Genomic DNA, 144,179 nt, shown 5'->3' on the forward strand with positions numbered 1-144,179 from the left:
ACCGACGATGAGAATGTCTATGTGTATTGCAGTAAAAGTATGTTTATAGTAGTACTCATAGAAGAGCGGTCTCCATACCTAAGTTTGGACAAACGCCCCATTCGCACACACATAATGCTATGAGGAACATATAATTTTATAATTTACATATATTTTTATTTTATTATGAAAATGTTGCATAAATTAGATAAAGAAATTAGATTTTTTAAAGAAAATTTTTGTGGAGCCGTCTGTGATGATGGCGGCTCCGGCTCCGACCTAAAATCAAGAAAAAACTCGACAAATTTTTTTTCCACGTCTATTTTTGACTTTTGAAGGTTTTAAAAGTTCAATTTTTGATAAAAATGGACTTAAAAAACTTAATAGGGGCATTTGCACATGACAAAACAGAGTTACCAAATTATAATCTAAAAAAATCTCTTTATTTATCTAGTCCGGAGCCGTTTTTTAACGAAAATTACGGCTCAGGCTCCGGCAAAATATGGCGGCTCCCGGCTCCGCAACACTGATTTTAAGTATCTACTCTATATCTGCTTTTATCCGTCCGAGTGTCTATCCAATTATAACGCTATGTTGAGAAAATATGATTGAATTAGATTATTAGGCATTACATGTATAAAACCATGACTATTTTACATACTTTTAGATGTTGTCATCCTTGTTAGGGTTTTAATTTTAGGTTCCTTATAATTTTAAGGAATAAATTTGCTTCTATTTCTACTTATTACAATAATGCTTTATGTTTTTGTAATCCTTTCTAAAAGAAAGCAATATACATATGTACATATATGTATGTGACACTAAAGGAATATATTTGAGCGCTTTAAATAGAATATTCATCTCCCTCTTTATTAATATTTTGCTTTTCATTTTCAGAAACTTGACTTCGCCCTTACCCATTAGGGGGGTCAGAAAAATAGCCTAAAACCACTAGACATTTAGAAATCTTCCCAGAAAAGTACAACCAATTCAAACCCGAATTTTCAGAGATCCTAAGCTTCATACAAAACAGACTTTACTACTTTATATTATGTACTAGCATCTACGCCTCTAGAGGCCTCTAGGGGCACTTGAGGAGGGAGGAAGACAACCTTCCCCACTTTCAATTTTAGTTTTGATGCAAAAGATTATATTTTTTTTTTTGGGGGGGGGAAGATGCGAAGTATCTTGGGAGGGTGGTGATACCCTCCCCCAAAATAGTTATAAACCTTACCTGGACCTATAAGACGCTACACTGTAAAGGAGAACCATATCGGTTGAGTGGTTAGCAAGATCCTTCGGTACAGACACACAGATACACAGACATCCTGTTACTTTAGTAAAAGGATTACTACTTTGCAGTCCTCAGGAATCGAGCATATGTCTAAAATTTATAGGCTCTTTGCAGCTTCTCAGAACAGTCAACAGTTTATACGTTTACTCTTTTATATTTTTTACTTTATATCAATCAATCAATATATAATTAAATATTTAGCTTTAAAAATCTCCTAAAATATTTAGAAAAATCATCTAATATGAATAAAAAATAGAATGTTTAAAAATATTAACAGCAAATATAAAACTGAGAAGCTTACTCTATAACTATTATCTCTGTTGTGTATCAACTTCACATATGCTCGATGACGTCACAGACTCGTCAGTTAGTGTTGTGCTAGGAGGCTGACCGGCCAAAGTTCTTGCGCTCATTTTGCAACATAATTAGTATTTTTGTTATTATTGCACAAAATGATTAATAAATCTTTATTATTAGCAGGTATTTTTACTTTTTATCAAATAAAATTGTTTTTTTTTCTACTAGCCAATAAATTATCAGGGAGGGAGGGGACATTGGACTGTTTATTTCACTAGTCCCCAAAGTTTCGTGATAACGTTTACTTATTCGTTGACATAACAACTTATGGAACTTTTAATTAAATTTCGATTGGTTGGTTCATTAAGTTTAGTGTCCAAACATTTTAACCACTAATTGTAATCAACAGAAAAGGAAAATTTTGTGTATCATCATCGGGGAGGTACATCAATTCATCGGCCATTGCCATGTCGCTATGGATCCCTGATAAATTGTAGATGTAATCGTTATAGTTTCGTATGACGCTGTTAAGTTGAAAAGTGTTCAAACTGTTTTAAGATTCTGAAAAGCACTGACGGATTATTTTTTTAGTCAACTGACTTTTAGGAATTTACCAAAAAATGTACCCTGAATAAGTATATGAAAAATATATATGATAGTTATTTCTCGCATCGTATTATAAAATACTTTCCAAGGATATAAAATGTACAATTATAAGATTAAAACCAGTTTTTTTAGCCCCGAGGTGCCGAAGGCACCGGCTAATAAAACTGATTTTAATCTTATGATTGTACATTTTTATATTCGTTGAAAGCTGAATATAATATGATGCTAGACATAGTTTTTTCGTATGGATGAGAACCGGTTCCTATCCACCGGATTCGAATGAATACGAGAAAGGTTGGGAACCAAGGGTGGTGTGAACCCCCTGTGGTGCGGAGTGGCGTGCGAACCGAAGGGGGCATTTGGGGCAATCGCCCCCCCCCCCCCCCTAGCGACCCAAACGCCCCCCCCCCTAAATGTTGAAAAATGCCCCGTTTTGCCCCCCCCCCCTGGTCAACAAAAATGCCCCTTTTTTCCCCTTACCCTACAAAAAGCAAAACTATCTTAGTTTCCAAAAAAAGATCAAGAAATACTGAAAAAAAATCGCCAAACTGACAGTTACTATTCATTTAACCTTACCAAATTTTTTAATTAGTGTAGAAATTAGGTTATAATCTCTTTTACTGAACATAACAAACCAGGTAATAGGAAGTATTTTTTTTGTATATTATAAACTTTTTACCAAAGAAATTTTGTACATCCCCAATGATGATACACAAAATTACCCCTTGTATAGATTACAATTAGTGGATGAAACGTATGGAAACTGAACTTAATTAACCAACCAATCAAAATTCCATTAAAGTCCCCAAAGTTGTTGAGCCAACGAATAAGAAAATTTGATATAAAATATTGGGAACTAGTGTAATAAATAGCTCAAAAACCCCTCCCTCCCTGCATATTTGAAGAAAAAAATTTGCGCCCTTCCAAATGGTTTCTGCTTTTTATCACATTGTATATTTTGTTGTTATTTCTATAAAAACATTTGTAAACATCAAATATTAATTCAAAAAGTTATTTTTTATAAAAAAGAAACAGCATTGATATTTATATAAGCCTTCTCCTCAACACTGTATGTCTGTCTAAATGAATAACTATATATGATGTCATATGATGTTCAGGATAAGTTTATAATTTTTTTGTCAGTTTGTAATGCTAAGGGGAAAATGTGATTTTCTCAACTGCAATTAAAGATAGAAGGCTAAAACTTAATGTCAACATTCCCATCATTATGGAGTAGGTATAATTATTAACTATTAAAAATTCATGGAGGTCGGACTGCTTTTCAGGACGTTTTTGGCTTTTTTCTTTTTTTGTATCTTTCACAATTCCCTCATTGTTTGGTCCAATTTACTGTGCTACTGTGAAAATACGACAAAATGCCCCTTAAGAGGCGTTGCCACGAAAGAGACTATACCCCAAAGTTTCCCATATTTCTAAGAGATTTTTATATCTGTAGATGAAAGGACATATAATTCTTATTTTATTTTTTGTGCTTTGCTACTTATAGATGTTGTCATCCTTGTTGTCATACAATAAAAAAATATTTAAAATCAGTTTTACATATTAGGTAAATTTTTGGTAGATTATTTCCAAAATAAGAGTTTTTATTTTTTTAATGGGGTTATTCATCCTTCTTGCTGAGATTTTTAAAATCCCCTTCCACCCATAAAAAATGTTTTGTGGTGGGGGGGGGGGGAGGTTAAAATATCTTCTATACTTTTTTTTTGAAGATGCTTTCTAGCTCCCTTCCCTTCTGTCATTTCAGGGTGGGGAGAAGGGATGGGGGAGAAGAGATGGGGGGGAAGAGATGGGGGATAGATATGGGAAATAGGGATGGGGAAGAAGGAATAAGGACTAGAAGGCCCATAATTAAATAATCCCGCCCCTTTAAACGCCCTTATTTAAAATTAGTATAAATAATCAAAATGCCCCCCCCTAGACAAAGTGCTTCGCACGCCACTGGTGCGGGTACACTAATATAAATTACTTTATTTAGGATTACTATGGCTAAGTCCCTGTGTATGGGGTACCAAGAATGGTGTGAACACCCTGTAGTATGGTTACACTAATATAAATTATTATATTTAGGATTACTATAGCTAAGTCCCTGTGTATGGGGTACCAAGAATGGTGTGAACACCCTATGTTGCGGGTACTCTGATATAAATTATTATATTTAGGATTACTATGGCTAAGTCCCTGTGTATGGGGTACCAAGGGTGGTGTGAACACCCTATGTTGCGGGTACTCTGATATAAATTATTATATTTAGGATTACTATGGCTAAGTCCCTGTGTATGGGGTACCAAGGGTGGTGTGAACACCCTGTGGTGCGGGTACACTAATATAAATTATTATATTTAGGATTACTATGGCTAAGTCCCTGTGTATAAGGAACCAAGGGTGGTGTGAACACCCTGTGGTGTGGCTACACTAATATAAATTATTATATTTAGGATTACTATGGCTAAGTCCCTTTGTATAAGGAACCAAGGGTGGTGTGAACACCCTGTGGTGTGGCTACACTAATATAAATTATTATATTTAGGATTACTATTGCTAAGTCCCTGTGTATGGGGTACCAAGGGTGGTGTGAACACCCTGTGGTGCGGGTACACTAATATAAATTATTATATTTAGGATTACTATGGCTAAGTCCCTGTGTATGGGGTACCAAGGGTGGTGTGAACACCCTGTGGTGTGGCTACACTAATATAAATTATTATATTTAGGATTACTATGGCTAAGTCCCTGTGTATGGGGAACCAAGGGTGGTGTGAACACCCTGTGGTATAGGTACACTAATATGAATTATTATATTTAGGATTACTATGGCTAAGTCCCTGTGTATGGGGTACCAAGGGTGGTGTGAACACCCTGTAGTATGGTTACACTAATATGAATTATTATATTTAGGATTACTATGGCTAAGTCCCTGTGTATGGGGTACCAAGGGTGGTGTGAACACCCTGTAGTATTGTTACACTAAAATGAATTATTATATTTAGGATTACTATGGCTAAGTCCCTGTGTATGGGGTACCAAGGGTGGTGTGAACACCCTCTGGTGTGGGTACACTAATATGAATTATTATATTTAGGATTACTATGGCTAAGTCCCTGTGTATGGGGTACCAAGGGTGGTGTGAACACCCTGTAGTATGGTTACACTAATATGAATTATTATATTTAGGATTACTATGGCTAAGTCCCTGTGTATGGGGTACCAAGGGTGGTGTGAACACCCTGTGGTGCGGGTACACTAATATAAATTATTATATTTAGGATTACTATGGCTAAGTCCCTGTGTATGGGGTACCAAGGGTGGTGTGAACACCCTGTGGTGCGGGTACACTAATATAAATTATTATATTTAGGATTACTATGGCTAAGTCCCTGTGTATGGGGTACCAAGGGTCGTGTGAACACCCTGTGGTGCGGGTACACTAATATAAATTATTATATTTAGGATTACTATGGCTAAGTCCATGTGTATGGGGTACCAAAGGTCGTGTGAACACCCTGTGGTGTGGCTACACTAATATAAATTATTATATTTAGGATTACTATGGCTAAGTCCATGTGTATGGGGAACCAAGGGTGGTGTGAACACCCTGTGGTGTGGGTACACTAATATAAATTATTATATTTAGGATTACTATGGCTAAGTCCCTGTGTATGGGGAACCAAGGGTGGTGTGAACACCCTGAGGTGTGAGTACACTAATATAAATTATTATATTTAGGATTACTATGGCTAAGTCCCTGTGTATGGGGAACCAAGGGTGGTGTGAACACCCTGAGGTGTGAGTACACTAATATAAATTATTATATTTAGGATTACTATGGCTAAGTCCCTGTGTATGGGGTACCAAGGGACGTGTGAACACCCTGTGGTGCGGTTACACCCCGGAATGGAACACAAGCTACTCAACAATTACATATCAATCTCAGGTTAAAATATTATCAATTCTATTTAGGATGTTTTGTTCAATTAGTTGGGAAAAAATATAAAACTTTTTTGGTACATGAAAAGTACGAGATTTAGCTTCTACTGCTTAGACACTATAGGCGAAAAAATTGTCCATACTCCCTAGTTCCAAGACAAAGTTCCAGAGAAACTTATCCAATAAACTCTATATGTAAATATTTGGACTGGTTTAGATAGGTATTCAAGGCCAAATAAACAAAAAAAGACTTGTGCATTATGATCTGAACTGTTTGTACTTTTAGTTCTTTTTTTGTCAATTTGAACAATTTTTTCTCTCTATAAATCACTTTGTCTGTCCGTAACACTGAGTGGGAAATGTGATTATCTCGGCTGCTATTTATGATAAGAAAACTAAATTTTAGTGTGTGAAAATATTCTGTACGATGGGCGACATCCAATGTTAATTTTTTTGTTCATCGGTTCTTCTATGATGTTCTTGTACTCGGCAACTTATGGATGTTTCATCATATCTCTTTATTGAAGTCTCCTTATTTTTGTTAGGTACAAAACCTTAATATACAAAATTTAAATATTTAGAATTACTACGAGTCAAATGACATTGAAGAGCCACTAAATTTGATGACTGGAGTTTTCCAGGTAAAGATTATTTTATCCAACAGCCAAGGGAATCAGGGAGGGAGGGGACATTAGGCTGTTTATTACACTAGTCCCCAAAGTTTTTAAATCACGTTTTCGTATTCGTTGGCGTATCAATTTTAGGGACTATTATTGTATTTTGATTGGTTGGCTCATTAAGTTGAGTGTCCAAACGTTTCAACAACTAATTGTAATTTACAGAAGAGGTAATTTTGTGTAACATCAATGGGAATGTACATCAATATATCAGCTGTTGTCTTATCCCTTTACATCCTTGCAGTGGAACATGTTAAGGATCTCATATATTTACAAAAAAACAAGGAAAAATTATTCATTCTTATCATGACGGATGGCGGGATACCTTTTCCATTGTTATAATGGATTTATTATTACTTGGCTAAAATAACAATCTAATCCCTTCACCCTATCCTCTCCTACTGGATAAACGAACTGACCAATAAATGACAGGTGAAATAGCAACCTAAATTGGAAGCAATTTTTCCCCTGTCATAATATATATTCTACATCCATTATAGTTATTGACAATTAAAATTTTGATATGTTACAGGCCAAGCACACTGGTTATCACACAGTAACCCTGACAGCTGTGGTGGGTGGCATGCTCCCCTCCAAGCCTGGAGATATTCTCATGGAAATTTCTCCTGTGTACGCCCAGCTGTATGTTAAGATCAATGGTAAAGAGATTTTTTAAATGGGGGGGAAGTTAGATTATTTAAAAACCTTGAGGGAGCTAGGTCACTAAATAGATGTTTGTATATCAGGCCCAAGTGGTAGGGACCTTTTTATTTATTCTGCTAGCAAACTGGTTTCTACTCTATTGTAACAACTTGGCTGTGTTTATATTTTTAGTAGCGAAGCTACTCTATAATTTGAAATGTCCGTCTGTCTTAGTTTGGGGGAAACGTGATTTTCTCGGCTCCTATAAAAGATAAAAGGCTGAAATTTTTGGACAACATTCCCATTATAAAGGAACACAATTAACTATAAAACATCAATGGCGATAGGACCCCTTTTAGCAGGTTTTAGGCTATTTTTGTATTTTTTCGCATTTTTCTCCATGTCTTTGGTGTTTATGGTCCGATTTCCAAAATTTTTTCAGTTATAGTATCAAAATTAAATTTCTTGGCGTTTCAAGAAAACAACTATGACGGTCAGACTGCCTTTAAACAGGTTTTAGGCTATTTTTGTATTTTTCAAATTTTTCTCCATAACTTTGGTGTTTATGGTCCGATTTTAAAATTTTTATAGTTAAAAATATCAAATTAAATTTCCCGTTGTTTTGAGCATCCAGTATGTAATTTACTTTGACCGTCAGTCTGTTAGTCATAGTACTGAAATATAAATATTAAGAAATTAAAATCAAATGTTGAAGAAAAGGTTTTGTGATTTTTTCCCTAATATACATGTTTTTGACAACTAATCTTCAAATTCTTATAAATATTTTTGTGCTTCGCTACTTATGGATGTTGTCATCCTTGTTTTACTTTAATCAACAAACATTTGAAATTGAATTTTATCAAGAGTTAAACTTTAAAAGCATTAAATATCTTTCAGAAATTAAAGAATAGTTATTTCTTGCATCGTATTATAAACGGCTTTCCGCGGATATAGAATGTACAATTATAAGATTAAATCCATTTTTTTAGCCCCGAGGTGCCGAAGGCACGGGCTAAAAAAAACTGGTTTTAATCTTATGATTGTACATTTTCATATTCGTAGAAAGCTGGATATAATACGATGCTAGACATAGTTTTTTCGTTTTGATGAGAACCGGTTCCTATCCACTGGATTCGAATGAATACGAGAAAACTTATTTTCAGGAAGACTGATAATGAACACAGAGGCTGGACACCAAAGTTATGTTATTGTTACACCTAGGGAAGTTGCTCAGCTAGAGGTAAATCATTAAAATATAAAATTAATTCTTATAACAGAATAAAATCTAGGTAATTTTAGGCTTTTACAGATATTTTACCTTTCATGTCAAGAGAAGGAGAAATTGGGAGGTTTATTACACTAGTCCTCAAATAAAAACGTTTTCTTATTCATTGGCTTAACAACCTTGGGGGCTTTTATTGAATTTTGATTGGTTGATTCATAGTATCCAAGCGTGTCAACCACTAATTGTAATCTACAGAAGGGGTAATTTTGTTTATCATGGAGGATTTACATTAATTTGTCGGCAATTGTCTTTTTCCTATTAAATCCATGCTTTTAAGTTGCAAGACAAAATTACGTTATGTAAGTATGGGAAATTTCAAATAACATTACATTCAATAAGCAATATCATTTTAGATTAGCTCCAAACTTAAAGGCTAAACACTTTCTATAGATGAAATATCAATTCGTAACTATTTGATTTGATAAGTATTCGTTTTAAAAAGACTATACATTCTTTTTACTTCTAGATGACCGAATTCTTGACCGCTGGCGACACAGTAGAAGTGTATACCGGCCACGTGACCTCCTACAAGCTGAGCAGAGAGGCATACAACCACAGAATCACCAGCATACCTGGAGGTTATCTGGAAGATGTTACCTTCTGTGTTGTCCATCATTAAACCATTAAAAAATTGTATTTTTTGATAAAATATAATATCAGCTGTATATTTAAAAAATAAAAAAAAAGTTACCTTTGAAATAAAATTTTATATTTAATAAATTGACATATCATTCATGACTCAAAATAAATTCATAATTATAAACAACAAATATAATGCAACAGATTAACAGATCTAATTTCACTTCGTTTGAACAAACACTGTCTGTCTCTAGGAGTGGGAAAGCGGACAATACATTGATCTGTGAATCTTTAAATTTGAATCCTAGCAAGGTCAAATATTTCTGCCATGTTATCCCCCCTGCATTTTCTCACATATTCACTAGAGAGTAATTTAAATGGTAGGTACATGTATGTTATTGTTAAATGTTCTTGATTTCGATTAGCTTTGTGGATGCTCCTTTTAGCCCCTTCCTCTTCTGCCCCTGCCACCCCTACCTCCACCCCCTCCATAATTACCTCCACCCCGCCTTCCACCTCCACCACCCTCCATTGGCGACCTCCGGCCTCCCCTCTGGTGTCCACCACCTCCACCCCTATGACCACCTCCGCCACCGTGACCTCCATAATGTCGCCCTCCACCACCACCTCCGTGATGGGGTCCACCGCCGCCGCCGCCACGGTTTTGATACCCGTAATCTCTGACCTCCATTCTCTCCTGATATTCATCCAGTTTATCAAGACCCCTCTGGTCAAAGTAACCCTGATCTGACCCACCAAATCCTCCCCCACCCCCTCCATAAATCCTTTCTTTCTTAAACAGATCAATGTTAGACTGTACCAGAAATTGGGCCAACAAAACTGACTCTGGCGTGCCCTTAATAAGCACTAACCGCTCCCCAGCCGGTGTTACCTCGCCTTCTGTATTAATACTGACATGAGCCCCGGACATTTGGCGGATTTCTGCAACCTTCGATCCAGATTTGCCGATGACCGAACCCGCCACCTCGTTTTCGATCATCATTTCTTTTGTTATTTCTGGGGCTGGTATACCTCCTGACAGGGCGTCCCTCCTAGAAAGAATAGTTTTCTATCTTCTAAAAAAAATGGGTAGAAAAATGACCAAATATATTCTTTTTAAGAAAAGATTTAAATAAATAGATTAGTCCGTACGTCCATCAGTCCGTAACATATATCCCTTACTGATGATTTCAGAATGTTAGAAATGTCGATTTTAAACTTATTAAAATTTCTATACCTAGCAGTTTAGCAATTAAAAAAGCGTAGCAATTTAATTATCAATGCCTCAATGTTTGTATGTCTATTTTGAACATAATGTGTTTTTCAAACTATTTCTATTATTAGGTAGGTATAATCAAGTAATTTTAGGACAGATTTAAACGTTTGTTTAACCTTTAAACAATGTTGAATATGAAATGCGTTGTTACTCTAGGTTTTTAATCTTCGTTCATCTGACTTCCTTGATTTATTTTGCTTTCTTTTATGGATGTTATCATTCTTGTTTCTAATACGTAATAAAACTAATGTTTTGTTAAAATTCAATGCATAACATTAAAGAAAGAATGACTTGAATATTTGTTCTTTAAGCCAACGTCAAGATTTTATTTGTTTATTAATAAATTTTCAATTTATTGCCTATAGACATCAAACCACTTCATTCACTAAACCTTTTTCTACAAATCCCATTTAATTCAAAGGATTCCCAAAATGAAAATGACATGACAGAAGTTCGTATAATTATACTGGTATAACATAACTAAATATTATGAAAAACTATTCGTCCCTCGTTTTAGAAATGGCTGCCAACAAAGATAACGGATTCATATAATCTGGAACAGTTTCCGCACTATCACCACTTGGAAGATTACATGCAAGCTGGCCGATAGGCGTCTCCTCCAACGCCTTCCGCACCATGTCAGGTGGAGCACGAACTGCCACGCCATTTTCTATAATATAAGCAATGTCTCCGGCTAATATCAATGGTTTCCAAACATCTTTAATCAATGATTTTGGCTGGTAGGGGATTATTTTTCCTCTGGGTGGATTTTCTTGTAAAACAATACATAACTGGTAGGTACACTGGAGGCAGGATTCGCCATTGCCTATCACCTCTACCACCTTTTCATTCGAGTCGGGCAGAGTGTTATGTTCTATTCTAATGTTGGCTCCCGTCATCTCGCGGATTTCATTGATTGTGCTGCCTTGATTTCCGATTATACGGCTCACTTGAGATATATGTACAACAGTTCTAGAAGACATAGTTTATATTGGGATAATGTCCGAACATATTAGAACTCTTAGATAAAATTGATAAATAAAAATTTAAAACCAGATTGTTTGAACTTTTGATTTAATACCTGAGTAATGGCATTTTCCATAAATACAATTGCATTTTTTTGGACTGGAAAGGGAGATTTTCTTTTACATATCGCATTAAGTTCTAAAATTGTAATTTGTGTGCTTCTTCCAATCTATAATACAAAGTAGAATGATGTCTGTCTGTCCGTCCCTTAAGATCTCTGTAACCACTGAACCGATCGGATTCTACTCTTCTGGGAATATACCTACTGGTCCTGTGGTGGTTTTAGGCTATTTTCTTAGGGGGTGGGACACCCCCAACCTCCCCAAAAATAAAAATAAAATCCCCCCCCCCTTTTTTTAAAAATTAGTGGTGGAGTGTGGGCTTTTCATCAGGTTCTTATTTTTTTTTAATTATTTAAAATTTGTGGTAATTTTTTTTTCTTTAATAACCTCTTGGGGCAAAGCCCCTAGAGGCTAGGGGCGAGGCCGCTAGTTAGTTTAAAAAGCAATTTAACAAAAATATTTTTTAATAGAGAGGGAGATAGAGTTATAGATACCTATAGTAATTTAGAAATAGAGAGATAGTTTTGCATTACAGACAGACAGGCCAAGTCACAACCCTAATAAGACAAACCATGTAATCTATAAATAAATATCACAGAAAAATCCCAATCTAAACTATTCCTGAGAACCAGCATCCGCGGGTTGGATGGATCCGACAGGCTAACCACAAACTCCCAAAGCTTGCGGCTGACCAGGCTGAACGCCTTAAACACGGTCTCCACGTCTCCAGGAATACACAGCACACGCTCATGTGGACCCTTCTCGGATAATGTGATTTTTAAGTTGGCCTGTTGTTTTAACTGGTCAAGTAACACTTCTTCGGCTCCAAATAAATATTTGATTTCTTCGCCAGTTAGAAGTAGTTTTAGGTTTAATCCGCCTGGAGGCGGGTCGTTGGGATCTCCACGTTGTGAACCTAAAGTAACAATTCAGGATAAAAATTGGTAACTTAAGGATTAAAAACATTACAATGTGCGATGCAAAAATATCACGAGAATAGCGTTAAATTTGTTTCTCTGTAAGAAAACATATAGATTCATAGAACCATAACAAAGCCAGAATAAAAAGCAGAAACGCAATTGTAACCATACATGTTGTATCTAAAATAGTTGTGTGATCAAATCTAATTTTTGAAAATTACCTCCTCCAGGATAAGGGTGTCCACCCCCTCCCCCTTGGTTGCCTCCCCAATTTCTGCTTCCCATTACAGAATCAAATCTGAAAAATGTAAATAAAAAACCACAGAGAAAAAATACAAGAGATGAAATCAGATAGAAAATAGTCAATGAACCTTAATAATTGTTAATGCCAAGGATCTTGATGGATAAGACAATAACCGATAAATTGATTTACATATCCAATGATGATACACAAAATTACCACTTCTGTAAATTAAATTTAATATTTGAAACATTTTAACAATCAACTTAATGAACCAACAAATATAAATTTTAATATAATTCCCCAAAGTTGTCAAGCCAACGAATAAGAAAACGTTATTGTAAACTTTACCTAGGGACTAGTGCAATAAACAGCCCAATATCCCCTCCCGCCACTGGCTAAGGCAAAGTTATTAATTTGTTTAGAATGTACAATTTTTAATTTTCATTCCGCCAAAATCATATTTCTGTGTAAATTGGAAAAAATTCTTGCTTTTGAATTAGGTGTAATAGTTTAGGTATATAAAAACAAGTATTATTTTTATTCTAATTAGTGGAATCAACTTATTAATTTTTTAGTAACGCGAAAAGATTATTTATTTGGAAATATGAGTCTTACACAAAGAAAAGCAAGTCAATCTAACACTCTTATTCCTAGTGTGGCAAATCTATTCATGAAGTCAAATCCTAAATTTAGCTCACAGCCTTCTGAATTAGAATTTGAAACAATTTCCTTTTAAATGGTCAAAGGAAATCAAGTCAAGATTAGATCGAATGATCATTCGCCTGTATCACTCGTCGTCAGAGCACTCTAAATATTAAAATCAAATTTGCAATACAAATAAAAGTTTATTCTAACACAATAGTCTAAGATAAAAATTAGATTTATAATTGTGTTTAGGGCTTTATCATACATACTATCATTTTCTTTTAAATTATGAGGCCTGATTAATAAAATAAGTCAAGGACTACAATATTCAAACTAAAACTCATAGCTCAAACTAAAGCGTGTAGATAAAAGTATATTTGTAAATAAATCAAACTTAATTCATAGAACATCCACATAAAAGAGAAATATTCATTTAAGTTGTAGGTAGTCAATTTATTTATTTTGATTTAAAGCTACGGCAGAATTGTTTTTTATTTTCTGTCTGTTTGTTTACATTTGAAGAAGTGTACACTGGAAATAGTCAACCAACAAATACGACATTTCACATTATTTTCAAAGGTCAATTAGTTCTTTTTATAATAAAAGATCAATATTACTTTTGATTTTTAATTATATAGAAATAAAATTTTATTCTGAGATCGCTTCAATCTTGTTTACACCCAATAAGAATAACTTTTATCAAAGAATAAATAGAAAAAATACTAAGCTTATTATTATCTATGTATCTTCATTTACTCGTATATTACTATAAAAAATTATGGTAATAATGTAATTTGATAAAAATCATTTTCAAATTGATAGTATTTTAACATAAAATCATTCTTTATAGTAAAAATTTATTTTTAAAAAATATTATCTTATTAACTTTAAAATATTACGCGGCATTTTGTGCACAGGTCACAAGGTTGCCAAAATGATTTCGAGATTTTTTCCTTTATTTTTAAAAAACCTTTTTGATGAAATATTTTTTACTCAATTTTCAGTTTTTATACTTATTAATCCTTTTTAGTAATCGAATTCAAAACATCTTATTTTTTGTAACAATTTTAAACAAAATAAAAGTTGATAACCTTGTTTAAAAATCAAGCAATATTTGGTTTGGCGGATTTCCGGAGTACTTGTGTGAGGTATTCATGCTGCCATGGGCTCACTACACGGTTTCGTATTGCTGTTTCTCAATATTTACTGCATGATTGATTAAAGTGAAAAATGAATTTATTTACAAGTTACACCTTTATTTTGTTGCCATGTTCATGTTTTCGATGCATTAAACTCCCTTTTTGCGACATTTTTTACTATTAATTTTTCCGTGCCATGCTAGAGATTTTTGTCATGTCTAATCGATACATGTCTACTAAATGTTCAATTAAATGTATTCGTGATATGAAATTTAAGTTTTGTATTATACCTTTACTTTTGGCTTTACTCAGAGCCTTTAAGTGTTCTACATCTACAATTCTTATATAAACGTTATTGAAGTGAATATAGATATAAAGCAGAACTTAGGTTTTAGAGGTTAATAAGATCCTAATGGATATCTGAATAAAGGTCTCGTTACTTTTTATGAAATATTAAGTGGTAAATTAGCAATTTTATTTTTCTATTTATAAAATTCAGAAGTGGAGTTGGTTGTTTTATAGATTAATATAAAGTTCGGTATTCATTGATTGCCTTTGCCTTAATTATCATAATTTGAACAAGTCTTGTGACAAGCAGGATTCCGTTATAATTTTATGTAGTTTTAATGCGCTTGGGAACTTGAAATATTAAGTTTTTTTTACTGTGGATGAACTAAGCTTAATCGACTTGAAGTGATTTTTTTTCTGTATAGAAAGTATATTGTGAAGGTTTCACTGCTTTGAATGTTTGCCCGATTAATCTCTTGGAGAAATTTATCAAAAGATATCTTTCAGACATTTCAATAATGTAAAAGTTATATAGTTGACAAGTCGTTGGTTGTTATTTGTTGTAATGGGAGGTAAGAAGAAAGCTGAGAAGGAAATGAAGGCGCACAACCGCCGTCAGAGACGGGAGCAGCGTAACCAACAGAGAAATCAAGAGGAGGATTTTGATGATTGTATTCAGTTAAATAATCAACTGTTGTCATTAGGCCTGACGTTGAAGATCATTCCTGGCGACGGTAATTGTTTGTTTAGAGCCCTTGGCGACCAGCTAAATGGTGATATTCATGACCATATGAAGCATAGAGAAGATGTAATTCAGTTCATGAAAGATAATCGGGAGGATTTTGAACCTTTTGTAGAGGATGATATTACCTTTGATGAACATATGCGTGAATTGTCTCAGCCATGTACTTTTGGTGGTAATGATAGTATAGTTGCTTTTGCTAGGTTACACGACTTGACTGTAGTTATTCATCAGTTAGATAAACCATTATGGCAAGTATTTAGTGAGGGTGGTAATAGAAATAAAGAGTTGCATATTAGTTATCATAATGGAGATCATTATAATTCTGTGCGTAAGTCTGGAGAGGTGGATGGTAATGGTCCTGCTAATGTTCACCTGGCCAGACTTCATAGACCTGCTGATAACCATAAGATAGTATCTGAAGATCCTCTTCACACCAACAAATCAGATAATGAATCTGATTATGAAAATACTCCAAAATTAAACGATTTAGTTGCTGAAGTATCTCGGGAATCTCATGTTAAAGATAGAAATAAAATTATAGAAGCTTTAAAATCTAATAACTACAATACTGAAGAGGCTGTGAGAGAGTTAAAAAGATCCTCAAATAGAAATGTAGATTTATGGTCACAGAATGGAACTGGTTCTAGAATTATTGGTAATCAGGTGATTAACTCAAATACAGATAATGATGCTCAACCACCAAAGAAACTATCAGCTAAACAGCTTAAAGATTTAAAGAAGAAACAGCGTAGATTAGATAAGCATCTAGTTAAGAAATCTGATGATACTGACACGGGTCAGGATATAGAATTTAATAATTCCTTTAAAACCTTAACCATTTAGCATTTCTCTAAAGCCTTAGTATTACTAAATTAATTTCTAAATTGTGAAGTTTTTGTCAAGATAATGGCGTGAACTCAAACTTTTATTAGAATAGACTAACTACACTGAGATTAAAATTCACCGTCTGTGATATATTGTATTAGCTAGTCCAACCCATTCAAATTCCTTTGTATTTTCAAACTGTTAATATTTCTAAATTGCTAGAGTGCTTTTTTTCACATAAACAAGTAGAATTTAATTCTACCCATTTATTTATTAAAATTTACACAAATGAAAACAAATTTTGATTTATTTTCAGACTGAAAATGAGTGGACCTGGTTTTGTTGGAATTCGGTTTTGCCAGGAATGTAACAACATGTTGTATCCCAAGGTAACCTTGATTAACATTTGTCAGACTTTAAAACAATCTTTAATTTATAAACGGATTGATTATTACTTGTCATGTTCTCAAATAAAGTGTAACATGTTTATGTAGTTGGCTAATACCCACATGTACTACCCTTACCCCATCCCCTCCCTTCCCAATGGAAGAAAGAACTGACTATTAATTGATATCCATGTTGGCATCTTAAATATATAATTTTCTCCCTGGCATATAATCCACGTATATTCTACATTATCATTTGTGACTTGTTATATTTATTTTATCCTGTGGTAGAGAAGATTGTGGATTTTTGGAATTTTTTTAAGGGGTAAAGCTTTAAGCGGGTATATCAATGGTTACATACTAGCGAGAAAAGAAAAGTTTTTTTTTTATTTAATTTAATTCTAGAACCTTCTTCTTTTCTACGTTAGATGCATTAAAATTCATTTAACAATTCTTTTTGTTTAGGAGGACAAAGAACACAAGGTTTTGCTCTATGCCTGCAGAAATTGTGATTACAGGTATTTTTATTTTTCTTATAGCTGTATGCTAAGATCTGAAAGGGATTTGCTTGTCCATGCTTTTCCTAAGTTGGCACCTCCTGATATTTTTGGACTTTTAATAATTACGATTGTATATCGACAAATATGCCAATTTAACTACATGTATATACTTTTCATAATATACAATCCTTGATTTTCACAAGCAAAAATATGTATTTAGTGTCAATTTTTTATTTCTAAATTTTTTTTCTTCAAATGGATAAAATAAAAAAGATAAATGTACTTATTTTTGGTTTACTTTTTTCTGTTTAACTGAAGTTTTATATTAAGTTTCCAGGATATTTTTAATTGTCCTGAAAACATTTTTGCTGGATATTCAATCCCATAATATAGTGTTTATTCTAGGCAGTTGGCTGATTCCTCCTGCATTTACGTGAACAAGATTATGCACGAAGTTGACGAGATCACAAGTATAGTAACAGATGTCGTGGGTGACCCAACGTTGCCCAGATCCGAGGATCATCCCTGTCCAAAGTGTCGCCACAGGGAGGCCGTATTCTTCCAGTCCGACACAAAGGCGGCTGAGGCCGACATGAGGCTGTACTACGTCTGTACCAACGCCAACTGCCACCACAGATGGACTGAGTGAATATTCTACTTGTGTATCATTATTAAGTTGAAATGTTACTTTTAATTGCTGTACTGTTAGTTAAGAATCTAACTTGTGTATTTGTGCGTTGTACCTGATCTATAGTAATTTTGTAAGATTAAAAGCTCATAACTAGAGGGAAAGATATTCTAAAATATTTTTTCTTTCATATTTGTGACCTTTAATCCTCCAAACTTGTACCTAAAATTTAATGTATCTGACACATGAATTATTCATCCTGATATGTATTGTTCAAAATTTCAGAAAAGATGACTAATCCGAAGGGAGTTCGTCGTGGCACGCGCGACATGTTCGCTCGTGGCTACAAGAAGGGTGGAGTAGAACATTTGTCCACCTACTTGAGAGTCTACAAGAGGGGAGATATTGTAGATATTAAGGGTTAGTTCTTTTTTATTTATTTAAGACATGATAATAGATATAGAATACAAGTGGGTATTATGACGGGAAAAGGATCGTTATTTTAGGTTGCTAATATGGACATCACTTATTGGTGAGTTCGTTTATCCTGTAGGTGGGGGGGGGGGGGGGCGGGGGGTATTATCTTTTTCATCTAAAAGTTTTACTTTATCAGAGTACATAAGTATCAGTGTCGTATCTTTGATTTGATTATATTCATATTCCTATTAGTTTTTCCTATGCCATTTATGTGTTCAAAATAAACGTCGTGGCATTTCATTGAGACTTGTATACCTAGACTTTTTATTGGCCTAATCAACTAAGACATGGAATGAACACATAGAAACCTAGAGGCTGTTGGATTTGATCTGAAATTTAAAAAAAACAAACTTTCATTTATAAAAAAAATTAATCGTAATATTTATAGGTTGCGGTGCCTTCCAGAAGGGTATGCCCCACAAGGCCTACCACGGAAAGACTGGACGTGTCTTCAACGTTTCCAAGCGTGCACTCGGTGTTGTCGTTAACAAGCGTGTCAGGGGAAGGATTCTCGCCAAGCGTATCTCCGTCCGCATTGAGCACGTTAAGCCCTCCAAGTGCAGACAGGATTTCCTTGACCGTGTCAAGGCTAACGAGATCAAGAAGAAAGAAGCCAAGGCCGCCGGTGTCAAGCCCCAAGGTTTGAAGAGAAAGCCCGTCGGGCCCAGACCCGCTCACATCGTCAGCACTGAAAATAACGCACCCCAGCTGATTGGTCCTGTTCCATACGAGTTCATTGCTTAAGTTTAATGAAATTACTTTATCTTTCTCTTTGTAAAGCGTCTGAAAAAAAAAATATTTAGCTGCAATTAACATCTTTTATTTGCAGATATAAAATGGTGAGGGAAAAGTTTATGGAGTTCAGCGGATGCAATTATCTGCGACAGAGGTTGGTTCTGTCTATACTGTCGTCAAAGCCAGTTGTCATCCACAAAATACGTTTCAAGAATGAAGACCCGGGCATCAGAGATTTTGAATCTTCATTGCTGAGGCTAATTGATAAAGTGACCAATGGTTCTAAAATCGAGATTAGCGACACTGGCACTCGCGTCATGTTCAGGCCTGGTCTTCTCATTGGGGGCAGAATCGAGCACGACTGTGGGACGGAGCACAGCATCGGGTACTTTCTGGAGGTGCTAATCTCCTTGGCCCCGTTCTGCAAGGATCCTATTAATGCAGTCTTGACTGGAATTACTAACAATCAAATTGATCCGTCGGTAGATCTGATTAAACATTCATGTTTGCCTGTCCTGAAAAAGTTTATGCTTGACGATGAAGGTCTTGAATTAAAAGTACAAAAACGAGGTGTTGCGCCGCTGGGCGGTGGACAAATTGTCTTTAGGTGCCCGGTGAAACGTCAGCTCCGACCTATTCAGATTCAGGACCAGGGGAAGATAAAGAGGATCAGAGGTCTTGCTTGGGCCACCAGAGTGTCTCCTAGCGTGGTCAACAGAATTGTGGAAGGTGCCAAGGGCAAGCTGTTAAAGTTTTTGCCTGATGTTTACATATACACGGATCATTTTACTGGAGCCAAGTCTGGAAAATCTCCTGGCTTCGGCCTTATCCTTACTGCTGAAACTAATTCAGGTACATATTTATTTTTTGGGTGTATTAAGTAAATAAGAAATCATTTCTAGTACTATGGAATAAAATGTTATTCCATGTAGTTGCCCAATATAACCAAACCTTTCCTGATTTAACAAATAAAACTTTCTTATTTTCAATAATTATCGAACAAATTCCTCTCTCCACTCTTATTTTCAATACAATATTAGGGAAAGGGAATAATCCGGGGGTGTTATATTCTGCACAAGATAAAGGGGGAGGTCATTTTCTAGTAAATTCCGTAAAGGTGTGTAAAGGTGTGTGTGTTATAAGGCCTAAAAATAGTAGTAGAACGATAAGGTGCTCCCTATTGTTCTATTCAATAGGGAATACAAATATATAGACCACCTTATCGTTCTACTACTATTTTTAGGCCTTAAAACACACACACATTTACGGAATTTACTAGAAAATGACCTCCCCCTTTTTTTTCCTGCTACAAAATACTTTTTTCCTGCTACAAAATACTTGATATCCACACACCCCCCCCCCCCCCCCCGCCTTAGTTTTTCAATTTTCTTTTAAGGAGGGAGGTATAAATTGGCAAAATGTTTTCAGTACGCTCTTTTTCACTTTTGTTACCCCTCCAACAAATATTCCTGTTTTTTTTTCCCTTAGGAGGGGGTAAAATGTTTTCAGTGCTCTAATTTTTTAATATTTATATCCACCTGCTACATATTTTTATCCCAATTTTGCTTAGACTCTTATACTTTTATATATTAGCTGTATATTCTGATTATTCAGTTCTGACACTATATAAGTGTTAATGTCCATTTGTCCTACCGTTTCAGTGCTTTGCTTTTATGGATGTTGTCATCCTTGTTATTAAAAGCGAAGCTGTTTTAATTAGGGTCCGTACGTCCGTAACGGTTAGCTCTTTCCGTTAATTTAGGCATGTTAGAATTGTCCTATCGATTTCAAACTTTGCATGGTGATTCCTGTAGAAGTTTGTTACGAGTTTAGAAAGCGTAGCAACTCTAATCATAACTAGAATGTCCGTACGTCCATTTTAAACATGTTTATTTTTTACTTTTTTAACAACAAAATTTTATGTGATCTAATTATCCGATTTTCTGATTTTTGGTATACTGATTCCTGGGACAACAAAGTACTATATCATAAGCAGAGAAACTATAATAAAATCCTAAAAATGTAGGTATGTCCATAAACAATCCTTTATCAATGACAATAACTAGTAATATTTTTCCTTTTTTCAGGAGTTATGCTCTCTGCTGAAATATGTTCTAATCCTGCCGGCAGCAAAACAGTTAGCGTACCAGAAGACCTGGGTATAGAGGGAGCTACGCGGCTGTTGGAAGAAATCTACCGCGGCGGCTGTGCCGACTCCTGTGCGCAGAGCCTTGCCTCGCTGTTCATGTGCCTGGGCCCAGCCGATGTTTCAAAATTTCTGATTGGGCCTCTGTCCCCTTACACCGTACAGTACCTGAAGCACATTAAGGAATTCTTTGATGTTATGTTCAAGCTGGAGACGAAAGTTAACACAGAGGAAGAACTTCAGTTGGGCGCTGACAAAGTTTTAATGACTTGTGTTGGCACTGGCTATAGTAACATTAGCAAACGAACTACATAATCTTTTGTTACTATGTTTTTTTTTATATTTATTTTGCGCTTTTATTGTACCTACAAATGCTTTGATCAGTGGTGATACTTTTCTTTTGTTCAACATTGACAGTTTCTATTTCTCAAAATTCGCTAGTAGATAAGTAAGGTTATGTTGTGTCCAGTTATTGTTATAGTTAATGGACTCAGGTGTAGTTTTGGTTTGATTCTGGGAGTTTAGATTATAGATATTAGGATCATGATATTTTTATTAACAATGTTATTTTGTGGGCAGGTTTTGCGTAATGGCAAGCCAAACCTGCATAAACCTGGGTTTTGGGAGTGGTAATCAACCTTGGAACTCCCCAACCTGTTTTCTTTAAGACCCCCTACCCCCCCTCTCCTCTTTTATAATCACCACTGATGAGCAAGCATTCTGCGCTAGCAAAGCTTCATTCAGACAAGAAACCAACCTTAAATTTAAAATTATTTCAGATACCATGGCCGTCGATGGAAAGCAGGATGGAAAGAAGGATGGAAAGCCGCAGGCCCCAAGGGGTATGAGGATGAGGTGTCGTCTTTATGCCAAGGCGACCTTCACTGGATTCAGGAGAGGTCAGAGAATCCAGTACCCCAACGTTGCTCTGCTTAACATCGAGGGCACCGAGAACAGGCAGGATGCCAGGTATGTATCTATTTAGTCATCCAATCTGGAGTCAATATTCTGTTGCATAATACAGACTCCGAATTACCACTTTTTTAAAAAAAATTCAATGGGCGCAATATTCCAGGACACCATGCCTGATATCGATACCCATTCCTTTTTTGATATAATGACGATCGATACCAAAAAGTGTTCTGGTAGCTGTTTTCAGCAATATGTCAAATTCGATCTTTTTTTTAAGGTGAAGGCCCCCCTCCCGGGGGGAGAATTTTTTTTATAATTAAGCATGGCATACACCTTCCTGAATTCGTCTTGAAGAGTAGATTAAGAATCTTAAAACTATTTTAGAAGTTTGATCATAGCAAGAGCTATTCTCTAAAGACAATTTTGGCCATTTTAGCAAAATCCAGTGATTTTGACTGTTATTTGAGGATAACTTTTGTTAGGGTCAATATTTTTAAAAATCGTTCTTTGGTTCTCAATATACTCTTCAAGACTAATTCAGGAATGTAAATAAAGCCGAACTTTGAAAGGAAGAAAAATAATTTACATATTGCTTTAAAAAAAAGATATCAGAACACTTTTTTGGTATCCTAAAAGAAATGGGTTAGAATTGCGAGCTAATAATTTTGTATTTTGAGTCGGTCTTCTGCACAATATTATTTCAATACCCCGTGATAAGGAAGAAATTTAATCTTACAGGGGTGTATATTCTGTATAAGATTTTTTCTCCTGGGCTCCATAAAATATTTCATTTTTTTCACCTTAATTGTTTCAAAAACTTATCTCTGATTATAACTTTATTCATTCTGTACCGCTTCCAGGGGTGTATATTCTGCACAAGATTTATTTTTTTCCCCTGCTACAAATTTTTTTATTTTTTTCCCCCTTAGATTTTTCTTAAAAAGTAGGGGGGGGGGGGGGGAAATAGAAAAATATTTAAAGAACTCTATATTTTATTTATTTTATCCCTCCTACCACACATCTTTTTAGTTTTTTTAACCAAGGAGGGGGGCGAAATGGAAAAAATGTTTTCAGTTTTCTTAATTTTTACATTTTTTATCCCTCCAACCACTTATTTTTTATTCCCCACCCCCCCTGAGCCGGGGATCCCATGCAGAATATACACCCCTGACCGCTTCATAACTTCTTTTTGTTTTAGTTGGTATGTTGGCAAGAGGTGTGCCTTCATCTACCACGGCAAGACGAAGAAGCGTCTGCCCGGCACTACTAAGCCTACCACAAAGCGTATTGTCTGGGGCAAGGTTAGCAGACCTCACGGTAAAGGTGGAGCCGTCCGCGCCAGATTCACCAAGAACTTGAACCCCGCCTGGATGGGATACAGGGTTCGCATCATGCTCTACCCTTGCAACAACTTGTAATCATAACATCAGTTGATATCATCCTTCTGTTTATATAATAAATGCTTCTCTTGGTATAAATGAAAGTTTAACTTCTGAAAATAATCCGCCGATTTTATTTCAGATTGAAAGTGGGTTGAATTAGATAAAAAAAAAATGGCGGCTTCAGCTGTCGCGAAGGTTGCTGAGGTGAGGGAGATAACAAGGATTGAGAGGATCGGGGCGCATAGTCACATCAGAGGACTTGGATTGGACGATACCCTGGACCCCAGACCGATCTCTCAGGTATGCAATTTCAAATTTAGTACTTTTTTTTGTATCAACTATAGAAGCGAAGATAACTGTCGCCTTTTGTCCGTCTGTCCGTGACTGATCGAGCTCTGATACTAGAATTTGGGAATGGTATAAAACTTAGCATGAAGGGATTCCAGTAAAAGTTTAATAGGTGCAACACAGTGTCTCTGTGGTTCCACTCTGACTCACTAGACTTCTCCTACATGGGTGCCGAAACCTTTTTTTTTTAAGTGGGTGCGACTTCCCTCTCCCTTACCTCTAGGGGTGTAGCCGCATTTTGTTCTATAAATCTAATATGAAACCTGTTAAGGGCATGGTTGGTCAAGTAGCCGCTAGACGGGCAGCTGGCGTTGTCGTTGAAATGGTGAAGGAGGGCAAGATTGCTGGTCGGGCGGTCCTGATTGCCGGCACACCGGGTACCGGCAAGACTGCCATCGCCATGGGCATGGCCCAGGCTCTGGGAACCGACACGCCCTTCACCGCTATGGCCGCCAGCGAGATCTATTCGCTGGAGATGAGCAAGACGGAGGCGTTGACTCAAGCATTCAGGTAAACTTAAAATAATTAATGTTTGATATACGTGTATAGTGTGATAAAGTAAAGTTACTAACATGACTTCGTTTATTGGTCATGTCTTTATTTTCAGTAGGAGAGTGGAGCGATGGGAGGATCGTCATTTATGACAGCTACATGTTTCACTTTATTAGAGTTAATGATAATTTGGTGTAAGATCCAATTGAATAAATCATTTCTTATAATTCCATCCCTTCATGATTAGTAGATAGTCTTGGTAATTATATTCCTATATTTGCGGACAAAAAATCTCATCCTATTAAGTTTTTTTTTTTTCGAAGCTTAAGATCTTGCAATGTATTGGTCCCAATTGGTCGAACTTTTCAAGAAAGCTTTATAATTATCTAAGTGGAGTTTTTAGGATATATTCCTGGACTTTCGCGTCCCTCCTTACTAGATGCTAGGGGTGAAGCAACTTGTACTTCATATCTAATAATGGGTAAAATTGTAGTACATAAAAGTAGAACGGTTAATATTACAGGGGTGTATATTCTACGCAAGATTAATTTTGTCCCCTGCTGCAAAATTTTTCATTTTTTCTCCTTCCTAGTTTTTCCAGCAAGGAAGGGGATAAAATGGAAAAATATTTTCAAAACTCTTTATTTTATTAATATTTTTAGTTTTTTTCGCCAAAGAGTTTCAGCCGGGTCAAATTTGCAGAATATACACCCCTGAACTATTAACAAAATTATTGCTGCGACATATATTAATTAAGGGATAATACAATGGAAGATATATTCATGTACATAATAAATCCTAAATTATCAATTTTACCCTTTTCTGTTGATTAACTATTAAAAGAAATTCTTAGACTTTTTTTGAGCCAATAATAAGATAACGCGGTTATGAAATTTAGGATGCCAGTATAATTTTCTAACTCCCTTCTTGGCTTTAAAAGGCTTTTTAACTAAATATCTGCATTGTATGTCTCCCATTCTAATGATTGTTAGACGTATGTTGCAAGTTAATTCTTAAACAATGAATAGGTATTTTCAGGGTGACCACTATGTACGTTATGTTTAATATGTTCTTATTGAACACCACTTTTAGGTTTTTTGGTACGTTTTTGTTCGTTATTGATTTTTGTGTACAATATGAACATTTCAGCATACGTTATTGTACGTTTTTCTGTAATGTATTGTTTGATTAGCCATAGTTTCTTAGGGTTTGGACCTAAGACTCCTGAAGTATGTTGAGACACTTTTGTATAGCCTCCAGGGCCAGCTTAAGCTCCACGTTAAAGTATGACTTGACACGCTGTCTCATGAGAGCTCCTCGTTATTACCTCACCCTCGCCGGTTTTGAGTATGGCAGGTGTCCCAGATTAAGTCACCGTACACGCTTTTCCTCAACAGTTTAGCGGATTTAAAACCGACACGCAACTAGCGGCCAATAGATCCTATAAATAGACACATTTGCTGAATCAAAACTGGTTTTACCTAAATTGTATCTGTTCCTTCTTCGCGATTATAGAATTTCAAAGATTTTAACAAAAAATGTGTGATGATTTGACTTTAAAATGGCCTTTGATGTAAAATATATATGCTGTATATTACCCTTAACACATGAAAGCAGTAGTTGTTTTTTAAAAACCTTTTTTTGTAGATTAATTATAACTTATAAAATTGTCGACGGGGTAACTTCTGACTTTAATTAATGCTTGTTTTTCTTCAAATTACCTTGAAATTTTAAACGTAAAAACAGTAATAAAAAATAAACATATCATTTAACTAAAAATACTGGCACAATTGATTTACAACATATACTTTTTTTTAAATTGAAGCTTTTCTACAATTGGGGTCAGTTAGTCTGTCCGTCCGTCAGTAACAGTTAGCTTTTTAGGTGGAACAATTACCTTTTTCATTAACTTGGACATGTTAGAATTTTCCTATCGATTTCAAACTTTGCAAGGTTATTCCTGTACTAATTAGATACGGTTTAGAAAGCGTATCAATTATATTATCATTACCAGAATGTCCATACGCCCATTTTTAATATGTTGATTTTAACTTTTTTTAACAACAAATTTTTATGTGTAAAAAGGATCTAATTGATCTGATTTTTAAAATACTGATTCCTAGGACAACAAAGTTCAATGTTTAAAGCAAAGCATCTTTATAATCAAGTCCTAAAATGTAATTATGTCCTTTAACATTATCCTGTATTTAAACAGTTTTTTTAATTACAAACAATTAAACAAATTTACTTACACATTTGTTCCGACTTTTATAACTTTATATTCTGATTATTCACTTCTAAAACTGCACAATGATAATGTCAGTTTGTCCTACGGTTTCATAGCTTCGCTTTTATAGATGTTGTCATCCTTGTTTATATAGAAACAATTAGCATTGACACTCGAATTTTGTATGTAAAAAAGACACGATAGTATTAAGTTATCAACCACATAAACAATAGATTGTTGAAGACATTAGGCCTTTAATTGATTATATCAAAGGACTGTTATTAATAAGTATACCTAGTCAAATTAGTTAACAACTTAATAGTTGATTATACATTAAATAACAAGGATGACAATTTCCATAAAAGTGAAACTATAAGGGTAGGACAAAAAAACATTAACAATTGAAGAGTGTCATAACTGAATAAGCAAATATACATATATGTATATGTATAAGTCTAAAAAAATGTAAGTAAATTTGTTGCAAAATATAGGATACTGTTTAAGGACATTCCTACATTTTTGATATGCTTTGTTTATAACATTCTACCTTTTTGTAGTAGGAATATCAAAAATGTTTCAAATCAACTTTTTGTAAATAGACAACGATTGTAGAATTGCTATGCTTTCTAAATCATACCTTACTATTACTACAGAAATAACCAACCATGCCAAGTATAAAATCAATAGGACAATTATAAAATGCCTAAATTAACGATAAGATCTATCCTTTATGGACAGACAGACGAACAATAAATATAGAAAACCTTTACATCTCATTTCTGCTGCTTGATTTTAAAAGAAATTAAAATCAAGCAGCAGAAATGAGATGTAAAGGTTTTCTAATCTAACCTAAAGACTAACCTTTATTAGTTTGTTAACGTAAAATCCTGCATTATTAAAGATACTTGTTGTATGAATATGCTTCTATCCTTTATTCTTTATCTTGAAAGAGTCTTGTTTAAAAAAAATATAATTATAGATCAACAAGGACCAAAATCTTTAACCTATTTAGATTATGATCACATTTTGAAAAAGGTTTTGCCATGTCTTAAATAAGATACAAAATTAGATAATAATTGTTTTCAATTGCTAAATAATCTTAAATACACAAGACAATAATTTGGTGTTTAATTAAGATATACTAGCTCAATATAAAAAATAGCGATTGTGCCTATCGATTTCAAACTTTGCAAGGTCATTCCTGTAGTAGTTTGGTACAATTATAAAGCGTAGCAACACTATAATCATTACCAGAATGTCCGTACGTTCATTTAAAACATGTTGATAACTTAACAACTTTTTTAACAACAAATTTTTATGTGATCTAATTCTCCGTTTGATCTGATTTTTGGTATATAGATTCCTGGGACAACAAAGTACAATATTATAAGCGATGCAACTCTATAATCAAGTCCTAAAAATGTAAGTATGTCCATAAACATTATCCTGTATCAAGCTGATTTTTTTAACAAATTTACTTACAATTTTGCTTTGACTCTTGTACTTTTATATTCTGAGTATTGAGTTCTGACACTATACAAGTGTTTATGTCCGTTTGTCCTACCGTTTCATTGCTTCGCTTTTATGGATGTTGTCATCCTTGTTCATTATATCAATTATTTTATCCATATAAAATTCAAAATGGTTTAGAACAAAAATATTTACTTTTGTGTAATAAACGGCAAAGGATCTAAACAATTAGAATTAATAATTAAAAAGTACTTTTGATATGACTTTTTATATCACTCATAATGCATAAAATAACCATTGTTATAAATCCTAAATATGCAGTGTTGAATTGTCTATAGAAATATTGTTTTAAAACCTCAACAAATATGACAAACTTATATTAATAACCATGAACATTAAGATTAAATGCTATTTTAAAGTCAAATCATCGCACACTTTTGGTTAAAATCTTTGAAATTCTATAATCCTGAAGAAGGAACAGATACAATTTAGGTAAAACCAGTTTTGATTCAGCAAATATGTCTATTTATAGGATCCATTGACCGCTTGTTGCGTGTTGGTTTTAAATCCGCTAAACTGTTGAGGAAAAGTGTGCGTAATGAATGACACTCTCCTCAGAGGAGCCTGGGATTAAGGGAAGTGATGGTATTATACACTTGATTATTAGGCATCCAAACTACCTAACAATCTCCCTTCCAACGCAACTGGGGGAGGTTGCGTGAATACACATTAGAGAATTCGAGACAACATGTTGTGATTGCAACATGCATGGGTTTGAACTCGAATTCTCATCACCGTAATGTATGATTAGTATTAGTAATCATTAATGTATTTAATTTGTATTTCATGAAAACTTAAAAAAAAAATTCTCCGCGCTTCGCGCGCCATTTTACCAATTTATCCTGGGATATATGACGTCATAGTGAAGCTTCCTTAAAATAAAAAAACTATCAAGCATTTCAGTAAATTTAAAAAAAAATCCTCTAAACCAATTACAAACCTTATCAGGACATATGCGAAGTTAAACTTTAAAAGAGTATGATATTTGTTCATCAATTAGCAAGATAATTTTTAGTTGATATTTATGTTTTCTTGTACGTATAGAATGAGATACTACTTTCTATAATACCAAGTAGCAGCGTTTCGGAGCCGGGAGCCGTGGAGCCGCCATATTTTGCTGGAGCCGGAGCCGTAATTTTCGTTAAAATACGGCTCCGGACTAGATAAATAAGAAGATTTTTTTATCTATAATACAAAGTAGCTTGATGTGTGTCCGTCTGAAGCTTAAGATCTCAGTAACCGCTGAACCGATTAGGCTCTACTCTTCAGGGATTATACCTACTGGTCCTGTGATGGTTTTAAGCTATTTTTCTTGGAGGTGGGACTTTTCCTTAATTTGAATCTAAAAGTTGATATAATGTATACTATCTATAAATACTAGCGTTCTATATCGTTTGTATTATAGATATACTAGCGGCTTCGCCCCTAGCCTCTAGGGGCTTTGCCCCAAGAGGTTTAATCAAGAGGTGTTATTTAGAATAATAAAGAAAAAGTAAAAAAAAATTAAGGGGGTGGAGGTTGGGAAGTCTAACTCAACTTTTCTTTTTTGATTTCAGTTTTAAAAAGAAATTTTTTAGGGGGGTAATATTCATTTGGGGGGGGGGGGGCGTGGGAGTTGGGGGTGTCCCACCCCCCAAGAAAATAACTTAAAACCATCCCAGGACCAGTAGGTATATTCCCTGAAGAGTAGAGCCCAAACGGTTCAGTGGTTACTGAGATCTTAAGCTTCAGACAGACATCGTACTACTTTGTATTATACAGGGTTTCGGATCTGGATCCGGATCCGCAAGGATCCGCATATTTTTGAGTCCAAGGATCCGGATCCGCAAAAAAATGCGGAAAAAATGGAAAAATCTACCTAAATTTATATAAAATCTCAGACATTCTCTTGATGAGAGCCAATCTTTAAGGTTTAGGTTCAGACTTGAAAATTAAAAGTATTTTTGACTTCGAATTAAAGAATAAAATTTTTTTGAAAAATTTGGTGATTTTATTTTTATTGTCAAAGATCCGGATCCAGTAGGATCCGGATCCGCATAAAATCAATGCGGATCCGAAACCCTGGTATTATAGATGTATATGTGTTTTACGGTACGTTTTTGTACGATATTTTTTCAAAAAATGTACGTTATTGTGTTCATTATAATTTTTTTGTAGTACGTTATTTTCAATAGTAATATCAAAAAGGTGGTGGTCGCTCTGTATTTTCTTACATAGTGTTCTGTTGTCTCATCAGAATGGTAATTTTAAGATTTGAAAGGGCTAACGCAGCTTTTCAATTATCAAAATTCCTTTACGCTTACTATATGCTATTTTCATTAATTAGCGGCTCAGTTTTAAAATGATAAAGAGAAAAAGAAATTGGCTGGTTATTTTTTTATAGGGCTTATTTCTCGGTAAGGGGGGGGGGTGATAGAATCATCCCAAATAGTTTTAAACTTTACACAGGGGTGTATATTCTACATGGGATCCCCTGCTCAGAGGGGTGGGGGGGGGGGGGAAATAAAAAATAAGTGGTTGGAGGGGAAAAAAAATGTAAAAATTAAGAAAAGTTGAAAACTGAAAACATTTTTTCCATTTCCCCCCCCCCTTCCTCCTTGGTGAAAAAAACAAAAAAAAAATGTGTGGTAGGAGGGATAAAATAAATAAAATATTGAGTTCTTTAAATATTTTTCCATTTTCGGGATGAGAAAAAACTAGGGGGAAAAAAAAAATTTTGTAGCAGGGGAAAAAAATAAATCTTGTGCAGAATATACACCCCTGACTTTACTTGGACCCATGAGAACTATGCGGTAACAAAGAACTATTTTTCTATAATTTAATGAGTATTTTTTATTTAGGAAAAGTATTGGAGTACGTATACGAGAAGAGACTGAGATTATCGAGGGTGAGGTTGTAGAGGTACAGATTGACCGGCCAGCCTCCGGCAGCGGCGCCAAGGTGGGCAAGTTGACCCTGAAGACCACCGAGATGGAGACCATCTATGACCTTGGCACCAAGATGATTGAGTGTGTTGTGAAGGAGAAGGTGCAGGCCGGGGATGTGGTGACCATTGATAAGGCTACGGGGAAGATCACCAAGCTGGGTAGAAGTTTCACAAGAGCTAGAGATTATGACGCTACAGGTAAATTAATGTTAACTTATTCTTTAGATTTATAGTAACACATAAGGGTAATTTGAAATTTAAGTGGCGACGTGGTTCAGTGGTAGCACACTGAGCTACACTTGTGAGAGCTCGAGTTTAATTCTCCATGTGTTTACTCGAATTTCTAATTCGCAATATTAATCGCAAAACTTCTCCCGTTGTTTTAAGAAGGGGATTATTGAGTTAGTTTGGATAATACTTAATATCATTACTACCCTTATCTCAAGCTCCTCTTCAGAGGTCATCATTCATTACGGTGACTTAATTTGTGACACCTGCCTTACTCGGCGCGTCGAGGCTGAGGTATTGATAAGTAGCTCTTGTGAGCTGGCGGGTCAAGTCATAATGTGAGCGTATACGTGGAGCTTTGAATGCCCTAGTGGCTATATAATTGTCTCAGCCATGACTACTGAGGTCCAAACCCTTCTATGGCCAATCAATCAATCAACTCAGGCCATGTTACTTTTTGTTAACCTTTGAATAAATTATCTTAACATTTTGAAATACATGATCATTTTAATTTTAAGGAGCAAACACCAGATTTGTGCAATGTCCCGAGGGCGAGCTGCAGAAGCGACGCGAGGTAGTGCACACAGTCACCCTGCACGAGATCGACGTCATCAACTCGCGGACCCAGGGCTTCCTCGCCCTGTTCTCCGGCGACACCGGGGAGATCAAGCCCGAGGTCCGGGACCAGATCAACGCCAAGGTGTCAGAGTGGAGGGAGGAGGGCAAGGCGGAGATTGCGCCCGGAGTGTTGTTCCTGGACGAGGTTCATATGTTGGACATTGAGTGCTTCAGCTTTATGAACAGAGCCCTGGAGGATGATATGGCTCCTGTAGTTGTCATGGCAACTAACAGGTAATTTATATTACTACTGGCGACTGCGCTTCTAGCATCTTAGTGCTCTGTATTCGAAGAGGCGGAGAGGGGCAAGAAAAATCGTTTAAAACCATCTTAAAACAAAAAACATTACAGGACCTATCTAAAGCTTGCTTAAAATAGAGATTCTAATAAGTTCTGTAATTATTGAGATCTTAAGCTTCAAACAAAAAAAAAATTAAAACTTTGTATAAAAGGATTTCATAGTAATATAAAGCTTCCCTGATAGTTTAAACTGTTAGTTGATCCAATTGATGTAGAATATACGTGGATATTAAGATAGATGAAAATTGTCAATTTAGGTTATTAACATAAGCATCACTTATTGGTCATGTCGTTCATCCAGAAGGAGGGGATAGGATGGGGTAAAGTAATAATAAATTCATTGGTTGCCCTGGGGAAAGAAACGGAAGTATCATATGAAAAGGGTAATCTCTATCTATTCAACTTATTCTAGCTTACTTTTTCAGGGGTATAACCAAAATCCGCGGAACCAACTACACCTCCCCGCACGGCATCCCACTGGACCTGCTGGACAGAACCATCATCATACCCACCTCCAGTTACGACCAGAAGGAGCTCAAACAGATCCTCAAAATCCGCTGTGAGGAGGAGGACTGCGAGATCAGCGAGGACGCGCTGACCGTGCTTACCAAGGTTGCCAGCGAGACGTCGCTGCGCTACGCCATACAGCTAATCACATTGGCCAGCCTTGTCGGCAAACGGCGGCAGGGCACGGAAATATCGATTGAGGACGTCAAACGGGTGTACAGCTTATTTTTGGATGAACAGAGATCATGCGAGTTTTTGAAAGAATACCAAGATGAATTTATGTTTAATGAGGAAGTTCCGTCAATACCTTCCACAATGGAAACAAATTAAAATCTATGGGATTGCCTAAATTTTGTAACGTGTCAGTATTGTAAGAATAGTTATTTTTTGCATCGTATTATAGTCAGTTTTCCGCGGATATTAAAATTAAAAATTATAAGATTAAAATCAGTTTTGTTAGTCCCGTGGAAAATTGTCTAATACGATACCATTATGTGATTTTTCAGTATGGCTGAACCGGTTCTAATCCAGCGAAGCCAATTTGGAAATTATGTTATTAAATTTGTAATAGTGGTTTAGCAAGCACAAATTAATGGGGTGGATTTTATGCCTTTGTGAAATTAAGGCATTTAGTTCTCATTTCTTCCACCAATGTATGTCTTTACACGAAAGGACAGTAATTTTTTTTTTAAATATAGGTAGCAATTTACATGATAATCTTGTTTAATTTGCAGTTTATCTTGCTTTGCTTTATAAAAAAAAGTTGCTTAGAAATGTTTTGACTGGCACTGTTAATTAAAATTGTCATCTCGTGATAAACCACTTAAATATTATGATAATTATGCATTAAAAACACTACTCTAGTACCTGTATTTATTGTAAAACTTTATGTAGATGTTATGTCAATAAACTTATCTTGTTCAACTATGCATTCTTTTTTTTTAGATAATTAAATCCTTATAATAAAGTAACAGGATGTGTGTTTGTCTGTACCGAAGGATCCTGCTGAATCAATCGGGTTCTCCTTATCAGGGTAGCGTTTCACAGGTCCCGGGAAGGTTTATAACTAGTTAAGAGAAATCGGCCCTAGAAAAAAATTCCTCCCCCCCACACCTCAATTTTTAAAAAAATATTTTCTTTCAAAATCTTAAGAAATGTGGTTATCAAATTCGACTCTCCCCACAAGTGCCCTTAGAGGCCTCTAGGGGTGTAGCTGCTTGTCTTTATAAAAGTAACAGGATAATTGTCTTACAGAATACTGTTTAAGGACATACTGATATTTTTAGGACTTGATTATAGAGGTGTTTTGCTTATAATATTGTATCTTATTGATATAAGATCCATAAATCAGATTAATTGGACGATTATGTAACAAAAAATTTGTTTACTAAATTCAAAATGGACGTACGGTCATTCTGGTAATGATTATAGAGTTGCTACGCCTTCTTAATCGTATCTAACTACTAGAGGAACGATCATACATTGAAATCGATAGGACAATTCTAACATGCCTAAATCAACGAAAAAAGCTATCCGTTACGGATGGATCGATCCTTATTATAGAAAAGCTTGGCTTTTAAAAACAACTGAGATCGGTTTTTAATAAATGCCGCGTTTTTTCGACAATTTTTTAGACTTTGATTGATTGAACAAAGACGATGGGAGAGTATACAACCTAAGAATTCAAAATTTTAAAATTATTATTTTAGCCATTTGTATAATGTCTAATACAACTTAAATCCATTTTCGTTGCATATTTATTAATGCATCTTTTTAGATCTGCATTAGACATTATACAAATGGCCAAAATAATAATTTTAAAATTTTGAATCCTTAAGTTGCATACTCTGTTTTAAACCTTATTTCATCTTGAAGATCAATGCCCCGTACGATTTTAACAGAGTATACAAATTAAGAAATCAAAATTTTAAAGTTATTATTTTAGCCAATTGTATAATATCTAATACAGCTCTAAAAAGATGCATTAATAAATATGCAGCGAAAATGGATTTAAGTTGTATTTGACATTATCCAAATGGCTAAAATGATAATTTTAAAATTTTGAATTCTTATGTTGTATACTCTCCCATCGTCTTCGTTCAATCAATCAAAGTCTAAAAAATTGTCGAAAAAACGCGGCATTTATTAAAAACCGATCTCTGCACTTTCTCTCAAAAATGTATACGCTTAGGTGAATTCTTTTTAAAAAATTAGGGTCACTTAGGTAGTGAGGCAAAATTATTTTTATGAAAAATCGACAAAGATTAAACGAAATCATAAGAAAGGGTTAATTTTTGTAGATTTTTATGTGATTTTGAAGGATTTTCTACAAAAATAATTTGCCTCACTAAGCAACCCTAATTTTTTAAAAAAAGAATCCATCGATCTTTGTTATATTCAACAAATATACTTTGAAATCTGTATTCAAGTTCTCTTTTTGTTAATTATCCGACCGTAATGTTATAGACAGACATTGGATGAGTTATCGGTGTAAATAGTTACACCTCAAGAAAGAGTGACACTGTAGGATCCAACCCGTCGATTGGAACCAAGGTCTGCGCTGCATGCGCAGGCTAGGACCACTGCTACTGCTGAGCAAGTGAGACTAACCCTATGAAACTGAACCAACCGAACATGTTGATTTCGATTCCTGAATGTCAATCCATGACCATTCCTAATCTAGATCTCATTTCAAGCTAGCTAGCTCCTACGGTGCCAACGACCGTCTTTAATTCCATCTCAATGTCATGAGAGAACTCTACCTGCCTGTTGCGATTTTAGCTATTTAATGTCTATTGATTTCCTAATACATAGTTCTCGACTAATATAATGATTTCAATGGCATTAAACATTTAAATAATTTATTTTACTTAGTATTTACTCTTTTTATTATATTAATTTATTTCAATGAAAGATTTTTAGACAATTAATAAAACTTTTTAAAAATTTTTGAGACACCTAGCGGCTAGTTTAGGAACTTGTATCAAAACAAATTTTTAACCCTTTATTGACGACTTTGGCTTTGTTTGAAAATTCCTACGTATTATTTAAAAAATGCAGAGTAGAATTATGTCTGTCCGTCTGAAGCTGAATATCTCGGTAACCGCTGAATCGATTAGATTCAGGGGACATACTTACTAGTATTGATTAAATTACTTATTGCTTCTACAATAATCAACAATTTATAGTAGAAAAGTATCAATTTCATTAATTTTACTTTGATGGCTATATCAAATACTAGCGGCTTCGCCCCTAGCCTCTAAGGCATTGCCCCATGAGGTAGTTTAAAAAAAAAAAAAAAAAAATTGCGGTGTTGCGAACCATACTCTCCCCCCCCCCCCAATTTTTTTGAGGGGGGGGGAAATTTTATTTTTGGGGGGTTGGGGGTGTCCCACCCCTAAGAAAATAGCTTAAAACCACCACAGGACTAATAGGTATATACCCTGAAGAGTAGAATACGATCAGTTGAGTGGTTACCGAGATCTTAAGGGACAGACAGACGGAAGGACAGCCAGACATCGTTCTACTTTGTATTATAGACTAGCGGCTTCGCCCAAGCCTCTAGGGGCTTTGACCCAAGAGGTGATCAAAAATATTTTTGGGCGAATTTCGTAAAAGGACCAAGGAAATCTTTAGAAAAAAAATGGGGGGGGGATTTTTTGTTTTTTGGGGGGTTGGGGGTGTCCCACCCCCCAAGAAAATAGCCTAAAACCACCACAGGACCAGTAGGTATATTCCCTAAAGAGTAGAATCCAATCGGTTCAGTGGTTACTGAGATCTTAAGGGACGGACAGACAGACAGACATCATTCTACTTTGTATTATAGATATCCTATAATATGAAGTATTGTTATTTTTGCCTAAAGTTTAAGAACTACTACAAACCGATTGAGTTCTCCAATTACAGGAACATTCACATAGTTCGCAGAGTGGTTTTAGGCTATTTTTAAAAAGAGAAAAGTCTTGGGAAGGTTTTAGGCCTCTTTTTTCGAACGCAGATTTCAAAGGCGCCCTTAGAATTACAAATAAACAGAAAAAGAGTGAATCAAAATTTATTGAATACTTTAATTATAATCTATGTATATAATAAAGGTACGTTTTTAAATTCACTAGTATTTTTAACTAATAATTTTATATTATTAAATATATATAGGTATCACACATAAAACAGAGATTCTAAATACCTATAAAATAAGGTATAATAATAATAATAAATTTAGCCCCTTGCATGTCAAAAAATATTAAATATTTGAAGTTTATTAACAAGTGTATCGTACTAATGGATATACTATAACTTGGATATTACAATAGATTTTCATGTTCCTAAATTAGAGAATCACGCAGCGGGCTAAAATAAAGATACCACAAATCCACCCCCTTTACCCCATCCTCTCCTCTCTTACTGGATGAACGAACTGAACAATAAATGAGTTCCATGTTAGCAACCTAAATTGACAACCTTTTTTTCTCTACCATAATATCCACGTATATTCAATATCCATTATACATAATAACTTCTCAGTTATAATTTTGACATAAAACGAACTTACAATTTTTTTCTTCAGTATTCATTTCATTGATAACATTATATTAACATAATTTTTAGGTTGTTAGTTTTTTGAGCTGTTTTAAAACCAAAAATATACAAATTTTCCGTTATTGCTATTGTATTGGTTTTAAAAAAATGGATCTAGTGCAGATCACGATAACGATTATCAAGTTCATAGATAATCGTTACCAGAAATATATTTTAACTGAACTGCAGTAGTAAAAAATTGGTAAAATTATGGAAATTATCAATGTCTATTCCTAATTTCAAAACAGAAAATTTCATTTTTCTTAATTATTTTGGCACATTTTTAACAAAAAATAAGATTTATATATGTACAATTCTAATTAATGAAGTAATTCACAAATGAAAACAAAATTTATAGTTCTTTCTACAAAAAAAATGAAATATATATTCTTATTATAGATAACAATTTGAACTATTCGATATGATAAAAGTTAAATATCACTATTTCATCAAGAAATCATAAAAAATCAAATTTCATCTTATAAAAAATTAAATAAAACTAAACAAATTGTCTCATAATTCAGGGATCTAAAGGGATAAGACAATGGCCGATAAATTGATAAAAATCCCCAATGATAATACACAAAAAACGACTTTTGTAGATTAAAATTAGTGGTTGAAATGTTTGGACAATAAACTTAATCAACCAACCAATCAAAATTCAATAAAAGCCCCCAAAGTCGTTAAGCCAACGAATAAGAAAACGTTATTATGAAACTTTGGGACCTAGTGTATAATAAACAGCCAAATGTCCCATCCCTCCTTGCTTACAAGAATAATTTTGTCCATAAGTGGCACAGCAACAGAACTTTAAGAATAAAAAATCGGATCTACTGCAGTTCACGGTAAATATTGCTGGTAAGCAATATTTCCGAAAATCTATGAATTTTAAAGGCTGCTTGCTGCCAAACGGCTGAACGTTCAGGTCATGCCCGCACTTTGTTTTAAGCGGCATAAGAAGGACTACAAATAATCTGGAATAGCCATAAATCAATAATGCATAACTATCTCGCAGTGCAGAGAATTGCGCTAAAAAGACCTATTTTACGCGTTTTTTCTTCAGTGAAGCTTTCCCTCTGCATAATTGGATCTTGGCTTTTCAGATTATTTGTAGCCTTGCGGCTAATTTAAGAACTTGTTAAATAAGAATTTTTTAACCCTTTATTGACGACTTTGGCATTGTTTGAAAATTCCTATGGATCTTGGCTTTCCAGATTATTTGTAGGCCTTCTTATACCGCTTAAAATGGTGTGCGGGTATGATCTGTACGTTCAGCCAGTTGGCATCTAGCAGCCTTTATAATTCATAGATTTTTGGCAATATTCGTTACCAGCAATATTTTACCGTGAACTGCAGTAGATCCAAATAATTTTGTCCATAAGTAGCACAGCAACAGAACTTTGAGAATTAAAATTCTATATTTCACATTTCCAGTATAGCTTCGAAACCGATTATTGTTCGTTGGATTAGAACTAGTTCTTTGCCATACTGAAAAATCAAGTGTAACAGACAATTTTCCACGAATATTAAAATAAAAATCATTAAATTATTAACAGTTTTGTTGTCCGAGCCTTTGGCCCCTCGGGACTAACAAAACTGGTTTTAAACTTCAATTTTCCATTTAATATTCATGAAAAGCTGTTTAAAATACAATATGATAATAGTTATTTCTCCCATCGTATTATAAACAGCTTTCCGCGGATATAGAATGTACAATTATAAGAATAAACCAGTTTTTAGCCCCGAGGTGCCGAAGGCACGGGCTAAAAATACTGGTTTTAATCATATGATTGTATATTTTTATATTCGTAGAAAGCTGAATATAATACGATGCTAGACATAGTTTTTTCGTATGTATGAGAACCAGTTCCTATCCACCGGATTCGAATGAATACGAGAAATATTATTACTGTATTGTCTAGACTGCGTACTTAGTCTAGAGTAGCCTAGACTATGATTAAATAATTAATGTCGGACATACGGACGAATGATGCCCTAATAACAAAGTTGCTTATAAAGATGCATCGCTACGCGCATTATTGCTTTAAAAAAATGAAAATTTTTTTATGTTAAAATTGGTCCATTTTTTCTTACTACGTATCTATGACCGTTATCGGTCTTGTTGTATATATAACAATTCTTTAGAGGTTGAACACAGGGATATATCAATGTGAAATGAATTAATCTTCCACCCTATTAGACAGAATTCTTAATAATGCCTCTCCCGAAAATAAAAAAAATATTTAACTTTTTATGTACCAGTTTAAAATTTGTAAAAATACTATTGATATATCACTGTATCATTCCTTTTTAAATACATATTAATTTACCTGTATTACATTTAACTATAGTTTTAAAAGCAAAACAGCCATTAAAAATTTCGGGAATAGTCCCTTTCGTGGCAACGCCCCTTAAGGGGCGATTCGTCGTATTTTTAAAATGGTTTTTATAGTTTATTTTAGGTTAGGTTGGGTAATATTGGGCTATTTGATTACCCCACAGGGTTAGGCAATTGGCCCCGCAGGGTTAGAGCCCCCCGCAAGGGCTAGAAATAGGAGAAAACCTACTGCGAAAAATACGAAGAATCGCCCCTTAAGGTGCGTTGCCACGAAAGGGACTATACTCACAGTTTCAAATGCATTAGATATTATATCAAATACTTTTTTGGTTATTGTACTTTTTTAAAAGAATGCTCTTTTAACATTTTAAACTAACAAAAAGTGACATTATTTACATTTTTCTATTAAATTGAAATCTAAAAGGGATTAATAGCATAATTTGTTAATGCTTACAAAGTCTATATTTACAATTTTTTAAAAGTTTTAAATATTTTAAAATTTTGTGTGTAAACGGATGGATTATTGGAGGGACAGAAGTCCAATCTGATTAATAGCGCAGCTACTCTACTATAGTTTCATCAGTTAGTTTTGTGTGTTTAGTAGAGTAAAACACTAGAGAGAGAAAGGGTTAAATAACTGTATCTCCCCATTGCAACCACCATGAGCAACCTTTCTGTTGGGTCATTGAAAAACAACCAATGGTGTCGCTTATATTAGCACAGCTAAGTAGCAGAAAATAATTTAGAAGCAGACAAAAAGGGTCTTTAAAAATTGAAGGAAGGTAGTTGTCTGTATATATTTCTATACTATAGATCTGTTGTTTGTTTTACCTACTAAAAGTTCTGGGTCAGATTTTTAACAATATACCATATAAAGGATGTAAAAAACTAATTGATTACAATTTTCATTAAAAACCCTACAGTTAAAGTCTAGGCATTACAAAATTTCATTAATTTTATTATTATGTAATTGCAAAATTATCTTACAACTAATTTACTTACCACCCCAGCTTGAGTCCCAGCACAATGGGAGAATTTTTCTTTACCCGGCACTTGTGTAAATTTAGGAAGATATTGATGTGACTAATTTCTTTAATTTTGCTTGATAAGCTGTTTAATAAACTAATAAACTTATGGAATACTCATAACAAATTCTTCATAAGGGCTAGGTCTCGAGCTGTGGTGCTTTTTAGAGGTGAGTAGATTCACAATTCAATATTGTTATTTTTTTAGCATGAATTAGATTAATATAGTTTTATTTTTAAACCAACATTGTAGGGTTTATAATGAAAGTGTAAACAATTGTTTTTTACACCCTTTATACTGTACATATTTCAATTGTTCTTTTAAATTCAAAAATCTTCGCTACTTTGGAACTTTTTTGCCCTAGTCCCTACATTTAGACTGAAAATATTATATGCGAAGCGGATACAAAATAACCAAAAATATTGATTATTATCGACATTTTTTTTATCTAATAAAGTGTGTGAAAATCAACCTCTTCAACCCCTTTTCACATTTTGTTTAAATTAGACCAAAAACACCATAGATATGTTTTTTTTTTTAAAAAGCTGCTTGTCCTTTCATCTATAGACACTTTGAACGACGGAAAATTTCATTTAGATACTAAAATCCACAAAAAAAGTTGTAAAAGATTAAAACAGCCAAAAAGCGGCTTAAAAGCAGTCCGACCGCTGTGGATGTATTTCACTTAAATATCCTACATAATAATAGAAATGTCGACAAAAAATTCAGGTGTCTGTCTATATTGAAAAGCAGCCGAGAAAATCACGTTTCCCTTTCTCACGGACGGAAATTTAAAATTATAGAGTATCTTTGCTACAATAATTTTTTTCTCTCGAAATATCTCAATGCTTTTGGTTATTTTGAATGGCTTTAAATTGAAAATTGCTGCTACTTTTGGATCAATTTATTATTATTATTATTGAAAATTGAAGTACATTCAATAAAATCTAGAAATTGACTAGAAATTGCTCTGTATTATATCTGTACACAAATTCAAACTAATAAATACTAAAATTGAATACATACACAGCTGTCTAAGATTAAAAATTATGTTTAGATAAAATTATTATTTGTAATATTCTATAATACTATAATAATAATTAATTACACATAAAGTTTGTGGTAATGTATGGCAATGAATGGTTTTCTTGGCAATAAAAGGAAGAAAATGTTTCAATTTGTTACAATTTATTCAAGAACATTAAAAATTGTTTACTTTTTAAAATCTACGTTTATATTACTTTTTTCTTGTAATAAATTGTAACGAAAATTCCAATAAAAAAAATTAACTGATAGAAGTCAAATCTAACTTCCATATGGACAGAGGCCGTTTAAAAACAGTCACCTGTCCCACCTCCCTTCCCCCCAGGATGTACATATCCATGATGAGCTGACCCTCCGCCCAGCTGCTGGCCTCATCGCCGTTGTTGGCGGACAAATCATCCATGGTCGGCGCAACTTTGTTACCGCCTCCCGGACCGCCGATGATAGCCTGGTCGCAGGATCGGGGCCGGCGGCCGTCTGTTTCCCCGGATTCCGAAGGACCAGATTTGTACGGGTTGGTGCGGATTCCAGTGCGGATAAATTCACTTCTCGGCCGCGTCCGCAGCTCCACCTGGCAGCTGGAACCTGTTGTTGTTTGCGGCCGCCGCATTTCTGGCCGACCTGGTGCGGATGGCTGGTCATCTGTTGGCGATTTGAGAGCCTCGGCATATCTACAAAAAAAATTGAAAATCATAAATACAATTAAAATTAATAAAACTTTACTTTAAACACGAAGAAGTCGTTTAGTAGCCTTTAATTAACAAACAAACATTATTTTTACAGGGTAGCTTCGCTACTAAAATAAATTATACCTGGAATGACGTTCCTCCTCTGTTTCCTCAACACTTGGTCCTGAATAATGCGGATTCACCAAGCCCAAGCTGTCCTGCTTACCAGCCGCTGTCGGCAACGGTTTCCCAGCCGCTGCCGTCAGACCACCATTGCTCCTCTCCAACGACATGCGCAAGCTAGCGTTGCGAATAATTGGCGGCTCTGACAATATGTTGACCGCCTCCAGGCTCTCGTAGCCGGACATGGAGCTCAGCTCCTCCCCGTCCTCCTCGCCGAGGTCAAGCAGCCGCGAGGAGGGACAGTTACGCGACGAGGGCAGGGTGGATGACCTAAAATAAATGCAATGCGTATTATAATATCCCAAATTAATACACATCTTAAAGTTAAAGTAAAAGATATAGAAAAAATACAGGTAATAGTAATTTCACAATATTCCGTAAAATTGTGAGCAAGCTTCCACTCAAATGCGTTTATTAAGTCAAACTGTTCTTGATGTTAACCAAACGCATAGTATAATTAAATGCATATTTAAAAACAGTTTGACCTAATAAGCGCATTTGACTAGTAGCTTACTCACAACTTTACGGAATTTTGCGAAACCTAATATTCCCTTTATAAAGTTTCCTTATTTTTAAAAGGGAAGCTTTTTTTAAAATCGAAGCTTTTCTATAATTAGGGTCAGTCCGTCTGTACGTCCGTCCGTCCGTAACTGATAGCTTTTTTCGTTAATTTAGGCATGTTAGAATTGTCCCATCGATTTCAAACTTTGCATTGTGATTCATTTAGTAGTTAGGTACGATTTAGAAAGCGTAGCAACTCTATAATCATTACCAGAATGTCCATACGTCCATTTTAAACATGTCGATTTTTTTACTTTTTTAATAACAAATTTTCATGTGATCTAATCATCCGATTGATCTGATTTTTGGTATATTATTTCCTGGGACAACAAAGTATAATGTTATAAGCGAAGCAACTCTATAATCAAGTCCTAAAAATGTAAGTATGTTCTTAAACATTATCCTGTATCAAGCAGTTTTTTAACAAATTTACTTACATTTTTGCTTTGACTCTTCTACATTTATATCATGATTATTCAGTTCTAACACTATACAAATGTTAATGTCCGATTGTCCTACCGTTTCAGTGCTTCGCTTTTATGGATGTTGTCATCCTTGTTTTATTTACCACTATGAGAGAGAAAAACCTTTACTTCTCCCAGATTTATATATTTCTTTATTATTTTGCAGCTTTTTGTGCCTGTTAGTTTGTATTAAAGCACATTTTGCAATTATCCACGGTTTTGAAAGACAAACTTTAAAAGTTTACCTGGAACTGCAGTCATAGCTCTGGAAAGTGAACTCGCTGTCACTGCGAGGTGCTCCAACCTTGACATCTTCACCTAGAAATTATATTCGTACATAAAGTGTTTGGGAAAGACAACCCTCCATGGAAAACTTTTTGAATCCTACTCCTGGAATCAGTACATAAATGTAACAGGATCTCTGTCTATATCGAAGGTTCTCATTAACCACTGAACCGATATGGTTCTCCTTTACAATATAGCTTCGCATAGGTCCTGGGAAGGTTTTAGGAAGGTTTAAAACTTTGGGGGGGGGGGGGGGGATGGAGGGTACCACCACCCTCCGAAGAAAAATCACCCCCTCCCTTCAAAACAAATTTTTTATACTATTTCATTTAAAACCTAAAAGTGAAAGGGGGTAGGTCTCTGAAGGCCTCTAGGGGCCTAGCCGCTAGTGTAGAATGACGTGCAAATAAAATAACACATGACTTAATAAATAATAGGAACCATTCGTTGTGTTATTTCTATATAGGTTATGGTTCATTCAGGAATATACAAATATGTAAATGGATTAATTATTTATTGAATCGTATTATAGACATATTTCTGCGGATATTATAATGAATAATTAAAAGATTTAAGCAGTTTTGATATCAACGAGAAGCCAAGGCCCGGGCTAACAAAACTGATTTTATTCTTGGGAATTTTATTTTAGTTTCGTGGAAAATTGTCTGTAATATGATACAATTAATTTATGCTGGATTAAACCGTTTCTTAGCCATACTGAAAAATCATGGATAGCATCGTATTACATATTATTTTCCACGAATATTAAAATAAAAATCATAAATTAATACCAGTTTATTTAGCCTGGCCATCGGCCCATCAGGTCTTACAAAGCTGTTTTTTTGTCTAAATATCCGCAGTAAGCTTTCTATAATACGATGCAATATATAACTATTCGTCCATCTACTATTCCATGTTCTGTAGATGGTTCATTAGTTAAACCTAATTTATTTCCATTGTAATGGTCTAGCTAAGGATTATAAAAAATGAAAGTAATGTTATATAATAGTGCTTTTATTTTTCTTTGCACGCAATAAGTTATTTTTTTATATTTAAAAAAACAATTAATTTTTTCTCTCATATCTGACAAACCTTCACTTTAAATTGTAAAGCTAGCAAAATAGAAGTTTTTAAAGATGTTACTGAAACATATCTAAATTATCTTTTTAATTATTTTTTTTTGTGGGGGAGGGAGTAAAAATTCATAATCACCCTTTTAACCCCCCTTCCCCCCATTGGACGTCCTTGACGCTAGATATATCATGCTAAATTAGCTAATCAATTGGATGTAAACAAGGATGACAAAATCCATAAGTAGCGAAGCACAAAAAATTGAGGATGGGAATACGTACAAGTAGATTTAAAGTGTATTTATTAAATCAAGAATAGATTTATTGGAGAAAATAAACACAAAACCTTGTTTAATTTTGTATGATGAAGACGGTTAAAGTAAATTACATACTAGATGCACATAACAATGGGAAAAAAATATTTTGAAACTGTTAATGCAAAAAAAGTTTTAAAATTGGACCAAAAATACCAAAGATATGGGGAAATATGTCAAACATATAAAAATAGCCAAAAACCTGTTAAAAGGCAGTCTGACCGCCATTGTTGTTTTGTTCAAATGACAGGAAATTTCATTTTAATATCTTTAACTGAAAAAATTTCGAAAATCGGACCATAAACACCAAAGATATGGAGAAAAATGTAAAAAATTTAAAAATAGCCAAAAACCTGCAAAAAGGCAGTCTGACCGTCATCGTCGTTTTCTTCAAACGACGGGAAATTTAATTTTGATATCTTTAACTGAAAAATTTTTAAAATTCGGACCATAAACACCAAAGATATGGGGAAAATTTGGAAAATATAAAAATAGCCTAAAACCTGCTAAAAAGCAGTCCGACCGCCATTGACGTCTTATAGTTAATTGTGCTCCTTAATGATGCGAATGTTGTCAAAAAGTTTCAGCTTTCTACCTTTTAAAGGAGCCGAGAAAATCACGTTTCCCCCAATTCATTAATTACGGACAGACGGACGGACGGACGGACGGACATTGTGAATTTTAGAGTAGCTTCGCTACTAATAAATGGTTTAAATATCTGAACTCATCCGATGATAAAATTTTTACAGAAGCAAATTATTGGACGGGGCTATTTGCAGAGTGTGGGTTGTTTTGCCAAACCCCTGACCCTAAATTTTTTTTATTTTTTTACTTTTCTCGTTACGGGTAAAAATGAGTGAAAGGTTGATATATGTTATAAAATCACATTCACTGACAGAAAGAAAAAAAAATGTTTGAGAATTCCAAAGTATTTTTATCGGATCAACGTCAACACACACTCTCTAACACACACACACATAGTAGGGATCGACAAATGCAATTATGAATCTTGGAAAAATACCTAATACCTATATTTTAAAAGGAAAAAGTCTACTTTAACATTATGAAACATATTTCAAGTAAAAATACACAATACCAATCGCATCTCTTAGTGAACTGAATCAAGCTAATTAAGCTTGGCCAATTAAAAAAGAGCTTAGTATTGGTCCTGTATTGGTTTTACTAGCGACTACGCCCCTAGAGGCCTCTAGGGGCACTTGAGGAGGAGAGAGTCGAATTTAATAACCCAATTTCTTACTTTAGATTTTAAAAGAAAAAGAAAAAAAATTTTTTTGGGGGGGGCGAATTGACGAATAAAAAGATACGGACCTCAAGTGAAATAAACAGGGATCTAAAGGGATAAGACAATAGCCGGCAAATTAATGTACAATGTAACATTCCCATTGATGATACACGAAATTACTCTTCTGTAGATTACAATTAGTGATTGAAATGTTTGGATTCTTATCTAATGAAACAAACAATCAAAATTGAATAAAAGTCCCAAAATAAAAAAAAAACGTTATTATAAAACTTTAGGGACTAGTGTTATAAACAGCCCAATGTCCTCTCGCAAAAATCAAAGACTACGTTAGGGTTTAGGAATTGAAAGCACCACACCCTTCCAAATTACCATGGGTGAAGCCTCTAAGTTAATACAAAAAAAGCGGCTCGCAGAAAATTGCGGTAAGCAACCTTTTTCTTGTAAAACATTGCTTGTAGTTTTCTGAAGAAATGGAAAAAATCGACGGCAGGATAAAAGAAAAAAGTTTTTTCTAACTTTGTATTTGATGAGAGAAAAGAAAGAAAAAGAATTGCCTTTTTTTTGTTAAGATTAGATTAATCAAGTTTACATTAATTCTCTATATGGTTGTGCCGGATATCCGGCCATTTTCAATATCCGGCCGGATACTGGATATTTAAACTATCCAGATACTGGATATCCGGCTGTTTTCTTTTGTCGGATATCCGGTTTCCGGTATCCGGCCAAAAAGTATCCAGGCCCAACCCTAATTCTCTAGCAATGCAATGGATCTATTATCACTTGGACGTTACACCAGATTTCCATGTTCTTTGATAAAGTTAAACTTGTTGCGGGCTAAAATAACGATACCCCCCTTTGCCCCAACCCCTCCTCTTCTAGTGAATAAACGAACTGACCAATAAATAAGTTACATGTTCGCAACCTAGATTGACCACAATTTTTCCCCTGTCATAATATCCACGTATATTCTATATCCATTTCTCTAGCACACCGAGACAAGGATAATTACCAAAACGGTTAGAAAATAGCATTTACTACGGGATCATTGCATGAGCATTAACACTCCTTGATAAGAAAAGGAAAAGGGATAGTCTATCATCCCACTTAAGCCTTTTGGCTAATTTCTGTGGATGCTCCTGGTTTCCTTTGGCTATTGCCATATAGCATTAATAGCGGGATTGGTTGAAACTAATCAACTTCCTCTCCCATCAAAAAAAAATTGACAAGGGGGTGACTTTTTTTAGTTTGCGGTTTTGGGTTTAGTCCCTTTCGTGGCAACGCCCCTTAAGGGGCGCTTCTGCGTATTTTCACAGTAGCTTTTCTCCTATTTCTAGCCCCTGCGGGGCAAATTGCCTAACCATGCGGGGCAATCACCTAACCCAATATAACCTAACCTAACCTAAAATAACCTATCAAAAGCCATTTTGAAAATACGACAAATCGCTCCTTAAGGGGCGTTTCCACGAAAGGGACTATACCCGCGGTTTTAAATATATCTAGAGTGCAGCAGATGAATAAATTGGTCACGCTACTATGGATTTGGATATAGCCCAATAGTCTTCAGAGGATTCATCAATTTTTAGCTTAGACTAGAGGCTTCGCCCCTAGCCTCTAGGGGCTTTGCCCCAAGAGGTGATAAAAAAAATTAAGGCGAAATTCGTTAAAGTACCAAGGAAATCTTCTACAAAACCTAAAGGACCAAGGAAATCTTCTACAAAACCTAAAGGACCAAGGAAATCTTCAGCAAATAAAAAAAATAAAAAAAATGGGGGGGGGGGTTTGTTTTTGGGGGGGTTGGGGGTGTCCCACCCCCCAAGAAAATAGCTTAAAACCACCACAGGACCAATAGGTATATACCCTGAAGAGTAGAATCCGATCGGTTCAGTGGTTACCGAGATCTTAAGCTTCAGACGGACGGACGGACAGACAGACATCAAGCTACTTTGTGTTATAGATAATTATTACCAGGGGCTGCTATTCAGCCAACTAATTCCATTTGAAATTGCCGAAAATTAAATATTTTGTTGGAGTAAAGTTGGAGTAAAACTTGTTTTTTGGTGTAACTGAAAGGGAAGTGGGTAAGAAGGGGGAGAAAAATGGAAGGAGGTTGAGGGGAAATTTTCTCTTAGAATTGTTTGTCAGAATCACATTCCCTTTTCCCTGATTATCATAAATTTGATTTTATTGAGAATTAGATGTTTTATGAGTATCATTGTTAATCATTGAGAAAATCATATACCTCCCTTGTTATAGCTAAAAATGGTAATTTAACAACGTCTATAGACATCTAATTAAGGTATTGTTATTTATTTTCTCATTTTACTCTTTTATTGGTAATTATTATTCAGCTGAAGTTAGAAAAGTTATTTAAAATGAAAAATTATATGATTATAACAAGAAGGTCCGGGCTAACAAAACTGGTATTCAACTGTCTGCAATTCGATATTATACATGGTTTTTTAGTATGGATGAGAACCAGTTCTAACCCAGCGGATATTAATCGGTTTCGAAGCCATACTGGAAAAGTATGTCTAACGCTCATCTGGTATTTTAAACCAGGTGTTTATCAGTAATACTAATTAGATAAAGTTGATCTAATTACGAAATTATATTTCTCTAATTTCTGACCATTCAAGTATAAGTATGACCATAAAGGTTCAAACGTCATGATGATATCATGAAATTTTGGGGATATTAATAAATGTTTAAGTAAAGATGTATAACTTAAAAAAACTACTTGGCGCAAATATTGGGGACCTTTTTCGTCTGCTGGCAAATTGGTTTCTGCTCTTTTGTAGCGCCTTGGCTGTATTTATATTTCGGACGCTAAAGGCTGATATTAAAGACCCAATGGAAAATCAGAACAGGGTCCCATCCCTGTGGGTAGAGTTACATATAGCTCGTACCCTTCTATTCTTTTACTTAAACGGGATATTGAAATAAAGGTATTGTCAGGCAAAATCCTTGCTACATGATTAGACCACCCGTAACCCAAATGAATATTACCTCCAGCTGGTAGAAAGCACTGTGGATTAGAGAGCTCCGAACTCATGTCCTCCGGGTCCGAGGAAGAATTCAGGTTGAGTAATTGAAAGTTTGGCACAGAGAGCGGGTCCCGAGGAAGTCCAGAAAAGTCGTCGTCCTGAAATAATGGAAGATAATAATATTTTGGGGGGATTATTTTTCCAGACTTTTGATGTTTGAGGTTTCAAACCTTGCAAAAATTGAATTTTAACATAATGTTCTCTAAAAAAGTGTAACATTCTAAAATGATGATTTCCCCCCATCCACCCTCTTTACCCCATCCCCTTAACTACTGCTGAATGAACGAATTGACTAATAAGCGAGTTAGCAACCTAAATTAACGCACATGTTTCCCCTGTCATAATATCCAAGTATATTCTACACATCAATTCATATTTTAGAGATATAAAGACTTATAAATTAAGTTCGTGGCTGAACACTTAGCGCATCCACTCGTCGCCGTAGAGGCCGACACCGCGCCATAACTTAAAAATGGTTCCTAAAAATGGTTCCTACTGCTGCTATGTCAGGTACTCGATATAAAAAGTAAGAATAGGGGAAATGCATTGGCCCATAAACAGGCACAACTCATTACCATGCACAGTTAGGACTTCTTAGACAAAGGTCGTGCAATCAAAGGGTTGGTTGTCTGATAGATGTTATTTAACCTAACATCCTTGGGTGTTAGAGTATCACATCCCATTACACACGAATGATGCTCTGGATTCTCTATATGATCACTTAAATCGAAGGAGAATCCCGCTCTTATGAGGTAATGTTAAAAAAATGATTAAATTAAGTACAGTTTGAATTTATCATAGCATTTGACGCATTAAATTCCGTGAATATTCAAATATTGAATAATTATGAATTCTATAAAAAGTTTTAATCCAATTAGTTGAAATAATTTGAATCAATAATTCATACTAAAATTTATTCAAACTATTCTAGTTAAATCTACTTGTACTGAAATTCTTGTAAATGAATATAAACTAAAATAGTATAGATATAAAATAAAATAAAATTTTTGCAGTAATTTAACTAAAAGCATGAAAGGTTAAAACTGTTTTAAAAATAAAATGCAAGAGTATGTTCCAAACAGCTTTGCTGCCATTTCTCTATTGTAGGTATATCTAAATTTATGTATACATTTGTTAAGGTTTTAATAAGTTTTATCAAGTATATTTATGTTTTAATATGTAAATTTTTGTGTCATTTTTAATAACTATAAATTTTCAATATTAATTTTTTTATATATTTCAGAGAGAGAACATTAAGCTGTTTATTTCCATAGACCCCAAAGTTTTATAAAAAAAAAACATTTCCTTATTCGTTGGCTTTATTGGACTTTTATTGAATTTTGATTTGTCGAATGTCTAAACGATTTAACCACTAATTGTAATCTACAGATGGAACCTAGTAAAAGTGTCCGACTCTGATTATGACGTAAAAAACTTAGCCAATGAGAGGCCACTATAAATTTTACCATTGGTCAATTACAGTGTATACTGGCCTCTCATTGGCTAATTTTTTTACGTCATCATCAGAGTCAGACACTTTTACTAGGTTCTACAGATGGGGTAATTTTGTGTATCATAATCGGGATGTTCATCAAATTATCGTCCATTGTCTTATCACTTTAGATCCCTTATATTTTTATATATTTTTCGTGTTATGACCATTTGAGGAAATATTATTCCATTTGGATAAAAAGCAAGATTATATGAGGGAAAAATATAAATTTATGAGGTTTATGTGAAAAGTTGGAACATTAACTTAAAGTTTAATTCCAGTTCTGTTAATAAAAGTGGTGGCAAATTACAATTTTCAAACTGAGAACTCTAAATTAAAAATTAATATACTACACTGTTAAAAATAGATTTTAAACTTATAATTCATTTTCAAATCTACAGGGTCATTCAAGAGAAATGATTTTTTTAAAAACTTAATTATGCATAGAAAATAAAACAATAATGTAAAATCCTTTTTATATTTGGAAAACCTATTATGAGACATTTATGTTTCAAATATTTGAAAATGATTATTTCAACAAATTATGTCCTAAAAACCGGTTTTTCCAAAGACCTTTTTTCAAAGATTTATTGATTTAAAGGTTGTAAAAAAATGTGCACCTTTTTGAAATTCAAATTGCGCAGCTTGTATTAATAGTAGAAAAATGTTATGCATATCGTTAGAATCGTCATAAGCTCTATTTTTTTAACATATGAAAACCTTTCTAGTACTACGCATGGTATAGGAGCTACGAGGTAAAATGTTCCAATTTCTTAAAACTTTTCAAACTTTTTCTCAAATTTTTCAACATAGCTCCTAAACTATAAAAAGCACAAAAGCGGGTCTTATATTTTCAAAAATTAGAGCGTATGACGATTCCAACGATATGCGCAACATTATTTTACTATTAACACAAGCCAAGCAATTTGAATTTTAAAAATTTGTTTATTTTTTGCACACCCTTTAAATCAATAAATCTTCGAAAAAAAGGCCTTTGGAAAAACCGGTTTTTAGAACATAATTTGTTGAAATAATCATTTTCAAATATTTGAAACATTAATGTCTCATAATAGGTTTTCCAAATATATAAAGGATTTTACATAATTGTTTTATTTTCTATGCATAATTAAGTTTTTTAAAAAATCATTTCTCTTGAATGACCCTGTATGTTTAAGTAAAAAGACATTTTTTTGTATATTATATTTCTAGAAATAAGTTCTATTTGAAGAATTTGTAATGCATGTAAAATTGATGTATAGTCCAAACAACTGACTGGCCCAAGTGATAGGGACTTATTTGTTTTGTTAGCTAATTGCTTCCGCTATTTTGTAGCGACTTAGCTTTGTTAATTATTCCGACGCTGATATTCAAAGACCCAATTAAAATTCAGCACTGGGTCCCCCCGTGGGTAGAGTCACATATGGCTCGTGCCCCAGCTACTCTTTTACTTTATTGAATGAGTAAGATCTGTGAAATCAGAGAAAAATTTTGATTTTTAAAAAATTGAATACTTTTTCAACAGTGTTTGAAACCATTTATAAAGGGTGAAAATTATAAAAATTTCGGAGGTTAAATTTAAAATATGGCATTTTTAGCAGCGCAACTACTCAATAAAAATTAATTTTCTCTGTAACGTTAACGACAAGAAAGATGTTTGTCTGTCTCTCTGTCTGTTTGTTTGTAGCGAAGGATCTCGCTAACCGCAAAGCCGCTAATTCAATTATAAATCAACAACTATTATAAAAGAAAAAAGAATAAATATATATTTTGCATTTTCATAAAAATTGGAGTGAAATACAGAAAAGAAATATTTCTAAATTCCAAAAAAATTAAAAGAAAAGATTTTATATATTTACATTCAGGGTTTGCCTGTCTGTCCTTGTAATTTCATTAATCCTTTTACTACAGTAACAGGATGTCTGTTTTACTGTGTGTTTGCACCGAAGGATCTCGCTAACCGCTGAACCGATCGGGTTATCCTTAACAGGGTAGATTCTCATAGGTCCCGGGGAAGGATTATAACTATTTTTTGAGGTTTTTTTTTTTTTTTGGAGGGGGGGGGGGTTACCACAACCCTCCCAAGAGAAATCGCCCCTAGAAAACAAGTCCCCCCCCCAATTTTTTTCAAAACTAAATTTAAAAATGGGGGTACACCCCCCCTCACAAAAAAAATCCCCCCCCCCCAATTTTTTATTTACTTTTTCGTTTTAAATCTAAAATAATAAATTGGGTTATCAAATTCGACCCTCCCCTCCTCAAGTGCCCCTAGCGGCCTATAGGGGCGTAGCCGCTAGTATTGAATATATTCCATTGTCTGATTCGAATTTACCTTGAAATGATATTGTATTCTTTGGTTTTATATAGAGATAAATAAGTGACTTATTAAACATAATTTCCAAAAAAAAAACTTTCTCGTGAAACTCAATAAAAAGTTTTTTTTTCTGATTTTCATTGTTTGCATTTCAATTTTAAGTTTAAATTGTTTCACAGCATTTTAAGATATGGTGAGGAAACGCTGTAAAATAATTTTTTGAACATCCAAAAAGGCCCCCAATTTTTTTCCTTTTTAAAGGGATTTTTTTAGGCTTATTTTATGAAGGGTTGAGTTTAATTAAGTACAAAATAGCCTGTAGGGTATTGCCTTATTAGGGCTTAAAAGACATGTTTATTAACACGGGAAAAAGTGGGTGTTTTTGGGTGGTCCAATAGAATTATGAGGGATATCATCAAAATGCGGCAAAGTTTGAGCAAATATGATATCAGTTGTTTATGGGATGCAAATATCTACTAAAGTATCCATACAACACAGCAGGGTACAAGGATACATATAAACAGCAAATATCTACTAAAGTATCCATACAACACAGCAGGGTACAAGGATATATAAACAGCAAATATCTACTAAAGTATCCATACAACACAGCAGGGTACAAGGATATATAAACAGCAAATATCTACTAAAGTATCAATACAACACAGCAGAGTACAAGGATATATAAACAGAAAATATCTACTAAAGTATCAATACAACACAGCAGAGTACAAGGATATATAAACAGCAAATATCTACTAAAGTATCAATACAACACAGCAGAGTACAAGGATATATAAACAGCAAATATCTAATAAAGTATTCATACAACACAACAGGGTACAAGGATATATAAACAGCAAGTACCTACTAAAGTATCCATACAACACAGCAGAGTACAAGGATATATAAACAGCAAATATCTACTAAAGTATCCATACAACACAACAGATTACAAGGATATATAAATAGCAAATATCTACTAAAGTATCCATACAACACAACAGGGTACAAGGATATATAAACAGCAAATATCTACTAAAGTATTCATACAACACAGCATGGTACAAGGATATATAAACAGCAAATATCTACTAAAGTATCCATACAACACAACAGAGTACAAGGATATATAAATAGCAAATATCTACTAAAGTATCCATACAACACAACAGGGTACAAGAATATATAAACAGCAAATATGTATTTAAGTATCCATACAACACAACAGGGTACAAGAATATATAAATAGCAAATATCTACTAAAGTATCCATACAACACAGCAGGGTACAAAGATGTATAAACAGCAAATATCTAATAAAGTATTCATACAACACAACAGGGTACAAGGATATATAAACAGCAAGTACCTACTAAAGTATCCATACAACACAGCAGAGTACAAGGATTTATAAACAGCAAATATCTAATAAAGTATTCATACAACACAACAGGGTACAAGGATATATAAACAGCAAGTACCTACTAAAGTATCCATACAACACAGCAGAGTACAAGGATTTATAAACAGCAAATATCTACTAAAGTATCCATACAACACAGCAGGGTACAAGGATATATAAACAGCAAGTATCTACTAAAGTATTTGTACATTATAGCAGGGTACAATGATATATAAAAAGTAAATATCTACTAAACCATATTAATGTATAATAGTTATTTCTTGTATCGTATTATAAACGGCTTTCCGCGGATATAGAATGTACAATTATAAGATTAAAACTAGTTTTTTTTAGCCCCGTGGTGCCAAAGGCACCGGCTAAAAAAACTAGTTTTAATCTTATGATTGTACATTTCTATATTCGTAGAAAACTGGATATAATACGATGCTAGACATAGTTTTTTCGTATTCATGAGAACCGGTTCCTATCCACCGGATTCAAATGAATACGAGAAAAGCTATTCTCTTTCTCTTATTCTATAAAGTAGTAAGTTTTTTTTTGTCTGTAGCAAAGGATTTTGCTGACCTCTGCACCGAAATGGTTCTCCTCTAATATGAAGCTTAAGTCGTGGGAAGTTTTATACCTATTTTAAAAAAAATAAAATTTAAAGTGGGTTAGGAGTTGACTTCGACTACTAACCCAAGAGGTCTCTAGGATCGAAGCCGCCAGTTATTCATTTATTTCACTACATGGAAATATCAGAGACAAGTTACTGTTGTGTAAAAACATATTTTGTGAGTTGTGACTGAGAGTTAAATAAATTCTCTGATTTTGCATTCATCTGCAAAATGGAACCTTCGACCATTTAACTATATGGAACAAGATTTTAAGTAAATTTGTTGAAGAAAACTGCTTAAATACGGGATATTGTTCAATGAATACTTACATTTTTAGGACTTGATTATAGTGATGATTAGCTTATATCATTGTACTTTGTTTTTATAGGAATCAGTATTCCAAGAATTAGATCAATCGAATAATTTTTTCACATAAAAATTTGTTGTTAAAAAAGTTTAAAATCTACATGTTTGTTTGTTTAGCCCAAACATCTTATCCATTCTATCCATGGTCGTCGTGGGGCCCCTGAAGGGGGATTCCAAGGAACTTAGCAGCATCAGAGGGGTGTTCCAGAGGGCGCGAACATTGAGAGTTGTTGGTTTAGCTTTACATTTGACCAAGTGAGCTGTAGTGTGTAGGCCTATTTTAAAGTTCGGGCATTTCTTGTTCACTGTTGGGTCGAGTCTAGACTTGTATGTGTTTAGAAAGATACTGTGGCCAGATCTAAGTTGCGAGAGTGTGGATCTAGTTGTCCTGGGTAGATCTCTTTCATTGTTGTTTACTTGTGGGGCATGGGCATTCAGCACAGGATTGTTTCCAAGGTTTTTGATATTTTCCTGTATTTCTTTGGTATGTATAATTTTGATCTTCTTTTTGTAGCTTTCTTTGTCTACATGTTTAAAATGGACTTACAAACATTCTGGTAACGATTATAGAGTTGCTACGATTTCTAAATTGTCCCTAACTACTACAGAAATCACATGCAAAGTTTGGAATCGATTCTAACCTGTTTAAATTAACTAAAAGGGCTAACTGTCCGTGACGTACAGACGGACAGGCCCAAATTATAGAAAAGCTTTGCTTTTAAAAATCATACAGCTATTATATTTACGAGAAATGCCTAAAGTAAAATGTTTTTTTTTTTCATGTAGTTACAGAGAGAGGGACATAAAGCACTATAGGAATTATTTTCAGTATAATTAATTGAATATACTTCTGCCCATGCAAAACTGTTTAATTTTATAAAACTTATTTTTAAAAGGACGGGACAATAGACAGGAAATCATCAAATTATGGAGGGGGGGCTGAATGATTTAAAATTCAATAATCATTACATTTAATTCTATACTAGCGGCAGCGCCCCTACCTAATGGGGCTTTATGTTCGAAGGGATAAGTTTCAGACAAAAACAAGGATGACAACATCCATAAGTAGCGAAGCTCATAAATTATGAATGGATATCGGGAAAAAATACTATAAAGAAGATGTAGGGACAATGACATAAATATAGCTTCAGCCATTCAAAGACTTAAATCTAAAAAAAAAATAATCTAAAACCATTTCACCAATGTGAGGCTTTCCTAATCGAAGAACTTAATCGGTTCGGTAGTTATTAAAATATTAAGATAAAAGAACCATACTACTTTATATAATTGGATTACTTTCTGAGTTGTGTGTGTGTGTGTGTGTGTGTAGGTTTATGTGTAAGTATATGATATCAATCACAAGGAAATATATCAATTCTATGCTGTCATATTACCATTACTCCAATGAAAATATTATTACTTGGATGTTACACCAGATTTTCATGGTATCTAATAAAGTGAAACTCGAAGCGGGCTAAAATAATGATACCCTCTATCCACCTTTACCCCAACCCCTCTCCTCCTACTGGATGAACGAACTGACCAATTAATAAGTTCCATGTTAGCAACTTAAATTGACAACAATTTTTCCCGTGTCATAATATCCCCGTATATTCTATATCCATTATTACTCCACACTAATATATATTTCTGGGTAAGTTTGCTTATATTGAAGCTACTCTACAGTTCAAATTTCCGTCTGTATGTCTGTCTTTCCGTTATTTTGGGGAACTTGATTTTAAACTATGAAAAAATATTTTTGGATATTCGATAAACTGATATTATATGGTGAGGGGACAAAGTGACTCAAAAATTAGCCATGTGACGTCATAAAAATAAAGGATTACCCATCTCTTTTTTAGGGGTTTTCTATCACACTCCTCCTCTCCTCATCCCTGATTTTTATGACGTCACATTCTTTTGAGTCACTTTGTCCCTTTCCATTGAGACAGAATAAAGTGCCTCCAAAAAATAACGTTATACGATAAAAAGTGACCAATGAGAGGCCAGTATAAATTTTACCATTGGTCAATTACAGTGTATACTGGCATCTCATTGGTCAATTTTATTGTACGACGTCATTTCTTTAGTGACACTTTATGCTGTCTCCCTTCCATTATATGTGAAGCTTCATATGACCACAGGGCATCTGTTCTTCAACTTAATATACAAGTCCCTCTGTTTGTTTGAGAAGGATATGCTGTGACTGTTATTTTTAAGAGCTTCGCTACTTTTGGATGTTGTCATCTTTATTTTTTAGTTTTTTGTTAGCTATTACTATTAGTCTTGATTGCCATTTCGTTATAAAGCTTTCCTTATTTATCAGCATGCTTATATATAATAATATGAAAAATAGTATAAAATGATTTATCTAAGCAGCCAATGAGAGTTATTACAGCATAATTGAATCACCTTTCGATTGGAAAACTTGAGCTCATTTATAAACATTTGTTTCCTATATAGATATAGATCTTGAAGCAATTAAGCAGACCTTTTTGTAAATGTTAAAAATTGGAAGATTATATAAAACAAAAGTTGTCGCAAATATAGGTATTAAATATTCAAGGGCATGATTATCTGTTGGATGTTACTTTACATAGTGTCATATGCGCATTTTTCTTTAGGTTGTTGGACAAATATTGTCAAATGGACAAAATAAGTAGAAAAAACCATCAAGAATACGACGAAAAAGAAATTCTAAAAGTTTTAAAGATATATAAATAGAAAATCAATACCTAGCTTTTAAATCTTCATAGAGATAAACAATATCAGATTAAGATTTACAATTTTTGGAGTTTATCTTATAAACAAAAATATACAATTTATTTAATATAAATAAATATTCAAAAAATATTTGAAATTATTTTGTGCATTGTTTTAAACTCGCATTCACAGCCGGCTACATATCCTTAGGCTTTTACATTTTTAGATTTGAGCCTAAGAATAGTTTTCTGTGATTTTTATGTTCTATTCTTATTCTTTTTGAATACAAAGACCCTAGAAGGTAGGGCCGCACCCGCTAGTATTATAAAAAACAGCAAAAAAATATTAGCTGTTTTAACATTAACTAGCATCAGTCGCAAATTATTCCTAACAGGCCCCCTAAAAAAGCCCGCCGAGCCATTTTAATCTTTACAAATGTAAAAAGACAAATTTTGACATAAATCTATTAATAATTTGTCTATAAAAATGTATGAAAACTGTAAATTGAAAGATGTAAGGAAACAAATTGAGACATTTATCTTGTTAGAATTCTTTCCATCAACCTCAGATTCATTCATCAAATATATATATGCATACAGATTACAGACAACCACACACACACACACACACACACACACATACACAGACACACACACACACAGACACACACACACACATACACACACACACACAAATGTTGTAGACGTGCACCAAATTTTAGAAGTTTGTAAAGTGTCTGACAACTTGGGTATGCAGAATTAATATTTGCAGAATAGGCAAATCATTACAGCTCAAATCTTTTAATAGTTATTTTTCGCATAGTATTATTGACAGCTTTCCACGGATATTCAAAAAATCCACGATGGGCCGCCAGTCAGTGTGGTCAGAACTGGTTCTTAACTACCGGATATTAACCCCTTACAGTCGGGCCCCTTGCCGCACCTTAATCAGTCGGGGGGGGGGGGGGGGCGTTCAACGCCCCCCCATATTATCTCAGTTCCTATTAGATCTAGAGGGCTAATTTTTTTTGTGCAAGTCCCCTGTTTGATAATGAATTTCCGACCTTAAGTGAGTCAAAGTCAATTTTCGCTTCCTTCACCCCTTTATTTAACAACCTTTGTTTTTTGGTCCTTTTTTACTGAAAAATTTCAAACGGCTGTAATTTTCTTATTTTTGAAGTTAGAAGAACAATGTTTTTACAGAAAATGTTTATCTGTATGTAAATTTTATATTGAAAAAATCAAAACATAAATTTCAGCGGCCGCAGCTGTACTTGGCAGCTGCCAGCCGACGCAGTCGGCGGTCGGCATGAAAACGGCGGTGTATCTTTATTAAATTTTAATACGTTATGTAGACATGTAAGGAAAGCTTAAGTTTAAAATTTGAAGTCTCTAAGTCAAAAATTGCGGTCACAGGAGCCTTCTAAAGATTTCTGGAGAGCTGGAGGATCAGGACCTGCAGGATCATAACTGGAACCTGAAATTGACTTTAACACCTGTATTTCATATGAGAATGTACTACTAGAGGATATTTTAGTACTTTAATAAGATAAAATGCTTTGTTTAAGTCAAAAAAATATTTTTGCTCTTTACCTGGATGACCCTGCCAGGTTTGCTGGCATCCTGTGCCCGCCAGGATGAAGATATTCAAAAAATTCCAACTCTCAGTTATGTGTCATATGTGGCATTGAAAATGTTATTAAGAAAATAAATTTCATAATACTGCTTAAAAACTGTATGCATGTAGAAATGTTGCCAAAAACTCAAAATTCTTTCAATGGCCGATTAAAAGATTCATATTCACTATCCGAGTATTTTTTTTTTTTTGGGGGGGGGGGGGGGGAATACAAAAAAACATTAGGTGTAGCATGGAGATAGCATGGAGATTACCTACAATTTTCTATGTTTAAATATAAAAAATTTTAAATTATTAAAAATTTTCTGAATGACCAATATAGAGCTTCTCTGAAATGTAAAACTCAAATTGTTAGGTAGGTAGTGAGATTTTATTGGACAAATAAAAAATCTATATAATAGAAAAGATCATTCCCATATAAACGACCCCTTAAATAGTGGATGTAAATATTCATTTATTTCCCCGATATGATCATTTATATCCCTGGTATCATTTAGAAGATTTTTAATTTTTTTTGGAAGATTTTAGAATTTTTATTAATTACTAAAAGAAAGAAAAATAATACCAGGGAAATAAATTAAATTTAAAAACCAAAATTAAACCACATTTTAGCATAAAAATGAGTTTTTGATTAAATGAGAATGATATTCCTATCCAGTTTTTTGTTTAGGAATGAATATTTTTTACCCTCGTGAATAAATGATGACCTATCGGTGCATCATTTATTCCCTCGGGTAAAAAATATTCATTCCTAAACAAAAAACTGGATAGGAATACCCCATTTATTTCCCGGGTATGATCATTTATATCCCGGGTATCATTTTTAGAAGATTTTTAATTTTTTTTGGAAGATTTTAGAATTTTTATTAATTACTAAAAGAAAGAAAAATTATACCAGGGAAATAAATGAAATTTAAAAACCAAAATTTAACCACATTTTACTAGCATAAAAATGAGTTTTTGTTTAAATGAGAATGATATTCCTGTCCAGTTTTTTGTTTAGGAATGAATATTTCTTACCCTCGTGAATAAATGATGACCTATCGGTCCATCATTTATTCCCTCGGGTAAGAAATATTCATTCCTAAACAAAAAACTGGACAGGAATACCCCATTATATGTCTTTTACTTTTTTTTTCAATCCTGGTAATAATAAATTTTAAAAAGGTGCACCTATTACTCTTCCAATTTTAAACAAGAATAAAATAAGCCAAAGAAACTTTTTGTAATATTTATGTAATAATTTGGTTTTCATTTTTCTGGAAATGTATTCAATTTTGATTTTAAGAAGGTAGATTTTTAGAAGAGAGTTTCTGCTTTTCTGGAAAGGGTAATGGAATGGTTCTAAGCTATTGTCTGAAATACAGATCACTACCCTTCCATACTTAAGAGGTCATAGTAACAAATTATATGGATTTAAAAAAAACCTTAGAATAACAATTTAGTATGATATGAATTGTATAGCAGCTACGCTTGTAATAAAAAATGATGTAAAACAAGTGCACTGTGTGAGGTTTCTGCACTCACACTCACACACACACACACACACACACACAAACATACCCACTTAGGAGGACATACATACCCACACAGTTTGACACTAACAACATCCCACTAACTCACACACATGCACACACACACACACACACACACACAACATAATTGCACTTAAAACTTGAAAATCCTCGCCTGTCTACATTTCCCAAATTAGTTGTCAATCCTGGAGAATATTTCTTTGGTTTCATTAGTGGCGGGAAACGCATAAAGAAACAAGGATGACAACATCCATAAAAGCGAAGCACTATAACGGTAGGACAAACGGACATTAACACTTGTATAGTGTCAGAACTGAATAATCATAATAAAAATGTATAAGAGTCAAAGCAAAATTGTAAGTAAATTTGTTGAAAAACTGCTTGATTCAGGATAATGTTTATGGACATACTTACATTTTTAGGACTTGATTATAAAGTTGCTTCGCTTATTACATTATACTTTGTTGTCCCAGGAATTAATATGCCAAAAATCAGATCAATCGGATGATTAGATCCCATAAAAATTTGTTGTTATAAAAAGTAAAAAAATCAACATGTTTAAAATGGACGTACGGACATTTTGGTGATGATTATAGAGTTGCTACGCTTTCTAAATCGTACCTAACTATTAAAGGAATCACCATGCAAAATTTGAAATCGATAGGACAATTCTAACATGCCTAAATTAACAAAAAAGCTATCCGTTACGGACGGACGTACGGACTGACCCTAATTATAGAAAAACTTCGCTTTTAAAAAGGGCGGGAAAACACATAGTAGAGAGCGGGAAAACTTGAAAAATAGAAAATGGTTGCAAGTGAATGAGGAATGGTTGTGCAAATCTTGCAATTTGCCACAAAAACTTTGTTTGGATCAAATTCATTAAATTTCTTGCTATTCTTTCTGAACAATTGTTCTATAGGTTTCTGGTAATAATGGCAACAGGTAATGCCAGAACAAAAAAGGTGATTGAAAATCTGTTGTCTGCCAATTGGCAACAAAAATGTTTGCATTTTCATCAACAAAAGATTAAAGATAACAAGGAAGACTACGTCAAAAAGCATGTATACCTGATCTAATGCAGTATTAAGTCTCGAGGAGCTCCTGCTCAACCTCAAGCTGTTCTGGCTGCCCGCCCGGCTGCTCGTTGACTCCACCAGGGACTCCGTGCTCTCGTTATTGAACTGCGCGTAGGAAGAGGAGTATTGACTCAATCGTATCAAATTTATCTGATATAATTATGGTATAAATAACCTTTCAATTTTACAATTTTAACACAATTGGATAAATTAAAAAAAAAAACATCTTCGTCAATTATCTGTCATTAAGACTTGACTAAAGTTGGAGGCTCTTTACAGTGCCTATAAAAAAATGACGTCATACACATTACACATGACCAATGATATGCAAATACACATACTAAATTATCAATGGCAGGCCAATATACATTTTAATTGACTAATGGTGGGCCAGTATAACATCATTATTTATTGGCACTAAACATCAAATGTTAAAAACAGGAGAAGGAAATAATGACTACCATGTTATGTTTTAATGGTAACATGTACTTGTGGGTGTGATATACAACTTTTTCTGGAAATCAAGGTTATATTTATGTTCCATTCCTGACTGACCCTTGCTAGAGGCTTGAGGATGGACTGATGGTTGTTGTTGTTATTGTTAGTTGTGGCTGTTGTTGAGTTGGCTGTAGTGCTTGCAGAGATGCCTAGTTTGGTCCCTGGTCCCTAAACAACAGCAAAATTTTATCACAAGATAAGCTTGATTTTACCTGAAAACAATATACTCTGAAACTGAAAGATGATTATTAATATCCAAGCTAATGTGTACGACTTTATGTCTGTCCTTCAGTAGATCAGCTCTTGCCATTTAGCACTTTAAAATGTTCCATACCTGAGTTGAAGCATTTCCCGTTGGCGCCGTTTGGTCCCCGCCATTCAACCTTTGAAACTGATTTGGTCGGGTCAAATCCCTGTAGAGGTCACGTGATAGCCGGGACAAGTTGCGCGCAGAGTCCGCGGACTTTTTGGAAAGATTCTGGATGCTTGACTCTATCAGCTGATTTTCCCCGCTGGAATCAAAAATGTCGTCGGAAAAGTCGTCGTCATCATCGTCATCACAGCACGTGTCAGCTGACAGAAATTTGTACTTTTTGCCTTCAGTTCTAAAACATTTAAAAACATTACAATTCAAACTCATATTTGTTCTATAAGGATTCAATTTCCTCGCGCATACAGTAATAGTTATTTATCGCATCGTATTATAGACAGCTTTCACGGATAATTTAATGAAGAATTAAATGATGAAGTCCAGTTTTGTTAGCCTTATGTCTAAATACGATACAATACACGATCTTTTTCATATGACTGAGAACCGGTTCTAATCCTGCGGATATTAATCGGTTTCGAAGTCTTACAGTAAATTGTTATTTAAAATATCCACCTGTTGTCAAGAACAGATTCAGCTTCCTCTTTGAGCCTCGCCATGGCACGGAAGGGTCTGGACAACTTTGGCGTGGATACTGTGGAGGTCTTCACCGAGGAGGAGAAGGAAGAAGAGAAAGAGCTGTTGGTGGCTGTTCCAGATGAAGATGTTGTTGTTGTGTTGGAGACACTGAAGTAGTCTTGAGCTGGCCGCTCCATATATCTTACTTCTCCCCCACATCTACCAAATAAAAATAAAATAATAATATTTTAACAAAATTTTAACAAACATTTAAGTAACAGGATCACTGTCTGTTTGTTTGTTTGTACCGAAGGATCTTGCTAACCGTTGAACCAATAGGGTTCTCTTTTACAGGGTAGCATTTCATAGGTTTTGGGAAGGTTTATAGCTATCTTGGGGGGGGGGGGGGTACCATCACCCTCTATAGATAACAGCCCCTTTTTTAAAAATCTAAATAAAAATTGGTTTATCGAATTTAACCCCCCTTCCCCCCTTTAGTGCTCCTAGAGGCCTCTAGGGGCGTAGCTGCTTGTATTCAATATAGAATTTTCAAATTTGTTAGTAGAAAATAATATTTCAGAAAAATAATACTCTTTTACTTTTGTAGAAAGTACAAAAAACATGAAAATCAATCCTGCCTAACAAAATACATTCTAAGGAAAAACAACATTTATCAATGATAAAAGAAAATGAAATCTGAAAAAAAATATTTTTTAACTCGAAACAAGTCGAAAAAAGTAACACAATAACCGATATCTGATTTGATGTCATGCTTTTAAGTGGTAAGAAAATATTTTTCACTGCTTTGTCATATCCCTGGCATCCATGTAAATTTCCACTCCATTTAACCCAAAATTTTATAGTGAATTGAAAAATTCAGTACAAATTTATTCCAAAATGTAATACATTTTTCAAATTTTATCAAACAAATATAAAATAATGTTCTTAAAATCTAAATAAATTTTTGATCTCCTCAGCTGCGGGAGCTGCTTTTTAGCTGCGACAGCTGCAATATTACGCTTGAGATTGTCCAAACATCCTAGCAGCTGCGGCCCCAGCTGCTTACTGGCTTAAAATTGTGCAGGAGGCGGTAGCTGCAGATATATGCTGTAAAAATATATGACCTATATTCAAAATCTTTAAAATTGAATGAAAAAAGAAAGATTTTAAGTTCATTTTTTACAACAATAACTAATAAAATGCATTTAAGATTAAATAAAAAAAAGTTTTTATCTAAATACGAATAAAATAGATTTTATTGAAAAGCACAAGAATATAGGGAAAATAACATGTTTACTTTTTTTGTTTGTTATTATTATTTAACTAAGATTTTAGAAGCCTCTTGGGGTAATTAAGGCGGGTGGGGGGGGGGGGGGGAACTATCCCTTCCCCATTTTCATTTGAAGTTTCAAAAAGAAAAATTAAAAAAAAGATTTTAGGAGGGCTCATTTTTTATTGGGAGGGTGAGATACCCTCCCCCAAAATAGTTAATTAAATACCTTTCCTGGACCTGTAAAAAGCTTCACTGTAAAGGAGAACCATATCAGTTCAGCTGGGTAAGCGAGATCCTTTGCCACAGACAAAAAAGCTTATAATTTGGTCATAAGTTTGACGTATTATAAATGACAATTTTATTAAATGCTTTACTATAGTCGAATTGATCGACATATAGACAACTGGAATTCAATGCCCACAGGTCTGACAGGGTAAAGCAGTAAAAAAAATCATATCATATCAGTTTTATTTAAAAATCTACATAACAGTTTTGGGTTTATTTTCTAGAAAACGTCTCCATTCGTTAGTTTAGCAACGTTGTAGATTTTTACTAAATATTTAGAGGGTTTTACAAACTGGCATTTTACAAATTTAATTTTCAACAAATAAATTATTATATCTAAATAAGGGGTAATTTTGTTTATCATAGAATTGGGGGGGGGGGGGGGGGTCATCAGTTTCTCGTCCATTGTCTTGTTCTTTAAAGTACAGAAAATAGATTTAGAGTACAGAAGAAAGTTTTTAAAAAACTATAGAAAAAATTTGTACCTGTAAAAATATAACAAAAGTAAAAAGAAATTAATCTGCATAGATACTTGGCCAAAAAAGACAGTAAATTCAGCATTTTACCTTTACAAACTCTATAATTCTTTTTAAAAAAAAATTTTCTATTTAAAATTCCCCTATACTGATCTTTTTTTCTATCTCTAAAATCTGTTGTAAAATGCATTGGAATTTTTTTTCTCTTTTCTTAGACTCGTAGCATTTCTAAAAGCAATGGTTTCCCTCTGTCATTGACGGAGTTTTACTTTTTTACTCATAATTTCTTATCTTTCTGATTACATATCTATTTGAACAAATATGGGGAAATATATAACCTTTTTAAAAATGAATACCTACCCTTTTTTCTCTAACGCTTTTTATTTTTTAATTATAGAGTTTAATTTGATCTATATTTAAAGATATTTGCTTCTGGGGAGGGTTGAGGGGGCGGGAAAGATCAGAAATATAGCCTAAAACCACCTCTAGACATTTATAAATCTTTACTGAAAAGTACATCCAAATCAGACCAGTAATTTCCAAGATCTTAAGCTCCAGACAAAAAACCTTACTACTTTATATTTTAAGATACACACACATGAATATGAGACTTTATATCAGGTTGATTTAATCTTGTTTTAAATGGTTAAATTTACGCTTCTATGACCGAGTGCGGTCTTGGTTAGTTTTATAATGCATGAATGAGCTTTAAGCTTTTGAGTGATACACGCTCTTCCAAATCTTAAAAAAGGTTTTAGATTTTATATTCGATTTACTGGTTAATTCCCCCCCACCCAAAAAAAAAATCTCGAAAGGTTGGCATTCACTTATTTTTAAACCCCCATCCTTGCAGACCTCTTTATATATCCAACCCCCCAAAGCCATTTTTTTTTCTTTGGGGAGGGGGGATAAAGGGAGCTATTAATTTACAAAAGCATTCTTCTCAATAACAATGGATGTAGAATATACAGGGGAAAAATTGTCGTCAATTAAGCTTGCTAACATAGAACTCATTTATTGATCAATTAGTTTATCCAGTAGGAGAAGAGGTGATGTAAGGGGGAATGAAATTTAGCCCGCTGCTTGTTTCACTTAATTAGAGAACATAACAATGTGGTGTGCGATCCATGTAATATTTTTCCATTTCAATGAAACCTCTTTTGTAAAAATGCAGTTGTGACTTTATGCAGAAGTGAATTTGATATTATTTTGTACACTTGCACACACACACATACCCACACACACACACACACACACACACACACACACACACACAGATACTTGCTCCTTAGAGAATAATATCTGATCAAAACTTGTGGAAACTTTATAATGGAATATTCTAGAAATTCAACAAATGTTTACCTAAGAAACAGGTGTGGGCCAATGGACGTAAAATTAATATTTCCCATAATCATAAAAATGATCATTGAAACGGTGAATTATTACGGATAGAGGAATAAAAATTATAGAATGAATTTCAATTTTGTTGGCCCCGGGGACCGCTGGCACCGCCATCAAAGCGAGGATTAATTTTATGATGTTTGTTTCATTATTTGTGAAAAATTCCAGGTATAAGGTATAACCAACAAGCGAAATACATCAAAAATAATATTTGGGGGGCAAATGGAAAGGTCGTAAATTTTACGAAGTGTTGCCCCCAACGACAGCTGAAAAACACGTATATGTTTCGTGATTTTCCCCCCGAATTAATTGCGTTGTTGGTATAAGCTGGGAAAATTCTCTATGATACGATACATGATTATATAGTATAGCTCAGAACCCGTTTTATTCAGCGGATATAAATCCGATTCGGAGTCATACTAGAAAATATTTTACCTGAACTGTGTAAAAACAAGAGCAATGGATTGTGCCCGTGGATGTGGCACTTGTTGCTGCGCTGCTGCCCCACCACCACCTCCAGCCCACTGATGCGGTCCCTGGCTCCCACCACCGTTCATCTGTGATCCCGGACCGGACTGCCAGCCGCCAGCGGAGTGACCACCACTGCTGCTGCTGCTGTTGCCAGTTGTTTTCTGTTGTTGGCTGGCAGAGGTGGTGCCTGGAGGTGCTGTGCCCAGCCTCTCCCAAACTTCAGTGGCTAAAAAAAGAAAGAAGTATAATAAAATAATCGTCAACAAGTAATTTCCAGTATGGCTTCGAAACCGTCGATTTAAATCCGCTGGATTAGGACCAGTTCTGAGCTATACTTTAAAATCATCAAACATATCGTATTATAGTCAGTTATCCACGATTTATGAAATAAAATTTGTAAGATTAATACCAGTAAAGCATCAGTTCTAAAAAAGTATTTTTGACATAAAATTCTTATTATTAATGATTATCCGTTTTTTTAAATTGATCAATCACTGTGCATTTGTTTATGTTCGTTTGACCGTTTGTCTTATTTCTTACGCTTCGCTTTCATGTTCGTTGTCATCCTTGTTCCAATAGACTTTCATTTCATCTAATCTAAGATATTTTTTTTATAAATTCTATATTTGTAAAAAACAAATATTCTTTTTCTGTAGGGTTTACCCTGGGTATTGAAGTATAATAGGATGGTTTTATATTGTTTACTGATAATGTTTATTCTTTACATTGATACTATTTATCTTTCACTCTTCCATATACAGTAGTTCAGGGAATATTTTTATAAAAGGAATTTTTACATTTACCCTTTAACAGAACAATTTAATAGAATAGAAAATATTTTTGCTTTAAAGAAAGTGTCATTACTAGCTAGTCTGTGTTTTTAGTAAGTAGTAGATGCATAATGATCTATAGAATTTAGATATGCAACCGTTTCTTTTTTGTAGAACTCTTATTTTTGAAGTAATTTAAGTTTCAAAAAATCAAATTGGTTTAAGGTACTAAAACGCAACAAAAAAAGAAGAAAATTGCCATTATGAACAAAAATAGTAAGATCTTTAATTGGACACCTTACTTTTTTAATTCTGTTGAGTAATTATTGAAAAAATCTATTTTGTTGAACCCCGTTAAATCATAACTTTAAACTTTGGGAGCTCGTCACGAATGTGTTAAAATAAAATCAAAATTTGGAAACATTCACTTAAGAGTTGACCTATCCGTTTCACCTCCTAAAAAATTGGCAAAAACCTGACGCAGGTTTACTGCTAAGCTCGTATAGTTATAGCTGCATTCCTTATCTACCCATTTAGAGATCTAATTACTTTTGAATAAAGAATTGTATCTTTTTGCTTTAAAGTATTTTTTGTGTGCAATGGTTCGTTTGTGTATCTGTCTTGGAGAGTTAGTGTATGTGTGTGTGTGTGTGATTGTGCAGTTTAATGTTGTAAATGTGCAATAAGAGGTCAATAGAAAAGTTTGTCCACTTCACAGTATTTCTATACACAACAACAGGTTGGTTTCTTATCACTTTTACCAAATACACTGTTTGAACGTAAAGAATTAGTTCGTTTATTTACATAAAAGACAGAGCCCGAAATGACTCAAAAATCAGCCATATGACGTCATAAAAATGAGGGAGATGAGAGGAGAAGTGGGAAAGAAAACCCCAAAACCCCTGATTTTTGAGTCATTTTGAGCTTTGTCCGTTAAAGTGCCTTTTTTTTTTTTTTTTAAAAAAAAGGATATTTTGATTAGGCACTTCGAAGGATAACGCCAAAAGTTTCAAATACTGGTGCGGAAATGTTCTTTTATAAACGAGAAATGCTTCAATATCTTTTTTTAGCCATACTGTATATAAACAAGGGAATGGACTAGCAACTGGCAGATAAAATTATTAAATTTTCTTGTTAAAACATTAGACGATCTAGTATTTTAATAATATCATAAAATGTCATAACATGCAAAAATGAATTAAGAGTATACAATGCTTATCCATATGTGTATAGTAAAATAAACAAACCTTTTAAATTTTAATATTTTATTTATACAATTACTGATCCCTAATCCCTGGTATATAAATGTATCTATGTGTGAGTGGAGAGATAGCTAAGATAGTTTAGTGTAATCAAAAGTAGAAAAACTTTCACATTTCCAAAGAATTCCATCAAATCACTAGTAAGCCGTATCCCTTCTCTTCAACCCATCCGGTTTATTTTAAGAAGTATAGAAAATTATAAATTCGTGGTGTTGTAAGGTGAATCTTCAACCAATACCAAAGTATTAACATTTGCGAAAAAAAATTCATGTTTAATATTATTCAATGACCTGGAAGGGGTGGGGTGGGGGGGGGGAGTAGTGGTCCACTTGACACTTTATGTGATTTGGCCGAGAACTCTTTTATATACTTTGCACTTTTAACTTTTATTTTATCCATTCACCATTCCTATAAAAATTTGACGCAATTCATACATACTATATAGGCTTCTATCTTATATTTAAGATAGTTTAAACAAAGCTACTCAATAATCAAGTACTAGTATTTATGGTTTAAAAAGCTTAAAAAATCTTTTTTTATGAATTGGCATAATGACAATCTCACAGTAATTATCGAGTTTTTCAGCTTTCAAAATTTCCATGTAAGCTGTAAATCAATAAGCAAATTCAAACATATTTATGATCAGAGCAGGATCCATTTTGGACGGACTGGAAACATAGAAAAGCTTTGATTTTTTACTATAATACCTTTTTATATATTTCAAAATTCTATTTTTAAAAGCTCCTTACTTTTGTAATTAACAATAACATTAACCAGTCTTACCGAAATGAAATTTCCATAGTTCATTCAGAGTTTGTCCCTCTCTCTCTCCACCAAAGAGAAGCATAGAATTGAGAAATTTGACGGCTGAGTGTGAGTGCAGGAATCCAGGGCCAGGTTTACTCCGGACAGGCCGCCAGGTTCGCCCAACTAAATTAATTAATTAAATATCAACCTTATATAAAAGTAACAGAATGTCTATGTGTCTGTCTGTAGCGTAGGATCTCGCTAACTGATGAACCGATATAGTTCTTCTTTAAAGTAAAGCTAATTTTAGGTCCAGGGAAGGTTTACTACTATTTTTGGGAATGTTACCCACCCTCCATAGAAAATCTAGAACTTTATTATATTTTTATTTTATTTTTTGTAACTGAATTTAAATTGGCGGCTGTTCGACTACGATAAAAATCAGTTTTGTTAGTATGGCTGAGAACCGGTTCTAATCCAATAATACTGGAAAAAAATCTTACCTAAATCAAATTTCCAGCAGTCCTGTCTCTCATTGAGATCAGTCATACCACCAAACACCCACATGGCGCCATCGTGAAGAACAGCTGTGTGTCTAAAACAGGTTTTCAAAATTATAATGGCGCCAAAAATCAGTTGATCTGCTACATTTATAAGAGTAACTACTATATCTTATTTTACAAAATATTTTGAACTTTAAAGGTTTTATGTACTTTAATAAAAAGTATGGATATCCTGTTTACCTGTGTCTTGCTGGCGGACCATCCAAGCTTCCTCCCTGCGACACCAGGTGCCAGGTTTCACTGGGGAAGTGGAAGGCCCACAACTCTGCTGTGGAGCCCCGGAGGTCCTGGTACCCGCCATATATGTACATACACTCCTAAAATAGTTATGTCGTCAAGTTTTCAATAAAAAATTTGAAATGTAAAAAAATCTTGCAATATATTTTAGCATTATTGTTGTCCTACAGGTTATCATTTTTCAATTCTACTATAGTTGCTTCGCCAATAGCTTCTAGGATAGGTCGATGAAAGTTAAGAAAATAGACTAAAACCACCGTAATACTTTATCCAGGGTTATCTGTCTAACTCAGGGGAAAATGGAATAAAAACGGTAAACCACTCGAACACTTGACGTATAAATTTTGCATTGGGTAGCTATACTAGATATATATTCCAAAATATGCTCAATGTTTTTTCCTCAATAATCTTAAGGGATAAGACAATCAACGATAACTTGATGTACATCCCCAATGGAGATACACAAAATTACTCCATTTGTAAATTGCAAGTATTGGTTTAAAAATTTGACACTATTGGTTTGGAACCAAGCAGTCAAAATTCAATTTTTTTGTCAATATAATGCATATAGTAAATGATAGCTAATAGCAATTAAAATTTTTTATTTTTTTTACAGGACCTAAACTAAAAAAAAATTTTTTTTTCATTATCATAATTATGTTTAAACAGTTACTTTCTTAAAAATCTTTGGAGTACTATAATAGATACTAGCGGCTTTTTGAGCCAATGAATAAAATACAGTTGGTATAAAACTTTGGGTACTTGTGTAACAATGTCCCCTCCCTCCCTGCTCTCTATACCTCTATACAGATATTCTTGTGTATGATAATATTACGCAGAGAGGTCAGAATCAAAATCAATTATCCAAATAATCTCTTTCCGAACAAACAAAAATATTTTCCATATATTTACCACTTATAATATTAAGTGGAAATATATCACAAAACTATTATCTAATATCAGTAACTTTTACTTTATACAAGAACTAGCGTCTCCACCCATAACATCTAGGTTTTCATTATTCAAAGGGCTAAGCAGGGGGCAGAAGTATAGGCTAAAACCATCCCAGGACCATGACCAGTGTAAAGTTTTCTTAAAAATAAGAACTCAATTGGTTGAGTAAAAAAGCCTTACTACTTTATATATTAGAGTAAAACACTAGAGGGAGAAAGGGTTAAATAACTGTATCTCCCCATCGCATCACCCTTGTGCAACCTTCCTCATGGGTCATTGAAAATCAACCAATGGTGTCGCTTATATTAACACAGCCAAGTAGCAGAAAATAATTTAGAAGCAGACGAAAAAGGTTATTGAAGAAGAAAGGGAGGTAGTTGTCTGTATAAACATATAGTCCTGTTTTTTATATTACAGGATGACAACTTCCATAAGTAGCAAAGCACAAAAAAACATTGTCGTACAAAAAACACAGTGAGTTACAGAGCATATGATTTTTGAAAGAGAGAGGCTATGTGAATAGTCATATAAAAAAGATCTAGAAACCTTTACAAAAAGAAGTATCTTTGTCTTTTGAAGCATGACCGACAGGCAGACGGATAACGTACGTTATTTATACATTAGATGCTAATTGGTACAGAGAAACATCATCCAATATTTCAGCCGTCTATATTATTATAGACAGCTTTCCGTAGATATTAAAATAAAATTTTAAAATTCAACCAGTTTTGTTAGCCTCGAAGCCCAAAGGTCCGGGCTGATTACACAATTACATTTATTTACACCAAATCTTAAATGACCAAATTCTTTTTAGTCTCTCTAAAAATGGGACGAGACAAAGTGTCTCAAAATCAGCCATGTGACGTCATACAAAATGAGGGATTATCCATCTCTTTTTTTAGTGGTTTTCTTTCCCTCTATCCTCTTCTCCTCTTATCTCCCTCATATTTATGACGTCGCATGGCTGACACTTTGTCCCACTATCTAAAATTTTTAAAATTTATACAAACATAGGACTTTAAGCTTTGACCTTTTGATTTAAAGGTTAATATATGCATCACCCCACCTCCCCCCCCCCAAAAAAAACCATGAGATAGAAACAAACATTATTTCTGTGAAGTGTTGCTGTAAGCTATAAATTGTTGGCCTACACAGTATTTGCTCTTTTCAAAGTCAATTTTTCACAATGGATTTATTATTACTTGGATGTTGCATCAGATGTTCTTGTTTGCTAATAAAGTGAAACTCGCACAGGGCTAACGATAACGATACCACCTATCCACCCCCTTCACCCCATCCCCTCCCCTCCTACTGGATAAACGAAATGACCAATAAATGAGTTCCATGTTAGCAACCTAAATTGATGACAATATTTCCCCTGTTCTAATATCCACGAATATTCTATATCCACTATTATCAGAGAGCCACTCACTCTTAAGATAAGGATAAAAAAAGTGCCAGTTTTTCTTTCTTTTTAGTAGCGATGCTACTCTATACTTCAGTTTGTCTGTGCGTCAGTCCGTCAGCTATGGTGGAAATACGATTTTCTTGGCTGCTATTGAAGATACACGGCTGAATTGTTTAGTGAAGATTTTCTATACCAATGAGCATCAGGTTTATAATTTACTTTTTTTCGTCAGTCATTGGAGCATGAATAAAAAGACTTTAATTTTTCAGAAAAGTTTCGTGATTTCTATGAGTTATTGCATACTTATCAACTGAATATCTTCTCTATAATTCATTTTGTCTGTTTGTCCTTTCAGGAATTTTTAATGCTTCGCTACTTATTGATGTTGTCACCCTTGTTATGTGAACAAGTATGACAGTGTTGCTTTGACATACAGCATACAACAATTCATAAATATATGGCAAGAATCGCAGGAAAAGGGCTCAACAACTTAGGTTTTTTTTATTGAATTTGATTAGTTGATTCATTAAGTTGAGTGTACAAACATTTTAACTACTAATTTTATACTACAGAAGAGGTACTTTTGTGTAATATCATTGGGGATGTACATAAATTTATCGACCAGTGTCTTATCCCTTTAGATCCATGCAAATAAGGTCATCTGTTATTTCTATGAATGGAGCCGCTAGTAGGTATACAAAGTATATTGGCAAAGAAACAATTAATATTTTGAAACAAATCTTGTAACTGTTACTATAGCATAACATGAAAATAAATTTTAAAAGTTTCTGTGTGTGTGTGTGTGTGTGTGTGTGTATGTTTGCTAGAATAAAGCAGAAATAAAGTGAAAATTAAGTAGACCAAAAATTATTCTCCCCAATTCTTTGAAAAATGTATCAATTACTAAAGGATATATAATATATGATATTATGAAAGGGGAAAATTTGTCTTAGATATAGGTTGCTAACATGGACCTCATTTAATGGTCAGTTAGTTCATCCAATAAGAGGAGAGGGGATGAGATAAAGGGGATGGATGGAGAATATCGTTATGACCAATAAGTTACCTTGTGTGACAAACTGTATACAATCTAATCAAAGAGTTGCTACGCAACCTAAACTTTCGGATAACTTGCCTATTCTATTATTCCTGATAAAGTGAGAATGTTTTAAAAGTTTGTCAATACATCACCTACACACAGTTTACACGCCAATCCTCACAGGATCCGGCAACCGCACCCGCGGTCAGCCGCCAAAAAATGCAAATATTCGCAGCAGTAACAGTACCGTACACGCCAATCCTCACAGCCAGGATCCGCAGCCGCGTTTTAAAAATGCAAATATCCGCAGCCGTAACAGTACCGTACACGCTGATCCTTACAGCCAGGATCCGCAGCTGCGTTTCAAAAATGCAAATATTCGCAGCCGTAACAGTACCGTACATGCCAATCCTCACAGCTAGGACCCATTCACCGCAGCTGCTGTCAGCCGCAAAAAAAGTACAAATATTTGCAGCTGTAGCCGTACTGATTGTTGTTTTTTAGTCGGCTAGCACTTTTTAATCACCCACAACCGCTGAAAAGCCACTCTTTTTGTGTATCAAGTGAAGAAGCAGCAAAGAGCTGCCTACCTGCAATTTTTAACAATCTTCTACCGCAACCAAATAAACGAAAAATGCGCAGCTACCTAGCCCTGCGTACAATAAAAGCGGATTAAACAGAAACCAAGCAGAATCTATTCTCAGAAACAAGAACTATTGCGTTAGATGGTAATTGAGCTATTTAAAAGAAAACAAAAAAATTGTTAGGTCTGTTCAGCGCATTTCATTTTAACATATGAATATTAGTTATACATCGCATCGTATTATAACCAGCTTTTTTTTGTACATTTTTATATTCGTAGAAAACTGAATATAATACGATGCTATGCATAATTTCAGCATGGCTATGAACTGGTTCTAGTCCATCGGATATTAATCGGTTTCGAAGCGATACTAGAATAGTTATTTCTCGCATCGTATTATAAACGGCTTTCCGCGGATATAAAATGTACAATTATGAGATTAAAACTAGTTTTTTAGCCCCGAGGTGCCGATGGCACCGGCTAAAAAAACTGGTTTTAATCTTATGATTGTACATTTTTATATTCGTAGAAAGCTGGATATAATACGATGCTAGACATAGTTTTTTCGTATGGATGAGAACCGGTTCCTATCCACCGGATTCGAATGAATACGAGAAAGAAAATTACAAAATTACAAAAGAAAATCAAAATTGTCATGTAAAGAAAATGTAAAGAAAAAGAGAAAAAATAAAAGAAAGAAAAGAAAGAAAGAAAGAGGTGTGAAATACAAATTTCAAGTTTGTTGAGTCGAGAGCTGAGCTGAGCACAAAATTTGACATTTCTGCTGAAAGTTGAATTGAATATAGAGAATTTTAACGCCAAAGTTTGATGGAAACCAGAATTGATACATTATTTACCTGTTTCACACATTTATGTATTGCTCTAATGGATACATTACTACTTGGATATAACACCAGAAATTCATGCTCTCTAATAAAGTGAAACACGCAGCGGGCTAAAATAACTCTTCCACCTATCCTCCCACTGCACTGGATGAACGAATTAACCAATAAATACGTTCCATGTTAGTGAGCTCTATTGGCGCAAAATGTTTCCCCTGTCATAATATCCACTTATATTCTATGTATATATACATATTGCTTTATATTGAGCTTATTACATGTGGTTTATGTGCCTTCATTGATGTAAATAAGAATGTCTTTTCTACACAAATGCAGGGATGGTGGGGGCATTGGGCAGCTTTTTACAACAGCTTCAAAGTTTTATAACAACGTTTCCTGGATTTCTTAGATTAAAAACTTTGAGGACTTTTATTTGATTTTGATTGGTTGGTTTATTTGGTGGAGTCTAAACCTTTCAAACACTAATTGTAATTTGTGTATTATTATTGGAGATGTATACCAATTTATCGGCCATTGTCTTATCCCTTTATATCTCTTACAGAGATGTGGTTTTTAAACACATATGCAACAGGCTCCAGGACGTTCAAAATTTTCATTATGAGAAGTACAAAATCACTATAAGGGGATAGTTCAAGTTTGGCGGGTTATAATGGCGCGCGAAGCGCTCCGAAAACTTGATATAAGGTTGGAGGAAGGGTCCCTTTGAACTTTTGTGGATGCCTGGAACTTTTAAGGGGGAGGGGGATTCAAATATATTTCCAAAAACTTGAAGGTGTTTCTTCCTTCATTACACCTTTTTTTTCTATCAATAAATCTATCCATCTATTTATCTATCTAAACAAAAAAAAAAACATCTATCTATCTATTAACAAACCTGAAAGACAATTGCTGTGTGGCTTCTCCTTCCCTTTGGCGTGACCACTCCCTTCGGAGACGAAAATTTGGTCCAGGTCGACTCCTGAATTACAAAATAGAATTTATATTTTCTTTAGAATATTGAAAGTATTAGAAATTGTAATAGTTATTTATCGCATCGTATTATAGACAGCTTTCCGAGGATATTGAAATGAGAAATAGCCTGAAATACGATGCTAAACATGAATTTTCAGTATGGCTAATAACCGGTTCTAAACCATTGGATATTAATCGGTTTCGATGCCGTACTGGAAATTTAATCAACATCATAAATGTTAAACCTTTAAAAATTACTGGTAAGATTCATACTTTTTATCAGATTTATCTACAAGTGCCTTTTAAAATCAAGAAACGAAACCAATAATTAATTCACAAATACCTAGCCTTTTTTCTTATAGCCCTTTGATTTTGATACTTTTTTCCCCAACCAAAGGCTTCGCCTATAGCCTTTAAGGGATAAGCCCTAGAATGAAGAAAATTAAAAGTTTTTTAATATAAGTTTCTCTTATACCAGAAACTGGAGCTTACATACTTTTATAAATGATATTATATCACCCAAAAAGGATTTTTTAAAAAATAATAGATACACTGGCGGCTACGCCCTTAGAGGCCTCTAGGTGCACTTTTAGGAATTTCGATCCCCCTTACTTTCAATTTAAGAAAAAAAATGAGGATATTTCTCTTTGGAGGGTGTAGTTAAAAACCTTCCCAGGATAGGATAGCAATAACAGGCTTTAAATCTTTAAAATTATATTAAATAAATAGATAAATCAAAAGTAAAAAGCTGGAAAGGAAAGATGAAAGTAAATGATTTGTAATTGATGTTATTAGTGCTTAAAGTTGATTATTAGAACCTAATATATACTTTACACACACATTATACAAAGTAAAATAGTCAATAAAGAAAAGAAAAATAGTTTCAGGTTTCAGATTTCAGATTTGAGAGTATGAAACTGAGGCTCTTATTGTAGAACTGAAATATAGAAAATTCTGGAGATATAGAAAGTTTCATGTGTGACGTCTTAAAAAAATTTCTAAATCCATCTTTTTTTCTCTAATCCTTCTTTTTAGACGAATTTTTAAGATATCATACATGACAATTTCTGTACCTCCAAAAATTCTCAGTAATATCATCTTACTTTAAAATGACCAGAACCTCTCAAAAAAGACAAAACAGTTGTCATATTTAAGATACCTTGTTTTAAAAAATCTTAAACGTGTTATAAATGCTAACATAAGCAAACCTAGCCTTCAGAGGCTTATAACATTCTAGAAAAAATAGCTTTAAACCGGCATAGGACCTTAAAAAATGGAGAATCAAATCATATTTGGTTGAGCCAACATAATCTTACTACTTTACACTTAAGGATAAGATTTGTAGAATGTCTGTAATAGGATGCTATGCATGATTTTTAGTATAGCTAAGAACCAGTTCTAATCAAGAGGATCTCAATTGAATTGTTTTTCTCAATAACAAGAGTTTTGCTTTTATATTCCCAACTGTTGTAGTGTAATTTATAGTTACCAATCTTAGAAAATCTTCATTCTCTAAATCTTGGATTACAATGCTATTTTTCTATTCTCTCCAAAGAAAGCAAATCAGATAAAATGTAAAGCTGGAATTTAAGAAGTAAACAATTTAAATTTATTTTATTAAGCTCATTATTTTCATTTTCTTTCAATACAAAAGATGTTGATAATGAATATCATTAAACATTTTAAAAAAAGTAATTAGAGATAAGTGTTTATATTTTCATGCATTACAAAAACTATTTACTTGTGATACTTACAAATGATTAATTATGTTGGATGATGCGTAGGATATCTAATTCGCAAAACTTGACAAGGCTGTGCTTTTCATTACTTAAATTTATAATATACAATATATTAATTGTATGAAAATTTTTTATTTTTTGTTAAAATTCTATAAATGTTTAACTGTGCTGGAAAACTGTGAAGGGAAGTGTGTATAATTTTGAACCATTATCTACACATGATACATCAATAACAAATACAATATTGCCAGATATCATTTTATTTTATATACAAGTATAATATTTTCACAATATGCTGCAATATATATTGTTGAAAAGTAAGAAAAAGTGTGTTTTCATGTATTTTATATAAATTAATTTTTCTATGCAAGGCACAGCTCAGGTTTTAGGCCTTTCAGTGCTTGGTGTTTCAGATACAAATGGAAGTAATTGTGTAAAATCTTTGAACAATATCCTATTTTGAAAAAATGGTATAGGATTCTATAGGATCTTACTAACAACAAAATTTCTCCATTTTATGGAAGTTTCAATTTGGTCCCCGGATGGTTTATGGCTATTTGGTTTTAATTTGAGTCTTAATATAACTTTAGATTATCATTCTAACCCCTGCATCCTGCTTCCCTTGGATGTATAGGGCACACCTACAAATATATAATAATTTCATCTAGAGTTTTGTATTACTTACACACTATTTACACCCTTATATACTTTGGTTGTTTTATATTCTTGTTTTCCAGCTGTTTATGCCTCTGGCCTGAATATAATTTCCTTGACTTGATAGTTGGCTATAAATATGTTTATTTAAGTATATCTACCCAACATACTTTCCAATATAGTTCTGCCAATGCATTCATAATTCTGTTTGTGTCCAGGGACAACATGGATGGGCAAAACAAAAAAGTATCAAATATTGTGTTTTCCAGTATCGTTTCAAAAACGATTAATATCCTCTGGGTTAGAACCAGTTCTCAGCCACACTGAAAAATAAAGTAGAGCATTTTATTAAAGACAATTTTTCCAAGAATAATAAAATAAAAATAATTTAACTAATACAGCCTCAATCAACATTTTTTTTGAAATAAAAATTATCTAACAGTTTTAAATTGAAGATTTGTGGCAATGTTTTAGGTGTTGTTTTTTTTCTCATTGAAACATGATATATGAGGCTTTTATTGGCAAAATTAGGATTATGGAAAGAAACAAAGAAGCAGATTCCTCATATTTAGGTTATTTTAGGTTAGGTAAATGTTAATGATTGCCCTGCAGGGTTAGAGCCCCACTACAGGAATTAGATATATAGGAAAAAAGCTACTGTGAAAATATATGGAAACCCGGTACTTCATTTTCTTTCTATGATCCCAAAATTATTTTTTTTGTTTTTGCATTTGTACCTTTGTTTCTGTGAAATTTATCATTCTTAATTTTTTTTTGATAATATTTCTGTAAGGTTCTAGATATTAAAAATATTTCCATGTCCCTGGTTTGTTAATGCGTGTGTATATAAGTGTTGGCCTATATTAATAATACAGAATCTGTGAGAATATGCAGAAACTTTTCTATATGTCAAATATGATATGATATGCTTTGTAATATAGGTAATAGGTATTATACAATATTAATATATGCAGGGGTATTAATAGATAAGACAATGGCAGAAAAATTGATGATGATACACAAAATTACCCCTTCTGTAGATAACAATTAGAGCTTGAAACGTTTGGAAACTCAATTTTATGAACCAAACAATTAAAATTTAATGAAAGTCCCCAAAGTTGTTAAGACAACGAATAAGAAAACGTTATCATAAAACTTTGGGGACTATTTTAATAAACAGCACAATGTCCTCTGCCTCCCTGATCTAAATGTATACATTTGTTATATGAATGTTGTAATGTTTTATTTTTCGTCTGATTTTCTGGTCCTGGTTGGAGACAAAAAGAATAAGTAACTTGTAGCAATTGCTTTTTAAACTGTCAAACAAGTATGATATCAATAAAAGCAAAGTTCTAAAACGGTGTGACAGACGAACATTAACTCTTGTATAGTTTCAGAACTGAATATATATATTATACGTAAATTTGTTGCAAAACTTCTTAAATTCAGAGTACTGTTTACGGACATACTGACATCTTTAGGACTTGATTATAGAGTTGCTTCGCTTATAATATTGTACCTTATTGCAATAGGAATCAGTATTCCAAAAATCAGATAAATCGGATGATTATATCTTATAAAAAAATTTGTTGTTAAAAAAGTTAAAAATCAACATGTTTAAAATAAACTTACGGTCATTCTGGTAACAATTATAGAGTTGCTACTTTTTCTAAATCGTACCTAACTACTACAGGAATCATCATTCAAAGTTTGAAATCGATAGGACAATTCTAACATACCTAAATTAACGAAAAAAGCTTTTCGGTATATGCGGACGGACGTACGGACCGACCCTAATTATAGGAAGCTTCGCTTTTAAAAAATTACTTTGGAATAGTAAATATTAAGAAGATTAAGAGTAATTAAAATTAATATAATATTGAAATAGAAATAGAAGAATAGAAGAATATTCTGAACCCTTTTTAAAAGCGAAGCTTTTCTATAATTAGGGTCGGTCCGTCCGTCCGTCCGTACGTCCGTCCGTCCGTCCGAGATAGATAGCTTTTATTCGTTAATTTAGGCATGTTAGAATTGTCCTATCGATTTCAAACTTTGCATGATGATTCCTGTAGTAGTTGGGTACGATTTAGAAAGCGTAGCAACTCTATAATCATTACCAGAATGTCCGTACGTCCATTTTAAACATGTTGATTTTTCTACTTTTTTAACAACAAATTTTCTAGTGTTTTAATTATCCGTTTGATCTGATTTTTGGTATATTGATTCCTGGGACAACAAAGAACAATATTATAAGCGAAGCAACTCTATAATCAAGTCCAAAAATGTAAGTATGTCCATAAACATTATCCTGTTTTTAGGCAGTTTTTCAACAAATTTACCTACAATTTTGATTCGACATTTATACATTTTTGTTCCGTTTTTCAGTTCAGATACTATACAAGTGTTAATGTCCGTTTGTCCTACCGTTTCAGTGCTTCGCTTTTATGGATGTTGTCATCCTTGTTTCGTCAAATCTAAGAGAGAACATTCCTAGCAGAAAAAAGTATTGTTTACTTTCGACTCAAGCTGATGTGGATTCTTAAAAAATGATAGACTCGCTATTCGATAGTGAGGCAAAATTATTTTTGTGAAAAATCATCCAAAAGCACATTAAAAATCTACAAAAATTAAAAAAATCATATGTTAATAACCCTCTTAAGATTTTATTTCATTTTTGTAAATTTTTTTATTCGATTTTGGAGGATTTTTCACAAAAATAATTTTGCCTCACCAGCGAGTTGCCAGCCTAACTTTTTTTTTAAGAATCCAACTTTGTTTCAAGCTTTCAAATTGTAAACGAAATTTTTGGGCAATTAATTCTGATTCCGCAAAGCTTTCTACTAAGAAAATATACTGTTAACAGCTGACTTTTATGTATGTATGAAATGAAAAAAAACATGCCTTCGTAGGAAAATGTGTACATAATTTCAACCAATGAGATCCAATGTAAATTCCGATGCGATTCTCCTATTGGCTCAATCAGACATTCCCTCTCTTTCTTAGTACCTTTATTAATATTGAATAGATAATACTGCCTAAAGCCATGAATGTTAAAAAATAGATATTTCTCACATCCCGAAGGCACAGGCTAAAAAACTGGTTTTAATCTTATGTTTGTACATTTTATATTCGTAGAAAGCTGGATATAATACGATGCTAGACATAGTTTTTTCGTATGGATGAGAACCGGTTCTTATCCACCGGATTCGAATGAATACGAGTTAAACATGTAAGACACTTATTTTTTAAAATCCTCTGATAAAAAGCAATAGTATCAATATTCCTATGTAAAGTTTTAAACCTGCTTTAATAGAATTTTATTTAAATATTTAAGAGAGTGAGAGATCCTAATTGAATTCTAATATTGAATAATATTGACTGCCAAGAAAGTTAAATGTTGCCAATTAAGTTGTGTGATAATGCCTCTCTCGGATGCCAAAACCTATATACAGTCAAATTTCACAATTCTGGTCCAATTCTTTAAAAATTTGAATATTCAAAATTTAAAATCATATGACTTCATTTCAGGGTTAGAAGTATGACAATAGAACAATACTTCCCTATAACTTTTACTAATCAAATCATGTTTTTTCGTCATTATAGGCATAATATACCCAAATAGTTATGAGGTGTTTTGACTGAAAACTTTTTCTAGAAGACATAACGCCCCTCACCCTCTACTTAAAAAAATACAAAGTTCTAGCCTCTGCAAGGGGCTCAAGTAGTAAGGATTTGTCTTTAGGTTTAAATTGCGATAAACAAAGAATCGTTGGAGTTTTCACTTTTATAGGAGCTAAATATAGGTTGAAAAAAGGATGGTTTTAGGCTATATTTCTGCATTCCCTATTCTTCCAGTACAGAGCTCCTAGAACTAAGGACGCAGTCGCTATATGTATATAAACGAGATGATAAAAAAGGAAAGAGAAAAGAGAGAAAAGAAAGAAAGAGAAATATTAAAATGTTTGGAAGAATGAAAGTTAAATTCCTAGACACAAATTATCTTGAATATAATTTTATTTTGAGATAGAAACGCAGACACATCTTTAAATATCTGGCGTAGCAAATCCTCTCGGCAATTTTGACCAGACGGTAAGTTAGTTGTTTGTAAACTATGGATTTTAAATAATAATAATAATAATTCAAAACTAAAGATACTACGTCCAGTCGAACAACTCATCCTTTGCTTACAAGGCCTTTATCTGAAAGTTCTAAATTTGTGTGGATTATAATGTTAAATGTTTTCCAGAATGGCTTCGAAACCGATTCGCCATAAAGCCATACAGAAAAAGCATGTATAGCATCGAATTAATGACAATTTTCCACGAATATTAAAATAAAACTAATACCCGCTTTCGGCCCCCCAAGAAAACAAAACTGGTTAAATCTTATACTTTTTCATCATATATATAATATCTGCGAAAAGCTGTCTATAATACGATCCGATAAATAACTATTCCAAAACTTTAGCATTTATGTCATGCGTCTGATATAGTTTTAAAATTTAGATCAACTGGTAATTAGTAATCTAATTGTTAGGTTAAAGCATTTATATACCACTGCACTGTTCCATTTAACTTTTCATACGTGCAAACACACACACACTCACACACACACACATACACACACACACACCTACACACCAAACACACACACACACACACACACACACATACACACACACACATACACCTACACACACACACACACACACACACACACACACACACACACACACACACAAACACACATACACACACAAACACACACACACACACCTACACACACACACACTCATGCACACACACACACACATACCTGGTGAGAAATTTGATAAATGACTGAGGGATTAACTTAGAAAATTAGATTTCCAGGCCAGGCAAAAAAAAAGGTAAAAGAATAAGCAAGAGAATTTTGACTTCACAACTGTAATAATACAAGTAGCGCAGCTACTTTATAATTAGACTTTGTATTATAGATAATGAACTTATGTCTTTCTGACAAAGTTTTATGGTCCTTTCATATATTAACATTATACTTACGTTATAATTGACTAGCGGCTACGCCCCCTAGAGGCCTCTAGGGGCACTTGAGGAGAGGAGAGTCGAATTTGATAACCCAATTTCATATTTCAGATTTTAAAAGAAAAAGAAAGAAAATTTTTTGGGGGGTGGGGAATTTTTTTTTTTAATTTTAGTTTAAAAATTTAAAACAAAAACTTATTTTTGGGGAGGAGGTAATTTTTTTCTAGGGGCGATTTCTCTTGGGAGGGTGGTGGTAACCTCCCCCAAAATAGCTATAAACTTTCCCGGGACCCGAACGGTTCAGCGGTTAGCGAGATCCTTCGGTACACACACACAGACAGATAGACACACAGACAAACACACAGACAAACACACATCCTGTTAGTTTATTAGAAGGATTACTGCCTCTAGTTTACATAATCTTGTTTTTAGTCATTTCGTCGTTTTAAAACATGTTGTTTTTAAAAACATTTTTTGTATGTGATATAAATATCTTATTCATCTGAAGGTTGCAATACTGATTCCTAATACAACAAGGTACATGTTATAAGCATCTCCATAATCAAGTTCTAATAATGTAAGTATGTTCATAAACAGTATCCTGTATTTAAGCAGTTTTGAAAAAAAATTATCTTACAATTTTGTTTGAGCATTTATATTCTGCTTATTCAGTTCTGACACTTTACAAGTGTTAATATTCGTTTGTCATCCTTATTTTAAAAGGTTTATCTACCAGTTATATTAGAGATTCTACCCAATAGTTCATTAGTATTCTACTGATAAAATAAAATTCAATTAACATTGCTAAACTTACAAAGAAATTATTCTATTAATTAATTTCTTTTGATGAAAGGATCTATTTTTGATTCGTATAAATTATTTTCTCTTCAGATATTAGGAGGGGAGAAAAAAAAAGATTAATTAATTTCTTTTAATAAAAACTTAAATATAAACAAATTATAGTTTAAGATTTTAGAAATTATTACCAATTCTGGAAAGAGAAAAATAAATTTGATAAACATTAAAAAATGTTGAAGCAAAGCAATCTCAAAATCTCAAGAAATCTGTAAAAAAGTAAAAATAAAAGGGAAAATTGCATCTTTGACATATGTAAGCTACAAAGGGCGGAACTTTACAGTCAACAAAAATAAGAGGAAGATATATTCATTCACCGCTCCCCCTGCCATTTTGTAAACAAGGATGACAACATCCATTAAAGCAAGCTCTAAAATTATAAGGATGGTCAAACGAACATTAACAATTGTAGACTGTCAAGATTTTTTAAGTAGAACATTATGTTGTAATTCCAATTAAATTGTACTTAGATTTGTTGGAAAATTGCTTAAAGACAGGATACAGCATGTATTAAATGGACTAACGAAATTTCTGGTAACGATTATAGAGTTCATACGCTTAATATTAACTGTTATAGGAATCATCATGCAAAGTTTGAAATCGATAAGACAATTCTAACCTTTACATACAAATGGACCGACTATAATTTTAGAAAAGCTTCACTTTTAAAAATATGAAACCTACATCTTGACCAATCTTTAAAAAACTCCATCATGTACAATGTACATTTATTTTATAGTTTATAAAAAAAAACACTAGCAACTGCGCCCCAAGCATCTAGGGACTTTGACTTCAAAGGGTCAAAAAGGGGCTAGAAAAATAGCCTAAAACCATTCAAAGGTTTAAATCTAAAAATGAAATTTTATAAGGCTATACCATGACCTATGTGAAGCTTCTCTTAAAGGTAGAACTCAATCAGTTCTATAGTTATAGAAATCTTAAGCTTTAGACAACAAAAAAACCTTACTACTTTATATAACTCACATATTGACCAATCTAGTAAAAACTTTATTATGTACATTTATTGTATAGTTTATCCGGCCTAGGAGTGGTAATCTCATAATACACAAGGATATGTCAAAACCATTTGCTCCATACACATACACTTACACACACACATAAACACATACACTCATACACATACATACACACACACACACATACTAGCAAATTTTACACAAAAGTACACTTTTTTAGTTTTATATTATGATAATTTTATATATAATTTGATAATAGTTTTTTTTGCATCGTATTATAAACAGCTTTCCGTGGATATAGAATGTACAATTACAAGATTAAAACCAGTTTTTTAGCCCCGAGGTGCCTAAGGCACGGGCTAAAAAAACTGGTTTGAATCTTATGATTATACATTTTTATATTAGTAGGAAGCTGGATATAATACGATGCTAGACATAGTTTTTTTTGTATGGATGAGAACCGGTTCTTATCCACCGGATTCGAATGAATACGAGAAAAAATATGTATTCTCTTTTTTTTACTAGGAAGTTACACAGAAATAGTCTAAAAAGATTTTTAAATTTTTTTGTGTAATTGGTTGATTGATTATCACGCTTAATATTCAGTTGTCTGCGGATAGGAAATTAATCATCATACAATATAATTAATTTCTTTTTTTATTGGACTGAATCAAACCCCAAGCAAGCAGAAAAGGATATAATACTATCATGTTTATTTTCTTTTTCGTGGACAATTTTATGTGAAAGCCTATGTTGTACATGTTTTTATCACGGTTTATAGCCGGTTTTAATACAGCAGAAACAAATCGAAATCGCAGCAGAGAAATTTCTTATCTTAAGAATTTTTATGTAAGTTTTCAAAAGCAAATCAAATACGTTGTTTATGTCAAAGTGTTGTTAAATTTGATCATTTGACTAAAGGATGTCTGTGCATCTGTCCCTTAAGATCAAACTAACCCAAGACTGATTTGTTCCCCCTTTTCAGTTAATATACCCTTCAGATCATACAACTGTATTTTAATGGTTTTATGCTATTTTTGGGGAGTAAGATAATAGCAATTTAAAACACATCCTCCTCTCTCGGTATGAAGCTATTATTAACGTGGTAATATATAATATATTTTTTATTATATATTTCTACCATAATCTACAAAATCAATTTAAAATAAAAAAAATATTAAAATTTCTTTTTTTTAAGGGTGGCTGCGTTTCTAACAATGCAAAAAAATATACCCCACAAATACACACAATCTACACACACACACACACACACATAAACACACACACACACACACACACACATAAACACACACACACAGTCACACATAATCTATTTACTATCGGGTTAAGATAACTGACATTGATAACAAAGTGAGTGTGTGTGTGGGGGGGGGGGGGGTAGGTGATAAGGTTATCAATGAGGGGGAATTTTAGTCTCTGGGGAATATTTGTTAAGGGAGGTAGGTTACCACCCCCCATTCATAGTCATCAGGGAGGGAGGGGACATTGGGATGTTTATTACACTAGTCCCCCACCCCCCAAAGTTTTATAAAACTTTTTTTAATCATTGGTTATTAGCTTTGGGGACTTTTTGTTTAGTTGAGTGTCCAAACGTTTCAACCACTAATTGTATTCTACAGACGAGGTATATTTGTGTATAGTTTAGAGAATGTACATTTGTTTTATCCCTTTAGATCCCTGCATTGTCATACTATCTCCTGTTTACTTTGATATATAATATACCAGTTACACCATACTTCTTAATACAATCAAGACTTCCTACAATTATTGAGTATCGCAAGATTTTTTTTTGGCAGCTAGCAGCCTCTGAAATTCATAGATTTTTGGCAATATTCGTTACCAGCAATATTGTACCGTGAACTGCAGTAGATCCTTTTTTATAAATAGTGGAAGAAGTAAAAACGGTTCCAGTACAAACGTAGGACTACCAAACGTCGGAGTGGACAAATGCAGAAGTGTTAAAACATTAATTTGATTAAGTATTTCTATACAGATTAGGTTAGGTAAAGATATGAATGTACAAATAATCCCCCCGCAGGGGTTAGGCGTTTAAAAAACCTATAAAATGGTCTAAAATAGGTTAGGTTAGGTTAAGTGTCCACTCCTGCGTTTGTCCACTCCGACGTTTGGGACTCCCGCGTTTGTCGTAGAACCGTAAAAACTATATATTTTTTTAACATAATATCGTTATGCACTGTAAAACATCTTGATTGCTTTAAAGGAGAGTGTACACTATACACAATGGTGAGGGATATTATATGGACATAATAGACCACATTAAATAATATGTATTTACCAAGAAAAATTATTATTGCCAATAAGATATACAGCATGACATTTTTAAGAGCGAAGCTTTTCTATAATAAAGGTCGGTCCGTCCGTCCGTCCAGAACGGATACCTTTTTTCGTTAATTCAGGCATATTAGAATTGTCCTATCGATTTCAAACTTTGCATGATGTTTTCTATAGGAGATAGAAAGTGATGCAACTCTATAATTGTTACTAGAAAGTCCATGCGTCCACTTAAAACATATTGCTTTTTAACAACAATTTTTTATGTGATTAAATTATCCGATTGATCTGATTTTTAGAGTACTGATTCCTATTACGATAATATACAATAATTACTCTATAACAATTTATGTTCGTCTGTCATACCGTTTCAGAGCTTCGTTTTTATGGATGTTGTCATCCTTATTTTTCATTTGTCCCGTGTAAATTGTTTTTCTAGCCGAGTTAAGCCGTGGAAGATTAGAGGTTACTGAAAACTTACCCTTAATAAGGGAAATTTTCGGAATTAGACAGACCTTATGAGCCAAAATAATCATTAAATGGTAAAATCAATTTTTAGTTATTAATTGGTAAACAGATATGTAATACCTACCATAAATTGGAAAAATATTCTAATTTTAACAATTTTTTAAAGGATACATTTAAAAAAGTTTCATTTAATCTACATTTCAACATAATTAATACTGATCGGTATAGAAAACTTCATATTTTTAATGCCTTAACATCAACTTATACCATAAGTTTCTAATCCTATTTTAAGAAGTTGGCATAACCCGATCAACAACAAATTTAATTTGACAAAGGGTTAAAAGCAGTTTTTTTTGAGATACTGCATTTGAAGAGAAATAACGATTTCAATATAATATATCAATACTAGCGGCTTCGCCCCTAGGGGCTTTGCCCCAAGAAATAACTTTAAAAAATAAGTATTTCTGGTGCTGCTATATTATGGAAAGTATTTTGCCCAGAAAACAATTTTTTTTTTTTTTTTTTGGGGGGGGGAATTTTCCTTTTTTTGGGAGGTTGGGGGAGTCCCACCACCTAAGAAAATAGCTTAAAACCACCACAGGACCAATAGGTATATACTCTGAAGAGTGGAATCCGATAGGTTCAGTAGTTACCGTGATCTTAAGTGACGGACGGACAGACGGACAGACATCATTCTACTTTGTATTATAGATAAAATGCGAAGAAAAATACCAAATTATAGCTAAGTTCAGCTTTTTATAAAATTGTATAATCTTTTCAATCATTTTGCTTTGTGGTAAGATCTTTTTCTAGAAACCGAATAATATCAAAAATCGTATCATATTACAAAAAATTCCACGAATAAAAAAAATCATTACATCAATGCCAGTTTTGTCAGGCTTTGCCTTCGGCCCCTCGGGACTATTATAACTGGAATTAATCTTATAATTTTAAGTTTTACTATCGGCGGAAAGCTGTCTTTAATACTATGCGATGAATAACAATGCCTGGTCTTACCTGAATATCATAAATCCAGAGCGGTGTTTCTGCCGCGTTGGAGAAGCTGATTTCCCCGCCGAAAACATAAATTTTGGCGCCATGAACGACCATACTGTGCTCCTGGAGCCCGCCAGGACGGTCCCCGCCTCCCTTCAGCTCCTCCCATTGGTTCTCGTCTAAAATTAAAATTACAGTTAGAGGGTAAAACTCAGGAATAAGGTATAGCCAACAAGCGAAATAAATCTAAAATAATAATGGGGGGGGGGGGGACAGATATAGGGGTCGTCAATTCTACTATGTGTTTTTTTTCCTAATTAATTTCGTTGTTAGTATAAGCTGGGTAAGACTAATCGATAAATCGGCACGGACTCATTACACAATGCAAAGACGATTAACTAAAATAACAAAAAATGTCTTTAATTACAGAGGTTTTGGAATAGTTAGACTAAAAATTCAGTAAGATTTTTAATGAAAAGTTTATGCACATGTTTTCAAATATAAAGTCATTTTTTTGCGGATTTGTATAGTACTTGCACGGTCAATTTTTAACAAATGTGACTACAAAAGTGGAATGTAACAAAACAGAGAGAGAGAAAAAGGAATAATTTAAATAATTAAACATTCTAATTATAAATAGAGCAAACATTCAACTAAGTGAAATCATATTTTGTGTAGCACAATATCAGCGTATTATATACTTTGTAAACCAGGGTTTTTGTTGGAACGATTAATGATCTTTTGTTTCCTTTACTGGACATCAAAGAGAGAGGGAACATGGGGCTGTTTATTATACTAGTCCTCAAAGTTTTATAACAACGTTTATTTATATGTTGGTAAAACACCTTTGGGGACTTTTAGAGAATTTTGAGTGGTTGTTTCATTAGATCTAGTGTTCAAACATTTCAACTACTAATTTTATCTAAAGATGGGGTAATTTTGAGTACTCTCATTGGAGATGTATATAAATTTATCGGCCATTATCTTATCCCTTTAGATCCCTGACTGGACATACAGGCTTCCAGAGCATGCAGGGATTGGAAACTGGAAATAACTATAAGCATAAACCTATTCTTCTGAAAGGTTGAAGCGAACAAGTAAGCGAGTATTATATAATTTTATTGTTAGTAGTGTCTATGCAACTAGAGGACTCTTGAATCATTTGAAGATGGGGGAAGAGAGAATACCCTTCACATAAGAAAATTTAAAGAAACAAAGTTTAGGTGAATGATCCTAGGGACGATTTATCATAAGAGTTGGAGGTACCCTCCACCCCAAAAAGTTTACATAGCCATATTGTAGAACTTATATATTAGTTTTGTAGTTATCAAGATCTTTTGCTACAGACATACAGACAAGTACAAATATTCGGTCCAGTCTTTTACGAGATCTTAGCTAACACACTGATAAAACACTCCCTACCCTAGAGAAACATCTTGATTATTTTAATAGAATAGAATAATAAATACGATTCAGAGTACAATTTAATGTTTTTATGTTCTTGACATTTTTAATTAACTTTCTCTAAACACTTTAAAATTGGATAGTAAAGGAGCAGTTTCTCTATAAATTTAGCTTTTCCGTCCGTCTGTTTGTGCGTCTAAAACATAATTTTCTTGGTTTCTATTTAAGATATTTTAGAATAATTAAATGATCTATGAGAATCCTGTCTATACATTGTTTTGTCCGTCGCAAAACAGGCGCAAATCATTATCATGCACAGTTAGGACTTCTTGACAAATGTTGTGCTATCAAAGAATTTGTATTATGTTCGGTGTTACCTAATACCCTGGGTATTTGGACAGAAATGTAGACTTGGCTATCCTTGGTTGTTATTAATTTGAATTATTATTATAATCTTTTCCAGTAAATGGGTTCTCAGCCATACTTAAAAATCACGCATAGCAACGCATTACAGACAATTTTCCGCAAATATTAAAATAAAAATCATAAGAATAATACCATTTTCGTTATCCCAGGGTTTCGTCTCCTAGGGGCTAAAAAAACTAGTTTTAATCCCATAATCTTTTTTTTTATTTTCATATCCGTAAAAATCTGTTTATATAACCATGAGATAAATAACTATCCCTGGTAGCTATAGATTACCTATGTTGTATCTCCAGAAGTCTTTGAGTGCCAGGTTTCCGTTGCGACCTCCCAGTAGGTAGATGTACTGCCCGTGCAGCACTGCGCCATGTTTGCTACGCGAAACTGGAACCGGTTTCTCTTCACCACTGAAAAATTAATTTGGTTACACACGTTCAAACAGATATAATTTACAGAGACATCATTTAGATGTAACAAGGGCCTTACAAATGACGAGAAAGCATTCTTTAAATTGACGGAAGAAGTGAAAACTAGATGCCTTTTTTTCAAAATAGCATAAAAACAACATTATACTATTCATGAAGGTCACTTAACATCAAAAAGAAAGGTTTTTACTTAAAATAAAGTATGTAAAGACTTTTTCTAAGAATTACTAAAGTAATTTAGTAACTTACATAACTGTCTAAAGAAAATATATGTAAGTTTTTAAAAACAGATTTTGTAAGTTGAAAACCTACCATAACATGGCAATCAAATTAGTAGGGATCAAAGGAATAAGACAATAGCCGGTAAATTGATGTACATCCCCAATGATGATATAATACACAAAATTACCCCTTCTATAGATAACAATTTGTGATTGAAACGTTTGGACACTCAATTTAATAAACCAACCAATAAATATTCAATAAAAGCCTCCAAAGTTGTATGGCCGATAAATAAGAAAACAATATTATAAAACGTTGGGGATTAGTGTAATTAAAGGCCCAATGTCACTTCATTAAAGCTCAATAAAAGAACTAAAAACCCTAAATCAGGTGCAACATATCCATTCTAGAAAATCTCTGATAAAACAAGGACAAACTGTAATGAGGTCCAAGAGTAGCGCAGCTATATCAACACATTTATGAAAATAAGATTAGTAAGAGAAAATCTGAAGTTGAACTTTAATTATGAGAAAAAAAGACTGACAGACAAAGTAAAATGTATACTTGATGTTCTTTGAAAAAAAATCATCAATCTATTTTAATTAGCAGCCGAGGAAATTATATTTCAATATCTTTTAATATAGATATATAACCCAGTCAACCTACTTTCTGTTCTTTTGTGTTAATATTTCTGACGCTACTGGCTGATATTTAAAGACCTAATCGAAGGTCGACATAGGGCCCCCCCCCCTCCATGAAAATACAGTTATTCAACTCCTACTCCCTATATTCTTTAAATCTAATGACGGACAAACGAAGTGAATTCTAGAGTAGCTTCGCTCCTAAAAGCTCTATCATTTCTCTAAATGAACTATCTCTAGCCAAGCAGAAAATAGAAAACCTTTTCCATTTCCAGACATCATATCTATCTATTATATATACTTTACATACATGGAAGGGAGGGGAAATTGGGCTGTTTATTACACAAGTCTCCAAAGTTTTATAATAAAGTTTTCTTATTCGTTGGCTAAACAACTTTGAGGACTTTTATTGAATATTTATTATTGATTACTCAAGTTGAGTGTCCAAACTTTCAACCGCTAATTGTAATCTACATAAGGGGTAATTTTGTATATCATCATTGGGAATGTACGTCGATTTATCGGCAATTGTCATATCCCTTTTGAACCCTGAAACAAATACATATATTTATACTTTGTAGGTGATAGAAAGAAAATCTTGAGCATTTGCAATATTTTATGAAATACTAGCGGCTACGCCCCTAGGGGCCTTAAGGGGCATTTGAGGTGGTGAGGGGTAGAATTAGACCCCTTCATTCTTTATCTTAGTTTTAAAAAGAAAAAAAAAACATGGGGGGGGGGTTCATGTTATTTCCTATGGGCGATATCTCTTGGGATGGTGGTGGTACCCTACCCCAACATAGTTCTAAATCTTCCCCTTTACCAACAATGAGAAGCTACACTGAAAGGAGAACCATATCGGCTCAGCGGCTATCGAGATCCTTCGGTACAAACAGACTGACACAGATCTCGTATAAGGATGTCTGTCTATCTGTCTGTATGTCCAAAGAGATCTCGTGAACGTCTCGTGATAGTTAGATAATTTTTAGGGAAGTTTATTATTAGTCCAGGGCAGATTTTAGACTATTTAGATTTCTGCTATTAGTATATTAGCAAGGAGGGAGGGGACATTAGGCTGTTTATCATACGAGTCCCCAAAGTCTTATAATAACGCTTTCTTATTTAGTGAATTATCCTAAAGTTTCAACCACAAATTGATCTATAGACGGTCAATTTTGTGTATCATCACTAGGGAGATGTACATCAATTTATCGGTCATTGTCTTTAGATCACGTGTATATCAGACTGTGTAGTAACTAAAGACGTTAAAAATGGTTCCTACTGCTATGTAAGGTGCGCGATATAAATAGTAAGAGTAGGGGGAATGTCTTGGCCCATAAACAGGAGCAACTCACTACCTTGCACAGTTAGGACTTCTCAGACAAAGGTCGTGCAATCAAAGGGTTGGTTGTCTGATGGATGTTACTTAACATAATATCCTTGGGTGATAGTGTATCGCATCCCATTACACGTGTATGATGCTCTGGATTCTCTAGATGATCACTTAAATCGAAGGAGAATTCCGCCCTTACGAAGTAATGGTGATATCAGTGTGTAAATAAATGGAAAAAGTGAATGCTATACATATGTATTTGCTTCGTATGCAAATGCCTGGAAAATGAAAGTAGGACGATCAGAGGGAGATTATCCAGGTTTTTATACTTCCCAGGAATCTAAAGGGATAGGACGATGGCCGAAAAATTGTTGTATATCCCCAATGATGAAACACAAAATTACCACTGCTGTAGACTACAGTGTAGTGGTTGAAACGTTTGGACAATCGATTTAATGAACCAACCAATCAAATTTCAATAAGGGTCCCCAAAGTTGTTAAGCCATCGAATAAGAAAACATTCCTACAAAACTTTGGGGACTAGTGTAATAAACAGCCAAATGCCCCCTCCCTTCCTGTATTCTTCCCCAGGCTAGATTTCAATTTTATTGCTGGTTGGATTTTCTAAAATTGCCTCTGATAAAAAGATTTCTACTTTGATTTCACTTTTATGTCATAGCTTAGCATAAAAATAAGAAAACATATACGTTTAAAACTTTGCATAATGATTCCTGCAACAGTTAGGTACAATTAAGAAAGCCTACAAAGTAGAGGAACTCAAAAATCAGCCATGTGACGTCATAAAAAATGAGTGATTATCCATCTCTTAGAGGGTTTTCTTTCCCACTTCTCCACACATCTCCCTTATTTTTATGACGTCACATGGCTGATTTTTAAGTTACTTTGTCCCTCTACACTACAAAGTCTAAATCGTCCGTATGTCCAATTTTAATATATTGATTTTAAGCTTTTTTGAAAAATTATAATTTTTTTAATATTGATTTCTAAGAAAATTGGGCACAATGTAATAAGTAAAGCACCTCTATAACCAAGTCTTAAAATGTAAACTGTCAAGCATCCTCTGATTGATAAGCTTCGCTTTTATAAAGGTTGTCATCCTTGTTTATTAGTATCAAAATATAGGGAAAATCTTCTTAGTTATTCAGAGTTTAATTACCCGTCTAATGAGAAACCCTTATAGGACAAATGTTACCAAAATAACATTCTCCATTATTTAAATAGATTTAGCCTAAAAATCTTCTAATCAAAAATTAAAAATCCCCGAAAAATGTTTTTAAAAAAATTATTACTGAAAAGTGCGTTAATCTTGTTGCCTTTTCAATTTGTCACGAACAAATGTAAATAAATCAAATAAGATCTTTTATAGCAGCTATCTAGCTGCTAGCTATTGTAATAGATGTACAAAATTAGTTTGTATTTCAAATGTATTGTAGCTGTCTATAGTGCCCTAGCCAAATAGGGATAGACGTCACTGCTTTTGGCCTACCTATTCTATTGACGTCAGAAAATACCCTATAGCCCATCTCTTTCCTAGGGTTTTACCCCTTCCCTTTCTCTTTCCCTCAATTATGATGTCAATAGAATAGGTAGGCCAAAATTGGTGAAATCTATCCGCATTTTCCTAGGGCACTAAACACAGCTACTTTTTTGGCCATTAAACCTTTCTAAAAATTAATTTAAAAAGAAGCTTACCTGATAACTACAGGTGTCCACATCCTTCTATCATTACCACAAGCAAGTCCTGAAAAAAGAAATTTTCATTAAATAATCTATTTGTTGCGATTAGATAGAATATACAGATAAAAAGATAATTACAGTAAACTGTAATATAAATATACAAAAATGGATTTAGAATATACGTGGATATTATGATAGGGCTAAAATTGTCGTCAATATAGGTTGCTATTATGGACTTTACTTATTGGTCAATTTGTTCATCCAGAAGGAGGTGAGGGGATTGGGTAAACGGAGTGGATGGGGCCAGCTACAAGTTTCACTTACTTAGATTTCATGATAATCTGGTGTAAGATCCCAGTAATAATAAATCGGTATATATGTATATTTTTAAAAGCGAAGCTTTTCTATAATTAGGGTCGGTCCGTCCGTCCGTACGTCCGTAACGGATAGCTTTTTTCGTTAATTTAGGCATGTTAGAATTGTCCTATCGATTTCAAATTTTGCATGGATATTCCTTTAATAGTTAGGTACGATTTAGAAAGCGTAGCAACTCTATAAGCATTTACTTAGAATTTTGCTTCGACTCTTATATATTTATATTCTGATTATTTAGTTCTGACAATATATAAGTGTTAATGTCCGTTTGTCCTACCGTTTCAGTGCTTCGCTTTTATGGATGTTGTCATCCTTGTTCTTTTAATGTTCATAAAAATAACTAATTATTATAATAAGAAATAATTAATAAAAGAAGAAATCTGAGTTTATTTGTGGTATGATTTTGTATTTGTAAAGCAATATTCTTAAAATATCAAGTTACATCAGTATTTCTATATCTCCCTCTCTCAGGGAATAGGGAATACAGATTTTTAGCGAGATCCTTCGGTACAGACACATAGCCTAGGATAGCCTCGAAATCTTAAGTTGGTGTATCTTTGAACTGAAGTTGTAGTTGCACGAAGTGCATTGAAACTTGAATTTAGTGAACTGCATATTTTCAATAGATTAAACTACTTCTATAGGATATATATTTGAAAGAATTTAAATTTTCTACCAGGTAGTTTTAAAATATCAAGACTTCAAATCATATTTTTTTGGATGTATGCAACATAAAAACAGCATTATGACTATTTTAGTGGTGCCTAATTGATTGCTATTCATTGTAATACAAAATTATATGTGTTAGATGTCAATCTTGTAACTTATGCTTTCAATCAAACTTGTCGTTATACATGAAACAGTGTTGGGCCGAGATTCGAACCTATCACTTTCTTGACAACAAGTGGAAGCAATCACATCTCCCCCCATAGCGTAACGGACTGACACTGACGGACAGACATTTACCATAGAGTAACTACTAAAAATGGACAAAACTTGTTATGCTAAACTTTCCTCGATCCCTTTCCTCTGAATATTCTCACAATATGTGTTCCTCTTCCCTTGAGTAAACAAACTTGAATATGTAATAATATAATGGATTTATTATTAATTGGATCTTAAACCAAATTATCATGTAATTTAATAAAGCCTAAACTAACGATCCTCCACATCAACCACCTATACCCCCTAGTGGATGAACGAACTGACCAATAAATGATATACATATTCATATTAGCAATTTTAACCCTGTCAATATATCCAGGTATATCATATATCCATTTGAATATGTAGTAATATGTATTTGTTTATACAACCAGTGGTTTCTCAGGGAGGGGTGAGATATAACCCCCTGACACCTACAGGCCTTTATTTTATGTGAAGGTATTCCAAACTTTGTTTCTTTAACCCTTAACGGAAGGGGGGAAGGGCGTTGAACGCCCCCCCCCCCCCCTCTGGATTTCTATATCTCATTTTCTGTGTTTGTAAGATAAAGGGCTATAATTTGGTGATTTTTTAAATATGTGTATCACAAATAACTGAGAGTTGGAATTTTTTTGAATATCTTCATTCTGGCGGGCACAGGATGCCAGCAAACCTGGCATGGTCATCCAGGTAAAGAGCAAAAATATTTTCTTGACTTAAACAAAGCATTGTATCTTACAAAAATACTAAAATATCTTCTAGTAGTAAATCTTTATATGAAATATAGATGTTCAATTCAATTTCAGGTTCCAGAAATCTTTAAAAGCCTCCTGTGACCGCAATGTTTGACTTCGAGACTTTTCTTACACATAACATATTAAAATTTCATAAAGATCAGCCGCCGTTTTGCCCCCGACCGCAGACTGCGGAAGCTGGCAGATGCCAAGTAAAGCTGCGGCCGCCGAAATTTATGTTATGAGATTTCTAATATAAAATTTGACTGTTATAGGAATCATCATGCAATTTTTTGTATCTATAGGACAATTCTAACATGTATAAATTAACGGAAAATAGCTAACTTGAACGTACGGACCGACCCTTATTATAGAAAAGCTTCGCTTTTAACGATATGATAGATATTAATAAAACCACAAAAAAAGAAAAAGATAAGCTTAATTTGATTTAACCATAAAAAAATAAAAACTGTGTAAAAAAAGTAAAACTATTCTAATTCTTTTCACATGAGGAAGTTTTATGACCTAAATGTTTTGGGTTGACTCTAATTATAGAAAAGCCGCCCTTTTAAAAATAGTTTTGCTCTAAAAAATATTCTCAGCAGCAATTTCTCTACCGTTGCTTTTATGTATGGTTAAAAACTTTATATTTTCACATTTCCTAAAAGCTAAAACTTCATCGCATAGTATGTGAATGTATATTATGTATTTATACTAAAAAAGTTTTTCATAAAACTTTAGGCTTAACTAAAAATCAGGGAGGGAGGGGACTGGTACCCAAAGACTGGTACCCAAAGATTGATAACCGCGTTTTCAAAAACGAAGCTTTTCTATAATTAGGGTCAGTCGGTACGTCCGTCCGTCTGTCTGGAACGGATAGCTTTTTTCGTTAATTTAGGCATGTTAGAATTATCCTATCAATTTCATGTTGATTCCTGTAGTAGTAAGGTACAATTTAGAAAAAGTAGCAACTCTATAATTTTGGAATACTGATTCCTAGGACTCAATGTACAATGTTATAAGCGAAGCATCTCTATAATCAAGTCCTAAAAATGTAAGTATATCCTTAAACATTATCCTGTATTTAAGCAGTTTTTCAACAAATTTACTTACAATTTTGATTTGACATTTATACATTTATGTTCTGATTTATCAGTTCTGACACTCTACAAATGTTAATGCTCGTTTGTCCTACCGTTTCAGAGCTTCGCTTTTATGGATGTTGTCATCCTTGTTATATTCCGTTGACTTAACTTTGGATACTTTTATTTAATTTTGATTGGTTGCTTCCATGTAAACAATATTCAAATTTTTCAACCAATAAATTTATTTTACAGAAAGGGGTAATTTTAGTTGGTTACACCAATTTTAAGTCCGTTGTCTTATCCCTTAAGATACGTGCAAAAAATAGAAATTTCTAAATGCAGAAAAGAAGATCAGAAAAATAACAAAGATTTATAAATTGACTAAAATAAGCAGGGACGTCCAAGCTTTGTCTTATGAGGGGGGTAAAATGAGGGATTTCAAAGTTTCAGGGGGGTTCCCCCCCCCCCTCCATGGACGTCTATGAAAATAAGCAATAAATAGTTCTCAAAATGTTTGATGTGGTTCATTTGTGGGTCATAAGACAAACGAAGAAGTGACAAACGTTGGAGTGGACACTTAACCTAACCTAACCAATATTAAACCATATTATAGGTTTTTAATATGCCCAACCCTGCAGGGGGAGGGGGAAGGGGAGCTTATTTGTATATTCATATCTTAACCCAACCTAACCTGTATACTTATAGTTATACTTAATTAACTTAATATTTCAGACACTCCTGCATTTGTCCACTCCGACGTTTCTCAATCCTGCGTTTGTCCTGAAATATTCATTTGTGGCCTGGTAAACCCCCAACCCAAATCCCTAGGCTTATAGGGGCGCATCCATTGGTGTTTATAATATGAATGAAGATTAACTTTTTCGAGGCAAGTAATTAGACGGTAGAATCAGATTGATAGGACAATTGAATCATAAAATAGTTGTTGTCAAGAAATAAAAAAAATCATCATATTTAAAATGGACGTACGCACTTTCTGGTAACGAATGTAGAACTACTACGCTTCCTAATCATAAAGCAAAGTTTGAAATCGATATGACAGTTCTAACATGTCTAAATTAACGAAAAAAGATAACTGTTAAGGATGGACTGACGGACCGACCCTAATTATAGAAAAGCTTCGCTTTTAATTACAAAGAATTAATTATGAATATTTAGAGTATTTACTATTTAGTTGAGGGAAGCCAAATAAGTACTATTATTATCATATAAAATTACTATAATTTTATTTCTCGTATTCATTTGAATCCGGTGGATAGGAACCGGTTCTCATCCATACGAAAAAACTATGTCTAGCATCGTATTATATCCAGCTTTCTACGAATATAGAAATGTACAATCATAAGATTAAAACTAGTTTTTTTAGCCGGTGACTTCGTCACCTCGGGGCTAAAAAAACTAGTTTTAATCTCATAATTGTACATTCTATATCCGCGGAAAGCCGTTTATAATACGATGCGAGAAATAACTATTACCATATTCTTTTTCGTCTAATTGAGCATACTTTGAGTAAATCTCTTTCAACCCATTTAAAAACCTCATTTTTATAATATTTTTAACAACTTTAACTAAGCATTTTTTTCACATAAATTTAGTTAATATATTCACTATGATATAATAGTTGTTGTATCTGAGTGCCTTTATCTATTCCAACTGTGGTCTGATATTGAAAATATTAAACAGCTGATCTATAAAGTTTGACTATTTCATTGGTCTTTATATACCAAGACATTAAGTATTAAAAATTTTAGATAATTTTTAAAAATTAGCTAGTTTATACATTTAAAGATATTGAAAAAGTGATGTGTTTAGATCTAAAATAGTATTTTTTGGTTCAAAATTATTTTTAAAAAGATCCCAAACAAAGGACTATACTAAATTTTAAAACAAAGAAGCTTTATGTTTTTTTGTCAAATTTTACTTTGTCTCATTTCATTGAAATAAGTATAATCATATAAGTTTTTGGTTAATTATACAAATGAAAGTTAAAAAATAGGTCTAAAAATGTAAATAATTCGTTTCTATAATTTTTTTTGATAGTTGAATGTAATATTATAGGATTAAAAAATCATAGAGTGGAAAATCGAAATTTTGAAACATCTGTTAAAATTTTTAAATATAATTTATTTTTATAAATAAAATAATAATATTTTATATTTATATTTACTTGGTAATTTACTTTGAAATCTATTGAACTTTGCATTGAACTTCTTATGCCTTTAAACCAGGGAGAATAGGAGAATGAAAAACTTGTTTAAATAATTTTTTTTCCAATATTTATCAAAAACAAAGGCAGAATTTTATATTTAAGATTACGAGGGAAAGTTAAATTTAACATCCATGGTCCTATCCCTCTATCCCTGGCACAAAACCATCCGTCATCATACACAACATCCTCCCCCCCCCCCAACCCTGCAGCCGGCTAATATAAAAGAGGGGTAGGTAGATAAAGGGTTAATCTTGGGGTGATGGAGCGCTATTTAACGCACTCGCGCGTGGGTGGAAGAGATTATTGGGGAGGGGCGCGGAGAAAGTCATACGATAAACTTTGTGACTTACACCCAGATATTTGAAAATGTACACACTGTCAAAAGTATATGAGCAAATAACTTCTAAAATACTTCTATTGGCAGTTAAATTAATATTTGGATATAACAATATTTTTGTTTTATACACTTAAAAATAATAATGTTTTAAAATACTTATAATACTGAGAAATTAACTTATGTACAGATTATGGAGTGTACAAAATTGGACCCTCAATTTAACGGCCATCAAGAAACTTTGGTTGTTCCGTCTGCACGGTAGCGTAGCGCAGCTACTGTATAACTAAGGTATAATTGTATGTTCGTCCAACACTATTTCATAGAATGTTGTTTAAATCATTTTCCCTCTTGATTTAGATTTAAAATTAGATTTTTTAATCGATATATAATTACTTGAATTGTTGCACCAGATTTTCATGTACTCTAATAAAAAAAATTCCCCTGCAGGCTAATAAAACGATACCACCCTTATCCACCTCCTTTACTTCATTCACTCCCCTCCCACTGGCCAATAAATGTGGTTCATATTAGTAGGTTAAATTGGAAACAAATTTTTCCCTGTCAATGTTTCCACATTTACTACATCCATTGATCTTATATATAAACCATAATTATCAAAATTAAACCCAAAGGATTAAAACAAAAATACTCTAAAAATATTGTTTATTTTTAAAAGCGAAGCTTTTCTATAATTAGGATCGGTCCGTACGTCCGTCCCACACGGATAGCTTTTTTAAAATGTTAGAATTGTCCTATCGGTTTCAAACTTTGCATGGTGATTCCTTTAGTAGTTAGGTACGATTTAGAAAGCATAGCAACTCTATAATCATTACCAGAATGTCCGTACGTCCATTTTAAACACGTTGATTTTTTTTTACTTTTTTAACAGCAAATTTTTATGTGATCTAATAATCCGATTGATCTGATTTTCGTAAATTGATTCCTGGGACAACAAAGTATAATGTTATAAGCGAAGCAACTCTATAATCAGGTCCTAAAATTGTAAGTATGTCCATAAACATTATCCTGTATCAAGCAGTTTTTCAAAAAATTTACTTACAATTTTGCTTTGACTCTTTTACATTTATATTATGATTATTCAGTTCTGACACTATACAAGTGTTAATGTCCGTTTGTCCTACCGTTTCAGTGCTTCGCTTTTATGGATGTTGTCATCCTTGTTCTACAAAGAATTCTTACACATCCACACACACACATGCACACATAAAAACGCACACAATCCAAATAAGATGCATAAAACAAGCATAATGAAAAAAGTTTAAGTTTACAAAATTAAATTCTTTTAAAGCCTAAAAGAGACAATTATTACCATAAACAATGCAGAAATATGAAAATAATAAAGTTTGATGAAACGTAAAATAATAAAGTTGATTATTTGGACGTACTGTCATTCGGACAGGTCCTGGTTGTAGAGTAGCTGTTTTACTAAACTAGAGTTTGCTCGATATAACTATCTCCCTATTGGCTAGTTTTCTATATGAATATCTATTTCTCAATAAATCTATTTTCCTCACCCGGCATTACTATTTAAAGAAAGTAAATATTTAATAATTTAAATGATTTTAAAAAGATTTTTTTAATTATATTTTTTCCTTTACATTACCATCACCAAAGGGTTTATTATATGATTACAATTTTAGTTCAATATTTGAACACACAAAGTGTCGCCACAATCGAATTCTTTTAAAACAGAGTTTTCTTCAATTTATTATATTATAAATTTAAATTTTCTTTTTCATGATTAGAAATTAAATACTTCAATAAAATGTAAATAGCAACATGAAATGAAAAAAGTGAATTTATTTTTAATAAAGTAAAATAATGGGTCTTATCGTTCGGGCCAATGAGAGTTTATTATGGATTATTGGAGCACTATAAGTTTTAAACATATATTCCTTGGAAGACTTGAGCTCATTTATAGACATTTATTTCCTATATAGATCTGACATGGATCTTGAAGCAAATAAGCAGGCCGTTTTGTACATGTTAAAAATTGGAAGATTTCATTAAATAAAAGTAATCGCAAATATACTTAGTAAATAAATATTCTTTTTCGCGTGTTTAATATCCGGTGGATGAGAACCGGTTCTCATCCTTACAAAAAAAACTATGTCTAGCATCGTATTATATCCAGCTTTCTACAAATATAAAAATGAACAATCATAAGATAATAATTGTACATTCTATATCCGCGGAAAGCTGTTTATAATACGATGCGAGAAATATCTATTCCAGCATTGCTTCAAAACCGATTAATATCCGGTGGATTAGAACCGTTTCTCACCCATGCATAAAAATTACATATAGCATTGTATTACAAACAATTTACTACGATTAATAATACAAAAATCATAAACATTATACCAGTTTTGTTTGCCTCGGCCATCGGCCCCTCGGGGCTAAGAAAAATGGTTTAAAGTCTATAATGCGATGCAAAAATAACTATTAAATTCTAAATACTAACATTTTTATTTCTATGAAGGTTTCGCTACTATTGTATGTTTACTTTCTTGCTAGGTTTACTCTGCCTTATCCTTTTATTCTCCCTCTCCCTCTCTCTCCGAATTTCTTGTTGATTTTGAATGATGCATAGTAGTATCTATGGGATAAAGGGATAGATAGATATAAATTCAAAATGTCAGGGATCTAATGGATAAGACAATGGCTGATAAATTCCCATTGATTATACACAAAATTACCCCATCTATAGATTACAATAATTGGTTAAAACGTTTGGACACTCAACTTAATGAAAGTCCTTAAGGTTGTTAGTTAAGCCAACGAAAAATAAAACGTTAGTATAAAACTTTGGGGACTAGTGTAATAAACAGCCCAATGTCCCCTACCTCCTTGATATAATGGACATATTTTGGGGAAGATAAATTTGTTTTTTATTTAACTATCTTTATATCCCTGATATAAGGTGGTGCAGTTCAGACCAAAGTAAACCAACACACCTGTTAACCCCACAAGACACAAACACACAAACATACCCATAAACACACACACAGGCACACATACACACACAAACACAACCAAGATCCCACCCAAACACACATGCATAGAAAACTAAAACTGGTTCAAAAGGGTTTCCAAAAACAATACTATAATTCACAGGGATCTAAAGGGATAAGACAATGGCCTATAAATTAATGTATAATGTATATCTATATTGATGATACACAAAATTACCCCTTCTGTAGATAACAATCAGCGGTTAAGTCCCCAAAGTTGTTACTTCGCCTCTATTGATGTTGTTATCCTTGTTTTTAATTATTTATTAAACACTATATTTCTTTATTTTCACGGATCAAATATTTATATTTTATTACAAATTCACGATGATAAGCTATCAATAATTCTTCCAAGAGATTTTAAACTCAACTTTTTCCATCTAATCCTTTTTATTGAGTCTAACCTGGGTCTAATATGAATTTTATGCTAATTTTTATTCAAACTTTATCCTAAACTCAACACACAAAAAGTTAAACTTTTCCTTTTCCCCTAAAAAAATTGTGAAGTAAAAAGTCATTTTGAAAGATTTATAATGCCATTAGCTAGTTTAATTGTAATTGTACTATTTTAGTAAGCAAAATTTTTCTAGGATTTTTTACTTTAAGTTACTTTTAATCTGTATGATATTATAAGGTTAGGCTTTTCAGAAAAGCTTTTTTACATAGGTCATATTGGGTTGGAAGTAAATAAATATTCCTTTCTCCAATTTTTAACACAGCAAATTTTGTTGCAACATGGTACACAAAGATTTTAAAAATTTAACTTTGTCTTATTTTTGTAAGTAAAGGTACACATCAACTCATTAATGTGATGTTCTTAGCTTTTTTCTTTAAGAAAGACTTCTAAAAGACAAATGAATTAGCATCGTGTCTATCACTAATTTTGTTTGTATGTCCGCTGTAAGATGAGTAGGATGAAAATGGTATTTAGAATGGCTTCAGAAAAAGCCTGTAAAGATTTATCATTAGAGTAAAACACCAGAGGGAGAAAAAAGGTTAAATAACTGTATCTCTCCATCACATCAACCTTGTGCAACCTTTCTATGGGGTCATTGAAAATCAACCAATGGTGTTGCTTATATTAACACAGCCAAGTAGCAGAAAATAATTTAGAGGCAGACGAAAAAGGTCATTGAAAAAGAAAGGGAGGTAGTTGTCTGTATATACATCTATACTATAGATCTGTTGATTTATCCATACGATTTGAATGGATCTTCTTGATATTGTAATCAATAATCAAAAGCCTGATTATTGATTATGTTATTCTCAACATCGCTATGAATGTTGTTTTCTTATTTGCTAGATAATTCCTAAAAATAATCCCCTCTATCATGATTTTAATATTAATTGGTACACCAACCTTTGGCACGCATATTAATCTCTAATAGATAGCAGTAGGGAGTACGTATGTAATATGTATTATAAAATCATTAAAACGGCAGGTGACAGGAAGAACTATTGCGGTATGATCCTTTTTGCAAACATAAAATGATATATCGCATCAATGTTTTAAATTTATGTTTATCATTTAAATTTATCATTTAATGTTTTTCTTGTATGAAAATAAAACTACTTTCATATATAATCTAAATTTTCCCCCTCACATTTCCTATTATTATAATGTTGAGATATTATAAAATCTTAACCTCATACACACACACACATACACTCACACACACACACACAAACACACACACACACAAACACACACACACACACACACACACACACACAAACAGATCCAGATCTTCCCCATTCATCTAACTACTTTCTTAATTGCTATCATTAAGAATATTGTTTCATATCATTATTAGAAAAAGTGAAACTTTTATAGAATTCCGGACTATACGTCTTTATGTACGTTAGGTAGAATTTAAGGTATTAAAGTATTTAATTATCGTTCTGAAAAACAAAGATGAAAACAATCATAAAAGCGAAGCTCTAAAACGGTAAGACAAACAAACATGAACCCCTGTAGAGTGTCAGAACTAAAAAGCAGATAATCAATTATGAATGTATAAGTCTAGACAAAATTGTAAGTAAATATGTTGCAAAACCTCAAACGGATAGACGGACCGACCATGGTTGTAGAAATTCGCTTTTTAAAAGTATTTATAACTTATGAAGCAAAGCTCCTCTATAATTATAATTGTGGCTTAGCAGAAAATTTTATTTTGTTAGTATTTGTTTAGCAATTACTAAAGCTAAAGAGCTGCTACTTTATGGATGTTGTACATACAGCTTTATAATTTAACTATATCATATGAATTTTGTCATCCTTGTTACCATATATGTACATGTAATTTAATTTCCAGTATGGCTTCGAAACCGATTAATATCCTCTAGATTAAGAGCGGTTCCCAGCCATACTGAAAAATCATATAAAGCATCGTAGTACAGTTAATTTTCAACGTTCATAAAAATAAAATTATAAAATAAATACCAGTTTTGTTAGCCCGAGCCTTTGGTCTCTCGGGGCTAACAAAACTGGTTTTAATCTCATATTTATTTTAATTTCCGCGGAAAGCTGTCTATCATAAGATGCGATAAATAACTTTTCCGGGAATAAAATTTAGAAAGAGTACAATATTCTTGGCTGTATCAATTTAGTGTATAATAGCAAAAAACCATTATACCTATCCTACCCAAAAACTAACTCACAATGGAAAAAATTGGTAATTTTTAAATTAGGGTCGGTCCGCCCTATTTTGGGTAACTTATACATGTTAAAATTGTCCTATTGATTTACATTGTGATTCCTATAACAGTTAAGTACAATTAAGAAAGTGTAGCTACTATAATCGTTACCAGAAAAAAAAGTGTCCTGATAAAGTATCCTGTATTTACGCAATTTTGAAAGAATTTTTTTGTAAATTTTGTTTTGACTTATGCATTAATGTTCTGATTATTAAGTTCTGACACTCTACAAGAGTTATTGTTCGTTTGTCCTTCCATCTTATTTTAGGTCTTCACTTTTACATAGAAAGTCCAAATTTAATAAGTTTCAGTATGTCATAATATTTTTAGTAGCGAAGCCACTCTATGAATTGAAATGTCCGTCAGTCCGTCAAAAAGTTTTTTTGGGGAAAGTGAATTTTTCGACTTCTTTTCAAGATAGACGTTTAGAAACTTCAAAGATTAAATGAAATGACATTCTTCATATTTTTACTAAGTTTTATTTGTCAATTAATTGGGGTGCTAGATTTTTAAGTTTTTATGATTTTCTCTACTTCTATTCAAGATGGATGGCTGAAATTTTCAGGGATTGAATAGGTTTAAATTTTACAAATTTCAACTAAGTTTCATTTGCTTATTGGTTGGGGTGCTATAGATTGATTCATAAATTTTCACGTTATTCATCTTAAAAGATTTCGTGATTTTATTTAATGTTTATTTTTATGACACTGCTCTAGAGTTTATTCTTTCCTGATGTCCATCCATATTTTTTTAAGCTTTGGTACTTACGGATGTAGTCATCCTTGTTTTGTAATTTTCTTCTAAATTTCCAGTATTTTCCCTTAATGTGTGTATCTCATGTATTATGACTATTAGTGTCTGGTAAATGAAGGTGGTTATTATGGTTATTGTCCAGTATTCTTCCATAGTGTGTATCTCATGTATTATGACTATTAGTGTCTGGTAAATGAAGGTGGTTATTATGGTTATATTGTCCAGATATTCTATAATCATTCTTTATACATGCACACTTAGGTAACTAACCATTATCATACATATATATTATATAACATATAATGCAGGGATCTTAAGGGATAAGACAATGGCCGATTAATTAATGTATATCCCAATGATGATACACAAAATACCCCTTCCGCAGATAATAATTAGTGGTTGAATAGTTTGGACACTTAATTTAATGAACCAACCAATCAAAATTAAACAAAAGTCCCCAAGTTGAGATCTTAAGCATCATACAAAAAAACCTTTCCACTTTAAATTATAGAAATTATTGTTAAAGATTAGAAATCTAAATGTAGACTTTGCTTCAAAAGTTTTCATCCATAAAAGACTCCATATTTTGCAGTGTAGGAATAAATAGAATTATTGTGTGTCAAAACCAGAGCCACAAATGCATCAAATTTTCACTTCTCTCTGTTATGGAAAATACAGGGAAGAAATGAGAATATACGTGGATATTATGACAGGTGCATGGAAAATTGTCATCAAATCAGTTTTATATTTTCCCTGTTATTTATTGGTAAGTTCGTTTATACAGTAGAGGGGAAGGGATGGGGTAAAAGGAGATCTTTGTTTTAGCACGCTTCCAGTTTCACTTTATTACTGGACGTGAAAATCTGGCGTAAGATCCGAGTAATAATAAATCCATTGTGGAAGAGGATATGGTAACTACAGAAAATGTAATAGTGTCCTCAATTTTGTATTTTGAATTTTTAAAAAACCCTAAAATTACTGAGTACCGGAAACAGCAAAAAATCAACCCCACGACAACAATAAAATATTCCCTAAAATTGGATAGTTAAAATTCAAAAACAATTTTACCAAAATTACTAAAATTCTTTAAATATAATAAAATTTAAAATTAAAAATGTATATTATGTATAATATTGTAATTATCAGATAAGTTTGTTATGAATACAATAATGATTATAATCCTAAATTAAGTTTACTTCCCCTCTAGAGGATGCAGGGTTGGGATAATGGAGGATACTTAATCTTCCCAATATATTTTAAAGATAATATAAAATAATGTTCTCGGCAAGTTAATAAATTTGGCTCTAAAATCGATCAATATCCGCTGGATTATAACCATTTCTCAGTATTACTGAATTTTCATATATAGCATCATATTACAGAAAAATTTTTTACAAAAATTAAAAATCATAAAACTGGTTTTAATCTTATAATTTTTCACTTTAATATCCGCGGAAAGCTGTCTATAATACGATGCAATAAATAACTTGTTAAAAAAGTGTTATCGTCTCCAATAGCTTAAATATTTGAGGGAACAAATAATCTTTCTTATTAATATATCTCTTAATCCCTGCTAATAAGATATATCGATTTTAGACTATTAATAGTTATTTATCGCATCTTAATATAGGCAGTTTTCCGTAGATGTTAAAATGAAAAATTATAAGATTAAGTTTTGCTATCCCCGAGTGACCGAAGGCACTGACTAACAAAACTGGTAGGTATTAATTTCATAATTTTTATTTTAATATACGTGGAAAATTGTCTGTAATACGTTGCTATGGATTATTTTTCAGTATGGCTTATAACTGGTCTGAATCAAGTGTATATTCATTGGTTTTGAGCTATAATGGAAATGGATTTGTATTTTTTGTAAAGTTTACTTACACATTTTTAAAAAAAGTAAGATTTTAGGTTGAATTTGGAGAAAAGACTCAAAGCCAAAATTTAAATTAAATATTCTTTAATCCAGCATCTGTAGTACTTACCTAATATGATAAAATTTAAAAGTTATTTTATTATTTCAAATTCTTTATATTTTGGCAACGCTAATTTATATTTGAATTTTGATATATGCACTGAGATTTAAAAAGTAATGGCAACGATGAGTTTAAACGTGTTTAAATGTGGCAACGCTGAGACGTGTGTTTTTATTTTTCTCAAAGATTTTCAAAGGTTACTGAAAACGATTTCTAATCATTATGTAAAAGTAACAAAAAATAACCTTTCACCCTCAATCATTTTTTTCCTTCTCCTTTTTAAAACTAAAATTGAAAGGTGAGGGTCAACTTTCCCCTTTAAGGGCGTAGCCGCTATTAATTTACTATGGAGATTTAGGTAAATCTCCTTATTATAATTACTTATAAACTTGTGATATTGCATATATATTTTTTTACACGGCTGGCTAAATAATAACATTTCAATGCAAGTTGAAAAGTTTTTATTTATAAAGATTAGGCTTTCTAATAGAAATCAAATGCTTTGTTAATATCAAGGTGTTATTAATAAGTTTTTTTTCCCGCTTTCAAATTTAAAAGTTTTAAGCTGGAAATTAGTTATTTATAATTTTAAAGTGAGCTTTATTTGCATTATTTATTATCAAATTCATAAATTGAATACAAAACTTAAAACCTCAGCCCCTATTAAAATTTAATTATTAAACATTAAAACTATTTTTTTTTAAATAATTAAGAAACGCTTATTTTTGTAGAAAAACTGCTCTAGATTTATTCCTCAAAAGGAAGAAAAGATTGTAATAGAAACTTTTTATCTAAATATGTTGTAATAAGACACAATTTACGACAAAACATTTTCTGGTCAGCTGAATTTTAGTTTCCGATTTTGTACGTATCACCCTCATCCTATCTCAATGTTTACCACTAACTAAAAACGCTTCAAACTTCCAAAAAAATCAAAATTTGAAAAATTTTAATTTTGAATGTATAATGTATAATAAGTCGTCTTATTATTTATTTTTAAATTAATGATGATGTAGCTGAAAATAGCTTTTGCAATAGTTGGGTTATCTGTCGTACAACTTCGGAAATTGGGGAACAAAATTTTCAGTTGATCCATTTTCTTTCATATAAAATATTTTGAATATTTTCTTCCCTCGGAGCAGTTCAATTTATATACAACCAGGGTGGGAGGGGACAATGGCAGATTAAATGATCAATCTTTCCAACAATTTCTCAAGGTGACTAAAAAAGAACTCTTAGTATTAGAATTTCATGTATTTATCTTGTATTGCCATATCCTTATTTCCCTGAGAAAGACCAGTTCTTATTTCAAATATTAAATTCTAAAATCCCTCTACATAATGGATATACAATATACGTGGATATTAGGACAGGGGAAAAATTGGCGTCAATTTAGGTTTCTAACATGGATATCATTTATTGGTAAGTTCGTTAATCCAGTACGTAGGAAGGGAGGGGGTGGGGTAAAGGAATTATATGGGGGGGGGGAATTTTTTTTTTAGACAGCTACGAGTTTCTCTTTGTTAGAGTACAAGTTGATCTGGTGTAAGATCCAAGTAATAATAAATCCATTGTCTACATAGTTTTTTTTAAACACATTTAGGAAGATTTTTTTCTGCAATAGTTGGATTGGTTGTACGCCTCTAAAAGCCTCTATGAGCACTAAAGGTGGGAGGAGGAAACGTCGCACGTCCCCCAAAGTAAAAAAATATCTTTAGGGGAGGGGTCATGATTATTGGGAGGGTAGAGATACCCTCCCCACCCCCTAAAGAAAATAGTTAAAAACCTTCCTTGCGCCTATAAGAAACCTTACTATAAAGGATTACCATATAGGTTCAGCAATTAGTGAGATCTTTTGCTACAGACAAAAAAGCTTACTACTTTATATAATAGGATAACGCTAATGGGTCACGATAGTTTTGATGCCTAATATAGTTAAGTTAGGTTAAGTAAATGTAAGAAGAGACCTAGAGAGATAGTATCCCATCGGAATATAGGGATATGGAAAGTACCTCAGAGGGCGGATAGGCTTCCCAGCAGGAACTAGAAAAATGGGGTATAGTCTCTTCCGTAACATCGCTTCTTATGGGGCGATTCTTTGTATTTTTCACAGTAGCTTTTCTCCTATTTCTAGCCCCTGCTGGGGGGCTCTAACCCTGCAGGGCCAATTACCTAACCCTGTGTGGCAATCACCTAACCTAAAATAACCCATAAAAAGCCATTTTAAAAGTACGACGAATCGCCCCTTATGGGGCGATGTTACGAAAGGGACTATCCCGAAAAATGTTTTTTTTCTTAAAAAGATTTAAAATAGATGGTTTTGGTGGTCTAAAAATCTATTTCGGGGAAAGCACCGATTTGTTTGTTTATATGTATTGCATTAAACGTTTAAATTAATAAATTTTAACTGTTTTAATTTTTTAATAAAGCTTTGTATTGGATCTGAGGTTGATTCTTTAAAAAGAATTAGGGTCACTTAGTGAAGCAAAATTATTTTTGTAAAAAATCCTCCAAAATCGCAAAAAAATCTACAAAAAAATAAATAAAATCATAACAGGGTTATTGACATAAGATTTTGTTTACTTTTTGTAGATTTTTATGTGATTTTGTAGGATTTTTTTATAAAAACAATTTTGCCTCACTAGACTAATCTGATCCACCTCTGATTATTGAATAAGACAATGAAAAATAAATCGATGTACAACCCCAATCATAATAACTAAGTAAAGACACGACTGGTTTGTACCAACTATTCAAGAGGCATTAGGAAAAATACAATAAATTATAGTACAGAACAGGATTACATGTTCAAAATTAAGGTTTAAGTATTTCTAGTGAAAAGGGGAAGAGGACATGATTTATTAAACTTAATACTCAGAAATTTTTATCTCGTTTAAGGGAATAGTTTTTTTGCTTCAAGACAAGATATTTTAAGGTAGAAAAACTGCAGGTTTTCAAGCACATTAATTGCTCTATATGTTTTTAACAGTAAAGATTCTTTGGAAGACAAATTACTTAGAAAGGGAGGTGATTAAAGTCCCTCCACAGATTATGACGTCATACGACAGAATAACCAATGAGAGGCTAGCATAAATTTTACCATTGGTCAATTACAATGTATACTGGCCTCTCATTGGCTATTATATCGTATGACGTCATAATCTGTGGAGGGACTTTAATATCTTCCTTAGAAAGAGAAAAAAATCAAATTGGTAACGATATCAACTTAACAAAATACAAAAAAAACAGGATAAATAGTTTTTTAAATAAGAAAAATGGTCACTACATTTCTTTAAACATTTAAAACTTCTTGTTCTATTAGAACGTTGTTTTACACCTTTAAGTAAGAAATCCATATAGAAGATAGTGTCAAGATAAAACTCTAGGTGTCCGCTCCCCCCCCCCCCCATACTTCTACTCTGTCCCCAAATTTTATAAAAAGGATGTTATAATGTTTGAGGGGAATTTTTACCTAGCTATGTGTTCAATAAAGCTTTCATTCCCCCACCAAACCATTCTTATGCTAGTTTTATGGTTGTAAAAACGATGTAGAATATACATGGATATTTTGACCAGGGATAATTTTGACAGGGGAAAAATCAATTTAGGTTGCTAACATGGAAATCATTTTTTGGTCAGTTCGTATATCTCGTAGAGGGGGAAGGGATGGGATAAAAGAAGTGGATAGTGGGAATCCTTATTTTATCCAGCTACAAGTTTCAATTTATTAGAGTACATGATAATTTGGTGTAAGATCCAAGTAATAATATATCCATTGTTTTGTTGACATAATTACAGGGATTGGTCAATGACAGATATTTCAATCTTTACCTCAATGAAATATTACATAAGCTTGTTAAATATCAATTGGAATATTTGTATGGAAGTTGGCATGGTGATCAATTTATCAAACGTTTGCTTTAAAAATATATGTTTCTTGCATTAGATTTGTCCTCTGATATTTATCCTACTATATAAAGTAGTAAGGTTTTTTGTCTGTAGCTTAAGATTTTGATAAATACCAAACCGATTTAGTCCTCTATCCTATGGAAGCTTCTTATAGGTCGCTGGATGGTTTTAGGCTATTAAATTTTATATCTAAGTTTGGTTTCAGGTTATTTTCCTTTCCCTATCCCCCCTCCTTACAAATTTATCCTTGTTTATTGACGCAATACTCATGAATCTAAAGGGATAAGAGAATGGCCTATAAATTGACTTACATCCCAAATAACAATATACAATATTACTGTTGATTTCAAATTAGTTGATTACAATTAGTGGTTAAAACGTTTGGAAACTTAACAAAGCAACCAATCAACAAGTCAATAAAAATCCAACAAGTTGTAAATCCAACGAATAAGAAAACGTTATTATAAAACTTTGGGGACTAGCACAATAAACGGCCCAAAGTCTCCTCCCTCCCTGCGCAATACTATTGAAATAATAGTTATTTTTCGCATCGTATTATAAACAACTTTCCGCGGATATAAAATGTACAAGATTAAAACCAGTTTTTTTAGACGCGAGATGTACATTTTTATCTTCATAGAAAACTGGATATAATACGATGCTAGACATAGTTTTTCGTATGGATGAAAACCGGTTCCTATCCACCAGATTCGAATAAATACGAGAAAATTTATTCTACTCCACTCTCCTTGCTCTCACCACTCTAACCCTAGTAATCTCTATCTCAGCAATTTACCTTTTTTTGTGCTTATATAAGCATTTTTGTCAGATTTAAGTAGGACGTGCTCACATCGGGAAAGTCCGCACTTTACAACAAAAGTGGCTTACTTAAATCGGACATGTCGGACTAACGAGCCATTTTCGTAGGTTAATTGCTTACTTGAAGAACTATTATTGCCCTATAAACCCCTAAAAATCCCCAAAAATAAGGGTGGCTGACAAGAATCAGCCAAATCGGACGCTTTTGACGTAAATGTCTTACAGATTAAGATTTTAATCCGGATTATTTTTCCTCAAAATTTAATCCCTTCTCAGCCATTTAGGCTATATTTGTAGTTGATTGCTTACTTACATCTTCCATTTTTGCTACAAAATCCTTACTTAAACAAGCCATTTTTGTGATTAATGTCCTACTTATATCTTCCATTTTTGCTACAAAATCCTTACTTAAACAAGCCATTTTTGTGATAAATGTCCTACTTATATCTTCCATATTTGCTACAAAATCCTTACTTAAACGAGCCATTTTTGGGGTTGATTACTTACTTAATCATCCATTTTTGTTGCAAAACCCTTACTTAAATAAGCCATTTTTGGGGTTGATTACTTACTTAAATCATCCATTTTTGTTGCAAAATCCTTACTTAAATAAGCCATTTTTGGGGTTGATTGCTTACTTAAATCATCCATTTTTGCTACAAAACCCTTACTTAAATAAGCCATTTTTGGGGTTGAGTACTTACTTAAATCATCCATTTTTGTTGCAAAATCCTTACTTAATTAAGCCATTTTTGGGGTTGATTGCTTACTTAAATCATCCATTTTTGTTGCAAAACCCTTACTTAAATAAGCCATTTTTGGGGTTGATTACTTACTTAAATCATCCATTTTTGTTGCAAAATCCTTACTTAAATAAGCCATTTTTGTGGTTGATTGCTTACTTAAATCATCCATTTTTGCTACAAAATCCTTACTTATATAAGCCATTTTTGGGGTTGAGTACTTACTTAAATCATCCATTTTTGTTGCAAAATCCTTACTTAATTAAGCCATTTTTGGGGTTGATTGCTTACTTAAATCATCCATTTTTGTTGCAAAACCCTTACTTAAATAAGCCATTTTTGAGGTTGATTACTTACTTAAATCATCCATTTTGGTTGCAAAATCCTTACTTAAATAAGCTATTTTTGTGATTAACTTCCTACTTATATCATCCATTTTTGTTACAAAATCCTTACCTAAACAAGCCATTTTTGTGATTAAATTCTTACTTATATCTTCCGTTTTGGCTACAAAATTCTTACTCAAAGAAGCCATTTTTGTGATTAATCTCCCACTTATATATTCCATTTTTGTTACAAAATTCTTACTTAAACAAGCCATTTTTGAGATTAATTTCTTACTTAAATCTTCCATTTTTGCTACAAAATCCTTACTTAAACAAGCCATTTTTTGTGATTTATTTCCTACTTTCATGATGAAAATTGGCAAAATTGAACCTATAATTAATGTAAAAAAAACTTTATAAGTCAAATTATATTAAACTACATGATATTATACAGTATTACAATACATTCAAAAATTTTATATCTTTTTCATGTTTAAAAAATGACTGATGAAAGTTTGTTTTAAATTTATACAAATTAGATGTTTAAATCAAATTCACTCTTTTTCTGCATAAATCAATCTTCTGTTTCTGATTTAAAGTTGTCTTATAAAGTTCCAGCAAAACCACTCTAACCACAGACTGAGACAATCTGTCTTTGAAGTGATTCTAATGTACTCTAATGATATTTTGATTGATTTATCAACTCTGTTCTCCAATGAAGTAAACTCCTGAGAAAAAATTACTAAAAATAAAATATATTTAATATTGATATGAAATACACAAAACTACTCTTTCTATCATATGTTTCTTTAATATTTACAAAAAATATTCATGAATTATTATTAACATTTAGAATAAATAAATAATAGTAAAATATCTAATATAGTATTTGTCATTTGGGATTAGACTTTTATTCAAAAAAAAATTTAAAGCTATTATATTTAAAAACAAGCAATGAAGTGCACTGATGTCTAAGGGGGGAGGGATGTACAGGTATGATAACCCCCACCCCTAATGAAATTTGGCATTTAGGAACTAAGACATCATTGTGGAGCTTCTATGTAATACAGCATGACACACAAAAAGTATTTTTTAGGGTTTACAGACCATATTACTTAGTGTATCAAAAAAAGTAGCATATGTTCTTGATCTCTTAATATTTCCACACAAGAAAAAAATTTTAGAAAGAGCCTAAATTTTGAAAAAGTAACTTAAGAAAAAGTAACTTACATAAGTTTTAAGTAAAAAGTTAAAATAAGTTTTAAGTTGAAAGCATTTTTTTGAGTCTTGTAAGGTTAATGATATTTTCATGATCCTAACTTTATTAACAAAAAAGATATCAACAAAATAAAATTTCATCAAAATGAGTTTTGATTTTCAAAAGCATAATTTACCAGAGATCTAAAGAGATATGTCAAAAAGGTGGCCAAATAAATATCCGAATTCATCCTTTATTATACACATTGTGATGAAAAAATTAAGTTTTTAAAGTTAAAAGCATTTTTCTATTATTGGGATTATTTATACCCACAAATTTTAGTTCCAAGGTTAAAAGTTTTGGGAATAAAAAAGATTTACAACCTGAAATGGAAATTACCATTCCTTTCAAAAAAAAACTTGGAAGTCCTTGAAAGTCCTTAAAAATGTAAGAATCGATCTAGCACCCCAAACAATTGGCAAAACTTAATGAAACTTGGTAAAAATATGAAGATTGTTAGCATAATTATCCCTTAAAATTTCAGCTCTTTATCTTTTATAAACCCTTAACCACTTCATTATGCAATTTACATTTTTCTGGATATTTTGTATAGTCCATAAGTGTACAGATTTACTGTATATTGTTTCTATTTGTTAATACAACATAAAAGAAAAAGATTCTGTTTAAAGTAAAATGCTTATGTATTGATCAAAAAATAATTTTTTTGATTTTTTACTGATCCACTTCATTATGCAAATCCAAAGAAAATCAATGGGAAAAGATTTATTTTGCAATTTTCTCCTCTTTTAAAGATTGAAACTCATAAAATAACATTTTTTAAAGGAATTTATGCATTAATTATTATGAAAAACAGTATAAGGTAGAAATTAATGATTTTTATAAATAATAAATATTTGAAAAGAAGAAATTCGACCCTTATCACTTTAGAGGACAGCTGCTGAACCCCAGTTTTATGGATGAAGCTAAATACTTGTTAAAGATATAAATTACCCTCAAAAGTATACAAAAATGTTTTTTCATGTGTTTAAAAAATCCATTTTAAAATCTTGATTTTGAGGATGGTGGCCTTTAAGGTGCTCTTACTAGTGGTGATGGTGAGCCAAAGTTATCAGAGTGCATGGCCATGATGACAACTTATACATTGCACTATGGTCCAACTTTTGTAGTCATAGCAGCCTCAAGCCATGCAGTATTAAAATAGAAAAAAATTGCAATTTAAATTACTCTAATTCATAAGGTAAATATTGTAGTTTTTAGATAATGGTTATATTTTGTGTTGGGAGGCTCCATTGGAGGCTGCTATGACTACAATAAATGGTACATAGGTTAATAGACAAGTTGTTGTAATGGGCATGTACTTAGAAAACATTTGGCTCACCATCACCATCACCTGGAGTATCTCAAAGGACATCATCCTTAAAATCAAAATTTTAAAGTTGATTTTTTTAATACATTAAAAAACATTTTAGTATACTTTTAAGGGTAATTTTTATCTTTAACATGTATTAATCTACATCCATTAGACTGAAGGTCAGCAGTTGTCCTCTAAAGTGATAAAAGGTTGAATTTTTTTCTAATATTTCTTATTTAGAAAATTCATTAATTTCTACCTTATACTGTTTTTCATAATAATCAATGCACAAATCCCTTTAAAAATTGTTAATTTATCAGATTCAATCTTTAAAAGAGGAGAAAAGTGCATAATAAATGTTTCTCCATTGATTTTCTTTAGATTTGCATAATGAAGTAGACCAGTAAAAAAATTTTAAAAAAATAAAGTTTTTCATTGACACATAAGCATTTTACTTTAAACAGAATCTTTTTCTTTTGTCATATGTGTTGCTTTAACAAATAGAAACAATGTACAGTAAATCTGTACACTTATGAACTACCATAGACAAAATATACAGAAAATGTAAAATGCATAATGAAGTGGTTCAGGGTTTAGGAGTTGAAAAAATCATGTTTCCCCCTTTCTGTCTCAGATGGACGGACAGACAGATAGACATTTCAAATAATAGAGTAGCTTCACTACTAATTATAGAGTAGCGCTTTGCTACTAAAAATAAGCTCAGAACTCATATTTATAGTTTAAGGGGGGTCTTTTGCTCCACTAGCCTCTAGAAAGGAAGTCCTGAAATGAAATCTGTAATAGTTACTTGGTTAAGTTATGTTAAAAAAGTTTTCTTTAAAAAAATCAGATTGATATCTTTAAAAATAAGCTCAGAACTTATATTTTTAGCGTTTTGGGGGTTCTTTTGTTCCCCTAGCCCCTATAAGTAAAGTCCCAAAATTCAATTTTTATATTTTACAGGTAGATCCAATCATATAAATGAGCTTACAAGCTATAAAAACAAGCCCAACAATCCAGGGCAAAATTTGGTACTGAATTATAAATATTCTTGTATCATTTGCTGCATAACTAAAACACACACACATAGAAAAACTTTTGGGTACCTACATTTTTGGGTACCCCAATGCCATAGAAGGGGAGAGGAATAAGGATATTTTGTTAAATAGTTTAATGTTGCTGCCCTACTTATGGATATACTTATTAAGTGCAGTCAATAATTTTTTTTTGGTGGAAAATTAGTGCAGCTACTTTAAAAAAGGTAGTTAAATAATAATTAGTTTATGAAAAAGTAATTTTATGGTAAAAGATCCATATTAATCAAAAAAGAAGTTCAAAAATTTGCTAGCGTAAAATTCTCGTTTCGAAGACGACATTATTATATTTATAATATGCGCAGCATTTAAAACAACTTTAAAATCATTGTTATGAGACAACCCCTGGACCGATTTTAGATTGGTCAACGGATTTGAATTTATTACAACCAGGACTATTTTTTTGCCACCTTGGACGACTAAATTGGCCAAGGAATAGCCGAATACGGTATTATTAAACTTTACTTCCATTTTATGCAATTATTATCATGTCTACAACTTTAAAATCATTGTTACGTGACAACCACTGGACCGATTTTAGATTGGTTAACGGATTTGAATTTATTGCGACCAGGACTATTTTTTGGCCACCTTGGACGACTAAATCGGCTAAGGAATAGCCAAATACAGTATTTTTAAACTGTACTTCTATTTTATGCAATTATTATCATGTCTACAACTTTAAAATCATCGTTGCGCGACAACAACCAGACTGATTTTTGATTGGTCAACGGATTTGAATTTATTACGACCAGGAGTATTTTTTTGCCACCTTGGACAACTAAATCGGCCAAAGAATAGCCGACTACGATATTTTTAAACTTAACATGAAAAAAATATGGGCTGAGTATTTTAAACAGCTTGCTAATACTGTTCCAATTTGGTTACACTTTTAAGGAAAGGTTTATACATGTCTTAGGGTTGGTTTTAGGCTTTGTTCCTGACCTCCATCAGACTCCCCAATAGGATAAGGATCAAACAACTAGTATTCTAATATTATAGCTTCTAAAATCCTTATTTCTTAACCAATTAAAAAAAAATAAAGTTCTAGCAGCACAGTTATGGGACCTGGAAAACGATTAAAGCAATCCTTATATGCGTAGATTGAATCATACCAAAGATATTAAAAACCGCATGAAGATTTTGGGTTCGCAGAGTTATAAAATTTCAAAAAAAATTCATATCAAGGATATAAACTTTTCAGATAATTGGCAATTAAAATCCTTATTTGTATCATAAAAGGTAATAGCTGCACTATTTTTCCAAATGTTATAGTCATTTTAGACAATATTGACTGCACTTAATACTTATCCTTGTTTCAAATTAGTATAGTATAATGTTGCTGTGCTAAATATGTATATTACTGTCCTTGTTAACATTAGAAGGAATAATGTTGCTGCGTTACTAATGTCCTTGTTAAATTTAGATTATTATAATGTTGCTGACAAACTTGTGGAAATAAAGCACATGTTAAAATCAGTAATTTACCACAAAAATGGCACAATTAAGTAAGCAATTTACTTTTTTTCATGCTTACTCCACGAGGAGGGATTACTAGGGACAGCATATTATAATTTTGCTGCGCTATTTATAAATATACTTCAACATTACTTAAACATCAGTATTGTATAATATTGCTGCTCTACTTATATTTATACTTGTCCATGTTAAATTCAGTATAGTAAAATAATGCTGTCTTCTTATGAACATACTTGTCCTTATACCAGTATTACCTCTAGGGGCTCGGTGACACTTCGGGTGCAATTCCTATCCACGCCACCTTGAACCTACTCTGTGTTTTAAATTGCAGTGTAAAGCGCTCAATCGCCCAGTGTATTAAGTAAGGTAACACCCAATAGACAACCAAATCTTTGATTGCACGAATTTTGTCTCGAGTCCTAACTGCATTTTTAGTCCATTGTTGTATCCCTTCAGATATCTGATAGTATTGGATAACAATAAAATATAATGTAGATAATTTTATTAACCATGCTACAATGTTACGAGGAGGAATAGGACACTTAGAGGTTAGTAAATATACAGCCCTTGGTCAAAATTTTTATGATTAATTATTGGAAGGGAGATTAATTTTATTCATTTTCATATAACTAAGATTTTACGAAATTCACCAACAACTTGTATCCATCGCAGCGTAAAGATAATAATTTTTAAGCTGTAAGGGACAGGGATCTTAATGGATATGACAATGCATGATAAATTATGATAATAAACAAGATTACTCCTTCAAGATTTAAGTTATTGGTTGAAAATTTACTCATACAACAAATAAAATAATGTGTTTATAAAACTCACCATTGTAATTAACAGTCCAATGCCCCCCACCTCCCTAGTGAAGGATTATATATCACATCGTTTTAAAAGCATTTTCAAAGATACAAAATTTTATTACAAAATTAATTCCAGATTTGTTGTTTTATTCAGAGTTGCTCAGAAACTGTTTTTAAACCGCGGAAATGAATTAAATTCTGAGCCATACTGGAATAGTTATTTGTTGTATCGTATTATAAACAATTTTCCCGAATTTAAAAATGTACAATAATAAGTTTTGTAAGCCGCGAGATTCCTAAGGCCAGGGATCGGAAGCCGCGCGTAAGCCGCGTGTAAGCCTCATTGAAATCTTCATTTTATCACTATAAAATTCAGCTGGATGTATAAAACTGCTCTTTAGCAGACAATCCTTCTTTCTGAAATTTCATTTTCTGCTCACAAGCAGGTTTAAAACTGAGGCTTATGCGCGGCTGAGGCGCGGCTTCCGAACCCTGCCTAAGGCTAATAAAACTGGTTATAATCTTATGATTGTACATTTTTCAGTGTGGCCTAGTACCGAAAATATTTTTTCCAGTATGGCTTCAAAACCAATTAAAATCCGCTAAATTATAACCAGTTCTAATCCATACTGAAAAAAATCATGTATAGCAACTTATTACAGACAATTTTCCACGAGTATTAAAACAAAAAATCATGAAATTAAAATCCGTTTACAAAGCCAGGTCCTTCAACCATTCAGAGCTAACAAAACTGGTTTTAATATTTTATTTTTTTCAATCTAATATCCGCGGAAAGCTAACTATAATACGAGGCGATAAATAATTATTATTATTTGAATCATATACTGTTTTTAAAAAGTAACAGGATCTATGTGTGTCTCTGTCTGTTTAAGGGAGGATACCACCACCCTCCCAAGAAAAATCGCCCCCCCCCCCCCTAAAAAAATCGAACCACAAATTAACTAATAGTTTGGAACCTGCTAGAGTTTTGAGTAAAAGAATGAGATAAAGTTGTAATAAAACTTAGGGTACCAGTGTACAGTTTACAGTCCAATGACACCTCCCTTCTTTGTTTGCTCATAAATATACATCAAAACGTGATAATACCTAACATTAACCTATTTCTTCTATTAACCAAGTTTGCAATCCAAATATTTCTAGTGAAAACCCCGCGCATTTCTTATATTTGTTAAGTTAAAACAAGTAAATGTAAATAACAAAATGCATAGCTCAAAAAATGTGAAAAGGTTTGCGTCAAAATAGTTTTTAAAAATAAATATATAACAGACGCACTGTTATGTATACATGCATGTATTTATAATGAAATAAAGTAAATGCTCAAATGAGGTAAAAAAGAAATGTAATAATCTTTTAGATTTTTTAATAGACACTGTTTAATTTAATTTTGATATCTACAACTAAATAACGGTCCGATCGCCTTGTATGTTTGATAGTTATTTGTGCTCCTTAATGATGGGAATGTTGTCAAAAACGTTTCAGCTTTCTATCTTTTATAGGAGCTGAGTAAATCCCATTTCCCCCGTTACGGACTGACTGACAGACTGACGGACAAAGTGAATTATAGAGTAGCTTCGCTACTAAAAAAGGTTATTTTAAATGATACATTATTTCAGTATTATAGATAGATTTCCACGGATAAAAAAAACTATACACTAAGTTTATAATTAAAGTTTAAAGGATTTAATTCCTTGATGATTTTTTGTGTAAAATTGTCTATAATTCAACATGTAAGGTTGAAATACTATTCTAACACAACGGAAATAAAAACAAAACTATTTTTAAATTATGATTTTGCATTTTATAATAGTAGAAAACTGGGTATAATACGAAATGATACTTGCTTTTTCAGTATGGCTTAAAACCAGTTCTAATCCAGCGGATGTTAATCGGTTTTGTTGCCATACAGGAAATTTATATGTGAAAAAAAAAGAATGTAATTATTTATTGCATCGTATTATAGTCAGCTTTCCGCGGATTTCTTAACCCCGCATGGCCCGGGCTAAGAAAATTGGTTTTAGGTTTATGAGTATTATTTCAATAAAAGTGGAAAACTCTCTGTAATACGATGCTATACATAATTTTTCAGTATGGCTTAGAACTGGTTCTAATCCAGCGAATATTAATCGGTTTTGAAGCCATACTGGAAATTTTGTTTTAACTCGGAAATTGGGTATAGTCCCTCTCATAGCAACGCCCCTTAAGGGGCGTTTCTTCGTATTTTCACATTAGCTATTCTCCTACTGCTATCCCCTGTGAGGGGCTCTAACCCTGCGGGACCAATTGTCTAACCCTACGGGGCAATCACCTAACCCAATATAACCTAACCTAACCTAAAATAACCTATCAAAAGCCATTTTAAAAATACGACCCTTAAAGAGCGTTGCCACGAAAGGGACTATACCCAGGAAATTGTCTACATAATTATAATACATTATTTTTCAGTATGCCTTAGAGTTGGTTAATTCAGAATTGATTTAATGGGATAAGACAATGACCAATAAATTGATGTATACAAAATTACCTCTCCTGAAGTTGTTAACCCAAAGAATAAGAAAACATTATAATAAAACTTTGGGGATTACATAGTTGGATTATATTTAAATGGGTCGATTATTGGCTTTATTACTTAAAACGTTTCATGATGCATATATTTGAGCAAAGGAGGGAGGTGCCATTGGAGGGTAAATCACACTTGTATTCAAAGTTTAAAACCAGTTTAACTTGGTGAGCATTTATAGGATAGCACTTAATGACGATTAATATCCGCTGGATTAAAACTGGTTCTCCGCCATACTAAAGTATTATGTTAAGCATCGTATTAGAGACAATTTTCCACGAACGGACGGACCGACCTATAAAAGCTATGCTTTTGTCAATTGATAATCCATTTCTCAGTATGGCTTTGAAACCGATTAACATCCTCTGGATTAGAACCGGTTTTCTGCCATACTGAAAAATTATGTAAAGCATCGTATTACAGACAATTTTTCTCAAATATTAAAATAAAAATCATTAAATTAAACAAATTTTCTTAGCCTGGATCTTTGGGTCCAATTAGGACTAAAAAACTGGTTTTAATCCTTTCATTTTTCATTTTGATTTCCGCGGAAAGCTGACTCTAATACGATGGGATAAATTACTATTACAGAATGGAAACCTATTAATATCCGCTGGATTAGAACCGTTTCTCAGCCATACTGAACCGTGTATTTCATCGTATTACTACCAGTATTATTTTTATTCTTATATTTTTTTTAAATTTCCGTGGAAAGCTGTCTATAATAGGATTCAATAAATAATTAATCCAATCTAGGGGAAGTATAATCAATCTTTCATTGTTCTATAAATATCTCATATTGTAAACAATTATCGCGCAAGTAAATTTCTGTTTTTAGTAGCGAAGCTACTCTATAATTCGCTTTGTCCGTCCGTCCGTCAGTCCGTCCGTCCGTCAGTCCGTCCGTCCGTCAGTCCGTAACGCTATGGGGGAAATGGGATTTACTCAGCCCCTATAAAAGATAGAAAGCTGAAATTTTTTGACAACATTCCCATCATTAAGGAGCACAATTAACTATAAAACATCAATGGCGGTCGGACGGCTTTTTAGCAGGTTTTAGGCTATTTTTTTATTTTTCACATTTTTCCTCATATCTTTGGTGTTTATGGTCCGATTTTCAAAATTTTTTCAGTTAGATATATCAAAATTAAATTTTCCGTCGTTTAGAGACCCAACAATGACGGTCAGACTGCCTTTTTGCAGGTTTTTGGCTATTTTTATATTTTTTACATTTTCCCCCATATCTTTGGTGTTTATGGTCCGATTTTCAAACTTTTTTCAGTTAAAGATATCAAAATTAAATTTCCCATCGTTTGAAGAAAACAACAATGACGGTCAGACTGCCTTTTTGCAGGTTTTTGGCTATTTTTATATTTTTTACATTTTCCCCCATATCTTTGGTGTTTATGGACCGATTTTCAAATTTTTTTCAGTTAAAGATATAAAAATTAAATTTCCGGTCATTTGAAGAAATCAACAATGACGGTCAGACTGCCTTTTTGCAGGTTTTTGGCTATTTTTATATTTTTTACATTTTCCCCCATATCTTTGGTGTTTATTAATCGATTTTCAAAAAATTTTCAGTTAAAGATATCAAAATTAAATATCCCGTCATTTGAAAAAAACAACAATGACCGTCAGTCCCATTCACGAAAGTTTGTGCTTCGCTACTTATGGATGTTGTCATCCTTGTTTATAAATGTCTACAATATAATAATTTTTCTTTTCAGTATGACTCAAAACCTATTAAATCAAGAAAAAAATTTGATACGTCGACACACTGAAATAGTTATTTATAGTATCGTATTATAAACACTAAACAGCTTCCCGTGGAATTAAAAATGTACAATTGTAAGAGTAAAAATATTTTAAAAATAATGCATGGAAAAAATTAAAATATGCGATACAATAAATGATTTTTCAGTATGACTTAGAACTGGTTTAAATCCAGCGAATATTAATCGGTTTCGAAGCCATACTGAACAGTATTTTACTAGTCATACTATACCCCTATCTTATTTACTAGCGGCTACGCCCCTAGAGGCCTCTTTAGGCACTTTAAATGTTGTTGTTTGTTAAAGTTAATTTTTTATGTACGATACCACCTTATTTGACGTTGAAGTCTCCTCTAAATTTGAAATTTTTTTGATTTTTTTGTCATTTCTCTTGAGAGGGTGGTGGTACCCTCCCCCAAAATAGTTATAAACCTTCCCGGGACTTATGAGAAGCTACCCTGTTAAGGAGAACCCGATCGGTTCAGCGGTTAGCGAGATCCTTCGGTACAGACACACAGACAGACACGCAGACATCCTGTTACTTTAGTATAAGGATACACATTGCAATGTTCCCTCCCTCCCTTGGTATATATAAACAAACAGGGATGGAACAATTGACGAAAAATGGTATGAACTTAATTCTGCCAATAATAAAATTGAACAGAAAGAAAATGAGAGTAGAAATATCCAAGGAGGGAGGGGTCATTGGGCTGTTTATTTCACTTGTCCCCAAAGTTTTATAATAAAGTTATCTTATTCATTGGCTTAACAACTTTGGGGACTTTAATGAATTTTGATTAGTTGGTTGATTAAGTTAAGTGTCCAAACGTGTTAACCTCTAATTATAATCTAGTTGTAAGTTTTAATTTGGTGTATTATCAATGGATATGTACATCAATTTATCGGTCATTGTCTTATCCCTTTAGATCCCTGATAAATATCAGAAAAACAAGGATGAAAACATTCATAAAATCAACGCGTAGAGTGTCAGAACTAAATAAGCATGATACTGTTTAAAGACATAACTACACTTTTAGGACTAGAGACGCTTTGAAACCGATTAATGTCCGCTGGATTAGAACCGGTTTTTAGTCATACTGAATTATGTATAGAATCGCATTACAGACAATTTTTCCTTTAGATAAACAATATATATAGATAATAGCTGTAAATACATGATACATAATATAAGAATTACCTTTACAAAAATTTATTTCAGCTATGATGAAAGACAATTCCCAGAGAGGGCCGAAATTTCTGGATTCTATTTTGTATCTCACTAAGAATTTACTTTTGTTTGAAATAAGTGCGCATTTATAAACTTTACATAAAAAAAGATAAATAAATAATTTTTATTTCATTGATTATTTATCTTTAATATAATGCACAGTTTACATAAAGATTATATATATTGATTATTATTTGATATCTCACATTAATTAATTAACATTGTATTCAATTCACACTTTCAACAAACTTTCTACCTCCACAAACAAAACTAAACTAAACCAAGCGCTGGCTGTCCATAATGTACTGTACCGCGCTGACCGAAAACCAAACTAAACAGCGCTGGCTGACTATAATCTGACCGAAACGTACTGTCCCGCCTCTAATCTATTTGCTGCACACCCTCTCATACCATTAAACGTTTACAAATATTTATATATACGTGTATGATCAGATATTGCAAAAAAAAAGGCAACCAAATTATTTTTGCGCTTTAATTGATCTATGTAAAATCTTTTCCTAGTAATCTCTCCCCCCCATTTTACACATGAAAAAGTAAATTGTTCACCCAATTGTGCCATTTTTAGGTAAATTACTGATCAGCCATCTATAATACAAAGTAGAACGATGTCTGTCTGTCTGTCCGTCTGTCTGTCTGTCCCTTAAGATGTCGGTAACCACTGAACCGATCGGATTCTACTCTTCAGGGTATCTACCTATTGGTCCTGTGGTGGTTTTAAGCTATTTTCTTGGGGGGTGGGACACCCCCAACCCCCCCCCAAAAAACAAAAATCAGGGAGGGAGCAGACATTTGACTGTTAATTACACTGGTCCCCAAAGTTTTATAATGACATTTTCTCATTCGTTGATTTAACAATTAACTTTTGGGACTTTGAATTAAAGTATGATTAGTTGAGTGTTCAAACATTTTAACCACTAAATTTAATCTACAGAAGGAGTAATTTTTTGTGCCATCATTGGTTATGTACATATATTCATCATTCATTGTCTTATCCCTTTTGTATCCCTTCATCATTTCATTTAATGCTATTTTGTTCAGGAATCTAAAGGGATAAGACAAGGGCCGATAAATTGTTGTTGTATATCCCTAATGATGATACACAAAATTAATGCATCTGTAGAATAATAAGTGGTTGAAATGTTTGAACATTTAACTTTATGAACCAACCAATAATAACACAATAAATGTTTCCAAAGTTGGCAAGCCAACGAACAAGAAAATGTTATTATAAAACTTTCGGGAGTAGTGTATTAAAAAGCCCATGGTTCCTTTCCCTCCCGTATTTTGTTTTTTGCTAGTGGTTACTCTACTAGAAGCCTCTCATAGGGGAGGGGGGAAGGGTGAATCAACTTTAACTTTCAATTTTTGGTCTTAAAAGAAAAGGTAAAAAGCATCTTCCCGGGACCTATGAGATGCTACATTGTATAGGAGAACCATACTGGATAAGAGGTTAGAGAGATCCTATTGTGTTGAAAGACAAACTGACACTCTCATATAGACATCCTGTTACTTTTATATACGAAGAAACAAATATATGAATTGTTACTTCAATATATAGATAGATTACCATTACCATTACCTCGTAAGGGGGGATTCCTCTTCGATTTAAGGGATCCTTTAGAGAATATAGAGCATCATCCATGTATAATGGGATGCAATACTCTAACAACCAAGGATATTAGGTTAAGTAATATCCATCAGACAACCAACCCTTTAATTGTATGATCTTTGTATGAGAAGTCCTATCTGTGCATGATAGTAAGTTGTTGCACCTGTTTATGGGCCAAGGCATTCCCCCTGCTCTTACTATTCATGTAAAGCACCTGACAGAGCAGAATTAGGAACCAATTTTAATGTCTATAGTTATGCTGCTGGATCGGCGTGAAATTTGAACCTTGCACCTCCTTGGCGACAAGCAGATTTGCTGTGTGTTGAGCCACAATTGCGGTAACTTAAATTGTTAGATAGTAAAGTTTAAGTTTTAAAAGAAAAAAAAATCTATATAGTTAAAGAAAAAAAATGTTGCATTGTATCGTTTTAGATTTAGTATTTTTCTAGATATTCACATTTGTGGTTAAATTTACAAGCATTTTGATAGGTTTGCCATTATTGTGGCTTAAAATAAAACAATAAAGTTATGATTTTCTGCTTTTATACCAAAAAACAAAATTTTAGAGTAGAGTAGAGTAGTTTAAATAGTTTTAAAAAATGCTTTATGTGAAAAATGTGAAAAATCAAGATAACTATTTTATATTGTATAAAAAAATCTTAAAATTTCAATATTAACCCATAATTGACAAACCGGTTTTTATTGCCCGGTTACCAAAAACCAAAAAAATCCAGTTCCCAGTTTCTTAATTGCATCATTCTCAGTATGAATCCCCCCTCTACTACCCTGATTTCATTTCCCCCTGGAGCAGGCAATTTTGCTTACTTCCGTTTGCCGGTATAGCTCAACAAAATTTGAAAACCAAGAAAAAACAAGATGATTTCAAAATACCCCTCCTAACTTTTTTGTTTATGTAGTAAAGTTGCTGATTTTTTTCGTGAAATTTAAAGTTTATTGGCAACTACATCCATTTATGAATTGTTTTTATTCAAATTATTATTTTTTATACAGTATGACTCATGAAAAAGTATTTTTTAGGGTGTAGAGCCCTTATTTCTTAATGTATCATTAAAAGTAGCAATTGTCCTTGTTCTCTGTAAATTTTCACACAAGCATATATAAAAATATTTTATTTTATCTTCATTTACACCAGAGATTTTTAGTGCTAAAGTTTTGAAAAAGTGATTGAGAAAAATATTTTTTTTGGTTTCTTAGAATTTTTGAATGGTTATATTATGTCTTTCTTGTAACTGAAGAATGATATACAAAGAAAAACAAGTTAACTAATTATTTCTTTTTTATTCCATAAAAAAATATCAATTTTTAATGACAAAAAATACTAGTAAATGAATTGATTATTTGCAAATTTCAAGCTATTTACTTACCCTTATTTATGAAAAGGATTAATTATGACAGTTGCTCCACCCCCTTTTCTGACATCTCAATCCCTTAATAGGGGTTTAATTAAGCTTTTTAGACAAAAAAATCATTATGTTGTAATTTTATTTTCTTTATAACTTTTTTGTTATTAAAGTTAGGATTATGAATCAAAAACAATTTTCCTGTTAAATTCATAAAGATTTATTTGGTTTTTCAATCTAAAACAATTTTTTCTTATAGGTTTGTTATTCAAAATATCATTAAGCCAAATAGACTTAAAAAATATGTATAAAAAAATGCTTATAACTTAAACCCTAAATTTTTTATTTCATTTTTGTACAAAGTTTCTGCTAGTAACAAAAATAAAAGGATTTCTACCTTAATTTTGGTAAAAAAGTTGTTTAATGTTAAAAGTTACTTTTTGCTAAGTCACTTTTTAAAAACTTTAGCTCTAAAAATCTCCCGTGTTTATGAAGCAAAAAATTAAAATTTTTATATATGCTTGTGTGGAAATGTACAGAGAACACAGACATATGCTACTTTTAATGATACATAAAAAAATAAGGGCTATACACCCTAAAAAAATACTTTTTCGTGGGTCATACTGTATGATTTTTGTATCGTTTTTTTACGTGCTATATAGGTCCGCCTAAGTGCGAGTAAAGATACATGCAAGTTTTATCGTTCAGGTCAGCGCGAGTAAAGATACCTGTCAACATATAGATATCAACGTTTTAAAACTCCTAGCAAATGGGCTTTTTTAACCGAAAAGGGTGGCACTTATAGCCAAAACACTAAATATGATATAAATTGTTTCATATCTTACTTGTAGCTCTATACATTACATGAGGTTATGTATTTTTTAATTACGGATCGTATCAAAGTATTAGCTACTCTACAACTCACTTTGGACATTCAAAAATTACATTTTTATTTTTTTTTGGCCAAGAAACCGGGTTTTAATACCGGGGGAAACCACCAAAAATGAGTACCTATGCCTGGCAGGTTTCTTTACTCGCGCTGAACCAGGTTTATTTGTAACTTTCCTGTGGACGCCACTAGAGCAAAAAAAAAAATGGAATTCTGTTTTTACCATAATAAAGCTTCCCTAAAATTTTCAGCTCAATACGACCATAAATGTGGCGCTCGTCATGAATGGGTTAATTTAGAAAAAGGTCTAAGAAAAGTACTTTAATGAGTTTTAAAGGTGAAATGCTTTTTAGCTCCCCACAAAAGCATTTTTAAGATGCTGCAATTTGTCATTTTTTCACAGTTCATGATTAAAATGCTTTTGCAGTAAAAGAATATTTTTTAATGATGTAGCTTAAAGTACAAAGAAAAAAAAAACCTTTTTATTTGACAACAAAAACTATAAAGACAAATAAATTTGAATTTTATTTATAAAAACATTTAATTACCTACAAATTATAGAAAGATTATGAGTTTATATCTTAATCTGTCCATCTGTCCATAGAAATAAATGAGGGGTGAGAATTGAAAACATGAGCAATTTTTAAGGTAAAAAATTGGTTATTTGTTTTAAATGAAGGAATTTTAAATGAAATTTTTAGTGTAATTGGTAGAATATTTTAATAGCCATTTTAAGTTGTTATTTTCAAGAAAATAAATTTTTTAAATCACACCTCAACTGTTGAAAGGTAAATCAAAAATATACTCCGACACCTGTAGAATCAAACTGCAGAGCTTAAAATGAGAATAATAGCCCACATCAATTTTTATTAGGATTATATCTTTGAATTAACATAAAAACTATGAGGAATCAGCATTAACCAATGACAAAGCTAGTAATTTTTAGATTTTAAATATAGTGTTATCACAAAGTGACTTATTTCCAATATAATAGAATAACTTTTATTTAATTAAAATGAAAAGAATGAAAACTATACACATTAAAGATACATACTCTTTAAAAATAGTTTAAAAAATAAATTTGAATAACCATATTTATAAATGTGATAAAGATAAATTTGTTGTATTGCATAAACATTAATTTGTGTTTTTAAAGATTTAGCCCTCTACAGCTGACTTTTATGTGTTTTAATGTGTAACAGACATGAAACTTTTTTATGTTAAAGGAACCCTGCAAGAAATACCGCGCTTTAACTGCTTAAAGCCTGCCACGAGTAGACCCAATACCCAAAATTTGAAGCCTCCAGCTTCAATAACAAAAAAGTTACAGACATTTCAAAATGATTCTTTTAGTACAATGGAAATTTTGAAAGATTTTCAATGTACTAAAAGAAAATTTCAATATTAAATTACGCCGTCTGGAAGCAAAATTAAAAACTTATCTTTGTCATAATTTTAGACTGCCAGTAACTGATAACATTATTGCAATAAAACGCCCCATTTTATAGTCAAAATGTCTTTTAAAAATTCGGTTTGAATTGCGTTTGAAAGCGTAAAATCATAGCGGGAAAAAATTAAACTAATGTAAGTAATACAGATGCTCAGCTGTGATTGGTTGTTCAGCAGAGTTAGCGTACACTCAGGCTTCTGATTGGCTGGAAATCCCAGAGGCTGGCATTCTCATGCTACAGTACTCTCAATACAATGCAATATAAACTGAATTTTTTTGAATGATTTTGACTATAAAGAAGAGTGTTTTTATTGGATAAACGTTATCAGTTACTGGTATCCTAAGTTTCTGCCAAAAATAAGCTTATAGTTTGCTTTCTAGGCGACGTATTTTAATAATGAAAATTCTATTATTAGCAATCAAAAACTTTCAAAATTTTCATAGTACTAAAAATGTGATTTAACATGTCTATAACTTTTTTGTTTTTGAAGCTGGAGGCTTCAAATTTTGGATATTGGGTCTACTCTTGGCAGTCTTTCAGCAGTTGAAGCGGTATATTTCTTGCATGGTTCCTTTAATTCATTGATATATTGTAAAGAATTAATTTTTAATTAGTTTTGATAGATTTTATATTTAGATAGTTTATTTATTATTTTGATAGTTTAGATAGTAATTTATAAGCAATCAATGAAAGATTTTGCTTATTTGGCTTATATACCAAATCATGCTATTTTTTGATAAATCACTTATAAGCAATCAATGAAAGTTTTAGCTTAGTTGGCTTATATACCAAATCATGCAATTTTTTGATAAATTACTTATAAGCAATCAATGAAAATTTTGGCTTATTTGGCTTATATACCAAATTATGCATTTTTTTGATAAATTACTTATAAGCAATCAATAAAAAATTTTACTTATTTGGCTTATATATCAAATCATGCATTTTTTTGATAAATTACTTATAAGCAATCAATAAAAAATTTTGCTTATTTGGCTTGTATACCAAATCATGTATTTTTTTGGTAAATTACTTATAAGCAATCAATGAAAGTTTTGGCTTAGTTGGCTTATATATAAAATCATGCAATTTTTTCATAAATTACTTACAAGCAATCAATAACAATAAATGCTTACTTGGCTTACATACCAAATCATGCTATTTTTTGATAAATTACTTATAAGCAATCAATAAAAGTTTAGGCTTATTTGGCTTATAAACAAAATCATGCAATTTTTTGGTAAATTACTTATAAGCAATCAATCACAATAAATGCTTATTTGGCTTTTATACCAAATCATGCATTTTTTGATAAATTACTTATAAGCAATCAATGAAAGTTTTGGCTTAGTTGGCTTATATATAAAATCATGCAATTTTTTCATAAATTACTTACAAGCAATCAATCACAATAAATGCTTATTTGGCTTACATACCAAATCATGCTATTTTTTGATAAATTACTTATAAGCAATCAATGAAAGTTTTGACTTATTTGGCTTATATACAAAATCATGCAATTTTTTGGTAAATTACTTAAAAGCAATCAATCACAATAAATGCTTACTTGGCTTACATACCAAATCATGCTATTTTTTGATAAATTACTAATAAGCAATCAATGAAAGTTTTGGCTTATTTGGCTTATAAACAAAATCATGCAATTTTTTGGTAAATTACTTATAAGCAATCAATCACAATAAATGCTTATTTGGCTTACATACCAAATCATGCTATTTTTTGATAAATTACTTATAAGCAATCAATGAAAGTTTTAGCTTAGTTGGCTTATATACCAAATCATGCAATTTTTTCATAAATTACTTACAAGCAATCAATCACAACAAATGCTTATTTGGCTTACATACCAAATCATGCTATTTTTTGATAAATTACTTATAAGCAATCAATCACAATAAATGCTTATTTGGCTTACATACCAAATCATGCTATTTTTTGATAAATTACTTATAAGCAATCAATCACAATAAATGCTTATTTGGCTTATATACCAAATCATGCATTTTTTTGATAAATTTCTTATATGCAATTAATCAATTAATCAATTTATAAGCAATCAATGAAAACTTTGGCTTATTTGGCTTATATACCAAATTATGCAATTTTTGTTATAAATTTCTTATATGCAATTAATCACAATAAATACTTATTTGGCTTATATACCAAATCATGCAATTTTTTCATAAATTACTTATAAGTAATCAATCAAAATTTCTGCTTATTTGGCTTATATACCAAATCAAACAATTTTTGGATAAATTACTTATAAGCAATCAATCAAAATTTATGCTTATTTGGCTTACATCAGCCAAATCTTCCATTTTGTTCATAAACTGCTTACAGGAAGGAAGGGATTAATTATTACTCCTCCTCCTTTTTCTTCAATTCAACTTATATAAGCCACTTTTACTATAAATGACTGAGTATTTATTTACTCCACCCTCTTTTAACTCACAAGTCAGACCAAATTGTTGTTGAATGCTGATATAAGTAAGCAATTAGTATTTTTATGGCTTATCAGTAATTTACCACAAAAATGGCACAATGGCACATTTAAGTAAGCCAAAAAAAATGTTAATTGCTTACTTACACGGATTGGGATTACTAGGGTAACATTCTATTCAACTCTGATTTATGACTAAAACCAACCAGGTACAGTTTCATTCTTAAATAATTTTTGTCAACGCAAAAGATGAAATTTTATCAACGTTTAACGTTTGCAGTCCAAAAATATTTGATTCAATTTTTCTAGGGAATTCATAACCAAAACATTTATTTGGCAGCTAATTTTATACTTTTTGCGGCAGCTGAGCACTTTTTTTAACGAAAAAATATAATTTTTAAAGTACAAAAAAAGAAAAATCTTTGATAACCAGAGCTTGATCTTCAAATCATTTCAATGGTGATCTAAACCACCCCGCGCGAAATTTCAGCCAATCACAGCGGCGCATTTTTAATGCTCAGGTTGAATAGAACTGGAACTCAACCACACTGAAAAATCATGTATAGCATTAAATTACAGACAATTTTCCACAAACAATAAAATAAAAAGCATAAAATTAATACCAGTTTTAATTTTTCATTCCAATATTCGCGGAACTATTTTTTAAGTATTGAGCTAAAAAGGGAAGCAAAGAGATTTTGACAAATATTTTCTGCATTCTCTTTATTCCTATATATATAGTAGTAGCGTTGCTACTCTACAAAATATTTTCTGCATTCTCCTTATTCCTATATATATAGTAGTAGAGTTGCTACTCTACAAAATATTTTCTGCATTCTCTTTATTCCTATATATATTAGTAGCGTTGCTACTCTATAAAATATTTTCTTTATTCTCTTTATTCCTATATATATTAGTAGCGTTGCTACTCTATAAAATATTTTCTTCATTCTCTTTATTCCTATATATATTAGTAGCGTTGCTACTCTACAAAATATTTTCTGCATTCTCTTTATTCCTATATATATAGTAGTAGAGTTGCTACTCTACAAAATATTTTCTGCATTCTCTTTATTCCTATATATATTAGTAGCGTTGCTACTCTATAAAATATTTTCTTCATTCTCTTTATTCCTATATATATTAGTAGCGTTGCTACTCTATAAAATATTTTCTGCATTCTCTTTATTCCTATATATATTAGTAGCGTTGCTACTCTACAAAATATTTTCTGCATTCTCTTATTCCTATATATATAATAGTAGCGTAGTATCTATAAAATTGATCTGCCTGTAAGTCACATCGTCATCAAAATATGTTATGATTGCACTTACGCTCCAGCACCTAGGAGATCTGCATTCAAAGGGGGTAAAAAAAGGGGCAGAATGATAACGTAAAGCCATCTTAAGACTAAAATCTAAGATAAAATAGCATAGAACCATTCCGGGGACCTCTGTGAATCTTCCCTAAAATGGAGAACAGATTCAATTAAATTCCGTAAAGGATGGCTTTTTTTCGTTAATTTAGGCATGTTATAATTGTCCTATCGACTTAAAACTTTGCATGATGATTCCTTTAACGGTATTCTGTATTTTTGCAACAAATTTATGTATAATTTTGTCAAAACTTGAATATTTATATTTCTATATTCAGTTCTGACAATCTCCAAGAGTTAATGTTCCTCTGTCATACCGTTTGTCATGCCAAGAGCTTCGCTTTTATGGATGTTGTCATCCTTGTCTTTTTTACATTTTTATTTTTCCTCTAAGTGTGACAGAAACATAACTGACCGATAAAATTGGGAAGGAAAATAAAACTTGGTTTAAATTTTATAATTTTTCATTCAATATCTGCGGAAATCTGTCTATATACGAAGTGGGTATTAACTATTATTGACTTTAAGTCTCCTTTAGAGAACCTTCTAATTTTTAAAATGAATATAAAACTTATTCAAGAAATTTATTCCGCTTCAATTATTATCAAGTTGTTTAGATAAATATATAAAGTTTGGCCGGTATTGTAAATAAATCAATGAATATGACATTTGAAATGGAATTGGTTATAAAATATATGTGGATATTTTAACAGAGGTAAATATTGTCGTCAATTAAGTTTGCTAACATGGACATCATTTATTGGTCAGTTCGTTCAACCATTAAGAGGGGAGGGGATGGGGTTAAGGGGATCGTTATTTTAGCCCGCAGCAAGTTTTACTTTATTAGAGAACATGCAAGTCTACTCTAAAACAACATACATGCATACAGTCTATAGTTGTAGAGTATAAAGAAATAAAACAAAAAGATAAAATATTCGTGTACTATATAAGTCAAAAACACAATTTGATTTTTCCAGCTTTAAATCTTATATTTCCCCCTCTTCTTAATATTATTGAAATTTTGTCTATAAAGCAAAGTTAAATTCTTATAACATGATTTAATTTCAGATCTTTGAAGGAAAGTTTAATATTATTGATTTTATTTTTAATATATTTTCAAGGTTTTCTATTTATGGAAATTAATTAGAGATTTTTCTAAAGAAAGTTTATGAAAAGAAATTGTTTTTATTACTCAAGTTGTTCAAAAATTGTCTTTTTAATTAAAAGAAAAAAATATAATAAAAATAATTCTTCTTTATAGATATTTTATTAGGCCCCTAGAGGCCTCTAGGGGTACTTGAGGGAAGAGAGGACGGAGAAAATTGACCTTACACTTAAAAGGAAGAAAAATCGGAATAGTTAAAAACCTGCAATAGATCTTTAAGAAACTACAGTATAAAGGAGAACCATATCGGCGATTAGTGAGATCCTTTGCTACAGAACCATAAAAACATACATTCTGGTATTTTTATATGAGGATGACGTAGGAGGTAAATCTGTAATGCAAAACATCTAATTAGTTTACACAAATATTATATGATTCAAATCATCAGACATTTAATCAGAAAGGCTGAGAGGTTATAATTTTATAGCAGTAACACTTTTGAATAGAGAGGTAAATAGTCAACATGTTACTTATATTTATTTAGCAGTGAGGGAGGGGACATTCGATTCTAAACAAAGATGGTACCCAAAGTTTTATAATCAAACTCTCTTATTTAGAGGCTAAAAACTTTGGATACTTTAATTAAAACTATATTTATTGGTTCAAACATAAAATTTTCGTCCATTGTCTTATCCCTCTAGATCACTTACTTATAGTGACAAAATCAAGATAAAGTGAAGGAAAACCTTTTGGCTGATGACGGGTAATACATATCTGAAAATACGCAATGACGCAAAATGATACGCAAATTCGGTTCACAATTCTCACGTTTATCTAAAAATGCAACATATAATAATAGCTATTAAAACAATTTACAAGCATAACTTTTATCTTATTAGGATAACAATTAAATAAGAAAAATATTTTTACCATATGAAATTCGTGATCAAACACCTAATTGAAAAAAATGCAAGACATAGCTTTTATTTTAAGAAAGACTAGGGGCAACGGACGCCCCCAGAAGCCTCTAGGTGTTCTTAAGGTGGGAGGGGGATAAGTCAACCGCCCTTCTACTTTTTAATTTGAGTTTTAATAAGAAATATTCAGAAAAAAAATTAGGGGGGGGGGGATTTAAATTGGGATGGTGGAGATACGCTCTCCCAAAATAGTTAAAAACCTTCCCTGTACCTAAAAAAAAGCTTAATTGCAAAGGAAAACCAAACAGATGTCATTTTTTAACAATTTTATAAAAAAAACATTGGCGCACTTGTATAAACACCTTATCGCTAACAAGTTTTGGAATAGATAATCCAGAACTATCCAGTTCAAAGGGAATGGAGAAAGAGAGGGGGTGAATCTAGTTTAAAGAGATCCGAAAATAGTTATGATCGCCATCTTCCTTCATCCTTTTGGCTGGGTACGTGTGGGGGGGGGGCTAAATGGTTAGTGTAAGAATTCTTGACAATAATTACCCTCGTAAATCATTCCCCCCCCCCCCCATCAGTTATACACTTTAAACCGATGACAGTAGTTCGAGATCTCGGATTTTTTAAAACCTGTTTTGTTCCCCCCCCTTATTTTTGTGCATTAACTGGTGTTTATACAAATGCGCCAATTTCAAATCCCCTACCTAAATTTTTTTTATAATATTTTTTATTAAAACTCAAATTAAAAAGTAGAAAGGCGGTTGACTTATCCCCCTCCCACTTTAATAATACCTAAAGGCTTCTAGGGGGCGTTGCCCCTAGTCTATCTTAAAATAAAAGCTATATCTTGCATTATTTTTTTCAATTAGGTGTTTAAACACGAATTGCATATAGTAAAAATATTTTTCTTTTTTAATTGTTATCCTAATAAGATAAAAGTTATACTTAAAAATTGTTTTAATAGTTATCATTATATTTTGCATTTTAAAAAAAACACCAAAATTGACCAAAATATGCGTATATATTTTGTACTCACGGGCGTCATTTATATTTCAGATTTTATTTACCCGTCATCCTTTAAACCTGGTCCTTACACAGAGAGGGAGGGGACATTAGGCTGTTTCTTACACTAGTCCCAATGTTTTATAATAACGTTTTCTTATTCATTTGCTTTGCAACTTTGGAGACTTTTATTGAATTTTGATTGGTTGGTTTAGTAAGTTAAGTGTCAAAACATTTTTAATACTACTTGTAATCTAGGGGTAATTTCTGTATCAAACCTATTCCCTGATATAGACATATTTTACTTTCTCGTATTCATTCGAATCCGGTGGATAGGAACCGGTTCTCATCCATACGAAAAAACTATGTCTAGCATTGTATTATATCCAGCTTTCTACAAATATAAAAATGTACAATCATAAAATTAAAACCAGTTTTTTTAGCCCGTGCCTTCGGCACCTCGGGGCTAAAAAAACTAGTTTTAATCTTATAATTGTACTTTCTATATCCGCGGAAAGCCGTTTATAATACGATGCGAGAAATAACTATTCTTATTCATTTGCTGTGCAACTTTGGAGACTTTTATTGAATTTTGATTGGTTGGTTCAGTAAGTTAAGTGTCAAAACATTTTAACTGATACTTGTAATATACAGTAGGGGTAATTTCTGTATCATCACTATTCCCTGATCTAGACATATTTTACTTTGTTAATCTTCTTCCCCCCTTACTCTCATCTCTTACTCTTTGTTTAGTATGCTAAAAGTCATATATATTTTTACTAATATTATTGTAAATAATTGTGTTGTCTATAATTTCTACAAAAAACTAGATGCATATTAGAATGAGTTTTAAATAATCCATAATTTTCAAGGTTCTTTTCTGCAATTATCTTATCCACGACTAAATTTGATTTACAAAATATTTAATAATGCTACGCTTAACAGTTTATTCCTAATTGCCATAGAGGTTTGCATTCTTTATTCTTTAATTTGAATTTTGCAACAAAAGAACTGTAATAAAATTCACTATAGTTTACAAAATTGCAGGGTGTATTTTATTTTATGGTACAAAAAGACTTTTGTTCAGTTTTTAGAAATGTAATGTTTGAGAAAGGAGAATTCTATTTCTAGTATGGCTTCCAAACCGATTGTTACCCGCTGGATTAGAACCGGTTTTTAGCCGTACAGAATCATGTATATCATTGTTTTACAGATGGCTTTCCATGAATATTAAAATAAAAATCATAAAACTGTTGCCATTATTTTTTATAATTTTTAATTTGGATAGAAAGATAGCTCTGGAAACAATGAAAGGGAAATAAAAATAATCCTGGAATTTGTACTAAACCAATGGATTTATTATTACTTGGATCTTGCACCAGATTATCATTTACTCTAGTAAAGTGAAACGTTTAGCTGGCTTATTATTATCCCCCCATCCACCCCCTCTACCCATCCTCTTGGATGAACGAACTGACCAATAACGGGTGTCCTTGTTAGCAACCTTGATTGACGACAATTTTTCCTCTGTGATAATATCCACGAATATTCTATATCCATTATTAAACCTAAATTTTTCTCCTACCCATCCCACTTTTCACATTAAAATTCTTTATCATTTGATACGGTTCACAAACACATAAATAATGTTGGCAGGGAGAGGACAATTGCAAATGAATAAGTTTTGTTAATGAGGGATTAATTTTACTATCCATGTATTTGTGCTACAGAGTTATAAAATTTAGCAGAGTAGATTATGGGAGAAGTTAGCTCTTTTCGTTAATTTTAACAGGTTAGAATTGTATTATCAATTTCAAACTTTGCATGATGATTCCTATAACAGTTAGGTACGACTTAAAAAGCTTAGCAACTCTATAATCGTTACCAGAAAGTCTGTATGTACCATTTAAAACATTCTGATTTTTTTACTTTTGACAACAAAGTTTTGTATGTTAAAATTATACGATTCAACTGATTTTTAAAAACGAAGCTTTTCTATAATTATGGTCGGTCCGTCCGTCCGTCCGTAACGGATAGCTTTTTTCGTTAATTTAGACATGTTAGAATTGTCCTATCGATTTCAAATTTTGCATGGTGATTCCTTTAGTAGTTAGGTACGATTTAGAAAGCGTAGCAACTCTATAATCATTACCAAAATGTCCGTACGTTCATTTTAAACATGTTGATTTTTTTACTTTTTTAAATAGCTTTTTTCGTTAATTTAGGCATGTTATAATTGTCCTATCGATTTTAAATTTTGCATGGTGATTCCTGTAATAGTAAGGTACGATTTAGAAAGCGTAGCAACTCTATAATCATTACCAAAATGTCCGTACGTCCATTTTAAACAAGTTGATTTTTTCACTTTTTTAAATAGCTTTTTTCGTTAATTTAGGCATGTTATAATTGTCCTATCGATTTCAAATTTTGCATGGTGATTCCTGTAATAGTTAGGTACGAGTTAGAAAGCGTAGCAACTCTATAATCATTACCAGAATGTCCGTACGTCCATTTTAAACATGTTGATTTTTTTACATTTTTAACAACAAATTTGTATGTGACCTAATTATCCGATTGGTCTGATTTTTGGTATACTGATTACTAGGACAACAAAGTACAATATTCTAAGCGAAGCAACTCTATAATCAAGTCCTAAAAATGTAAGTATGTCCATAATCATTATCCTGTATCAAGCAGTTTTTCAACAAATTTACTTACAATTTTGCTTTGACTCTTATACATTCGCATTCTGATTATTCAGTTCTGACATTATACAAGTCTTAATGTCCGTTTGTCCTTCCATTTCAGAGCTTCGCTTTTATGGATGTTGTCATCCTTGTTTAAGTACTGATAAACGAAGCATCTCTATAATCAAGTCCTAAATATGTAAGTATGTTCTTAAACAGTATCATGTATTTAATCAATTTTGCAACAAATCTACTTACAATTTCGTTTAGCTTAAGCATTAATATTCTGCTAATTCAGTTCTGACACTTCCATTTCAGAGCTTTGCTTTTATGGATGTTATCATATATACTATCATATAGTATATACTACTATATAATTCGAAATGTCCGTCCTTCTGTCCGACCGTCTGTCAGTCCGTCTGTCCGTCCGTCTGTCCGTCCGTCTGTCCGTCCATCCGTCTGAGACAGAATAGGGGAAACGTGATTTTCTCAGCTCCTGTTTAAGATAAAAGGCTGAAATTTCTAGTCAACATTCCCATTTATATGGAGCATAATTAAGAATAAAACAAAGATGCCAATCGGACCCCTTTTTAGCAGATTTTAGGCTAATTTTATATTTTATCTAATTTTTCTCCATATCTTTAGTGTTTATGTTCCGATTTTCAAAATTTTTTTAGTTATAGATATAAAAATTAAATTTCCTGTTGTTTAAGAAAACAAACATGGCAGTCAGACTGCCTTTTAGCAGGTTTTGGGCTATTTTTATATGTTTTACATATTTCCCCATATCTTTAGTGTTTTTAATCAAATTTTCAAACTTTTTTGGGAGTATCATAATAACTTTTCCTATTGTTATGAGCATCTTTTATATCGTCATCATACAAAATAAAACAAGGTTTTGTATTTATTTTCTCCGATAAATCTATTCTTGATTTTAAAAAATACACTTTAAATCTACTTTACACATGCCCATCCACGATTCTTTGTGCTTCGCTACTTATGGATGTTATTATCCTTGTTTAATTGTTAATTTAAGGTAAAATCTGAGTAAATTGGTCAGTAATAAGAAGTATAATGGGCTATAAAAGAGACAAAGTGAAGGTAATTGCCCAAACTTTACTACAAGTTAAAAAGTAAAACACAGGTAAACTTTTAACAAGTGTGGGTTCTTCCAAAGGAGCTT

General features: G+C 32.7%; 9 protein-coding genes across 22 annotated transcripts; 7 read left to right on the plus strand and 2 right to left on the minus strand.

Moving 5' to 3' along the window:
* Nucleotides 1–1,489: 1,489 nt before the first annotated feature.
* Nucleotides 1,490–9,445, plus strand: LOC145317741 (uncharacterized). Of its 2 annotated transcripts, XM_080158966.1 has the most exons (8): nucleotides 1,635–1,753; nucleotides 4,909–4,947; nucleotides 5,684–5,709; nucleotides 6,078–6,128; nucleotides 6,703–6,762; nucleotides 7,331–7,457; nucleotides 8,604–8,680; nucleotides 9,192–9,445. In XM_080158966.1, the coding sequence occupies exons 1-8, from the start codon at nucleotides 1,726–1,728 to the stop codon at nucleotides 9,342–9,344; spliced, it is 561 nt and encodes a 186-aa protein (XP_080015092.1). In that variant the 5' UTR covers nucleotides 1,635–1,725; the 3' UTR covers nucleotides 9,345–9,445. The 2 variants fall into 2 exon arrangements, with proteins under 2 accessions (XP_080015091.1, XP_080015092.1); XM_080158965.1 differs by lacking the exons at nucleotides 4,909–4,947; nucleotides 5,684–5,709 and having other exon boundaries at nucleotides 1,490–1,753; nucleotides 6,013–6,128.
* LOC145315534 (poly(rC)-binding protein 3-like) lies at nucleotides 9,418–12,941 on the minus strand. Its single transcript, XM_080155515.1, has 5 exons — nucleotides 12,810–12,941; nucleotides 12,290–12,584; nucleotides 11,079–11,552; nucleotides 10,855–10,870; nucleotides 9,418–10,373 (listed from the first exon to the last, which is right to left on the minus strand). Exons 1-5 carry the CDS (start codon nucleotides 12,871–12,873, stop codon nucleotides 9,747–9,749), a joined length of 1,476 nt encoding a protein of 491 aa, XP_080011641.1. The 5' UTR covers nucleotides 12,874–12,941; the 3' UTR covers nucleotides 9,418–9,746.
* Nucleotides 12,942–14,625: 1,684 nt separating this feature from the next.
* LOC145317744 (OTU domain-containing protein 3-like) lies at nucleotides 14,626–16,791 on the plus strand. Its single transcript, XM_080158972.1, has one exon. The coding sequence runs from the start codon at nucleotides 15,470–15,472 to the stop codon at nucleotides 16,490–16,492; it is 1,023 nt and encodes a 340-aa protein (XP_080015098.1). The 5' UTR covers nucleotides 14,626–15,469; the 3' UTR covers nucleotides 16,493–16,791.
* On the plus strand, nucleotides 16,724–18,277 carry Polr2I (RNA polymerase II subunit RpII15). Its single transcript, XM_080158975.1, has 3 exons — nucleotides 16,724–16,863; nucleotides 17,326–17,378; nucleotides 17,766–18,277. Exons 1-3 carry the CDS (start codon nucleotides 16,798–16,800, stop codon nucleotides 18,007–18,009), a joined length of 363 nt encoding a protein of 120 aa, XP_080015101.1. The 5' UTR covers nucleotides 16,724–16,797; the 3' UTR covers nucleotides 18,010–18,277.
* RpL21 (ribosomal protein L21) lies at nucleotides 18,238–19,302 on the plus strand. Its single transcript, XM_080158973.1, has 2 exons — nucleotides 18,238–18,408; nucleotides 18,854–19,302. Exons 1-2 carry the CDS (start codon nucleotides 18,279–18,281, stop codon nucleotides 19,207–19,209), a joined length of 486 nt encoding a protein of 161 aa, XP_080015099.1. The 5' UTR covers nucleotides 18,238–18,278; the 3' UTR covers nucleotides 19,210–19,302.
* Rtc1 (RNA terminal phosphate cyclase 1) lies at nucleotides 19,302–22,126 on the plus strand. 10 transcript variants are annotated; one of them, XR_013879080.1, is made up of 3 exons: nucleotides 19,302–20,052; nucleotides 21,288–21,732; nucleotides 22,015–22,126. XR_013879080.1 is itself a non-coding variant. In XM_080158970.1 (3 exons), exons 1-2 carry the CDS (start codon nucleotides 19,302–19,304, stop codon nucleotides 21,659–21,661), a joined length of 1,125 nt encoding a protein of 374 aa, XP_080015096.1. In that variant the 3' UTR covers nucleotides 21,662–21,707; nucleotides 22,063–22,126. The 10 variants fall into 10 exon arrangements, 4 of the variants coding, with proteins under 4 accessions (XP_080015096.1, XP_080015095.1, XP_080015097.1 ...); XR_013879082.1 differs by having other exon boundaries at nucleotides 22,063–22,126; XR_013879079.1 differs by having other exon boundaries at nucleotides 22,076–22,126.
* A 4-nt stretch (nucleotides 22,127–22,130) lies between these two features.
* Nucleotides 22,131–23,780, plus strand: RpL35A (ribosomal protein L35A). Its single transcript, XM_080158974.1, has 2 exons — nucleotides 22,131–22,315; nucleotides 23,457–23,780. Exons 1-2 carry the CDS (start codon nucleotides 22,131–22,133, stop codon nucleotides 23,674–23,676), a joined length of 405 nt encoding a protein of 134 aa, XP_080015100.1. The 3' UTR covers nucleotides 23,677–23,780.
* Nucleotides 23,781–23,806: 26 nt separating this feature from the next.
* On the plus strand, nucleotides 23,807–33,740 carry rept (RuvB-like helicase 2 rept). Of its 4 annotated transcripts, none has more exons than XR_013879075.1 (6): nucleotides 23,807–23,940; nucleotides 24,260–24,498; nucleotides 31,078–31,361; nucleotides 31,910–32,243; nucleotides 32,735–33,210; nucleotides 33,323–33,740. XR_013879075.1 is itself a non-coding variant. In XM_080158967.1 (5 exons), the coding sequence occupies exons 1-5, from the start codon at nucleotides 23,812–23,814 to the stop codon at nucleotides 33,144–33,146; spliced, it is 1,398 nt and encodes a 465-aa protein (XP_080015093.1). In that variant the 5' UTR covers nucleotides 23,807–23,811; the 3' UTR covers nucleotides 33,147–33,522. The 4 variants fall into 4 exon arrangements, 1 of the variants encoding a protein (XP_080015093.1); XR_013879076.1 differs by having other exon boundaries at nucleotides 33,580–33,740; XR_013879077.1 differs by having other exon boundaries at nucleotides 33,588–33,740.
* A 7,453-nt stretch (nucleotides 33,741–41,193) lies between these two features.
* Nucleotides 41,194–101,410, minus strand: LOC145317748 (uncharacterized). Its single transcript, XM_080158976.1, has 17 exons — nucleotides 101,242–101,410; nucleotides 96,646–96,694; nucleotides 92,591–92,718; nucleotides 90,506–90,663; nucleotides 77,385–77,468; nucleotides 71,607–71,743; nucleotides 71,367–71,458; nucleotides 70,900–71,046; nucleotides 68,049–68,310; nucleotides 64,176–64,397; nucleotides 63,627–63,897; nucleotides 63,350–63,460; nucleotides 62,786–62,944; nucleotides 49,615–49,750; nucleotides 43,921–43,993; nucleotides 42,612–42,920; nucleotides 41,194–42,470 (listed from the first exon to the last, which is right to left on the minus strand). The coding sequence occupies exons 1-17, from the start codon at nucleotides 101,306–101,308 to the stop codon at nucleotides 42,041–42,043; spliced, it is 2,835 nt and encodes a 944-aa protein (XP_080015102.1). The 5' UTR covers nucleotides 101,309–101,410; the 3' UTR covers nucleotides 41,194–42,040.
* Nucleotides 101,411–144,179: the final 42,769 nt, after the last annotated feature.

Source organism: Acartia tonsa, chromosome 4 (genome assembly GCF_053477335.1).
Source record: "Acartia tonsa isolate MP-2025a chromosome 4, ASM5347733v1, whole genome shotgun sequence".
Classification (NCBI taxonomy): domain Eukaryota; kingdom Metazoa; phylum Arthropoda; class Copepoda; order Calanoida; family Acartiidae; genus Acartia; species Acartia tonsa.

Bases quoted from the DNA above. Each gene is read 5' to 3' on its own strand.
- LOC145317741 (XM_080158965.1), top strand. From the start codon at position 1,726: ATGATTAATAAATCTTTATTATTAGCAG. The intron at 6,129-6,702 runs GTTAAAATATTA...TTAAATATTTAG, and splicing joins CAATTACATATCAATCTCAG to AATTACTACGAGTCAAATGA. The intron at 8,681-9,191 runs GTAAATCATTAA...TTTTACTTCTAG, and splicing joins GGGAAGTTGCTCAGCTAGAG to ATGACCGAATTCTTGACCGC.
- LOC145315534 (XM_080155515.1), bottom strand. From the start codon at position 12,873: ATGGGAAGCAGAAATTGGGGAGGCAACCAAGGGGGAGGGGGTGGACAC. The intron at 12,585-12,809 runs GTAATTTTCAAA...TTGTTACTTTAG, and splicing joins ACACCCTTATCCTGGAGGAG to GTTCACAACGTGGAGATCCC. The intron at 11,553-12,289 runs GAATAGTTTAGA...TATGTCTTCTAG, and splicing joins CCGCGGATGCTGGTTCTCAG to AACTGTTGTACATATATCTC.
- LOC145317744 (XM_080158972.1), top strand. From the start codon at position 15,470: ATGGGAGGTAAGAAGAAAGCTGAGAAGGAAATGAAGGCGCACAACCGC.
- Polr2I (XM_080158975.1), top strand. From the start codon at position 16,798: ATGAGTGGACCTGGTTTTGTTGGAATTCGGTTTTGCCAGGAATGTAAC. The intron at 16,864-17,325 runs GTAACCTTGATT...CTTTTTGTTTAG, and splicing joins ACAACATGTTGTATCCCAAG to GAGGACAAAGAACACAAGGT. The intron at 17,379-17,765 runs GTATTTTTATTT...TGTTTATTCTAG, and splicing joins TGCAGAAATTGTGATTACAG to GCAGTTGGCTGATTCCTCCT.
- RpL21 (XM_080158973.1), top strand. From the start codon at position 18,279: ATGACTAATCCGAAGGGAGTTCGTCGTGGCACGCGCGACATGTTCGCT. The intron at 18,409-18,853 runs GTTAGTTCTTTT...TAATATTTATAG, and splicing joins AGATATTGTAGATATTAAGG to GTTGCGGTGCCTTCCAGAAG.
- Rtc1 (XM_080158968.1), top strand. From the start codon at position 19,302: ATGGTGAGGGAAAAGTTTATGGAGTTCAGCGGATGCAATTATCTGCGA. The intron at 20,053-21,287 runs GTACATATTTAT...TCCTTTTTTCAG, and splicing joins TACTGCTGAAACTAATTCAG to GAGTTATGCTCTCTGCTGAA.
- RpL35A (XM_080158974.1), top strand. From the start codon at position 22,131: ATGGCCGTCGATGGAAAGCAGGATGGAAAGAAGGATGGAAAGCCGCAG. The intron at 22,316-23,456 runs GTATGTATCTAT...TTTTTGTTTTAG, and splicing joins GAGAACAGGCAGGATGCCAG to TTGGTATGTTGGCAAGAGGT.
- rept (XM_080158967.1), top strand. From the start codon at position 23,812: ATGGCGGCTTCAGCTGTCGCGAAGGTTGCTGAGGTGAGGGAGATAACA. The intron at 31,362-31,909 runs GTAAATTAATGT...TTTAATTTTAAG, and splicing joins TAGAGATTATGACGCTACAG to GAGCAAACACCAGATTTGTG. The intron at 32,244-32,734 runs GTAATTTATATT...TTACTTTTTCAG, and splicing joins GTTGTCATGGCAACTAACAG to GGGTATAACCAAAATCCGCG.
- LOC145317748 (XM_080158976.1), bottom strand. From the start codon at position 101,308: ATGAGGTTTTTAAATGGGTTGAAAGAGATTTACTCAAAGTATGCTCAA. The intron at 92,719-96,645 runs GTAAGCTTCTTT...TTAATTTTTCAG, and splicing joins TGGACACCTGTAGTTATCAG to TGGTGAAGAGAAACCGGTTC. The intron at 63,898-64,175 runs GTGGATATTTTA...TAAATGTTTTAG, and splicing joins GAATCTGTTCTTGACAACAG to AACTGAAGGCAAAAAGTACA.